This window comes from Aulonocara stuartgranti, assembly GCF_965226115.1.
Source record: "Aulonocara stuartgranti genome assembly, chromosome: 20".
Lineage (NCBI taxonomy): Eukaryota > Metazoa > Chordata > Actinopteri > Cichliformes > Cichlidae > Aulonocara > Aulonocara stuartgranti.
The window spans coordinates 7643834-7784909 of NC_138956.1; the positions used below are offsets into that span (position 1 = coordinate 7643834).

The following is a 141076-nucleotide window of genomic DNA, read 5'->3' on the forward strand; positions in this document are numbered from 1 at the left end:
TATGTCCTAGTGCAGTCAGAGGGGAAGAGCCAGGGCCAAAGGTGAGGCACATCAAGCACATAATAATAATTTTAATCTGAGGATAAAACGCATGTACTGAGACTGAGAGCACTGAAGCTAAAGAAGCTTCAGTGCTCTCAGAAGACTAAAAGCATGGCTAAAGTTAACAATGACTCAAATGAGATTAAACAATGCTGCTGTATGCCATGTCCACCAGGAGAGACTGAACAGTATAGATGTAAAACAAGTATGCCAGCAGTTTATCTCAGTTAACGAGAGGAGCAGGCATGTGTTTGCCTCCTTCACATAGTGGACATTGAGTTGTTGTGTGGGGCACCAGTAGTCCATGTCTGTTGCTGTAACAGTAGTTCATGTTCAGAATAAAAAATCCCAGCTCACTGATTTGATCGGGGCAATAGTGTGGCTAAAATGTTGCGTAATTCTGCTGAGAGACCTGGTGGTTTTATGGACAAAAACCAGCAGGTCATTCAGTGTTCCCTTAGTGCTAATGTGTAAGAGATGTTGGTGCAGTATAACTGAAGTAATGTTGTTAAGTTCTTAAAGTCATATTCTTTTATTGTCATGACTCTATTTATTTATTTATTTTTACCTGATTTATATGGAATATGGCTGAAATAAACTAAAATCTAAATTACTTAGTCATTTGTTTAATAGTAATTCAACATTATATATTCACATATAAATGGTTATATAAATTATATAAATATAAATTAAATGGTTTAAAAGCATGTAGAGTAGCATATGTACGCAAGTATATTCTCCTTTTTTTATCAAGAAGGGGGGAGAGAAACAGGACAGGGTTCGGTGGTTGAATCATCCGTTCCCAACAATGCCAAAACCAAATCTACGCCCTTGGAAATGGGTCCCGAAAAACAGAGGGTAAAATGTGTGGGAATGTGGTAGCAGACAATCGTAGATGTTTAAAATGTTCTAATGTTGGAAACTTGTGCTGGAACGCAGGGGCAGAAAGAAACGCACATTACCACGATTTGTATCCACATTTATAGAAAAAGTGACATAAATATACCTGCCTTTCACCACTAGAGGTCGTATGTCACCGTGTGAGGGTAATTTATGTGCTCATATTTTCATTCATAGTTCATATTTGAGTTATTATAGCCAGATTCTCGGATTAGATCTGTTATTAAACATACAGATTTTTTTTGGTAAGTCTATATCTTCAATCTCGTAATACAAGAATATTAACTCCTCTCTAGAATAATATAATTGCCTTTCACAAGATTTTTCCCTCTAGTCTGAAGCTCTGGCTCTAACCACTGGAGCCATTTCAGTCTGTGTGCAAACTAAAATGCATGTTACAATTGTTGTTTTGTTTTATTTTTTTACACGCGCAGTATAAGCTGAAGCCATTCAATCTGTTATTTCACCAGTAAAATTCCTGGATTGTTTCCGTCTGCCATCCTGTTACTCTCAGCTGACCAGGCAAAGCCTCAGCTGGATATGTGGGGCACCTGCACATGAGAGCTACTGTACGTCCCAGTCGGCTTCCATTCAGATCAGCCATCCACTGCATTATCTTAATGGAAATGGAACCCACTGTGGCAAAAAATGAGACACGAGATGCAAAAAAAGATGTTATGTCAAGTATTAAAATGGAAGAATCGTTTCTTTATCTTCATCTTTTCTTCTTGCAGTTTCTTATTCTTTGTTTTTATAACCATTATGCCCACCATGTGCAAATGTACACTTCATCTACTTCACATCCTGTGAAACTGAAACACAGCGAATGCACACAAAAGGCAAACACACTCAGTTAAACCATTAAAATACTGAAGACTGAAATACAAGACTGAAGGGCCAGTATTGTGCAAATCCAGCAAAGGAGCTCTGCTGATTATTATTATTATTATTATTATTATTATTATTATTATTATTATGATACACTTTTTATTTAGCTTTTCTCTCAAATAAACGGACACTTATACAGATAATCAGATAACATGTTTTTTGGGGGCAGCATTATTTCCTGGATAGCAGAGACACGTTGGGGAGGAAGATAAAGGTGTGTGTGTGTGTGTGTGTGTGTGTGTGTGTGTGTGTGTGTGTGTGTGTGTGTGTGTGTGTGTGTGTGTGAGAGAGAGAGAGAGAGAGAGAGAGAGAGGTGGGGGGGGGGGGGTTACAGTATGATGGCGTGTCACTAAAGCACGAGCACAGTTCACTGCTCAGGCACAAAGCTCTAAGTGACTGCCGCCCCCTTCCTCCTGATGCTAATAAGCAGATCTGGGTCACATCACCCTCTCAGACACACACACACACACATGACTACATACCACTGGTAAGACACAAACACACACAACACACACAACCGCATCCATACTATCCACACACAGAGAAAAATTCATCCCCTTCCTACATTCTGTCCTTTCAAAAACACACACACACACACACACACACACACACACACACACTGGCGTCCATTCCTCCTAGGAGGCGAGACGTGACTTTGTGCTGCTGTCTGTGCACAGCGCTTGCAGCTTTATGCTTGTTGTGCTTGTCATCCAGGCAGCAGTGATGAGGAGGGGGCAACTGATAGGCTACAAGCACTATGGGAGTGCCACGCGTGATGCCAGGCAGCCTCCATTTTGTGGAAGAATGAACAGACAGTCCCCACTGAAAGAGAGGGGGCGTGTTATAAAGGTCCTGTTTCATTAAAAATGTTTATGAATACATCGGTGATTTATCAGCGACGATAAGTCTCACTATGATGAGATGCAGTTAGTCAGTGGGTAGTGGGTAATGGGCAGGGCTTCACCTCCTTACAGCAGGACGTGACTACAGTTTCTCCTTCAGAATATTTTTTTTTTTTCCCCCGCACACAGTTTTGGGAGGAAAAACATCCGTCAGTGTGGATTAAGTGTGTGACCGTGAGTCACAGCATTCTGAACTCATTTTAATTCCGTTGTCATGGCAACACAGAACTTTCTTTTGGCCCACATCAGCACGGAATTAGGAGACATCCCTCCTTTTATCGCTTTTCTTTTTGTAATTGAGGAGGCAGCTTTAACCATCCTTGGTCGTTTGTTTAGGTTTGTGTCATTTATGGCAGGAGCACAATTAAGAAGCCTGCAGCAGTGCCAAAGCCAATAAGTGCATTTTTCCTCATTTGTTTTTTCTTTTTTTTCTTTTTTCTCTTTTCTTTTCTTTTTTAAATTCGAGTGTTACTCGCTGAAAACCGTCATTTTACAGACCTGTTTAACTGATCATTTGATCACACACACACATTTTCAGTGATTTCCAATGAACCCCTAGTTGGATGGTTTATAATCCATACTACAGAATGTAGTATATACATTTTAAATTACCACAGTATTTAAAAATGTTCGTTTGCACTGGTTTGGACAGAGTCATGTGTCTTCGCGTATTTTGAGATCAAATCAAATGTAATGTAACTAGATTTCTGATTGAAAACTCGGTTTAAGGTTGGGATAAGATTCGGCTGAGGATAAGGTTTGGGAAAGAATTACTGCGATTAGAGCAAATCAGATAATACTGTCAGTAACTGCTGCGTTTGTGGTAGTGTTAAGAAACGAAGAAAGCAGGAAGAGAGACCAGTTTATGTAACGACTCTGACTCTGAACACTTCTGATATAGCAGAGGCACGCTGCAACCTCTGTGACTCTCCTCTGCGCCCTGTCACGTCTGCGCATTCAAGCACACACGCTGAGACGCATACACAGTAAACTGCACTCCTTTGTCTCTCTGTCTCTCTCTCTCATCACATACCAAAACACACACACACACACACACACAGGGTTTGTCACTACCGCTCTCTTCAGTGCCTGGCCCTGTAAGCCTAGCAGATCTTTTTGGGCCACAGAGTGATGAATGTGTTTGTGCACCTGTCACTATCGATGCATCAGATATGTGTGTATGAGAGAGAGAGACTGTGAAAAAAGGTATTTCTAAAATTTTAATTTGTTATTGGTTATTTCATCCGCTGGGTATTTAAGAAAAATAATACACGTTTGGGCCTTCCAGCCATACAGGTGTTCTCACTAGCCTGGCTAATCCAACTTCTCATCCGGTTGAGCAAAGCTGTAGAAGGACATGCTCATTCACAAACCCCGCCCTGAAAAGCACCTGTCCATTCACAGCCACCAGAATTAGTCACGATAGGCCCATCCAACTTTGTATTTCCACACAGGCCAAAATATTCAATTCAATTCAATTTTATTTATATAGCGCCAAATCACAACATAAGTCGCCTCAAGGCGCTTCATAGATACACAAATAGTGTGGTCGAATAACTGCAGCAAACTCTGTTCTTTCAGACGAATCTGCCAGTGTGTCATTGTAGAATAAAAACCTTGATATAAGCATGAGTGAGTTGCTGGGGTTTAAGTGAGGTGTGTAACAAAATCAAGTAGTAATGAATGTAATTTTTAGTGGAGCCATGTGCAGAAATTACAGTCATAGAAGGGAACAAGATCCGACTTTTGGGGGGGACAAAAAAAACCCAAAAACACAAACAGTGAAACTGTATTTTTCGCCTCCATTGCTGCAAATCATCATTGTGAGCAATGAAATCCACAATGTTACAAAATAAAATAAAATGCACTGCCTCACAGTGGTTTGATCCACTGCCTACATTCCCTCACTCCTCTACTTACCCGAGGTGGACTCGAAACAACATGTGAGACACTGGATTTACAATAAAATATATTTACAGTCACATATTAATAATATTCATGATTTTTTTGTGTTTATTTCTGATTTTTTTCCCCCTCAATTTTATGATTTCTATTTAACTAATCAGTGCATCGGTGTTGCTTGATATGGGTTTATGCAGCTGCATATAAAAATGTCTGTTTGTTTCTCAACAGTGCAGCTTTAATTTATACATTAATGAAGGGAAAGGTTCGATTTAAGCCTTCAGACAGAAAAAAAAAACCCGACCGGTGCTGAAACAAAAACTCTTTTCTCCGAAATCTCAAAGCACACGCGCGCACACCCTGTCCAATTACTGTGGCCATGGCAACTATCAGAGATTATTGCTCCCAGTCAGCACTGCACGGCTGTTAGACGGGGCTGTGAGCCTCTCCTATTTCAGGCCTACACACACACACACACACACACACACACACACACACACACGGAGTCTGAATTAATCCTTCTCTTTGTAGCCTGGAAGCTAAACTGCTCGCCCCAGAAGCCAGTGCTAAAGTAGCTCAGTTTGAAAGAAAAAAAAAGTCAAACTGAAAATCGATTTATTTTCTTCAAGGGGAAGCGAAATATAAATCTATTCTGTTCGACAGGATTTAATCCGGGCTTTTATTTTATCACTTTTATTTCCCTTTTTAATCTGTTTCACTGTTACTGATATTATTTTCGAGTGGAAGCAGCGAGTTTTTATGTCGGATGGAGCTGAATGTACCAGAGCTGCGTGTTTGCAGTCGTGTGCGCGCCCGTGTGTGTGACATTTGCAGCGATCCTGTCCCGGCGTTAGCCCGGGGACTGCGCGTGTCATGGGGGAGGGAGAAGCGCCTCAAGGTCTCATCCCAGCTCCTCACCGTCCTACACACACACACACTCAGACATGATGACACACACTCACTAACAAAAACTGTGTTGGCCTGAACACAAATAGCAGCTGGCAAAGCAGCTCAAGCCAAGCATGAAAATATGCGGAACTTTTACTGTCCTCTGGCTCGTTTCTAAATTTAGATCTCTCGCCTGTTTTTTTTTTTCTTGTAATGATGCTCGTTAAAACATTTGGGCCTGTGTTTCGCAATGGTTTGTTCTTTTCAGATCATCACAATTGCAATCAATTTAATCACAGTTGTAAACAGGCGTCACAAAGATTGTTCATATTTTAGAAGCTCAAAAATCACTGCTCAGGGAGAATGTCTGTATTTTTCAGCCTTCCTGCCACGGAGCGCTACGTTTTTGCCACAGAGGCAAAAATGTGATGACAGTTTTGCTGTCTTGTCACAGCAAATTACGGAGGGACAAATGAGATGCTTCGTATTCGCAAGGATTCAATTCAATTCAATTTTATTTATACAGCGCCAAATCACAACAACAGTCGCCTAAGGGCGCTTGATCACATCTGAGGTGGAGAAGAAATATTCCCTTAAACTGAGATTTTCAATCTCGTCTTTAGATGAAAGCAGCTCAACGAGAGAAAATAATTATTGTATAGATTCGATGTTGCCCGTGTTGTGTTGCATTTTAACGACTGCTTCTTTGGTACATATTTTCTGTGTGACTGTGGAGCTGTCCGCGGAGCTGTCCTCGGAACTGTCCGTGGTGCGCATTCAGCAACTGGCCTGCAGCAGGATGCGCAACGAGTTGCATCCTTCCCCCAACCTGCTGATCACGCTCATCTGGAGTAGAGCTGCTGGCAGGAAACGCAAAGTCTGTTGCTGTTTGCGTGCACGTAACACACAAATAAACCCTGAGATAAATTTAAGTTTGACTCATTTCAATATTTGCCTCAAATTAACATGCTTCGTTTCTCTCACCTCTTCTGTTTTCATTACATAAAATATTACACATGGAAATGTGTAATATTCATCGATATTTTTTGTTGTTAACAAAACATGTTTTATGTAGGAACATAAAAAATTTTAAAGGTGGCACGCTGGGGCCTTTTGTCTTTTACAGAAAACAGAGAAAATTCGCTGTGCGCTGTGTCGATTGATATAGCGAGATATGGCGCAGTCATCGTGCTTCATTTCACAAAATTAGGATAGATTTCAAGTGTTGGAAGAGAATTTTTTTATTTAATTTTCCTTTTTAAAGAAGAATATCGCGATTATTCACGCCTTTGTAGACGACATTGTTTATTTGTCATATCGGCGTATTTGAGGTATTCCAGACGTCCAGACGAGCACTCGGAAACTCAAAAATAGCCTTTCCAGTTCAGTTATTTTTACACAGCCACACAGCAGCAGGTTTGGATAAAGGGTGGAGGTTTGTTTCATCACATCACACCCGCCGTTTGTTGGTATCGGTGTCCGTGGACCTGTTGACAGGATGAGCAGGTGAAATGTCTGGTGTTTTCATTCATGCGTGATGTCAGACGCACTTCTGTGACACTGATGTATTTAAATGGCCTGAACGCTTTTATTTTCGTGATCGTTCGGTCGGTCAACCCCAGATGAGATCTCTCTCTATCTATGTCTCTCCACGCCACCCGTGACGGTTCCGCTGCGCGCGAGCCTTACACTGGCACTCTGTGCGGACACGTGCACGCCCCTCTCGCTCCCTCTCTCCCTCTCTGGGTGATGCGGAGATTCCTGCGCTCACGTTGTCGCCTACAAGACTCCAAACTGAGAGGATTGCTTTGTGTATGTGGGGAGGAAAAAATGCAAAATTGACATTTTTAACGACGAATGGAAATATTTTTTCGTTTTGTGTCTGATCTCAGGCGCTTCTTCGTGGAGGCAGATGCCAAGGAGTGTTTTTATTAAGGGAGGTAATATGGATAAACAAGCCAAGAAAAGCAGCTGAGGATATTTTTAAGCTTTGAGTAAATCGGTTAGGCAGCCGTTAGAATGCTGGTTAGTTTATTTTGCAGTCACATCGAAGAGGCAACAGGCATGGTTTCACTGTAGCGGGTAAAAAAAGTAAAACAATCAAAGAAATTGCCCTGCATACACCTGAATCTGCGCTTTTTACGCGTCCTATTTAACTGTAGAACGGATTTTCTTTCGGAAAGAGATGGCTCACCTAATCCGACACAAGCTCACCAACAAACTGACCAATGCGGCCCACACGGTGTCCAACAAATCTCAGGCCAAGGTCAGTGGGGTGTTCGCCAGACTGGGCTTCCAGGCCGCCACGGACGAGGAGGGTTTGGGTTTCGCGGAGTGCGACGACTTGGATTATGACTACAGGCAAGGTATGCAGATGGATGTCCTTCAAGGAGAAGAAGAAGGGGGGCAGATGGAGGGAGATGGGGAGCTGGAGGGAGACAGCCACTACCAGAGAGACGGCACCGGGCCGAGGCCCTCGTCCCTGAAGACAGCAGGCTCTCTGGAAGAAGACAAGCCAAAAATCACGTCATGGGAAGCTGGCTGGAACGTCACCAACGCCATTCAGGTAGGCCATGATTACTGTCATCCTGCACGCGTGAGTGCAAAAGTACCATGTGCTGCACGGCCATATTAGGCCTGCAACCGCACATAAAGTCACCTTGAAGACTTCATATTTTCACATTTAATATTTAAGCTGGAAAATAGGATGATGCTCATGGGATGCAAATAATTCCACACAAGCCAAAATTAGAGTTAGTCACCTTTAATTTTGTGCGATGAAACTATAAAAGGTTTCAAATGTAAAGGGCCCGTTAAGCTACATTTTATCAGTTAGATCCAAGCTTTGGCTTCACCTCGAATTGGTTTGAGTGTAAATCCGTTGCAGTGAGTGGGTCTTAAAATGTATTTATTCAAATCTTTTTATCAGTGGAGCTGCAGGCGGGATCTGCTTGACTTTGATAGCCTGGAGGCTGAATAGCACCCACGTGCTTATCAGAGCCTCCATCAAATTAAAAAGCTCAATCAAATGAATTTGAAAATTCGTTTTGGAATTTTCCTTAAACGCTTTAATTCGATCTATTATTTAGTACAGATCAGGTATCGGACATATTATTGCAGTTTAATTTAAAATAATCCGTGGTGACAATTTTTCCTGTTGCGTTATTTTTAAATATAAATTTAGGCTGTTATTATATAAGACGAGCTGGTCCTTGCATGCCTGGGTTAGCTCGGCCTGTCACTGCGATGTGGGTCTCGTCCATTACCACTTAACTGCGCTTCTCTTTCCGCAGGGCATGTTTGTCCTCGGCCTGCCGTACGCCATCCTCCACGGCGGCTACCTCGGCCTCTTCCTAATCATCTTCGCGGCTGTGGTGTGCTGCTACACTGGCAAAATCCTCATCGCGTGTCTGTACGAAGAGAACGAGGACGGCATTAAAGTGCGCGTGAGGGACTCTTACGTGGACATCGCGAACGCCTGCTGCGCGCCCCGCTTCCCGGCCCTGGGCGGCCACGTCGTGAACGTGGCTCAGATCATCGAGCTGGTCATGACGTGCATTCTTTACGTGGTGGTCAGCGGAAACCTGATGTACAACAGCTTCCCGGGGTTTCCGGTTTCACAGAAAGCCTGGTCTGTGGTGGCCACGGCCGCGCTCCTGCCATGCGCGTTCCTGAAGAACCTCAAGGCCGTGTCCAAGTTCAGCTTGCTCTGCACGCTGGCCCACTTCGTCATCAACATCCTGGTGATTGCCTACTGCCTCTCCAGGGCTCGAGAGTGGGCCTGGGAGAAGGTCAAGTTTTACATCGATGTGAAAAAATTCCCCATTTCCATCGGCATCATCGTGTTCAGCTACACCTCCCAGATCTTCCTCCCATCGCTGGAGGGAAACATGCAGAAGCCCAGTGAGTTCCACTGCATGATGGACTGGACTCACATTGCGGCCTGCGTCCTCAAGGGCCTCTTCGCCCTGGTGGCCTACTTGACATGGGCAGATGCCACCAAAGAGGTCATTACGGATAACCTGCCTTCAACGATCCGGGCTGTGGTGAATCTCTTCCTCGTCTCCAAGGCGTTGCTTTCTTACCCTCTGCCGTTCTTCGCCGCAGTTGAAGTTCTAGAGAAATCTTTGTTCCAGGATGGCGGGAGAGCCCTCTTTCCAGACTGCTACGGCCCCGGAGGGCAGTTGAAATCATGGGGCCTGGGCCTCAGAGTCGCCCTGGTGGTCTTTACCTTGCTTATGGCTGTCTTTGTCCCCCATTTCGCCCTTCTTATGGGCTTAACTGGGAGCCTCACCGGTGCTGGCCTGTGCTTCCTCTTGCCAAGCCTCTTCCACCTAAAGCTCCAATGGAGAAACCTCCTGTGGCACCACGTCTTCTTCGACGTTTCCATTTTCATCATTGGGGGCATATGTGCCATATCTGGCTTCATCCATTCCATTGAAGGTCTCATAGAGGCGTACAGGTATGACATCCACGACTGAGAACTTCAGAGAGGGCCTGTGAAGGGCAATTGTCCTAAAATAACGCACTCCTGACGAAAACACCGCACTGAGGACTTGGCATAATCACTTGAGGAGGATTATTTGTGTGAAATGTACATCTTTTTTTATTTTATTATTTTTGCCTTCGTGATAATGTGCAATAATAAACTCTACAGTCATAGTGTAAAGTAGTCTACTCATTCCAGAAAACGTGTTTCTTTAACTGGACAGAGGAACACAACCTCCTGCATGATAGGGGGTGAATGAATATGCAGGCATTTAAAAAAGCCTGTCAAGTGTCAGTCTTCATGCAAAGATCCAGTTAAAAAGCCCGACACGGGTCTAACTGTGTGCGTGTAGTGTTTATATCTGGGGAATGAAATATGTGGAAAAACAATGGAGTGATTATGTTCTTGCTGGTTTGTTGAACTGCTAGATATCAGTATCCCCCCACTTCAGAGAAAATACAAGACTAAAGCACCCATCCGATCAGATGGTGCACCATAAACCATGAATAACTTGTGTGTAGTGGTTTGAACAGAATGATTTTTTTTTCCAGTCGGTTTTTGGTTTTGTGTTTCTTTTTTTGTTGTTTCTTTTCATTTTTATGCCTATAGTAGTCCTTGCTGTTTGTTTTCTTGGTGTTTCAAGTGTCATTCTGGATGACGTGAATTCAAGTGCAAGCAAGTGGGTCCTAACTGTGTTATATATGGAGAACAAAAAAAAAAATGTCTGATAATATTCTGTTCCTATTGAACTTGTCAGTTGTGAATTAATGGAACTAATCATGGTATGTGAGACAAAAGAGTATTTGTTGAATCAAGAGATAAATAAATGAGATATTTTATGGCTGGTGATTTCAATCTTTTCTTACCTTTTCTCTTCTTTATTTAGCTTAACCTCTGCTAAACTTCCTCATTAAGAATAAGTTGTTGCCACTTCGCCTTTTCACAATGTGAAGTGGAGGCACTGAAAGTGGGGTGGAGGTACATTTCTACATTTTCCAGTATAATCAGTTCATGACAGACAGCATAAACCTATAAAACTGCAAGTGGCAAACAGTGGGAAAACATAGCACATTTGTTATTAATCCTATTGTAGATGTGATCAATCTGAGCACAATTGCTGTTTAACTTTAAAAAAAGTTAAATAATCTAAAAGTAAACAGATAAATTTCACTTCCTTTTATAAGCATACAGCTATGATTTGCATTTATTCTGAGAATGAGGATGTTGGTACAGTGACTTTTTTTTTAAAGAATACTTTTAATCTACCTCCAAAAATTACTGGTTATGGCTGCTGTGCTTCCAGTGCAGATGGAGGGGAAATTTTCTTTCTGCTCATCAGTCCTATTTGGCTTAACTAAATTGGTTTTCTTAGAAGTGATACCACCCATGTGTTCAATGCAGACAGGGCAGAATCAAACAACTGCTTCCTCTTTGTCACACCGACATAAACAGAGAACGACTGCAGGAGGGGCCCGGGGTATTGTTAGATGTCTGTGAGTTTCACTTCTCAGTGACACAGGAAATTAAAGAAGAAAAACAGCACGGAGAGGCTGAGGCGACATGTTTGCACATGCTGAGCAACTCTGAAGAGCTGAATTTGGCAAGTTCATCCCGCATTTCAGGTATGATACCTGTGTGATTTATCTCAACAGGTTTGCTGTGCACGTTTGAGTTAAGAGTTTACTTTCCCACACCAAAATGTAAATGTCTTTGACAGCAGCACTGTTTGTTTGCACCACAAACGGCAGAGGAAAATGCTTCTATCTGTGACAGTAGTGCTCAGCCTCCTCTCCTGCGTTTGTGGAGAAAATCCTGCAGTGCAAGTTGTCCTGACCAACAAGGGGCTTCAGTACGGTAAGGACATGTTGGATCGGCGCTTGTTTTCACTTAGCTGTTAAGGTTGTGTAAACACAAGTCTGTTAATAAATGATCCGTTTTATTCACAACAACTGAAATTTTATGCAAGTGCTGTTTGTCCCAGGGAAGCATGCAGCTGCAGACTGGATTCAGGAAAGGTTGAGTACAATCACTTTCCCTGACATCACCGGCAGTGTTCACATCATATTCGGGGACGTTGACTACACTCTAACAGGGTAGGATTGCATTCCATGTTCTACAAGTACAAAATCTAAGAATCTAAAATATCCTCTATAGAAGGAATCAGCATTTGTTATGAAAATTTCAGCACATGCATGTTAGCCAGCAGGAGTCTTTATTTCACTCACATGACTGATATTCCTCAGCTTTGTAACCTCTGGTTTGTCTCTGCTCTCCCTTTGCGTTCTAGCATCACCATAGTAAAATGTGACTTACCAGAGCCTTCTGTCGAGTTCCTTCAGAATCCCCCAGGATTCAAGACAACCATCTCAGACCTCTCTATTGCAATAACAGGCGGGTGGAGAACACATTTTGGCTTAATGTGAGTTTTCTACGTGTAAAATACAAGCTTTTGTACAGTAGGATTATAGGGTGTAATTTCTTAACATGTTCCATTTGGGTACAAAACAAATCATCATCCAAAAAACAAAAAAAATAAAACACGTGAGACAATCTGATCATCCCTTTTAACACATCCTTTTTTTTTTTTAAAAACCACTGACTATAGTGTGATTTAAATCTGTAATGTACAGAAGCAGACGTGAAGTATAAATGAGGAAGTGTTAGTGATAGTGATAGTAAGTGTTTGAAGCTATAGTGTGTTTTTAAAGATAGTCTCTGGCGAGGTGAGGTTCCGCTCGCCTTTTCTAACACAGCTGGCATCTGAGTTATGTTAAACCTGAAAGCTTATCACCTGTATTTTAAGCTGTTTACAAAACCTGTGATATTTTCTGTTTTATCATCTAACAACAGGGGGTTAGAGTAACTTTCAGCGCTAAACCCAAATATTAATTACAGCTTTAATCTACTGATGCTTTTCCAAACTTAGTTTCCATGTAACACATTTGAATGTTCTCTAAGCAGAGAAGTAAAGAGGGAACATTTCACATCTATATTAAACATGAGACCTAATTTGTAAACTCTATCAGATGCCTGTTGTAAGATACGCCACATATGCACAAGTGACAGATGTTTCAGCGCCTTTGAAAGCAGATGTTGTGTGAATAAGTGTTCACCAGCACCAACAATGCACTGTGTTTGTATTTTGTATATCCAGAAACGATGGCGGGACGTTTGATATGGCTATATTTAACGTAGATGTGACCTCTGTGGTGCAGCTGGGGAAAGAAGCTGACGGGCATCTGTCTGTCAGCAGCATCAGCTGTGACGCTCAGGTTGGAGATGTGGACATAGAATTTCATGGTGGAGCAAGGTACAGTAGAGCAGAAAGAGGGAGACACGGGGAGGTGGTGGGGATTTCATGTATGATGTAAACCTTGGCTTTCTATTTGTGAACAGTTTCATCTTCCAACCGTTTGTGGAACACTTCAAGGGACGGATCAGAGATGAAATACAGAAAAGAGTGAGTGCTTCTCTACAGCTTCATCGCATGTGTTAGTGGATGCTTGAGCTTTTCTGTATGATCGTCACATAATGTTCACTGAAATGTGCTGTTAAAACACCAGGACTTTGCTGTGTTTTCTCCCTAGCTGTGTCCCGGTGTGGAAGAAAACATTGAAAGCTTTGAGAACCTCCTGCATGTCATGAACGGTACTGCAGCTCCTAATTACAAAGAGGAAAACCGTGGGCCACAAATTAGTGAACAGAATAATAAAATAACAGCATTTTAAATGTATAAAGGAATAATGCTTTTTTCTCACTCTGCTCAGTTTCAGTCGATGTGAATGAAGTTCTCTCTCTTGCCCTTCCTCTCACTGACATCCCTATCATCGGTGCTTCAAGTATGAATGTGGGCCTTAAGGTAAGGATACACATTTTCCAGTTTCTATGTTAATGTCCCGGGCTTCTCATAACAGTCCATCTACAAGCCAACATATGCAACTATATTTTATAATGAAAGCTTATGAAAAAACATTGAGAAAGGAATAAGAATTTCAAAATAATGATATTTAGTTTTATTTGATCAATTTTTTTTATTAAAGGGGGAGTTTTACAATATCAAAGCTCCGGTCGAGCCTCCCTTTGAGGCCCAGCCTTTCACCATGCCGGACAAGCCGAGCTACATGCTGTCAGTGGGCATGTCTGATTTCACTCTGAACTCTGCCTCCTATGCATACTTCTCAGCTAAATTGCTTCAGCTCCTCATCAATGACAGCATGGTAAGTGAACACACATACTAAAAATAAAAGACAGTTAAAAGCAAAACAGTTCAAGTTTGAGGTGAAGTGTGTGGTTAACAGACGTTATTTTATCCTCTCAGATCCCTGCGATATCTCCAGTGCACTTGAATACCACCTCATTGGGAAAATTCATTCCAAAGGTAAGTCTGTTTGTGTCAGGGTTACATTTGGCAACACTGAAAAGTAATCCCAGAAACACTACATGATGATGTTCACCCTGCAAAACAGCGATACTTCAAACATCATTGCATTCTCTCAGATTTATTTTTCAATTCGTTTTCACGTTTAATGTTTTCAAAGCACCCTGACCAAGGTTGATATGGTTAAATAAAACTAAATGAAAAATTAAAGCTAGAAAAAGATTTTACTAGGCTAACATAAAAAAAACCTATAAGCTAATTTTGTAAACATTTTTAAACCCAACTAAAATAAAATTAAAATGTATAGAGTTAATTTTGTGTGTCACCTACACTCACATATCACTGACATGCTCACAGACACACACACACATTCACACACACATCACATGTTCACTGTTGCAGACACACACGACGCATGTTCACATATGAGTGTTTTAGCTGCGAAGGAAGGCGGGAGTTGGAGTTGGGCTAAGATCAGATCAGAGAAGATCTCCCCTTGCAGCAAGTAAAAGACAGAAAGCGCTGTGGTCTTGCTTTTGTACACAAGTGATTGGTCTCTGAGTCAGCGGGGTTTAAGTGTTAAACCCAACAGTTCTGTTGGGTGACTGTGAGGACAGTTCACTGTTCTCTGTTCACTGGATATTTCCTCTTTTTCCGACCATTTTTTCACCTCATTCACGTAAACCCTCGACATGGTTACGCTGGAAAATCCCTGCAGATCAGCAGTTTATGAAATCCTCAGACCGATCCGTCTAACACCAACGATCACGTTACATTTGTCATTCATTCAGAAGCTTGTATGTAAAGATGTTTTAACAGATATGTTAAAATATCTTTGCATACAAAATGACAAGCATGATAAAACCAACCAGCTTGAAAAACAAACACACACTATGCCGATAACTAGTCACAAAAACTATTTAAAAAATCAAGACAGCTAAGTTTTGCTATCGTGGAAGTGAAAGTATTTTACAAATGGGCTAAGAGAGGAAGTATGTCTTCCATGCCTGTCTCAAGTACTTAGGTAAACATCCCTTTTCTAGTATGACCTCCGGGAGAAGTCGATGAAACACTCTGTGGCCTCTTGTGTGTTTTGTCTTTGCACGTATTAAAAAAACCCCACTTTAATTCAGTTCATATGATTAGCTTTGTGTCTTTATCTTCATCTGGGACTCATTTGGTTTCATCAGGACTCCGTTACCTCACTTACTTAGCAGTAGTTTGCTTAATTTATACTACTTTCTCTTTAAGTTCGATACAGTCAAGAATAAAGTGTTTACACTTGTTACTTGTTCACTTTGCAGCTTGCCGAGATGTATCCAGATATGCTGATGAGTGTTCTGGTTTATGCCCAAGAGGCTCCAAAGTTTTCCATCCAGCCTGATGCCGTTAACGTCACCATCAAGGCTGTTGCGAAGGCCTCCGTCATCCTACCCAATGGTACCCAGATCCCGGTGTTCACCATCAATGTTGTGAGTACTTTTGTTTGTTGGACCTTCGCTGTACTCACTATATTATCTTTAGGGTTGTTTGGACCAACTTAAACTGCAGCATGCATTCTTTACGATTTCTGACATTTTTTTAGCAGCACTGATCGACTACAAAATATGACAGATTAATGGTAACAGAAATTAACATTTGTTGCTACTGAAATATAATCCTTTTTTTTGGTTCCAGGACTCCAAATTCAGTAGCGAATTGTGGATCGATGACGGAAAACTGAAAGGCTCTGTGAAGATGGATAAGTAAGCATAAGCAAGTGTTAAACTGCAAAACTGAGCTCAACTTCTTAAACTTCATTCTAAAAATAATGACACTGTTTTCTTCCAGTCTGACGCTGACCCTTGCGTCGAGTGAAGTGGGGACTTTCAAGGTAAATGTCCCCAAAATTAAATAAACAAGTAAAAACAGCAGATTTTCTGTTGGTCACAGGTCAACAGCGTGTTTTTCTCTTTGCAGACTGACTCTCTTGAATTCCTGGCGAGGAAGGGGGGGGAAATTGTACTGATTAGAGTGAACCGTGAGTCTTAGATACTTCATTTTTGCCACTTTGTGCTACTTCCACTTCTTCATGACATTTATCTAAAAAACAATGTGTATTATGTCAAGCAGTTTCCGTAAACTAGAGCGACGCAGGGCAGATACGAAGTACTTCCCCTTCTCTTCAATCTAACAAAGGGGGAGGCTCGCTGTGTGGAAACAGTGTTGCTCCTTTCCTGACTTGTTTTTTTCTGTGACAGAGAAACTGGGAGAAGGATTTCTTGTCCTCGGGACAAAACATGCACAGCTGGTCAACTCGGTTCTGAAGAAGGAGAAGGTCGGTACTTTTAGGAGAACACACAATGCTTTGGTCTTTGAATGAATCTGTAACTCAGAGCAGAATTCATCTTCGGGCTGACCACTGTCTTTGTCCCAAACAGGGATTCATATTAATCTCTTCAGACGTGCAGGTGTCGCTAACGTAGAGACGCTTCAACTGACAAACACCAAACATGGCTGCTCCTCGTCACAGTTCCTCATCAAACCTCCGACCACCAATCAAAATGAATGTGAATGGATGAATCTGTAGTAACAGCCCTAATGCTGTCTCCTCATGTCTGGATTGAAAATCATGCTTTGAAGTACATAATCAAAAAAAACTTGGCTTGAAATTTGCACATCTTATTTGCAACTTTTGAAACGTTTCCTAAGTGGAGCTGCCAGACTTCTTTTCTCTTAGTGACAACATCTATTTTTAAAACTTCTTTTAGATTCTCTGATGAAAATAATGATGTGAAGACGAGTGAATAAAGGATTAAAAACAACTTCTGTCATAACTTTAGAGGACTTTATAGACACGTACACTCACCGGTCACTTTATTAGGCACACCCTCATGGACCCTCTTTTACTTTCAGAACTGCCTCTTATAATCCTTCATCGAGGTGCTGGAAACTTTCCTCAGATGTTTTGGTCCATGTTGACATGATTTGTTCGCTGTGCCAATTCCCTGTAAAAACAAAAATAGATTTGTGGTTACTGGACAGAGGTCTGGTGTCTGTGGAGTTCATCTGAGTACAGTGAACTCATTTTCATGTTCAAGAAACCAACTGAGATGACTTTTTGGCATGGTGCATTATCAGAAGAGGCACACTGACGGGAGATGCACCCAGTGTGCTTGTCTGCCGCTGTAGCTTTCCGTTTTAAGGTTCAATGCGATGTGCGTCATAGTTATTGTAGTTTTGTATTTTCTAATTAGTTTTTTATTTTTATTTCATTTTGATTATTTTGTTTTTAGCTCAGTTTAGCTTCAGTTTGCCTCCAGGGAGGATTTTCTTGTTTCACCTTAGTTTTTATTGTTTAAAAATGTTCAGCGTTAGTTTGGGTCTTTTTAATTATTATAACACAAAGTGCATATGTCAGAGGCAAGCTCTAGGAAAACTAGTACAGATATTACAATAAAAACACAGAATTTCTTTAAAGCAGTTAACTCATTGACTTTTGTAGACACCCAAAAGTGTCCTCATTAGTCCAGCTCTAATAACATTTGTACTAAACTCAGATACTAACAGTAAGGAAAATACTTCTAATTCTTTTCAGTTCTTCGTTTTTATGTTAGGTTTAGTTTTAGTTAACTATAAAAACCTTGATGTGCATTCAGAGATCCTCTCCTACATACTTTGTTGTAACAAGCGGTGGTTTGAGTTACTGTTGCCTTCCAAATCAGCTTGAAGCAGTCTGTCGTTCTCCTCTGAACTCTTTTTTTGGACCGGTCTCTGTAAACCTTATAGACCGTTGTGTGGAGAAAAATCCCAGATCAGCAGTTTCTGAAATACTCAGATCAACACATCCGGCACCAACCACGCTGTTTAAAGTCACTTAAATCACCTTTCTTCTTCATTATGATGCTCAGTTTGAGCTTCAGCAGGTCACCTTGAGCCCATCTACGTGTGTAAATCCATCTAGGTGTTACCTGAGGTTGGCTGATTGGATTTTTGCATTAACTAGCAGGTGAACTACTGTTGAGTATACCAAGAGTTAAAAAAAAAAGCAAAAAAAAAAAAAAAGCACCCTAATAGACAATCCTATTGTAGCTGGTGACAGTACACTGTGCATTATTTATTCTACCACCAGAGGGCAATGTCTTTAAAAGGAAAATTCCAAAAGAGGTGTTTGATTCATAAAGTCAGACAGCAGTGAACAGAATTTAAAACCATTTAATCTTTGACACAAATCCTCAACACCATGTTCATGAAACAATGACATCTCTTTATTTTGTAACATTTCAGTGTGCACACTTTAGATTTTGTTCCACGTTCACATTCTTGGAATGTAACACCACCAAAGTATCAATACAAGCCTATTTACAGCCACTGTTCTCAAAATGTACCCCATAGAAAAACATCACATTTCATGAAATGAGACTGTGTGGACGGGTCAGGTTTTAGACAAAATGATCAAGAGGTGGGTTGCACATGATGAAACTGAAAACCAGACAGTTACTGTTTTAAATGATGAGTCAAACTGGAAGTATGCATGTAATGCTGTCGAAACAGAAAGCTAACCATGGAGCATCTTGGAAGACCTGTGATGCTGCTGAGATCCAAGAAGGGACACTTTAACACTGTACAAAGCTTAAGATGTACCACCAACCCTTCTCATGTAAACTTTATTTGTAGCTTTGTACATTTTATAGTAAGTACAAAAAAAGAAAAGAAAAAAAGGGATGTAACATTTCTTTCATCTCCTTGTGGTCTTTGAAAAACTTATTAGGGACACTAACCATTGTTAACAATGTAGCACCTGAGAGTTCTCTATGACACAAACAAGAAAGATTTAAAGAGGGGGAGGGACTGCACCAAATTTGCACAACATCACAAGCCAACAGTTCTTAGTTGGTCAGTTCAGCCTTTGTAAATGTTACAAATATAAAATAAATAACAATCAAATAAAACAGAGCTCGTTTGCCACAAATAAAGTTAGAATAAAGCATTCTGGGGTGTAAAACTGGTTATTTCTATTTCTCATGTAGGCACAGAATGTGACCCTGAACGTAACCCTGCAGAGCTGCAACACAACACTGGTGAGCGTCAACAACACACTAAACACTGGTGAATCCTGACACATTGCTCAGTGCCCACTCTTCTTTTCCTTCTTTTTAATTTGCACCCTTCGAGGACTTGCCGCCACTTAAAGTATATATGCTGAAATTAAGTTAAACATTCAAGTATTTACATTCTCATACTGTAACACTTAACTATACAGCACATCACTGTAAGAAAAAACTGAATTCAGAAATCAAGTATTCTTGAAGCAAAACTCGACCACAGTGACCCACAAGTGGGTGAAGAAAAAGAACCAAAAAAAAAAAAAAAAAAAGTCCGGTCCACTGTGCTGACAGCTGTAGCATATATACCAGTAGTCATGCATTAGTAACACAAACAACAGTCTGCTCCACTTGGTTTAAATGCACTGAGACGTTTGTTAAATAACAAGTCTAAGCTGCCTTCATTGCTCTACAACACCTTCTCTCACTCTCCTGTGACCCCTGACACAGTTATGATGCAGTATCAGTATCAGACCTCAAAGTCTAACCCATGTTCTGAGGGAAGTTGCACTTCTTCAAAGTGTTTCTGCTATGGTGAAAACATCACCCAAAGGTACACGGAATCTGATCCACCCACCTGACAGAAAGCTGATGCAGTTTGTAACTTACAGTTTCCCCTTTACTTTCATATTCTTTTACAGTCTGTGTGCATGGCAGCATTTGGTTTTGAGACATTTCAGTCAGCTTTGCTGTGCACGGCATGGTCAATCAATCCAAAGGTTGACATTAAAGTTGCTCCAATCGAGCCATCCTCTGCTTGTTTATGAAGATTTGAAAGCGATGATGAAATGTGAGAGACAAAAGGAAGAACCTGGTGAGATGATTCAGAGGCACGCTGTGAATTCAATTCTAAAAAAAGTTTCCATATCACAAAACCAAGTCATATGAGCTTCAAGTGCAGTCCGATTTAAGTGGTGTTTTGTTTTTGTTTTTAAACCGTCATCAGCTCAATGCTTCCTCGTCACTACCTGACTGGTGTAAAAGTCTGTTGGCGCAGACTGCTGAGGAAGGACTAACAATGATCTCATGACAAACAAACGCAGGGCCGAAGGATGGGGCTGTGGTTAATAGGCTGTGTTGGCAGATGAGGTGAGGGTCCCCTTTGAGGGGAAAATTACAGAGAAGCCCATCGGTTCATGATGGTGGAGTAACAAACCGGGAAGATCCAGATCATTTATCTGCAACTGCTGCCGCCATGGGGGATCGCATGGTACCGCGAGCAGTGGCAGTCAGCTCCTCGATTTCTGTGTTTAACCGTCTGATTACCCACTCCATCGCCTCCCGACCCTAAAACAGACACAAATGCCTCACATTATAAAGCGCAGTGATGAGGATTTTAAAATCAGAAGAGTAACTATATTATCAAGGTGAGTTTAAGGAGGATTTTAAAGGCAGCTTTACCTTGCTGGCATTGACAGATATGGTCTTGGCCATGAGACCCTCGAGGTGGTTGCTCAGACTGACGCCTTTCACACTGATCAAAGCCTCCTGTGTCAGTACTGTCCTGAATATGCAAGCATAGAAAAGTCACAAACACAGCTGAAACAAGTTTTTTCTTTGTAGTTTTTTGTTTTTAAAAATCTTGGAGTTAAACATTCAAAACCTTTTTGCAATAATATTAAGGGTTTTTTTAATGTTGTGCTTTTTAACTCCAATTTAACTGATGAGAAAGATAAAAATGAGTCCCTTACTTTTCTGGGTCCTGTGGATGTGGCTTGTATGTCAACTTCTCATCCACAGACACCAGGTTGGTAAAGGAAATCTGTAAGAACAAAACACACCTGAAATCAGTCTTTTTATATCAGCATCTGCCACAAGGTGACACATAGCAACCACATCAAATCTATAGTGACAGAAATGCTGATTAGACAAGTAAATACAACTGCAGAGATCAGGTTACAGTTACATCCTTCCATAACAATTCGGCTTTCATGTCTGTATTGATGAAGCATAATAAAAGTATTTGTCAATCCTACTCACGTTTGTAGACTGCAGCTCAAACGTCTGCTGTTTAGGGTCCACTACTGAATGTTCCTGGACATACGTGCATGTTCTTGTGACCCCAAACATCTGCAGGAAACAATAAAATAAAAAAAATAATACAATTCTGAAATGATACAAGGAAAAACAACTTAACATTACCCAGTCTGAACAAAACACGTCGATCATTTCTCTTATCCTTTTAACTCACCGACTTGGCCAAAGCAGGGAGCCCCCACTCTGTGCTGAGCAGTCTGGTGCTGTGTAACCGTCCCTCAGTGTCCACACTTCTGTCCAGAACATCCACACCAAAGACACTGGGATTCATGGGATTGGGATACTTCTGCATCGCAGCCTTGGTCACCGTCTCCCATGGGTGGCTGTTTGAATCGATATCAACGTTAGAAACGGGCAATTTAACATTCTGAAGATGACTCAATGCTTGCTGCTGAGAGTGTGCTCTTCAGTGTGGAAAAACATCTTAGATTCTGAGGTTACTAAGGTAAACACTACTTAAAAATCCACCATGCCTGTATTTCACTCATCTTACAAGCAACAAAAAGGACCAGTTGTGTTATTGTGCATCTCTACCTCCATCAGAACAAGTGTACAAGTGAACTAGAACAGATATTTAATAGACATCGCTTGATTTGACTTGTTTGGCTGGAGAAAAGGTTTAGTGCATTTAGTATCTTGCAATGCAAGCAGAAGATGTGGTGCATTTGTGGCTCCGAACAGTCAGATCCATTCATGCAGCGCTTTGTCTCAAACATTCAAGTTAGCAGACGACCCGCTTAACTCCCAACCCAATTTAGGAGGTAATAATATAGGAGAAAATTATTTTCTGCAAATATGGGGACATTTGAATGTAACAACATCGCTGATGGTGAATCACAATAGCGTCTGTGTTTGCAGACAGGCGGGAGAAGAAACGCCCCCTCTGCACAGCGCAGACTCACAGCAGCAGCACCCACGGCTTTTCTCTGGAAACTTCTAGTAGAGGGTTTAAGCAACCAGACTGATTTTATTTATCAGTCGCTGTAAAACGAGCAGAAATGCTCTGATTATATACCGTTTATTGTGTTTAAACGACAGACCGGTCGTTATGTAACGTTCCCCGTCGATAATGTCAAACACGCGGGTAATTAATTTTTTCTTTATCCCGTAACAAATACCAAGGCTCGGGGAAAGCATTTGAAAACAGTCCTCCAAGGCTGAAATGTTACAATAAACCTAAACATCATTACAGTCATAGTATTCAAGGCGAAAAAATTAGCTTTAATGTTAGCAGCACAAAGCTAACGACAAAAGTTAACTCGGGTAAAGGGCACTTTAATTTCAAATACCAATACATGTAGCAAATACAGGCTTCAGCTGTAAACATCAAACGCGGTGGGAAGTCAAAAGTCATTTCTAAACATAACTAATATAAACTAAAAGCGTTGGGTAACTCGACTAAAGCGGCGTGCCTTCGTGTTATCTAACTTATCTGCAACCTTCGCAGCTTCGCCCAGACTGCACACGGAGCCACGAAAACTGATTATATAAGAAGAAATAGCCAACTTAACAACCATACTTTATAAAACACTACCGCAAAAAAAAAAGAAATACTCACTTGAAAATGTGCTCTGACGTCCAAATCTTCATTTTTACCGTTTTTCTGTCAGAGCACGGGAGCCGGCGACAAATGACAGCGTGACCACTGAGAGAGGAAGGAAGGAAGGAGGGGCTGAGTGAGAAACCTTTAACAGTCTTAGCCGCGATGCTCCCCCTGCTGGCAGACAGAGCTGCTGCACCCCTTCCAGAATAATCCATTTGTTAAACACCTCTGAGACCCTCAGCAGCAGGGGCGGATCTAGAGAAATGTTCTTAGGGTGGCATAAAAAATTTAGGGTGGAAAAATCAAAGCCATTTCTTTACACTTATGCAGGTGTTAAATTCTGTAATAAAATACATCAAATGCAGGATAAATAAAGTCTTTCTGATTCTGAATTTGATGTATTTTAATAAACATGTTTATACATTTTTCATATAAACATAGTCTGCAACTTTCTTACTGGCTTAAGCCCAAATTATTACACATTTCAGTTACATAAAAAATGTGAATTTTGATGTTGTGTACTGTGTAGTCTATATAATAAATAAGCACTATGCCCAAGAAGTATAAAAGAAAAAAAAGCTACACAGAAAGCTACACAACAGGAAGTGGATGAGTTAGAAATACAAGTCTAAGTTCAGTTTCACACACTTTTTATTAAAAATAATCAAAGTTTTACATGCTTAAATTTGCACAAAATATCAGAAGTCTGCACTGTTAGTTGCTACAGACAACAACAAATCAAGCCATTTAATGCTATGTTTAACTATTTTTTATTGGGGGGTAACATTTTGCGGTATATTTAGTTTTAGAACTTATATTCAGTGTCAATTTTAGCTAGGCTAATGCAAACTTAATTTAATAAACAACATTTTCATGTACAAATCTATGGTGGTACTAGGGATGGCAAGAGATTATGCCACCAGAGAGAGTGATCGTTATATAATTTTCTATGAATGGTCCATGTATGAAATATAAGTGTATATATATGTAATGGTTCAATTCAATTTTATTCATATGGCATCAAATCACAGCAACAGTGGGAAGGAAAAGCTCCCTTTTAACAGGAAGTAATAACTCGTGATTAATTGCAGAGTGGTGTAAAAACACATAGCAACTGAAAAAAGGTGAGTGAAGAAGAAGCACTCAGATGGTGTTTGTCCCCAGGATCCAAATGGGAGCTAGTTCCACAGAACAGGTGCCTAAAAGCTAAAGGCTTTGACCCCCATTCTACTTTTAGGAACCACAAGTATGCCAGCAGTTTGAAGAAAGTGGCCTGATTATTCAAGACATTGTCTGTGATTTTTTTAAGTTCCTTTGTCAAATTCCTTTGTCACTTTGGGTGAACATTAACAACAAATATAAGAAATGTTTGCATTTTTTAATTGGTTTTTCCATCTTATTATTTAAAAGAAAAAAATTCCAGGTCATAAATTCCAGGTCATCCATCAGCGATTTTAGATCCAATATTGTGTAAATGTATAATTTCAAAGATTTGTGTAACTTGATATTACAGCATACATCGTCCTTTACTATGGACTTAATTAATAGATTAACTGTCCATGCAGTCACATCATTATGTGAATAATATGAAGTACAAAGATTCACAAAAATAACCCAAATATTCACAGTTCCTATGAAGAAAAGTCCTACTGTCTGTTGCTATGGTAACAGTGGCAAAATCTTCAGATTGAAATTGAAACTGTTGGCTGCACAGCTGATATAAGAAAGAGAAGCATTTTTATCTGTAGTTGAGTTGGAATTCTCCATCAGTCAGACCTGTTAGTGGGAAACATTTGTTAGTAGCAAAATTATTTCAAGTCAAAGATTCACATTTTCCCACAAGTTGCTTGACCTTGTTCTTTTTTATTCATTGTGCAGGAAAATGTATTCTACTTGTTGTTTTTAATTAAAATCAGCACCCTATAAACTCACTGCATTCATTCATATTGTGTAGATATGCAGTGGTTTAAAACTACATAACACATACATTTCAGTTTAGAGCATTTAGGCAGGGATGTCTAACTCATTTATAACATAGGCCACAAACAGCCCGCTTTGATATTAAATAGGTGTGACCAGTGAAACTCCTCTTTCTGTCAGTGTAAAGAACTTTAACTGCACATTTAATCTCTGAGATAGTTTAATATATCAACTTAATATAGCGTTATAATATAGATAGCTTAATATCGACTGATTGACCGCTTCATGAGGTGGTTGAGGTAAACCACCTGCAGTTGAATGTGGCCAAAAAAAGGAGCTGGTGGTGGAGTTTGGCAGAAACAGATCCCGACCCTCCCCCATCTGCATTGGTGGGACTGATGCCGAAATAGTCACATCCAACAAGTTCAGCTGGATCACAAGCTGGAGTGGTCCGCCTACACGGACGCTGCCTACAAAAAGGGTCTGAGCCGGCTTTACTTTCTACCAAGGCTCAGATTCTTCTATGTATGCAGCAGGCTGCTCTACATGTTTTATCAGTCTGTTGTTTCGAGCACCATCTTCTTTCCTGTGGCATGCTGGGATGCAGGCATCAAAGCAAAGGACGCAAACAGACTGAACAAACTCATCAGGAAGGCAGAGTCTGTTGTTGGCATGAAGCTCACCACCCTGGAGGAGGTGATCAGTGATAGCATGCTGGCAAGACTGCTGGCGATCTTGGACAATGACTCCAGGCCCCTCCATAACACACTGGACAATCTGAAGAGCAGTTTCAGCAACAAGTTACTTTAACCTCGCAGTCTGAGGGAACGTTAGAAGAGGTTGTCCCTTCCCGCTGCTTTCAGACTCTTTATTTCATCCACTTGGGTCAGATCCACACATGTTTAGCAGAATTAATCACACCTCAATGCACCTTGTCACTTTTGTACACCACAACATATATTTGCACACGTACTTGTCCTTTTATAGTTATATGTATATTTATATTTACACATATATCTCTATGTTTATCCACTTATCTTAATGTTTATCTATCATAACTCTGTTTCTACACACATTTATATGAGTGCTTCTTGTTTTTTGTATATTTGCTGCTATGATAACCGATGATTTAACTCTTGGATTAATAAAGTTTTTCTGAAGTGCAATTTCAACTGTACGTCTGCCATTTTTCTCCATGATAAAGAAATGCTGCTGCAGTAAATGAAATAAATCTATGAGTGTGACTCTTTCTGTATTATACCTTCTTGAAGCTGTTTTCTTAATTGTGTACATATTAATTATTAATGTAATTTTTACTAGTCCCTTGCACATTTTCTGTCTTACTTTTTAGTGTTCATTATTTAACTTCTTTTTTTATTATTATATTTTGTGGGGGTTTTTACAGTTGTAAATGTAAAGTCTTTGCTCCTTCATAGTATGAGGCCCTGACTATGCACCCGTGATGCTTTTACATGAACTATATTAGTTATTTATTCAAGGCTGCACTATTGGGGGGGTTGTCATTATTGTTGTTGGTTTTTATCCTGCCAGCTGCTGTAACACAGTATTTTCCCCTCTGGGATCAATAAACTATCTATCAATATTTAGGCTTAAAAAGAAATAAATGTGTGAAATTACAGAAAAATCCCTGGCAAGCTGTCCCATAATTACTTTTTTAAACAGGGTTTGTTAATTCACAGACCATACCACTTATTTATTTATTTTATTGAAATTTAACTTTATAATTTACTGTCGACTCAAAGTAAACAATAAAAAGCCAGGTACTTTGTTCATCCACGGAAGGCGGGACAAATAAAAGTACCAGCTGTCAATCACGACCAAAAACTGTTTTATTGGCTGGGAGGAAAAACGTCTTGCGCCTGTCAAATACGTCATCACGCAGACATCCGACCTGTCCTTGAAGCTACAACACAGCCAAGATGGTCGCATACTGGAGACAGGCAGGCCTGAGGTATTAAAATAAAAATAAATATGTAGTTACAATGAAATGGCTTGTGGTAAATGTTGATTGCTTTATTTTAACGGGGTTTAAAATGAGAACAGAATGCTCTGTCAAAGAAAATGTTGGTTTTTAGTGTTAAATTCTCAATTTAGCTACATAGCTAATATACTAAGTTTACTAACGTTAGTGTTCCCCACCGTATGCGTTTAATTTATGGCAGTAGCATTACCTCAATACCGAGTCAGGTGGGACTTCCTCTGATAGTATGTGGTTTCTTAATGAAGAAGAGGTTGTTCTTGTCCTCTACAGACAAATCATTGTCGGTAGCATTTAGCATGTGGCTAACCTGTGTGTCCTCTCTGCAGCTACATCCGCTTCTCCGCTATCTGCGCTAACGCGGTGCGGGCTGCCCTCAAGCCGCAGTTCAAAGCCGAGGCGATAAAGGCCGCAGAGTCCAACGTCAGAGTCCTCAAACCTCAAAATAAAACAGCATGTAAGTTCATCAGCTTTAAAGGTACCAACGCTGTTCTGATCACAGCTCATGCCCTCTGATAGAGTGAATGTCAGGGAGAGGCGGCTGTGACGGTGCTTTCAGTGTCTCCTTCAAATAGTGGTGTACTGGGTTATTATTACTGTTGCACACACATTTAAGCTCCATATCGTTGTCCTGTCTAGTTATGGTGAAGCTGGCCTCGTATTTGAATTGTCGAATGCATAACAATTTAACAGTGCATCAGTTTAGCGTTCATTTTATTCAGACAAAGTCAAATGCTCTTAACAAATAAATCAAAAATATAAAGGAATATATTGGTTTAGGAAACGTGAGTATGCATTGAGATTTATAATACACAAGTTTTTTTGAGTATTAAAATTCAGCATTTGAGTGCATTTATTTGGTTGTTTCAGTAGTGGTCACTATTAGCTCGTATTGCTAATGTGCTGTGGTGGTTTCCATTCTTATCAGGACTCTGAACTAGATGACTTGGTGCAACATTTCACCAACTTGTTTTATTGTGGTGAGGTGAGCTCCAGGAGCATTTAACAAATGTGACAAACTCTGCTGAAGGGGAAATGTAGATGTTTTATCAGGCGTGGAGAGTTTAGGAGCACGTGGCATGCTCCTAACATGGGTACTGTCCTTTGTGGCTGACAGCTTAAGTTTAAGATCTCAAATTTGTTTAACTATAACCTTACAGTCACTGAATGTTTTAGATTTACGAAGACATTTTATGAGGATCTTTTCATTAATGTTTCCATTCTGCTTTGCTTTCCTTCCAGGATGTTTGACCATGATGTAGATATTTTTTTTTCTCATGGGTTGTGAGGTCCTGCAGCTTACCTGTCCTGCACACCGTGGAGAAGAAAAATAAAAGCTGGTTAACATCAAGATGATGTGTTAGACTGGGGACCTGAATGACACTGCACCCCCCGCCCCCTTTTCATTTGTAATCAAAATTGTATTAAAGATGGATGTTGGAATTCTTTTGTCTCCTTGTGTTCTTGCCCTTGTAGTGTTGTAGTGAATCTATTGTGGTATTTACAGTACTGCACAATAAGACCATGATTTTTGTCAAACACTTTATTTTGATATAAAGCAATGGAGTACTCTTCATAGTTATACACAGAAATGTAGTATTTACAGAGGTATATGTGTGTGGATCCATGAGTATATTAGTCATTAGAAGTCAGATGGGGATGCCATCTTTTATACCAGTAAAAAATGTAATTCGAAAGCATGCGTTAACCAATGGTATGAAAACAAATTGCATTAAAAAGAAATCAATAGGGCTTTTTACTCTTAAATGCAGTTAAGATCATAGGGTAACGTTTTTTTTCTGGCAGGTAATATAATAGATCTTTGGTCACTTAATTTTTTTAGATTTTCATGTAGGTGGTCATTTAAATTCATCAAATTTGCTTTCTGGATAGGAATTGAAGTGTTAGTGAACAGTGCAGCTCTCTCATTAATGACCTCTAGTTTATGGTCACATGAGAGGTTTTTGGCTGTGGTACATCTTGATGTCTGACCTTTCATATCTTTAGCAATGATTTACTGAGCTGCTTAAAAACACTTCTCAACTTGTCCTGTCACTTAACGTCAGAGGCCATGATTGAAAGGACACGCAGGGTAGCTTAATGATAAAGCCAGACCATTTTCTAATAATAGATTCATGCTGATGTTTCGTTTGTACTTTTCTTTTTATTTACTTGAAATCATCCTTCATAAGTTACAAGCGTAAAGCATGGGCATTCTGACAAGCCACTGAGCCCTAGCTGTCTTTCTTCTCTCTGGTCATCTTGATCATGGTCTCTGGTGATCGATAGAGGAAGATGAGCTTCTCAAACAGTGTCTCTTCTAGCTCCATCTCTCCCGTCTCACGAACCACAAAAATGTCTGTGCAAAGCTTCAGGACTCTGTCGACACATGGTAGCTCCTCAAACATGATGGACCTGGATATCCCATTGAAGAATTCCCTGACAAACTTTCCGATGACTAGCACCACTGACATGTAAAGACCCACGATGCTGTCGTGAAGAGGGAAAGAGGACAGGTTTTGTGTGTAAATGAATCCACAGCTATGAGAAAGATTTCCTGTCAGGATGCAGTTAAAATGTCTTGTTACCTACCCGTGTCCGGCCAAAAACCCCAGACTGGAGGGGCTGACTTTATCGCTGAACACCACTAACTCGATGCTTTGACATTTGTGCTCGGAGGACGTGACAACTGGGGAGCACTCTTCCACCACCCACCACTGATCTGCCTCCTTCTTTGACGTCCCATTGACCTGCTGAAGCTGGATTGACATGGGCCTGAAGAAAGCCAGCGCCTGAAGGTCTGGACGGTCTGTCAAGTCTAAGAGATGATATGGGTTTAAAGCAAAGTGCATGTTTTATACACCAACAACAAGGAATGAGACTGACCTGCTTTGATCAGGTAAAAAATACAAAGAGTAACTAACCTACTTTCATCCTGGTTCCCATTTTGGACTCAGGTCCTTTGGGACCCCTGATGAATTTAGGCAGCAGAGAATCAATAATCCTAGAGAGACAAGAAAACTCAGATTAACACCATAAAAATTTCAAAACATTCACTAATGTTGTACACTGGAGCTCTCCAGGGCTGCCTGAGTTCCCTTACATTAAATTTAGTTTGATGTTTAACCTTCTATGTGCTATAGGGACAAGAAGAGCAGCAGAGCCACATTTTCTACATTTCTGTTTGATTTACATTTACAAATACTTCATCACCTGAATAAAACACAATAATAAAGCATGCATAAACCATCTGATTGTGTTTTGACTGAGACTCACACAGGTCTGCTGCTGTTGCCTTTAAGCATTCGCACAATCCCTTCCCTCAAGGTTTTGTCGTCAAACTTCACAGTGTGCTCTCCCACGGTCTCTGCATTCATTGATATGGACGCATTCCTTAGGAGAGGAACATATTTGCCGGTGTCATTTTAAGTGTTATTTGCACTGGTGCAAAGTGCAGGCAAATGATGTGAAATTGCAAGTGCTTAAATAAAGTTAGCAGAAAATATCAAGTAATAAGAAACAATGGGCTAGTTTCCCAGATTTTTGAAGTTGATATGACAGTATAACTACAGTCATGTGAAAAAGTAAGTACACCCTCTGGTTCAGTACTTTGTATAACCCACCTTTAGCAGCAAGTTCATTTTCTCTATGACTTTAGCGGTCTTTCACATGTGGAGGAATTATGGTTGACTCTTTTAATGTAAACATTGCTTCAGTATATTGAGGTTAATAAGTATTCTATTGAGCTCATTCACGGTCCTATCGTAGTATTTCAATCTGAAATCTGGACTTTGAATGGCCCATTGCAACAAGCGCTCCTCTCATGGATTTGTGTCTGCTCCCACTGTCTTAAGGCTGCTATTACTAACATGACCTGCATTACTGAAAACCAACACAGACATGTCTCCTCCCATCTTACATGTGTCCGACAATTTAGTTAACCACTACACTATGAAGCCACTGACTGGGCCACTGTAACAACCTAATTCTTTTATTTTGTAGATTAGCTACTGTGCTTGGGATCATTGTCCTATTGCACAACCCAGTTTGGGACAATAGCCTTACATTTGAATCTACCATGAAGTCCTCTGGATAGCAAAGTATACAAAGGAGTTAATGGTTTGCTCAATGATTGTGTCTGTAAAACAAGCCCAAATCATCACCCCTCCTCTATGCTTGACAGTTAGTATGAGGAGTTTTTGCTGATGCATTTGGTTTTCTCTCATTGTAACAATAAAGGACATTGTTGCAGAAGTCTTCTTGCTGTGGCGCCTTGTTCTTTTTAGAGAGTAGATGCTTCCAAACAAGCCATACTTGTTCAGTCTATTTGTATTTTTACTGTCATGAACTTTAACATCTAACATGCTAACTGAGGTCTGTAGAGTTTGAGATGTAGTCATTGGTTTTTTTTTCTTCCCTGAGCATTGCATGCTCTGACTTTGGGGTGAATTTGCTATGACGGTGTCCATATCTTTGATGGTTAAATTACTTTTAAGAAAAATAAATTTTCTTTCTTTGTCTCAACTAGCTGACAAAAATACTAAGCAGAAATGATCTGAAGGTGAAAGATACACACACACACAGCCTGACCTGAGCAGTGTCCAGCGTAAGGTCATGTATATGTGAGACGAGTTGCTGAGCTCCTGGATCATGGCCGCTCGACTGGCTGGGCTGATGGTCCACAGTAAACTGGCATCGCTCTTGATCTTAGCAACAAGAATGTCCTCAGCTTCATAGTTCATGATGAACTGCATGGCAGACTGAGAGAGTGATTGAGAGATGATTAGATTTCCTAGGTTATTTCAGCAAATGCCGCTGCAGTGTTCTGGTGAATTTGGATAATGATATTTCAACATCAACTAGTGTTATATAATACAAACACAGCATAAACTCTATTTCAATATGGCACAGTGAGTCCATGTAGAGAGTTAATAATGAATAATGAATGTAATAAGTGTAGTGTCATCTGACCACCCGAAGTTATATCTTCTTGTAATGGATATTGTGTAAGAAATGCTGGACAGTAATGTATTTCTACAGGTGTTCTGGTTTTCTGCTCTAATACCCGAAATGACTGCTCCCTCCTGTGGTCATAGATGGTATTATTACAGCTAGGACTGAGCTCATGAATTTGTTTTATAGTTTTCGAGGTTAATGTATTCTGTTAAAAAACCAGATTGAGTGGAGTTTTGATGCTTTATGTATTTGTTTCTATTTACAGTAGAATAAACTGTGTCTCACTGGATGAGTCGCATAAACTTTGGTGAGCCTGTTGAATTTTGCTTCTGTGTAAGGCACCAAGTTCTGCTCCTGGGCGCTCATAGTGAACAAAGGCTGTGAGAACACACAAAGATGCAGCAGAGAATTAACACATGTCCACACACATACACATAAACCATGACACTATTGCAGGGAAGTCATGTTTCTTGTGTTTAATGATAGCAAATATGAATTTAGTTTTCCATGCACCGTGACTTTGCCGTTTCACCTTAGAAGGAAGCACAAACTTTATAAATAATATTAGTAACCATAACATTTTTTTGTGGAGAAAAAGTATAATGAACACAAAATATGATGTATCGATTCTGACCTCGTATCCTGCGATGCTGAGCTGGATGGAGACGTCTAAAGGCTGATTGGTCACTCCGGCTGCTGACTGGACCAGTGACATGAAGAGCAGTGGGAACCAGATGATGCTGATGAGAGCAAAGATGATGAAACCTCCCATTCCATATTTCACCACCTTCTTCTTCTTCTGCCCTGGAGGGTGGGGGAATTTCTGGAAGAATTACGAATAGATTACCATCAAAAGTTATTCAGTCCACTGGATAAAGACGTGCCATTTCAACAGCTCGTCTCAATTTTCCTGCATCATAAATTTATAAAGGTAAGCAAAGAGTTCTGGTAGCTCACAGCCCAGACTCTCTCATATATTTAATGGAAATTTCTATAGTCTACACTGAAAAACACACATTTTTCTGTAATTTAATTGTTTATTTTGTACTTGTTCAGGGACTAAAATGATTTTAAAAGTAATTTCAACTACTTTCTTAAGCACTCCTGCTTACTTTCTCAGACTCCCTCCAGCACTTGAGGACGAATATGTTAGCGTAGATGTCTTCAACGCAAATCCAACTGGAGAGAGACAGCGTGGTGTCGGTCCAAACCCAATCCATCACCGCCCTCAGCTCTGTCAGGAAGGGAACCATCCGAAAACTGAAAGAGGAGAAGAGAGAGAGAGAAAAACGTTTTGAATTAAAATAAAAATTTGATCATGCTACAAACAAACCAGTCACAGTGTAAAACGTGTCTGAAGTATTTATGTTGGCGGTTATTTAGTTACAGTTTAGCCGGTTTTTGTACCCCTGAAAGAGGAAGAGGTTCAGGTAGTTGTAGTTCTTGGTGAGGAAGTTGCCCAGGATGCGGTTTGGGTAGCCACACTTGATCTGGTACGCAGACAGGCCGAAGTAGATGCACTTTACAAAGTACCACAGCTGAGCAACTGGGTTTCTGTTGAACCTCCTGGAGCAAATAAACAGAAGAGATATCGATCTTTGCTCCTTTTATTGTCATGGATCAGATTTGTTTATTTTTATTTTTATATACTGTGCTTAACAAATTTAATAGGCCTCTGTCGAATGTAAGATTTATGTGACATTAATCCACCAGTATGTGCAAGCTCTTAAACTGAAATCAATTTTTTAATGATAAAATATAAGTATTGTTGTTATCCATGAAATTCTAAGATTTACTGTTTTACAAAAAAGCTGAAAAAAATAATAAAGCTTTATTATTTTTTGATTACGATGCCAGATTACAGTTATCCAGCCCTGAACAGAAAAATTTGTTTTGGTGGTTGAATGTTTGAAAAGGTCAGTCATACAATGCCAACTTTATTTACAAAGCACTTCATTGAGTTTGACTTTATTTTGCTGAGTAAAAAATGAGAAGAAGAAGAATTTATTGAACAATGACCTCTCTGTGACACCAGGGAGAATGAAGAACATCCAGAAGTGTATGCCAAACACCAGCACCACCTGGAAAACGCACTTTCCCAGCAGAGACTTCTTCAAGTAAAGGGCTCGGTCCACTATCATGGTACCAAACTGGATCAGTAGCATGACCAGAAAGGCCTCTGGAACCTGGTCTTCTGACAGTGATTCTGTGATGTCAGCCGCTGCAGAGTATTTCTACAGAGCGATGAAAATTAGCCTCATTGTCATAAATCATACATGTCAAGTAAATTTTATTTATGATTTAAATAATAAGAAATATTAATATGTTTGTGTAGTCTTACCCCAAAAGCCCAGTATCCGTATATGGTGACAATGAAGTTGACGACATCAATGAGAAACATGAGGGCGTAGACGTCACACACAGGGCTGTAATCTGGGTGAATGATGTCATAGAAAAACTGCCTTATAGGTAAGTAGATGTGAAGGCCGCTGCAGAAAGAGAAGAGACTGCAGAGTAAGACAGAAACGGGAAGCTCCTCTCCACTAAAAATAAATCTATGGAAAAATATTATCTACCAAAATAAAGTAATGACTAACATCTCAGAAAACAGACTTAGTGGACTGCAGACAACTCACACTTCTATGGCGGCAGCTTTGGCTTGTAGCATCCTCTCTCTGATCTGCTGTCTGATCCTCTGCTTCCTTGTCAGCGGAGCCTTATGTCGTTCCCGTCTCTTTTTCTTGCTTTGCTGCTTTTTGGGCTTCATCTCTCCAGTTTAAAAAATAAACAAATTAAAAGAAATTGAGAAAAACTAGCCATTTGCTGGTAATGAATTCAACATGACAACTTCCAAAAATGAGATAATGAACATGGAGACTCTTTATTCAAGACATGTAGGGATCTTCTGAATATTCACCACCAGATTCTGCAGATTCGCCTTTTTTCAGTCTACAGAATAAGGAGGTGGTGGACGCCTGGAGGGGGAGGAACCTCAGACGGCGTGGTGGTTGCTCCCTGCTGCCCATCTTCTCTGCTCCGGTCTTCTTCTTGTCCACTTTCTTCTTCAGCTTCTTGAAGAAATCGGGCATCTCAACCTCCTTGTTGTCCCACAGCCCGTGGCACTGCAGAGACATAGACACAGGCAGCACTTGAACATTTCAAAGTAGCTGCTTAAAAACGATTTACAGTGGTTAGTTTTCACATTACCTTTAGGATAGATCGGTGGAAGAACAGCGCGAGCAGCTGAATTAGGTCGAAGAGGACATAGCCGTCCTTCTTCTCCACCCCAATGATGTTGGGCAGGGCGAAGGGCCGGTCAGCGTTGATGCCTCGGTAGGCAGAGGTGGTCCAGGGGAAGAAACCAAACTGGAAAAAGTACTTCACCACAACAGTCAGCTGAGACAAACAAGAGAGACACAAGAGATGTGAGTGAGTTCTGTTTGCAGCACGCACATTAAACTACTCAACAAATCAACCATTAAAAGCATTATATGTGTATCTAGTATTTGCATTAAGAAACTAAAAACACACCTTTGCTTCATTTCGATTTTATCTGACGTATTTACAAGAAAACCTACTTCGGTGTAAATGATGGCTGTCATCCAGAAGCGTTTGGTCGGCCGAGGCACAGACAGCATGGCCCAGAGGAATATGAGAATCGGCAGGATGAGGGAGAGGAGCGAAGCTGACACAATGTGGTTTAGAATGATCACAAAGTAGCATAGCATCTCTGACTTGGACACCATGGTGTTATAGAGGGCAAACAGCAGCTTCAGCGGCCTCGGCAAGGTCACGAAAAACTTGTCGGACTCGGAGATCTCATCATTTTCAAACATGCTTCAGAATCAGAAAGGACAGAGAAGAGAGGAAGAGGAAAAACACAATGATGGAGATTAAAGTTCTTAAGAGATGGAGCTTATATCTCTTTTGTCCTGCATACTAAATTTTTTTGTGTCTACTAACTTGTTGAGTAGCAGCTCACTGGCAGTGAGGTTCCTCGTTTCTTGACTCAGAGGTCTGGGAGACTCTGTGAGGTCAAGACTCTTCTCTCCATCGCTATCCCTGAGATCCAGCGAGGTCCATTCTGGGTATCTGGCACCTTCTTCCTCTTCTCTTTGCAGCGATTCCTCATCCCGCTCCTCTTTCTCCACCTCAGGATCTTCTTGTTGTTCTTGTTCTTCTTCACATTTCATCTCAACTTCTGTTTGTTTCTCATCATCCTCCTCTTGTTCATGAAGTTCTTTTGGTTCTTCACAGCTTTTAAGAAACAAGCGAATCAGAAATCTTACTTTCAGGAATCATAGAATCACATCTTGAAAGACAATTCTTGTATCTGAAGCTGTTTCTGGTAAATGAAACCTTTCCTGCAATTATGCGTGTTATTTATGTGGTGTTTGCAGTTTTACTGACTGGGATGAAGAACAGGAAGAAGTTATTCTCAATGGAAAATAATAATTTTATGAATTCTGCACTGGAGTTTTTGTCTGATAGATTTGTCTGTTAGAGATCACAGCTAACAACAGGATTAAACTGAGCAGAAATATGTGTCTAAAACGTCGTTCACTCATCCATTCACCTGGGTGAAAGTTCCTCAGTGTCAAAAGATGTCATGTCAATATTGGCCTCTTTAAAGAGCCTTCGTCTGAGCTGGTCAGCAGCAGGTGACACAGCAGGAGGCTCATCCAGCTCCTCCTGCGTTGGCTGCCGGGACACCAGCATCGTCTCGTCTGTCATGCAGCTGAAGTTAAGCAGGAGGGAGAGACTCAGTGTGTGTGCCTGAAAGGTAAACTATGACTATGTTGTCTGTGTGTACCTGGAAACACTGCTGCCCCAGGAAATTTTGGAGGCTTGGTTCTTCAGCTTCTTGTACGCGTGTTGTGAAGAAGGGCTGGCAGGTGGAGAGCCGGGAGCTGACAGGGATTTATCTAGATTGTCCTGAGACGACAGTGTGTTCTGACGGGACTTCCAGTTTTCATAAAACTGCTTCACACTCTCCTGACTCACCTCTTTACCCTGCAGAGCCAGATAATACAGACAGAGTGCTAAAAGGTGCATTAGGATAAAGGATCCTGGTTAAATAAACTGAAGATGTATCAAAAACACTTTAAAGACAAATTTAAAGACATTTGTGTTTAGTGTTCATCTTATGGGATTGCCTGGAATGTACTGAACTTGCTAATAGCAGAAAATGTTGTTGTTTTTTCCCCCATAAAACTGTGTTAAATATAAATATCAGCCTTGAGACTAATTGTGAAACTTGTTCTGTTATAATTACATTGCTTATTGACTAAAATCAAGTGTTTATCCTCTCAGCTGACCTTCTTTTGCTGCTGGTTGAGTAAGGCTCGCTCGAAGCGCAGCACTTTGGAAATGCCCAGGTTGTCTTTACAAAATGAGTTCAATCCCTCCGTCAGGTCATCAAGAAGAGACTGAAGGAACACCCAGCTGAACTTTATCGTGCTGATGATGCGCTGCAGGATGTTTTCTGTAAGAGGTTATGTGTAAAAGCACAGTAAGCCAATTAGAGTGAAGGTTTTCCATGCTTTTAATGCTTCCTGTTTTCATTGCAACAACAAGCAGAGGGTCATTTGGAACTAGGGCATTCCCATCCCTTAGAAGTGTATACCTTTTTTCTCCTCTCCCTCCTCCTCCACAACACTTTCATCTGGTTCGTCCTCACTGGATTCTGCTTTATCAATGCCTGGAGAACAAGAGCCATCATCAAACTGTTTGTGATACAGCATGTCTTTATAGTTACAGTCCCCTTTACCATACATGTCTACTAGTAAGAGTAGCACTAGTAAACACAACATGATCCGTTCTCACCCTGCTGCCTCTGCAGCTCTCTCTTTGCTTTCTTCTTCTCTTCTTTCTTTATTTTTGTCTTCTCCTTCTTCAGGTCCTTCAAGGCCTTCTTTGAGCTCGTGACCCAGGCCTCATAGGCCAACTAGAATTAAAGACAAAGATGCACAGATCACCCACTGATCTTACAACATAGATTGTTTTTGCAGCTACAAAACTCAAAACGAACACTTTAAGGGGAAATTGTGAAATACTTTAACTGTATCTCCATTGCTTTTAGTTTTGGCTCAGATCATTCTGGCTCTAACCTGAAAAGCAGATTTCTTCTTTGGTGGTTGCTCTTCCTCTGTCTTCTCAGGAACTTCCTCTTCCTCCTCCTCACTGTCACTCTCAAACAGGTGGTAGCCACAATTGTTTTCCACTGTGTTAAACAAAACAGTGTCAAAACTACATGCACACACAGACATACCACTGGCATCTGATCTGCTCTAAAGAAGCAGGTCAGTGGCTAAAATCTGCTGCTGCATTTACTGTCAGGTTAAAAACATTTCTCTGATTAAATTGAAAAGAAGTGAAGCACACAACCTAATGATAGGAAACAGCATTGTCTTCACTCTTTCCTCTGCCAATACTCTCTTTCTTTCACACTGATTAAGGATCCTGCTCACCTCCAGGCTGAGAGACCCAGGGCTTCCACCATTTTCCTGCATCTCTCTTTGCCTTCTCGTCATCACCTGGAATTTACAGTTCGTTTTGTTTATGTGTTGATGATATTTACTGGCTTCCATAAAGTAAACACATCCATCACAGAGAAAAAGAACAAGCAGACTAAACCCCCTCCTCAAACATCCCTCACCATACTCTCTCTACTCTACTGTATGAATTTGGCCTGTTTTCCTTGCTAACATTAGAAACTGAAAAAGAGTCACTTGTGTTACCAGGTGTCACCTGCTCCTGATCAGCAAGAGGTTCTTCTGGTGGTGCAGGTCGACTCTTCTGTTTAGATTTGATCTTCTCCATCCTATAGGAAGAAGGCTGAAAGGTTAGTTTATAACTCGCTGCTTAGGAAGAGGGGAAGTGTGATGGTCTTTACTGTAAACCTGATCCATTAATGGTTTCAGTGTAAGTGTTCTTACTGTTTCTTCAGAGCCTCCACTGATTTCTTCTCCATCTCCAGTCGGGCTGCTACCTGTTTTTTCACTCTGGCCTCAAACAATTCAGCGCCCCTTCAAGGTCGAGATGGACAGGGACATTAACTGCTGTTTTAGCTTTTACTTTGTTTGTTTTTACATTAACAAGCTAAGTTTACATTGTGACTCTAAAGCAGGGGTGTCAAACATAAGGCCCAAAATGTGTGACAAAATTGGCCTGGCGCAGACTCCAGTGCGGTCCAATTATTACAGGACAGTCTGGGCAATGCTTTACACATTTTGTTTTACACATCATACAGATCTTGGCAACAGATTTCTTTCATTTAGTAGAGTAACACTTCTTAGTTATGCAGCAAAACTGAGACATACTGTTGAAACTGCTCTTTTTACTTATATTGAGATATTTCAGCAATTAAATGTGCAAATAAACTTCTGTATACAAACACAAAGAAAAGAAAGTTTCACTGGTCTGGCCCTCTCAGGATGAAAGTGGGTTGTATCTGACCCACCATGTAAAATGAGTTAGAGTAAGAGATTAGTGATGTCTTTTTACAGCTACTATGTTGTAAAAACAGAACAGAAAAAAACAGAAAAAATAAACTGTAGTTTGGTCATTCTAGCATAGCCTTGTAAGCCTTAGTAAATCCACAGCAACTCAAACAAACATGCCGAAATGGAACAGTCTAACAGAAGAAATAAAAGACAGTCAAAACATAAAACAGTTTAAAGTAAAATATAAAAACCTAATTTTAAATAAGTATAAGAATGAAGAAAACGGGGTTAACCCAGGATGGTAATGTTGCTGGTAATGGTGTTGCGGTTCTTTTTTGGTTGTTTTTTTGTTTTTTTGTTTTGTTTTGGTTTGTTGTTTTTCCATAACTTGTGTATCTGCAAATATACACATTCTGTATTTTTCATATGAAAGAAACTATACTGTGGTGGGGCTTGCTAATTTCTTGTTTTTGATTTATGTATGTTATGTTTTGTTTTACTTCATATGTTTATATGTTTCATATGTTGTTTGTTTAATTTAAGACAAAAAAAAATTAAATGAATGAGAGGTAAAACTTGAGGGGGTAGAGACAAATAAGTAAATACTTCAGCCTACTCCTTTTCAAACAAATAATGGAATGATATTTTGTAATGATTGTGAAGGCACATGTTTGAAATGTTTGAAATAAAAATGAACTGAACTGAACTGAACTGAACTGAAATACATTTTCATGCAGTTAGGACCAAATCACGTTGTTCTTTCCAGGAAAATTACTGGAAATTATTATTAGGAATTCTGTGTAATTATTTATCCATGAAAGAGAGAGCTACCAAAAACCTCTCGTAAACAGCTTTCGCATGAATTCTTGTGTCTTTGGTTTTCTTTTATTTTTTAAGTGTTACACTCAATCTAGATTTATCCAACAAAACATATAAAACTTTCAAGTTTTCAAACCTCACTGACCTTATGTGTAAAGCTTTAAGACTACTGTATGTTATAGAGCTAAACCTGAAAATGAAGCACTGACCTAGAGGCCAATATCTTAGAAGACTTGAGGTCAGACACCACATAGAGGAAGTAGTAGCTGAGGAAGACCCTCCTTTGTGCCAAGAGGACAGTGAAACAGATCGCATCCCAGACGATGCCGGCTTCACCTGCAGGCAGCTCACATTCATCATCGGGATCAGCTGAAAGGCACACAGGGTAGGAGAAATATGTCTGAAGAATTTACAGCAGATTTTAACAAACTTTTACATGACAGAAAACATTTCTGCATCATGTGTTGTGTAGAATAATGACTTTGATTTTAATTTTAATGTATACCAATGGATATTTAATTCTGCATTTTATTTTGGCTAATTAAAATGATAATTTTAACCTTCCAAATAAAGTGCAACTATAAAAAAAAAAGTAAAATATAACACAGCTGTAAAAAAGTGTTGTAAAACATCTAAAAAATGTTGAATGTCAATATAAAAACTCTAATTTTCCATCATGTATTTCTGTTGTGTTTTTTTTTTCTTTTTTTAATGATGCTTATAATTATTGTTTCAGCACTGTGACAATTTCAGTTTGTACTTCAGCAGGTCATGCACTGAGTTGCTGCAATGTGATTGGCTGATTAGATATTTGCATTCATGAGCAGTTTAACAGGAGTACCTAATAAAGTGGCTTTGAGTGTAAATATACCATCGGAAATTCTGGCACATTCTTTTCTCCCTAACACAAATCGTGACTAAATATCCTTGTTACAGACACTTACGGACATCATAACCTTTGATGGTGCAAAACATGCTAAATGCCTGAATTAGCCAGCAGCTGTTCTTCACCAGGCTGTCCAGGTAGGCACAAGAACCCAGCTGAAAGAAGGAAAAAGAGGCATTAATCAGTAATGCATGATTTTAAAAAAATAGCTGCATGTCTTGAATTATTCTGTACAATTGTACAACTTCTGAACTTCTTTATGGTATGGTCGCTTACAGACACCAGGTTCTTCATGGCGATCACAAAGCAGGTGTACCCAATGAGCCAGTCCCATAGCCGCAGGATGTATCTGACTGGCTGCATCAGCACACTGCCTCCAAACAGCATGAAGTAGAAACAGGCCACCAGGTAGCCGAGACAGAAGATGTTGATGCGTGTCGTGCCAGTGATGAAAATGAGACAAAGCACCAGCCAAAAGAAGTAGCTGAAAACAAACACCTTCACCATATCAAGATAGCACCTGAGGACAAAACAGAGACCACATCTTCAGTTTAAAAAGAAAGCAAATCATACTGCCAAATATTACAAAGCTAAACCATCGCTATAAAAAATATGTAAGCACTACAGTTAATCTAGTTTTGTATTTTCTATTAGTTTTTATTTTTAGACGCCACATAGAGGAGGGCATATTTTAGAGGCAGGATTTAGGAAAATCAGTACAGGCAATACAATAAAAACACAACATCCAGACTCCCAATAAACACATCCATGACTGCTTCATTAAGCAAATTGTGATAAAATCAAATTATCAATTATATTAAAATAATAAATATTAAAACTTTCACTATTTTTTTTATTTTAATTTGATTTCCAAGTTCACGAAATGTTTTAGTTAGTTTTGATATCTTTCAAGAGTCTAGTTTCTATTTTTATTTAAGTTAATAAAAAAAAACCCTTCTAATTCCAGCTTTTACTTTAGTTTTAGTAAACTATACTAAACCTTGGAAAGCACATATTTAAAACTCTTCAAGTAGTTTATTCCTTCTCTGTATTTACATTAAGATACAGCAAAAAAATTATTATTAAAGTGCACGTTATCCATATTTAATGTACAGGCTTATGATGTAATTGTCCAGGCTTATGGATTTAATTGAATGCATTTCTTACTTTTTCAAATGTTTGAGAGAATGTTTTTTAAATTTTGTAGAAAAAGTAAATAAGAAAAGAAAATTAGATGAAAACTGTTAAAGATTTTAACAAAAGAATGAACTGAATAAACGGGTTTGTAGTTTAACAGTTAAAAACAATGTAATCTCTTCAACCACTTCCACGGAAAGCGTTTTTCTCGGAGGTAGCGATTGTTTATCTTATAATGCACACAAAAACACTTAATGTCCAAGAACTCTAGACAATTAGAAACGTTTTAAAAGTATTTAGTGTTCTTTACAGCCTTTTTGAAGGAGCGATCTGTCTTTGCATAACTACGTTTCACCTTGCACTTCTACCATGAACTTTGCCACCTCTTCATCCCCTCTATCTAAACAACAGGCTCTGAAGTGCAGGCTGACACTTTGGAAACTCATAACCATTAACGTTTAGAGATTATGCTGTCTCATTTCAAGTTATTTATACTTATCTATCCAGAGTGGTACAAAAATTTGACTGGGGAAATTAGAGATTTTGTATTCTATATTTTCAGGCTTTTCAGCTCACCAAGGAAACAAGGACATTTAATAGTAACTTACAAAATTAATGTAGTTTAGCATGGGAACACTACATGCCTAAACAGAGTTAGTTATAACACTAACACTTGCACTGCAGACAATAAGAAAGTATTCAGTGCAGTTGTAGTACAATGAATAAATGCATGGATGTGAACAGACAGGGGAGAATTCAATGATTTATGTTTTGTTTTCTGTTTATATGTTTAATGAAAATCATGAGCTCTTTACTAAATGTTGCTTCTGTCTGGAAGCGAGGCCTCAGATGCTCCCTGTGGTCATTGACATCACTCACGCACATCAACATAATGGAACATGATGTGGTGTTATTATGTGTAAACAAATAAGCAAGTTCTTTCTTTTATCAGTCATTAACCTGCTAGCTCCTTAGTACAAAGTCTGTCTGGTGAATTTACAGTAAGTCAAAATCAGGTTTCCTGCCTTCTGTGCACACTTTTCTGGCGGCTCCATAGAATCGAACTGAATCCAATCTTCCAGCATTGTCCAAAGTACATGTGTAATGACGGCTTTATTTCTTAAGTTGGCAGACGGGGCTTTAAAAGGGTGTTCCCTCTGATTAGGCGATCAGTCGTCTGCGAATAGCCCAAAAGTTCATCAGAGAAATAAGTAGAGATATAAATAATAATTTTGTCGTCCCTAATATGTGTTGAAACAAAGGAGCCCGAGCCTCAAAATCATCGCTCATGTGGCTTGCTTGCAATTTTACAAATAGGGAATAATTAATTAATGAATCAATAATATAGGTGGCAGGGATGATTAGTTGGATTACAACAATCAGAGAAGAGGAGCAGGAAGAGTGTATGTGAGAGAACGGTGCAGAGCAAGAAGGACAATCATTTAGATTAAATCTGAACTTGTTCAAAGAGTTCAATCTTACTTCATGTATTTTGTAGCCATCATAATCAGAAAATTCAGACTTCTACATACACGGCACTGAGTCCTGGGGGCAGCAGCATAAGCAGAGAAGCCCATACCTTCCTCTTTCAAGCCACCTCCTTCAGTTCATCCAGGGGAGCATCGAGGCATTCCCAGCCGAACTCAGAGAGATTATCTCTCCAGCGTGTCCTGGGTCTACCTTGGAGCCTGCTCACGGTAGGGGAAAACACCTCATCCAGGAGGCACCAAAAAGCATCCTTGTCAGATGCCTGAACCACCTCAGCTGGCTCCTTTCAATGTGGAGGAATGGCGGCTCTACTCTGAGCCCCTGAATGCCTAAAACCTATCACTAAGGGGCAGGCCAGCTTGTTTCCTCCACTTGTATCTGCAATCTTCTAAGCTGCCAGGGAGTCGAATTTCTTGTATTTATTTTAATATAAAATTGTACATAAATTACTAATTCCAAATGTGTTTCCACATGGAATTTTTTTGGTTTTGTCTGAGAATTTTCAGAAATATATTTTATGGACAGCAAGAAATCTGAAGACTGAAATAAAGCCCATTAACAAAAGTTCCTGGAAATGAGACACGCATAAATTAATAATCTAATTCAACCCTTTAATGCTCCTAAAATGACCACAGACCAGAGTGATGGGCTCCCAACTCTCCATATGCAGTTTAACCCACAATACAAAAAGCGGTTTGATGAGAGTGCTGGATTATGGAGTTCAGGCTATTTCCTGCTCTGATCAACACTAAATTTAGATTTGGAGGGTGAGTCATGTTAAAGATAAGAAGAAAATAAACTGAACAACAGAATTACACAGTGTCAGTATACTGATAACAGACATATCAACCCTACAACAATTAAGAATCACACATTCTGACCTGCAGTGAAGAAAGTTGTCAACAGGTATGAACTGGTTGAAGGAGCAAGGATCCAAACTGCGGCTGATCTCGACATTGTCCCCGGCCAGCAGTCGCACTGCAGCTCGGTTCTCCTCCTCAAATACGTGCCACTGCAGAGACGAGCAGAGCAGCAGGAGGTAGTCATCTGCAGACGGAAAAGGACAAAAATGGGAGACCCTAACCCAGAAGAGGAAAAGAAGATCAACAAAATAAGAACTTAGAAGATCAACTCACAGAATATGAATAAAGGATTGGGTCTCATGGCAAAGTCCGGTATGTAAAACCACTTAATCACATTAGAAGACAAAGGGTGAACAGCTGTTCTCCAGGGGTAATCTACCAAGCAAATGGAATAAAAGGCATAGCACAGATTATTTTCATTTATATATATTTATATTTCCTTTGAAGTGATTTAGGTGATTACATTTTTTATCTTAGAAACTTTTTTTATATTTTTTTCAAGACATGGAAGCAAAACTGCTACAAACTATTAGAAAGATCCTTACCAACACAGAAAGCAGGAGGGATGCCGATGCAGAGCAGATACTGCAGCACCATGAGGCCCGCTGTAAACGTGCAGTATTTAGACCACACTTCACCAATCGCCTTCCTGCGTCGCCGAGACAGGACGGCTAGCAAGGCGCAGGAATGGAGCAGGGCGTAGAAATCCATCCTCTGACCAATCACATTGACTGCAACGATTAAACTGATCTAAGAAGCAGTACAAGCATGGTAAGAAGTCAGAGATGTGCACTTTCAGTTAAAGAGAAACAGAATGAATACTGCAAGCCTGAAAAAGTACCTCGAGTCCAAATTTGTAGAAAAAGAAGTTGATGAAGTACTTGATGCATGGCAGGATGCCATGATCCAGGTGCTGCCTGGTGATGCCTTGGAAGATAATGCTGAAGGGTGGAGGCTTCAGGCTGTTATTGAGACGAAAGTAGAGCTGGTGGCGGTGGACAGTAGACTCGAACACCAGCAGACCCAGGACCATCAGATGGTTCTACCACAGTAAAAAAACAACAACCAATAATTACTTTAATGCTATAATAATAGTATGGATATCAAAGTATTATTTTCTCTAAACAAAACTACTGCTAAGTAACTGAAATCTAAATTTCTTAAAGATTTTTGCCCTAATGAAGTTTCATGACTAGTAAATGACTTTAAAAGATGCTCAATCATCCAGGTAAGTAAATCTCCAAAAGTTGATTCTGTTCATCTGGACAACTTTAAAAGAGCTTTTAAAAGCAGGTGCACTCTTTTCTAAATGTTGGAAACACATCACAATTTTTTTAAGATACCAAACTTTGACATGTATCAGCTCACCCTGAGACAGGGGAGGATCCTGCCCTCACACTTGCGCAGTGCTCCACACCAGTAGACGGGGTCAACGGGCTCGATGTAGAGAATAGACCTCCTCAGCAACTCCACCATGTTTCCCTTCAGCTCTGCTCCATCATCCAGGCCCGAGCTGTTGGAGGGAAGTAAACCCTAGACAAGGTAGTCAGACTCATTATCAAAGCCTGTTTCTACCTCAGTATCAGAGATGACATCAGGACCATGTGACTGAAGTTTGTAATGTTTGTGCATAGTAGAAGAAATAGCATCCCACATAACTACAATCCTGAGTGACACAGTGGCAGTTACATTCACAAATTAACTTAACATGCATTAGCAGGTTTGACCAGAGAACCTTCTTGCTGTGAGGTGAGTATAACTGCACTACCACAGAATACAAGCGCAAAAAACCCCAATAACACAGAAACGAGCCACTTAATCCAACCTCCAGAGACTTATAATTACAGAAAACTCACAGCAGTGCAGTTAGAGGAGTAATCAAGAGGTTTGATGACTTTGAGCTGGTAAAACATCTTGCACACCACCATGACGCATGCCCACACAGCAGAGATGTTTGATGCTAAAGGTCGTAACCGTGGGAATGGGAGTGCAAATGCCCACAGAACCAGGAAAAGCAAGTTCATCAGTGAAACCTGTGCAAAATATATTAACATATTTATGTACAGAGAAGAAGAAGAGCTGGAGGTTAAATGTACCCTCATCAACATCAGCACTAAGTAAATCAATACTGTTGGACATATTTTTTTTGTTGCTGCTTTAATAACTTGTATTTACACACCTATAGAATTTATGCATGCATGATCAGAGCCAACATCCCACCTCTTGCAGCGATACCCAGATGATGCCAGACGACACAATTTTGAGGCTGTGGAGCTCCATCAGCCTCCAGCTCAGCTCCTGGAGCCTTCGAAACCCCGACAGACCCTGGATGAGCAGCAGGCTCGCCCGATCCACAATCACAATCCACTTGTCCTCACTGCTGCTGTGCACTGTTTCTAAGAAGAGGGGATGATACCAAGGGTAGGAAAGGGCATCAGACATAATTTGATCATTAACACTGGATTATATCAATGCTGCAGCCGCAGACAGTAACAGTACAATCTCAGTTATCTGAAGAGGAAACATCAGAACATGTGAATAGACTCCAAATGCTCTAAACTGAAAGAGTAATGTTTGCATGTGTTTGCATGTGTTAAAGGAAGCCAACGAGTTTCAGAGAGTAAAATTGAAAAAACAACAACAACCTGTGCCAGCTTGTTAATGAAAAACATTGTTGTTACAGATACTACCTTCTCCTGTCTCCTCCTCCTGCTCTTCTGCCCCTTTTTCTGAGGAGCTTTGCTGTCCAATGCTGGCCAGAGTCTCCTGACTTTTACCATTTCCCATCTGCTCCTTCACAAGCCTGACAACCACAATGAGGGTGTTCCATTTAACTAAAAAACTGCAGGAATTCAGTAACAAATCCATCGGCAGTTTTACAGGTTGTTATATATCCAAGTATACGTAGTAACTTGTCATCCAAACAAATTATGTTCCAAATTAATACAATACAGAATGAAGATAATAAAACAACAATGAAAAGTTTTACCGTTTCTGGAGCTTTTGAATGTTTTCTTTAATCCTGGGACAAAATGAGAATAATGACAATACTTGTAATATTTCAGTTACCTCAAAGCACAGCCAGATACTATTTTATTATTGCCCGACTTTTAATATTTTTATGTAACTGAAACATAATGTAATGCTCTCACCACATAAAGAAAGTTCATTTTGATTCAAATGCAGATTTTATCCACAGGCAGTGAATAAGCCGTGTGAGATGCGGTCAAATGTGGTGGATCTTTGTACAAACAATCAAAGTATTTGAACTGCGAGTACAATTAAAAATTTATAATAGGATAATTGCTACACTTACGTGTCAGATATCTCATTGACTGAATTCATGAGCTCTTCCTCTCTGTACGAAGAAAAGGACAAACGAGACACATAGTATGTAGTATAGTCAGTAGGCAATCAAAACGTAAACATTTCATACGACTTATTAAAATTTCCCTTAACAAAAAACCTAAAAACTCCCCTTCAAAGTTGTTTTGTTGTGCATCTTCTGACTGTACCCAGTGATGCTACAATTTTAACATCCTCTTATGACGAGTAGCACTTGAGCAGCTGCGAATTCACCTTGAACCTCAAAATCTTGCAGAACACAATCATTAACTTCTGTGCCAAACTGACCTGACTTTTACATCAAGTATCATTCGTGGTAATGAGTTAGGTCTCTGGCTACAATTCAACAATGGCTCAGGCGTGCAGGAAGACAACCCTGAAGGGAAGAATTTAAATCTGTTAAGGTGTTTTCAAGGAGTCATAGAGCTTTTTTATTGCACCTCATACAAAAAAGCCACAAAAATTGTTATTTCATTTATCTAGAGAGGGGGAAACCTATAATTACTTTTAAAATATAATAAAAATAATGTATTTTTTATATTTTCTAAGTAGATTTATCCTATTTTGACATACATGACTGCCTCATTTCTTTAAGTTTCTTTTAATATAACGCACCACATGTTCTTGTTCATATCGATATCAAAGGACAGAATGTTTTTTCTGAGCAGGATCTTTCCCTCCATACATTCCTGCTGTCTCACCTTGAAGTCTCTCTGACAGGTACGTTGTCCAGGTCAGTGAGAGTCAGAAAGTCAAAGTTAAAATAATGAAGCTGGAGGATACAAGCCAAAAGGAACGTAGCAGGAAGCAGAATGCGTGCAAACAGCTCCACCGTGTCGTACCGTTCCAGACCCAGGTCACGAAGACTGGAGAATCACATGGGAGAAAAACACACAACCTTATAACAAACAGCCAAGTCTGCTACAAAGACAAATTAAACAGATATAAAGAAGCTTCTTGCTTCATATCAAAATGGCTCCTAACACTAACAAAAATAAATTAATGAGTAACAATTCACGACCTACCACGAGTATATAGTACAAGACAAAAGACTCGAGTCTACACCCCTCATTTCTTTATATTTGCTTTCTAGGAGTCAGGCCTTCTTGCAATGTTTTAAAGTGCTCTTGAGCAATAGTTCTCAGGGCTTTCTCAAGGTCTTTCAATGTTTTTCTTTGGACATTGCCTGCTTTTTCATTCATTTTTGGTCCACTCCTTGTACCTGACCATTTCAGAGGAAAGTTTTCTCTTTATTAAGCCACTGACGTAAGAATCATACAAACATAAAAAGGACCAAACTCAAGGTATAAACCAGTGTCGTGTCTACACATAACTATGGAAAAACTCAATCTATCCTTTTCTACATCAAGTGTTGGGTAGAGAATATGACAGTGACCAAAACCATCCAGGTTTTTTCTAACCAAAAACTCAGGATGATGGGTGAAGTACAGGCTCTGATCAAAACTAGTAATTGCGCCTTCAGCATGAGGGACAGCTCTCTGTGCCAGAGCCAACCTAAGGAGGGGCATCAAACAGGCCAAGGAGGCCTACAGGAAGAGGAAAGAGAACTTCCTCACAGACCAGCTGCCAGAAGGTGTGAAGAGGCATCCAAGCCCTCAACAACTACAAATGCCAGAGGCCTCCCCCCCCCCCATAACCCCCGACAGCAGCCTCAAACCTATAGCCCTCACGTGTTTTGAGCGGATAGTGTTTCAGCACGTCAGAGACTGTCTTTCACTGTATTTACATATGTGCTTGCACATGTTTCCATAAATTGCAGCATCTATTATCCCATTTACCTAACAAAATATAAAGAATCAAGAAGTTTCTAAAGACTTCTGCACAATACTGTATGAGACTCACCCTTCCTCTGACATCCCCATGATTTGTCTGAATAGCCCAGACACGCTTCTGAACTGGTACATGTAGATAGCTATCAACACCACCATGGAGTAACCAACAACCACTGCCCAGAACGTCTTCAGGAGTCGACGCCACACATCATAACGGATCTGAGAGAAAAAACACAGTTTATAATTTCTCCTGTAAGTCTTATAATTACCAATTAAATATCCATCCATCGATCCTCTTTCCCTTATCCTTTTCAGGGTAAGGGACGGATGGAGCCTATTCCAGCCACCATAGGGCGAGAGGCAGGGTACACCTTGGACAGGTTGCCAGTCTGTCCAGGGTGTACCTGGACAATAAATATATACATATATATATATATATATATATATATATTTAATATATAAAAATTAAACAAAATAGTTCAGAACAGCCAAATTAGATCTTCATTAAAAATGACAGTGTTGCATTTATCCTTCGAATCGCCTTGGTATGTAAAACACCGGGCGTTGCTGATGTTGTCTAAATAGACATGTCATGTCCAAAGCCATTAGGCCTTCCTGTAAGTGCCTACCATCTTTCTAAAAGGTCAGCAGAAACATAATATGGGCAAGAAAAAACAGTAAAACTGGAGCAAAAAAAGTGGCTGTGTATGTGCTTATTAGTCATAATCAATACTTTTAACTGGAAAAGAGTATGGATGAAGAGTAAACAGTCTGCCTTTGTGAGCTTTTCTACATTTTATGGAAGATCTACACCCACTCCGAACATTTTTACGCACAAACAACAGCTGAATGGTTCACTGATGTTAGTTTAGGAGTCAACACATTATAGTGTAAGATGAACCTAAAATATATTGGCTTTATGTGTTCTACAACAACATTTTAACTATAAAAGTGGATTAACTTTCCACTTAGTGACCCATTTCAAAATCATAGATAGATAGATAGATAGATAGATAGATAGATAGATAGATAGATAGATAGATAGATAGATAGATAGATAGATAGATAGATAGATAGATAGATAGATAGATAGATAGATAGATAGATAGATAGATAGATAGATAGATAGATAGATAGATAGATAGATAGATAGATATTTTGTGAGCTGAGTAACTATACTCTGATATAAGTCTACTTTAAGTTAGAGGACAGAAAACTAAGTTACTAACCTGGTAAAGAACAACACAGAAGAGGAAGAGGACAATGTAGAGGATTTTGTATACGACCACCTGAATGAGTGAAACATGATACAATGAATGAAACAATAGTATTTACTTATTATTTGCACGGCTCAGAAACAATTCAGACTGAGATTATAGAAACAGACGGATCCAATGACGTGTGGGACTATGGGAAGGAGCATTTTCATCTTCTTTTTCGTAAATAAGGTTTTACTAGCAGAAGACAAAACACATGCTGATATTCAACAGTACTGAAGAAGGAAATACATGTGAAAAAACAACAACAAGAATAACAATAAAACTACTTTTAAACCTATTACTTCTAATACTACTACTAATCATAATAATATTCGTTTTTGACCATACAGAGGCTCCTAAAGATCAGTTTGAAAATATTTTTGGAAAACTCTTTTTGTAATACATTTTTGTTTGCATTATATCCGACTTATAGAGAAAGGCTCTGCTTTATAATGATACAGTATGGTGCATTTTCAGTGCATTCAAGGACGAGGTGAGAGTGCATTGATGTTCGGGGAAGTCGGAGGAGTTGCAGTTACAAAGGTGACTGGAAGCGCTGGTTCCGCTCCCTCACTGACCACAGACAGACTCTCTGTGACTATGTCTGCAGATTAAGATTGTGCAGCCTTTACTGAAAGCCGCTGTAACAACATCTTCATTTTTACAGGATGTAACTGGGACTTCATCTCACAACTCTGTTAGATGAGCATTACTAAAGCTGCTGTACGTTGCCGTATGTAGCACCATGGGCTGAAACAGTAGCAAGATGAGTTCTTACAATAACCATGTTAGCCAGAGTGCTCACAGCCAGTATCTGGTGAGCACTGGGCACTACATGTAATGAGAATGCAAAAAACATATTGAGAAGCAAAGCAAAAAATAGTTGTTAAAAAACTTCTTCCTGTGATATTTAGGGCCTCTGTTAGTAAAAATCTGCCTTAGCCAATGCTACGATGTTTAAGTCTGTCATTAGATACCTTTCCAGAGAAGCTGACCACAAAGAACATAGAGCAGCAGAAGAGGATCCAGTACTTCACCAGAAACCCCTTTACACCTGAGATCAGTTTCGCTACCAGAGGAGATGGCTGATTTTCCTCCGCTGGCAAGGTGCAAAACAAGGAGGCAGAAACACAGTGAGAAAGAGAAGGAGGTAAGGGAGGGCATTACAGAGACAGCTTGATGATTAAACTTGTCTTGTTGATGTCAGGATGATTTTCATTAGTGCCCAGGTAGGAGTTACATTACTCCAACATCTTCTGACATATAATCTCGAGAAAATCAATGAAAAGATAAATTACATGGCACGACTTTGACTTCATCCAGAGATTCTGCCTTCATGCTCTGCCCCTCCTGTCTCTCCTTCAGCTGCTGACGAAACATCAACCAAAAGCTGAAGGTGTAGAAGACCTGCAGTGAAAATAGTTTATCATAAACACAAAATACCCAAGTTTGTGTACTTAGTAAATATTAAGCTGAAGCAGACCTGTGTTGGGAACAAAAAATTATTTTAAAAAAATCTGTCAAAAGTTTTCAAAGTACACTAGTCTGTGAATACTGTTGGAAAATTCTTGTTTAAGAAAGATTTAAACTGAATTCAGTGACTTCAGACTGTCTGGTTAAAAAAACACAAATTTCCTTATGGTAATAAACTTTAGATGGAATACATGAACACACTGATAAATAAATGTCAGGAAGAAAAAGTGAATTAGAGTTATATTAGATAATAAATGTGTACAAAAAAAAAGCCAAACTACTATACAATAGTAATTTTTACTAAGTACATAAGGTTACTGTATACAGTAAGGCTCGTGTTTCTTAAATGACTGAACGGTAACACACACAAAAAACAATATAACCTACAAGCTAAGGTAGGTCTAAATACAGCTTTATTGTTTTTAATGGAAGCGAGAACCACAGAAGGAAATTACAATAGTTTATCAGGTCCATTCCTGCTCCTTATTACCCTGTCATGGCTAACCTTTGCTCCCAGGTGGACACAGGGTGCAGGGTGATAGCTGTTCAGGTCAAAGTCCACTATGACCGCCGGGGGCAGACCCGGGTACAACTCGGCCCGGCTCAGCCGGAGCCCGCTCAAGAAGCCCAGCACCACCAGCACGGTGCCATAGATGGCGAGGAAAGGGGCGGACATCATGGCATACCGCCTTCTGTCTCTCATCATCCAAATTATACAGGACCACACAAGCATGGCGAAAGTCAGCCAGTTGTTGTAGGTGATACTCCAAATCTGTATGCAGTGGATATCATAACAAAAACAACTTTAACAACCTCTAATGTTAGCTAGTTTTCTTTAGCTGCTTTTAGCCGCTTAGGGTGAGTTAGCTAATATTGTTATTGTTGTGAATTATAGTTATAGTTAACTTCATTTCGACATAGTGAGCCTGCTATTAACTATGCAAAGTTGCTTGCTAATCTTTACTCACCCAAATATGGCTGCTTTAGCTTCAACTGGTCAGATGTTAATTAGTCAATTTGTGATAAAACTCGTACGAAAACTAACAATACTACTAAGATCTAGTAATATAGTAATAGTAAAAATTTTTTTTTCAAAAGTCATGTTTTTCATTTTATTTTAGCTAACTAAAATGCCTTTCACATCTAGATTTAATTTTTATCTTAGTTACAGTTAACTATAATAACCTTGGTAGAAAATAAAGAAAATACCTGTAGACCCTGGGAATTTGTAATAAAAAGCTTCACAGAACAGTATAGATATATAAATTAGTCTTGCAGTTGTCTAAAGTATTGTAACTGTATAAAAAAGTGGTTTCAGAAAACAAATAAACCAGTTTCTTTAAAGGTTGAAACTTCATAGCTAATGCGTAAATCCTCCTTATCTTTGCTTGTAATATAATGTGACCTATACCTAATGTCTTCACCTGTTCAACACTGTGATGATACTGGTTGTGGCTGCTAAAAAAAAGTCACCACACAGAACACATTTATGAACCAGCATGATTATTTGTACTCTACCATCATGATGATAAGGCCGCTGACGTAGCTGTGCTTTTGCACCTGCTGACCAAAAATGACCAGACCACTTGGGCCTGAAGGTGGAGGCAAGGTCTCTGTCAGACTCTCATGGACCTCCTCAGTCTGCTCCTCCACATCTTCCTCGCTTTCTGTGTCTGGCAAAAGAGGGAGGGAAAGTAAAGAATGAAATGAAAGGGTTTAGTGAAAAATAAAAGTTGACTCTATATCATAGTGGTTTACATATTTACCTAACAAACAAAAAGTTCCCTGGTTCCATACCAAGGAGGACACACAAATCTTTTTTGGGGTTGTGTGAAGAAGGACATCTGTCATTAAAAAATCTGCCAAATCTATATGCAGTGACCCCTTATGAATAAGAGAGCAGCTGAAAGTAGCTTCTGCTTTTTTATCAAGTTTGTGTACCGTATAGTTTTAGTTAATTAAATATGTATTTAAGTTTTCTGTGATTACCATGAGACAGTGAGTCCTTGCCCTCATAATGTGGTAGAGGGTAACCGTTTGTGTAATCTGCCCCTCCTAATGGACATCCAAGACTGTCAGTGTGGAGATCTTGCCAGGAGTTTCCTTTGATCAAAATCATTGGCTGAAGAAAGAGAGCAAATTATGCTGTGTGTTACAACAAAACTGTAGGATAATCTCTAAGAAATTTTAAGTGAGTCCACATCTGATTGAGAATTCAGTGTACTAAATAGAAAATGCTAAAACATCCTCACCTCGTCAGGTAGATAGGTTTCCTCATCTGTGCTACTTAAAAGCTAAAAAGGGAAATCTCGACTTTAATAGGCATTTAAATACCAACTTGTAGTAATAAAACTATGTGATGTCCAATAATTTATTTAACAGCCATTAAGCTTTCAGCATGAATTCAGGATCACTGATATAAGTACCAACCAGAACGATAGTTGGATGCAAAATTCAATAATGAAGTTACCTCTTGCTTATCTCCTGAGATGTAGATGACCCTGGAGAAGCTTGGAGGAGCGTCTGGACTTTCTACTGGACTCTCACCCTCATCTGCTTCATCCTGAGAAGCACAATCACTATCAAAAGTCTGCCAAGTAAGTGAAAACCATGCGGACCAGCAATGGCAGAGTAGCGCTCAAAGTAATAGTAAAACTTGCACTTCTACTTGTAGTACTGTTGGGAGTGGCAACCTTCCAAGATAAGCTGGTAGAACCTGGAAATCTGCTTCCTTGGGCAACACAGTTGTGGAAGTTGGGGCAGAGATGTGTTACTGGTATGATAAAAGCAGTAGTTTTCTAAGCTCAAGTCACTGCAATAGCTGAAGAGCAGATAATGTATGCACAACTCTAGTGTTTAAAAGCAACTTCTCCCCTCGTCAGCCAAGGCAAGTGTTGCTTATTAAAATCCACCAGCCAGAAACATTTTTTTTAACCTCATTGGACTTTACACCCATGTGACTGGATCTTGTGTGACTTAAAATAACCCAGCTGTCTGCATTATTGTCTGTGTGTGTGTTTTGTCACTGGCTTGTCTTCTGCCCAGGAACCTGCACGAGTTCTGATGTGTGTGAGCGTGTATTTTTCTCATTTTAATTAACAAAAAACCCATGTTTGTCATTTCGAACCTATCCCATATGACTTTTGACTCTAAACATATTTAGTCTGACACACACACGCGCACCTTCTCTGTGACATGAACCCATTTGTGCAGCAAAGCCACTAGTGTGTAGTAGAGGAGTAGAAGAACCAACGGGTTGAGGAAGTCTGGCCAGCTGACGTTTGTGTGCACGCTAAGAGAGTGCAGGTTTGAAGTGTCGGATCTGATGACTCCTATCATACCAAACAATCTGGAGATGAATGGGAAGAGTAAAGGGAGAGAGAGAAAAGTGCCACGTAAGGCATATTTTTAGTAAAAAGAATTTAAATAAAGAAATAGAAGAACCAGACTGATATAATTTAAATATCTACTCTTATTTCTATACCTGGGATAAACATCTTCTGGTGGTATAAGCTCCTGGGAAAGTGGCAGCTGATAGAGATACAGAACCAGCAGGTGTCCTCCGCTGAAAATGGCCATCATCACACACAGGGAGCTGAAGAGCAGCATGCTGATGGAGCGGCCAAACACCCACCACCACACCAGCCCCAGGAACACCCCGAAGTACACTCCTGAGGTAAGGGAGGGCAGTATGATACCTGTACACACATAAAAGATGACAAGCCATGAAGAAAAAGGTGATTTAGGCAATACTCACCATTTTTAAGCTATAGTAAGCTGGCATGCACAAAGCTGCTGCTGTATTGTACCTGCCAACCCCAGCAGCAGAGTCACCACCACCTTCCCTGCTGTGTTCATGATAGCTGACAGCAGCAGCCTCAGTCCAGCTGCAAACACTATGAGCTTCTGGACAAATTGTGGTGGACCCGACTGTACCGGCAGGGTAGTAGTCTCTTCTGAGCTGTCAAAGGACGAACCCTCTATTTCACTTCCATCCTCTGACTCCGTGTCAGAGGTTTCCACATCCTGAAAGATCCATGAAACAATCAGCGCTTTGTTAGCTTAATGCAGGGAAGTCAAACCAATAGAACATTGTGGGCCACATACAGCCTGCTTTGATCTGAAGTGGTTCAGACCACTGAAACTCACCATTCTGTCATTGTAAAGACATTTAGCTAAACATTTAATCCCTGAGATGTCTTAATATAAGAAAAAAGAAGCACACAATAAATGTGTAAAATTACAGAAAAAGGTCTAGTTGCTCATTCCCCAGACTGCCCCGTATTTGTAATAATGTTTTTTGACTGATGACTCACTGAATGGCAAAGTGAGTCATCTTTATCAACAGAAAAAGCTGTAAAATGTATTAAAATACAGTTCAAAATCTTTGTACTCCTTCATATTATCCAAAACTTTCCAGCAGACTAGACTGGAGTCTTTGCTGGGCTGATTCTGGTCCCTGGGCCTTATGATTGATACCCCAAGGGTAATGTTGTGTCATAGTGACTATAGCTGTTGACAAGCGAGTGGTTACCTGAGGGTCAGAGGGCGGGATTCCGTTTTCATGGAGGTTGACCTGAGGCACGGGGCGTAGCAGTTTCCTGCAGAGCCTCAGTATGAACAACGTAGAGACCAAGAGGCCCACGTCTGGGAGCAGGAGACGTACAATATTCCCAGGATCAACCGAGCTAAATCTGAAAATACACATACATTAACATTTGATCTTCACTGATCTCCAATAGATGATACATCAATTTGTTTATAAGCACATTTAAAAAAAACAACACAGGCTACCCACCTTACAATTCCCAAATGGTAGAGAAATCCATCCCAGAAGCCACTAACTGTTAGAAAAGGGGAAAACCAAACAGCCATCAAGTTAAAAAGCATTATTCCTGTTTTAATTGGGTATTTCTTTGCACTGTTTTATAGTCAAATTATTTTTTTGGCTGTCTTTGAGGTCTGCTCGGAGGATTGGTGACATTTTATTATAAAAATTGCTCATTTATTGTGACCAGAGTTTTGTTTTCACCTTGTGGAGGAATGTATGCGAAGGGGATCTGCAAGAAGCACTGCAGGGTCAGGAACATCAAACTCGTGTAGATGATCAGCCGCAGGAACTGCCCAGTTTGACCTAAGACCAGTAGCAAGCAGGAAGCAAAAGTAAGTGCAATTACAGAATTCAGAACAAAGTCTTTTGTTCTGTGTAATGAGCTAGAAATGGTTTATGGTTTACCGTAGTGCAAACAGTTACGCCCATAATTTATTTGACCATCACATAGTTTGTAGTTTAACACCTGTGTACACAACCACAAGCCATGTGGGGGACACAGCAAACATGTGGAAGAAGGTGCTCTGGTCAGATGAGACCAAAATGGAACTTTTTGGCCAAAATGCAAAACGCTATGTGTGGCGGAAAACTAACACTGCACATCACTCTGAACACACCATCCCCACTGTCAGATATGGTGGTGGCAGCATCATACTCTGGGGGTGCTTCTCTTTAGCAGGGACAGGGAAGCTGGTCAGAGTTGATGGGAAGATGGATGGAGCCAAATGCACGGCAATCTTGGAAGAAAACCTCTTGGAGTCTGCAAAAGACTTGAAACTGGGGCGGAGGTTCACCTTCCAGCAGGACAATGACCCTAAACATAAAGCCAGGGCAACAATGCAATGGTTTAAAACAAAACATATCCATGTGTTAGAATGGCCCAGTCAAAGTCCAGATCTAAATCCAATTGAGAATCTGTGGCAAGATCTGAAAACTGCTGTTCACAAATGCTGTTCATCTAATCTGACTGAGCTGCAGCTGTTTTGCAAAGAAGAATGGCCAAGGATTTCAGTCTGTAAATGTGTAAAGCTGGTAGAGACATACCCTAAAAGACTGGCAGCTGTAATTGCAGCAAAAGGTGGTTCTACAAAGTATTGACTCAGGGGCCTGAATAATTACGCACACCCCACTTTGCAGTTATTTATTTGTAAAAAATGTTTGGAATCATGTATGATTTTTGTTCCTCTTCTCACGTGTGCACCACTTTGTTTTGGTCTTTCACGTGGAATTCCAATAAAATTGATTCATGTTTGTGGCTGTAATGTGACAAAATGTGGAAAAGTTCAAGGGGGGCAAATACTTTTGCAAGCCACTGTAATGTGGTATGCTGGAGCAGTTTGTCTTCTGCTCCACGTCTTACTCTCCCCATCATTCTGGTACAAGTTAATCTTGGCTTCATCTGTCCGAGGATTTTGTTTCCCCAGAGCTGTTCAGGCTGTTTTAGATGTTTTCTTGCAACATTGCCCTCTTATTCTTCATTGTAACCTGTGGTTTGCATCTTTTTGTAAATTCTTTGTATTTCCATTTATGAAGGTGTCTCTTTATTGCGGACCTCAACAATGATACAACTATACACGTTTTTTCCAACCCTTTGAATTGAAGGTGAAAATCTTCAATCGCATCGTGATTGTTTGATTTAAAATCCATTGTGGTGAATTACAGAGGGAAAAATACAAAATTTGTCTCTCGAGGAAACAAATGATGTATTTCACTATATATGTTGATAGAAAAGGTCCCGAGGTGTGACTTTGATGTTTTAATCTTTAATAATTAGCAATTTCTCTCCCTCTAAATGTTACCAAGAAAACTTTATGAAATTAGGACAAAATCTATTATTTTTATCTTTTATGAAATCACATATAACTAACACAATTACTCATAGACTGAAAATACTGAGTCAATTCAACTTTCTTCAAACTTTAACCGTAATTCAAATATAAAAGATGAATATGTAAATAAAATGTGAGCAGGACAAAATTTGTGACACCCTGGTATAAAATTTATAGAGAAACAAAAGTCAAAGAAAGAGATGTCCTGAAAGGCAAAGCAAGCAAACTGTTGCAAAACAGAATATTATGCAATAGTTTTTTAAATCTATTATATTGTTCTATAATTGTTGGAAGCCAGAATTGTATCTGAAATTAAGTAGGATTAATTCCACAGGTGTAGTTGCAGAGAAAAGTAGGTTTCAATAAAAATAGAAGTTGCTTTTATCTTTGCTGTACACCACGTGTTTTGTTGTCTCCTGTTCAACTCAATAATCATTTTTATTCCCCTTAAATAAAGCCGGCATGTTACTCTCTGAGTTCTGGGACACATATACACAAAAACACACAGTAATGGATGCATCCTGTGGTTCTCTTCAGACATTGTTCAGCAGAATATTGTCTCCCAGACACTTGGCAGTAAATTGGACTGGTTCTGTCCATACTTCAGTTTCTTTAAAAGAAACTGGACACTCAAGTCTCAAAGAAACGCCTGGCTCTGTCACAACTGGTCTAGTACAGCTATTTATCCAATGAAATCGCTTTGTGGCACTATTTTTGAAATCACATTCGTGTCACAACATTATTTGCACAAGTTCCGAATTTATTATCTTTTAGACTGTCATTAAAGATATTAATGACAGTCTAAAAGTGAGTTGCTGTGTTGCGATTTTGGCTGTATATTCAAATAAATAAAACAGTTCATAGTCTCAGGGCTAGAGTTCTTGTAATCAAAAGGTTGGAGATACAAAGCATTAATAGCTGACGTGGCTTAGCATTAGCTGAGCCAGCAAATGCGTTGTCGATGTTCACGCTTTTTACTAAAAGCATTGTTTCATAAAACACACACGTACACACTCTCTCCAGCATAGGTGGGTGCACAGAAACGCATGAGCCGTACACACACGATGTACACAGGCTTCACCACTTAGTCCAAGCGCAGTAAGATTATAGCAGGGGGATTTATGAAGCTGAAGGGTAAACAGTTTTTATATGGAGGCATAGAAAAAGAGCGAAAGAAGAAATGCTGTGAAAATGCTGACATTACATCTTTTAATTCCTTGCTGTAATTACCAGGCTATGTATAATTGATTTGACCATTCAAACCACTTCCCCTTTACAAAGTACTTTGAGGGAGGGATACATATACTTTAATTCATCAGAATGCTGTGATCAATACAGAGAAGGCAGACACACACACATGCTGTAGACATATATACATCGCACACAGGTTGATTTACTTGCGCTGGTCTTTACATTTCTTTTACTTCACATCAGATTACTTGATTTCTCCTACTTTTGCACATACGTCATGTGAAACTGTGTCTGCTCTTTAAACTAAGTTTAAAAAAAAGGGAAAGGCAACCAGCGAAAACACAAAATACAAGTTTGAAATGATAAGTAGGTAAGTAACATCACAAAACTGTACATAAATTAGCGTAAAATAAATTAAAAAAATTAAATGGCATAAAAAACAATGCAAAAAGCAGTTAAGATAGAGACTAAACTAAAATAAGCAAATATATAAATTCCTAGTTATATGAATTTATATATAATGATCAAGTAATACCAGCCTGACCTTGCGAAAACAAAAAAGTATTTGCCCAAACCTCAAAGCACTGCTAATTGTTTGGAGTATGATTTGTCACACAGAGACTGTATAACTGTGGATGTCCTGTTCCATCGAATCATCGCCTGAACTGAACAGAAGCATGAACTGACTAAACGGCCTCAACATGCCAAAATTAAAAGAAGCCACAAGAAAGAAGGTGAGTGAATGACGTCAGGGTCATGAAGCTAATTCTAAATTTCTAAAAATGTATCTTAATTTTTATCAGTTTTAACCAAACATTTTAATCGTTAAAATAAGATGCCAGATCAATATTAGGTTTGAATGCCACAGAGCATTTGGTGTACAAATATGTGGAACCGCAAATTTTATACAACACATCACAAGAAATGTTTCTTAAAGTGAAAGCATTTTCTCTAACCCACGATTGTAGGAAATGAACATTGTTTTTCTACAATTACCTGGTACATGCTGGAATAATCTTATAAGCTTAAAGTTCAGGCAAAAAAGACTGAATCACTGATGTTGTTTAGATTTGAATCAAGTTTGAACCAAGACCTTTACATTATGATTCAGAGCAACAACATGCCAGATGACATCATTAGCCTCTGGAGCCCCTCTCACCTTTCATGGTGACCAGACTCGGGTTCGGCAGCAGCGGTAAGATGAGCAAAAACAGGAAATATACCAGTGACAGACCATTATAGCGGAAAGATGAAGCTGAGAAGCAGAGGGGAAAAAACACAATGGGTCTGAGAGAAATTCAAAGAAAAAGAGTATTTTTTATAAGGCACAGCATGCTTCTTTTTAATGTTAATTATTATGTAAACTCTAAAATACTCGTAATGTTTCATCTAAGGTAGCAGGTACACATCACAACAGTAAAACACACATAATGAAACAAAGGCTAAAAGAATAAACTGTGTCTAGTATACCTTTGATTTTTTTTTTATAGTATAACAATTTATAAAACCTGGCTGAAAGGGTTGTTCTGGGTTGTCTATCCACATCAGTATGACTACTCTGCTTATAGTAACAGCACTGAGTGTATACTACTTAACAGAAGCCCTATCATTTTCCTGTTATTCTTGCCCATTTGATAAGCAAAGGTGCACTTTATGCATAATTAAATTAACCCCAACCTAAAGTTGTTTTTAAAAAAAAGGTTACACACTTCTGGGGTGATTTCTTATGTGTAGGAAAAATCCCTGGTAAGCTGTTATTACCATTAATATAAGCCATTATATTTGTTTTAGCAAGGAAACCTTAGTTAACAAAGCTGGTTAAAGATGCTGATGGTTTTCGATTGGTTTGCTCTATGCTGGAAAAGACCTGAGTTCAACAAGTAGACCTAAAATATTTTGGAACAGGAATAAATATTAATTTAGTTGACTAATTTAAAAAAGCCCTACAATTCAGCTAATATTTTGGTACTGCTGCTGGATGATTTGTTAGAATCTTAAAGAATATTGCTTAATACTGACTACCTCATACCTAACCTCAAATATGATACATTCATTTTAAACAACATTATAACAGCAAAATGAGAACATTTATGCCAGCAGAAATATCAACAAATGATAATCAAAATGCTCCTAAGCAGCAAGCACAGGTTAAGTGTTAACCTTACCCTGTAGCACATAGGGCCGTTATGTGCATGTTTCACTTAAACAGTTTACACGATGGTGGGTACAGAAATACTGCTCAGATAGGAGTAACTGTTTTTCATCAGCACGGTCTACCTCAGGTTTAATCTGGCAGCACATTGCTTCTCACAAATTGTTTTTGTGTCTCGATAATATGCTGCAACAAGGGTTCACCAGTAGCTTTTACCCAACTTATGCTGTGTTAACAGATATGCAACCTTTAGTAAACACCTGAAGATTCTTGCCATGTAAACTTTTACACCCAAAAATCTGAAACCGCGTCTATTACATATCCCTATAAACCCCACTATCTCCGGACAAAACCACCAACACCAGCAGTAAAAATAAATAAAAATTAAATAAACATACAGACATCAACTCACCAGTGAGCAGGAGCAGGGGTAGTAACAAGTTATACAGCATCCCAACCACAAGGTCCCCCGCCATGTCCTCCTCCGTGTGTCAGAGACACCCAAACTGCTCCTTCAGATGCTCTCACTCGCTGGATGTCTGCATAAATAAGTAAGTGACTTAGTTATGTGGAGGGAAATTCCAGCCCGCTCACATATTTGTCAGAAGAGAACTCATGTTGCCTCAATCAAAGTATCTTATAGTACAGCAAAGAAAAAAATAACACGAGGACGAGAAGCAGTGCGATTAAAAAACACAGCAGATTCAAATATTGTGTGCGGATAATGACTCCCTTTGCTCTTCGCTTGTGTTTCTGTCACACCCTCCTTTCCGCCTCCTCCTCACCTCCCTCTTCTTTCCCTTTCTCTCTCTCTGTCTCTCTCCCAGACATAATGGGTTGTAACCCAGCATCTCTGTTACTATCCTCATATTGTAGCTAATCTCACTCAGGAGAATATCCACTATCGTTGCTTCACTGTAAAACACGCTTGCAGAATTACACAAAAGCAGACGAACACCAAAGTGCAGCAGTGATTTTTGTGTGACTCTGCTGAAAGATGTCATTGGGGAGTATTATAAGTTTCTGCATGTGCAAGTTGCATCCATGCCTTCATTCTTGCATTGTATTCGAACTAGTGTATCCCAGAATCTTCTCTATCTGATATATGTGAAACCCATACAGATACTCTCATATCTCGTTGTTTGTTTCCTTAAAGCCGCGTCAGGCTGGCTCATCATATTTGCACTGAGGGGTGAAGGGAAGTGTATCTAATATTCATGGATGTGAGGCCATTAAAGAGCTGGTGTGACTACAGAGGGATGATCAATGCAAGGACTTACAATGCAATAACATTAACTTTGTTCTAAATATAAGAGAAAGGCTGGGGGAGAAAAATCCAGTATGATCTTTTTGTGTTTCAAATGATAGTTTTGGCAACATAAATAATGTAAATGTGTTAAAATAGCCTCTTCCAGGACTATTAGTAGAGTGAGACTGGAAAAGCACTTTATTAGCATTTAATTAACCGTGGCACAGGTTTGAGGAAGCAACAGCGTTTATGCATTATGTAGTGTAAAATTATGTTCATTTAATTTAAATTGCAGTATTGTAAAGTTTAAGGATTTGCAGGAATGCAGGAATTTGCTGTGTATAAGAACAGGAAAAAAAAGAAATACCAGCTTCTTAAATAAAAAAAGATAACTTAAAACATTAAAAGTAGTAGTTGTTGTCCTAAAATGTCACAGTTTTCTTCTTGTTTATATATTGCAAGGAATCAACACTTTGTATAGCAGGTCAATCTATGTGTGATATTTTAATCAAATTCATACAGCATCCTCTGAGTTTTAGCGGGGTACTGAGTGTGAATCTTATTTTCTCCGTGTAAAGCAAAGCAGCAGAAATGATATTTGTGAATAGAGGTCACATTTTGGTCTTTAAATAATCACTCAAGTTGTTTTTTCAAGCAAACTTTAAACTTTCCTTTTCTTTATTTTACATGGTAAAGATTCAAATAAGGGCATTTGAGTGTTCAGACAAAAGAGATGCCACCTCTCTAGGAAATTGTATTGGACCTTTTTTTTTTTAAATTTTATGGACTAAGCAATAACCAATAATGAAAATATCAGCTGTATAAAATGAAGTGTTTTGTTAACAATGTGGTAGTGGGATCTCTTGCAGCCAGACAGGAGAATGGTGGAGGGATTTTTGACTATGCTTACAGTTAATGCTTAACATCTAACTTTTAAATTGTCGTTACATTACAACACCAAGCTATAGTAATAAATCCCTTTTGTGTATGTTTATAGATATTTAGATGTGTGCAGATAAGCACACAGTGTAAAAAAAAAGAAAAAAGAAAGAAAGAAAGAAAAAAAAGGTTGAATTACTCCTCAGCAGTAAATCTAAATTGATCATGATGACAATGAGTGCTGAGTGTGCAGCTAACATTTCATGACAGTGCAGTTAGAAAGAGATGCCATCGGACATGCCCTAGAAGGTTCATGGGTGGGGATGTGAGTGCATGTGAGTGTGCATGTGTCTTTAGCTATTTAAGAGATAGGAAAATATATTTGAGATGTTCTCACCTTTCTTAGGTTTTAGTTTTAAGATCAGAATAATAATTCATGCTCAGCATGTGCGCAAGAGGACGTGCACAGAAATCGGTAGAAATGGCACTCTGACTCAAAGTGAGTTTTACTCTCTGAGTTTAGCACCCTGGTTTCGATGGGTGTTGAGCCAATATTGATCTGTTGCCGGGAACAGTCTCACTTCAGTTCCTCTAACATTTACAGATCATTTGCCAGCATACATCACTGATGCACTTCACTCTACCGCCTTAAAAATACAAATAAACCCACACCTGCCTTGATATTAAGGCTGCATTATACAGAGACATTTCGGTTTTTGGACAGTGAAGCAGTGTTTGTACTTTTGCTTCAGTACAGTATGACTGTGGATTTTAAATAAAGGAATCAGGATCTGGTTGAAGTGTGGACTTTCAGCTTTAATTCAAGGGGATTTAAAAGATATGGTGTATTAACTGGTTAGCAGCTATAGTCATTTTTATACATAGTCACATATTATCAGAGGGTCAAAATTAAGTAAACAAGCTACATTCATTTTAAATATAAGAATTTGGATGAAAATCTATTCCAGTCAATGACTACCTGAAGTTTAGAAACTATGGACATCACCAAATGCTGATTTTGACAGACTAGGCCTTTGTTTGTAGGTCTGTCTGCTTCAGTTTTGTCTTTTTGCTTGAAATCAGGTGACTGACTTGGCTATTAAAGACCAGCCCATTTTTTGTTATTTGTTTGTTTTGAGAGGCTCTTGTGTTGCTTGTACAGTATGCTTTTTGGATCATTATCCATTTCCATTGTGAAGCGCTCTCTGGCCAGTTTTGTGGCTGAATCTGAGTAGAAAGTGTAACCCTGTACACTTAATTACATAATTCATCTTGCTACCTCTATCTGCAGTCACACCATCAATACATAGTAGTGACCTGGTTCCATTCAACATTACCTCCACCATGTTTGGTCACATGCTTAGCATCAGGGGCTATTTCTTTCCTTCTCTATACTTTGCTTGGCTTCCTTCTTTTAAATAATGTACTAGATCATGATTTGGTTATTCCTGAAGGTTTTTGCTGTCTCTCTGATAGGTTTACTTGTTTCAGCCCACATGAGGATGGGCACTTGCACTGACATCTCTTTGTAAGTCAAATATTGAGAATTCCAGTGAACAACCAACAAATACAAGTTTGAATCTGTATCATTTCCAGATGTTTTATCAACCAGTTGCTTGTCAGTCAACTGTCCAAATAGTATTGAGCCTCTGAAAATTGGTGACTATGTATAAAAATACTTTAGCACCTTAAAAGTTAGCTCAATGCTTTTGTTCAATCCCTTGAATTAAAATTGAAACGCTGTAGTTAGATCATATCTTGATTGTTTGATCTAAAATCAGGGTGGTGGTGCAGGGAGAAAAAACTACAAGAAACTGTGCATTTGTCCAAGGACTAATGGACCTATAGGACCGTGCAGATCCTGCTTTTATTCTAGTTTATATTCCCCGCATGATATGGTGTGAAAAACTGGACAGAGAAAAGGTGGAGGAGTCTAGTTCTCTTTTAGACTATTTGTATTACAATATGACAAAAGTTATTGTGAGTTCTTTGTCCAGTGACATGCAAAGCAATATGCCTACCCCAGTTTTAACACTAAACACTAACAACATGTGGTATATATACTATTAGTTTGCAGTTAGTGACTCAAATGAATGGGGACACAGTTAACAGGAGATTGTGATTGATTTCAAGTTTGAAGTCACAACTTGATTTCACATCTTTTAGACTTTTAGCATATTCAAAGAGATGGTTGTCAAAACAAAAAGGTGTGGCGCGGCTTTTTTTTTTTTTTTTTTTGTATTGTACTTGAACAGATGGTAGACTTCTCCTCAGGGAATTTGACAAAATATTTTTAAAGAGCTCCCAGTCTGCAACGGACTCACTACCAAAGGCTACCACATGGTCATGGAGTACATCTTGGTAAAGTTTCATGGTTCTAGTTTTAAATCAGTAGAAAGAAGGAAGCCAGTGAAAACGGCTTAGATATTTTTCAGTATGTTTAATATGATTCACTTACTCAAAAAATAGCAGTTTTTTAAAAATGTGTACAATAAAATTGTGACTTGGAAGTAAAACAGGAAGTAGATGAAAGGGAACAGAATAGAGACAAACACTTAAAAAGGTTCAAGATGTAACTAGGGAGCCTAGACTGCACTAGAATAAAGTAAATAAAATAAATAATGCAAAGTAAGAGGTAAAGAAAATCTGAACTCTAAAATGAGGGTTCAAAGCAAAACTCAAGGAACAAAAGCAAACAGAGAATACAAAATGAACAGCAATTAACAATCCAAAACTCAAAAATGTTGTAAATATTGTTAATTGATTTGGTGTGGTGTGCTCTACAGTCAAATGTGTATGAATGTCATGGGGATAACTCAGAAGCAATTGACTTAAACCCAAACCTGCCTGCTGATTTTGAAAACTGCTGCCACCCAGTGTCTAAAAGTCCTAACTGCAGTTTGGATTCTGGACATTTGTTTTGAAGCATGTACATTAACTTTTCAAAGTTCACCAGGACATAAAAGTTCAAAGCCATGCTTTAACCAAGTCTTTTAGCCTTTAGATTAGCTGGCTGTGACTTGTGGTATTTTAGTATTGTGTTTAATATTGGTAAAGGAGAGCCGTGTTGCTCCAATGGCAGAGAACTGATAGATTACATCCACTATCACAGGCTATAGCACATTTTATTTGATATCTCTAGATCTAGATGGAGAAGGGATAAAGACTCCGCCCAGGACTCGATCGGGATATTATATGAAGTGAATACATGTGTAGGTTTGGTTACAGGTTATACAATAAATAATGGATATCTAGAGGAAGCTGAACACTTTGGTATGTATCAGTCAGAGCTTTTAGGAGTAGAGAGTGCTAATGTCAGCACAGCTGGCTCTACTCATTTGTGTTTGAAAATACAGCTTCTGCCACAGGTGACTTTTATCTGTGGCTTTATTATCTTCGATTTCTAAATAAAAAAAAACGTGGATTTTAGTTTTTTTTATCTGGAGGACACTATGGGACTCCTCATCCCTCACTAAAGATTTGCATGGTATGCCACTTGATACTTATATTTCACAATATTTTATAGGAAAAAAAATATTGCACGTGGCTGTTTTATTTTTCTCATGAATTTATGGAGTGACACTAAGTAGTCAAACAGTTCCACCACCTGCGTTATTAAAGGAGACCCTTATTTTCTCTGACGTGTAGTACTATTAAAACAATAAATACTCAGTTTCAAAAAAAATAGGTCATTGTGTGTGCAAAGTCAAAAGCAGTCGCAGTTTTCTTCTGCTTGTGGCTTTATATGATGTCAGTAAGAACAGATATCTTTAATATAGTCATCTCAGGCAGACAGCTGTGTGCCAATGGGGAGCCAGGGGGCAGCACTGGCCACCCCCCAAGATTTGTTACCCCCCCCCCTAGGGTGGGTCCTGTGTTGGTAATAATTTTAATAAATGTGAGCGCAAGAGAGAGGAAGACACCTTACAGCAGGGGTGTCGAATTCCAGGCCTCATGGGCTGGTCTTCTGCAGGTTTTAGATATCACCCTGGGCCAACACACCTGAATCAAATGATTAGTTCATTATCAGGCTTCTGGAGAACTTCAAGCCATGTTGAGGAGGTCATTTAGCCATTTAAAACAGCTGTGTTGGCTCAAGGGCACATCTAAAACCTGCAGGACACCGGCCCTCAAGGCCTGGAGTTCGACACCTGTGCCCTACAGTGAGCTGGAGCATTATTTTTGTCATTTGTATGTCCCTTACGATGTCACCCTCTCCCCACCACTGCGCCCGGCACTCTTCTGTTTTTGGTGTGCCACCCCAATATTTTTAGTGGCCCCCATATGGCCACCCCTATGAAAAAAATTCTGAATGCGCCTGTTGCACTCACGTGCTTTACAAGAGAAAGCCAGTCAGAATTAGCTTAAAGTGAGGGCAGCTTATTTCACAAGATAAAGAATGATTATTTAAATCGTGAGTTATGGAAAACTATTTTAGCAGATTTTAAGAAATGGGTATAATAGTGTTAAGCCTATGTCTTGAAAGTAACTTAATGCACCAGTCTTCCTAATAGTATAACTCAGTATAATCCGCTGCTGATGTGCTTGTACTTTTCCGTGAATAAATGTCTGTAACAGAACATATCTAGTGGTCTTCTAAGATTTGAGTAGCCCTGCTCAGAGGGGTCTTGTGCTGTTATTCCTGCATACAAACCACCTCAGGTCTTTTTTCCTTGAAGAGGGCGCCTTTTTCTCTCTCCGCACAGCCACGCCGCTAACGCGGCTCCGCACCCGGATCACGTGACCAGGCGAAGCGGCCTCTCCTCCTCCTCCTCTCTCGGTCCTTCCTTCCCAGGGTTCAATGAGCGTTGTGTGGCCCCACCCCGTCTCTCTAAAAGCGCTGTCTATCTGTTCAATGTAGGCTACTATTCTCGGAGAGAGAAAGCAAGAGAGAAAGGGAGAAAATAATAACCTCCAAGAATCGGGTATTCCCGTCTTTCACCTTCCTCGACCAGCGGCCAGGAGGGGAGCGGCCTTCACGGTGGGAATGTGCTGCTACAACAGCCCCGCGTCCTACTTTTTGTGAATGTAAATGCACATGTAGTGTCAAGTCTGTAGCCTGTTTACCCACCTAGGATTCAAGAGGAATCTACATATGTGTATATAAATGTATGTTTGTATGACAGCGTGTGTGCACATGTATAGGCCGTATGTAGGTTATAAAAGCCGAGCCTGACAGCGGGTGTAGCTTTTTCACCTGCAAGAAACGTGGATACATTTCGAGGGATTTTCACGTCTTTGGTCACGTTTTCTTTTTCTGTTATTTTGTCCCCCTCCTATTTTTTTTTTTTTTTTTTTTTTTGTAATTATTTCCCCCCCTCTCTCTTTTGAAGGGATTCATCGGAGTCGAGCCAGAAATTAAGAAAAAAAGTCTATCGGTGCGCAGTTTTGGAGGCTTGGTGGTGATGTGAGGGGCTGATAAAACATTTCAGCAACAAAAGCGAGGGGCAGAGAGAGAGAAGGCCCTTTGGAGGAGAAAACAGCAAGGAACAGCCATCACATATAAGGAGGACAAATCGGAGGGGGGATACTGGATCATTTCGGATTTGGAGGTGGCGAGGGATCAAGACGAAAAGACAACCGCAGTGAGTTTGGGGCTGATTTGATGCAGAGAATGAAAAAGAGCCGGGTGACGACGGAAGAAGCGAGAATGCCACACATGTAGCTCGTTTGGGTGTAAATATTATTTTCCTTACAGCTGTCCTGCTGGGTCCCCGACGAAGACAGCCGTCGGGGAGACAGAAAAATAGATATAGAGTCTAAGTATACACCCATGGAAATGTTTGTCATGAAAAGCGACGTGGTAACGAGCGGCGCTACAGCACAGGCGAGCTTTGCGGACACGCCGAGTTCGGCTCCTTGTCACGGGCAGCTGTGAGACGCAAGACCCGGGCTTTTGGAGATGCAAATTAGGCTGTTTTTTTCTGCCTCCGTTTGAGGTGAACCGCCGTTTTTGGGTCTTATAGTGGACATTGTGGATTACAAGTCTTTATCTTACACGGCTGAAGGGGGGGGGGAAAGAGTTTGGAAAAACGAAACACAAACTACTGCATATAAAAGGGAAAAGCCCGAGCCGGATTCAGCAAACTGAGAAGGCGGCCTCCGTGTCGTCAGCAACAGTATCCTGCCCTTTCTCTGACAGCAAAATACGCGTTACGGACTTTAAATCTCTACACAGGGGCGCCACGGACCTTAAACGGTGTAAATGTGGGTAACGTTGCTGCCAAATCCGCGGGTCAAACGAGGCATCTAGACTAGTTTATCTGATTTATTTTTCTTTCTACATTACCCCCCCACCTTCCCTTCCCCCTCCACTACCACCTCCTCTACTTCTTCTTCCACCACCTCTTCCTCCTCCCCTGGACCCCCTTTTTTCTTTTTTCTTGCGGGAAGATGGGTTGTTTGGGCAACAGTAAGACCGAAGACCAGAGAAATGAGGAGAAGGCTCAAAGAGAAGCAAACAAAAAGATAGAGAAGCAGCTCCAAAAGGACAAACAGATCTACAGAGCAACACACAGACTACTACTTCTAGGTGAGTTTGACACATTTTTACAGATCTTATGTGCTTGCTGCTTTACAGACAAGGCCTCTGTTTGGACGGTTGAGACCCTGCTTCCTCCCTGCAAAACTTTCTGGGATGTTGTTTTGGGAAACATTGTCAACAGTGACTTTGCTCTTGCATAAGGCCAAAAATGCAATACGGTGCTGGGTTTTTGGCATGTTGCTGTCAGACTGTCATTCTGCAATGCTAACTCCCCAAACCTGCTGTAGCACAGCCCATTGGCTGGTTTTAGAGTATGCAGTGAGGCAAACCTGTAAGGTGGGGTAAACTGCTTGCAGTGGTTAAAGGATTAACGAGCACCAACATCAATCAGAACCAGCCTGTCCTAATTGATCATTAAGTAATGTATGTTTGTTCTTTAACACTTTTTCTTTTTCAGTTGTATTAAACTGGGACTTTGCAGCATGCTGAACAGTGCTCATTTCTAGCACTAAGCATGCATGCAGGCCTCAAATTTGCCAAACTAACAGAAGCTTTACATCACATGCCAGTTTGTGGGTGTGTTGCCCAAACATAAGATAATGTGACTCAAAGAAAAGCACACCAAAACTTGGTTAATGAAGAAATGAATATGTGTAAGACTCAACATGTGGTTGTGTGAGTGAAATTTAGGTGGGCTGGGTCTCTTTCATTATATAAGAGTGTTTTTTGTTTCCTGCAAAGCTCTCATCTGTACCCTCCTCGTATATCCATTCACAGGGTTTTGACTTCTAAGAATTTGCGGCGGACCCTTGGGGGAGGGGGTCAATTTGTTTTGAACATATCACTATTGAGGGTGGATATTGTATGACATGTCACTACTTGCATTAGGGAGGAAGTTGTGATGACTTTTGGAAAGGAGAAGGACAAAACAAATATACCTTCTGTAATTTTTAGGTCTTTCAGATCTAAAATATCAGCTTGATTTAAATGCGACCCTTAAAGGAAACTTTTTTTTTTTTTTTAAGGGTGAGCAAAGGTAAGTAAGCATAAAAAAGGGACACTCAGTTCACACCTGCTACTAGACCTTGTGTTAGCTTTGTTGGTAATAAGATGATCTCTGCAGCTTGACAGGCAGTAAATTGACCAAAAAGAGTCTACGAGTTAAAGCTGGACACACAACCTAACCGATTCTTCAGCATTTGTAGTGTCGGTTTGTATTGTAGCCTAGCTAAAACACAAATGTTGACCATCTATTGGCAGAGCAAAATTTTGAGCATGCGTGCCCACAAGGTTTAAATTTGCAGATCATTTATGTGTTTTGCTCAGTATGCTTTTGATTGGATTAACCACCCAGTCTAATTAAAGCCTTAATAGGTCCATGTTAACGAGACCTGTTAAATAAGACACAATGGGTGAAGGGTAGCAGTACAAAAAGACTACTGGATTGCTCTGTGCTTATACTGGTCAACCCCACAAGCTAGCTTTTCTGTCAGAACACTACAGGGTGCCCCAGATGCAGTTCAGCTCTTGTCCATCATGATACTACATCAGATGAACAGTCATGCTTCCTGACGTGGAACCCACCACATTTTGCTGCACACCATTAATCCTGTAAATTACTACATTTTAATTTGGCATCTTTGTCAGACTTCATTATAAAAAAGCATCCTAAATTCTCAGGGTGTTAATGTAAACAGGTTTTAGATGCCACATTGCATGTGAAGCAATATTTAATGAGTTTGCCATGACAAAAACAATTGCATCTTTAATGCTACCACAGTATTTGCAAAACAAAGGAACAAGCATTTTCTTTTTGTTGTTGTTTGTTTGTTTGGTTTTTTGTTTTGTTTTTTTAAATGCTGTGTTAGCGTACAACTATATTAGCAGCTAATCTGATGTTTTAGTTTAAGCAATGTTGCAAGAGTTTCAGTGCTGATGACTTCTGTGGCTGTGAAGGGCCTAATGGCAGTTTAGATTTCATGTTTCTGCAGGTTCTCTGTCATCCAGATCATGGTTGTCTTGAATGCTTGAAAAGAACATAACTGGGCTTTAAGTTTATCCAAGAGGCTTCTTTACTTCCAAAATGACTGACAGTCCCAGGTATTGAACCCTTAGTTGGGGTTGTCTCTTTGGAGATGGTCCTTGACCCAACGTTGATCATGTGGAATCTCGCATGATCAGTAGTGTTAAAAAAAATAAAAGGGCATGGGTCATTCTGTCACTGGGGGCATGGTATGAAATTTCTTATATCATATCTCCCACCCCACCATCATGTGAGCTATTGAGGTCACCTGAGGCAAAGTGTGAGTGGGGATTGTAATGCCTGGGAAGGACTGTTGAGACTGTGTTGTAGGTCGTGATAGCTGGTGTTCAACAATGAACAAATCAAAGTGGACCTAGGTGGCCTCTTTCACTCCCCTGTCAAACCGTCCGTCTTGGATGAAAATGTGAACCCTGGTGTCCTTCTCCTTTAGGTACAAGTGTACAGCTGAGTCTTGAGCTGGCTCTCCTATGTTGTGTTAAACATTTGTAAGGTGGTTGTTTGGTTTGTCCTGTTTAAAGGTCCAAGTATTCCTGACTGCACTGCATACACTATGCTGTTTAGCTTGTGTGTGTGTGTGTGTGTGTGTGTGTGTGTGTTGTCCTAGGGATGAACCAGTTTTGGTCTGAGGGTGTTACTCAGCTTGAAGTGCACTGGGATGTTATGTTTGGAGCAAAATCTTGATTTTCTTCAACAATCCTGCCACATAATGGACCAAAGTATTGTTCTATCATTCTGTTTCTGGCTGGTTGATGTCTGACATTCTGGTGTATCTTCTCTGATTTAATGTGATAGAACTGCCAATGTTAAAGGGTCTACTAGCAGATATGCTCACTGTGGACATGTGGCGGCAAAAGTTCCCTTTTTTTTTTTTTTTTTTATTAAAGGCCATTGTTAAGGTGTTAAAGTCAGTCGGGATTTTCATTTTGGATAATACTCATTTGGCTATATATGACCTACTTTTTAAAATCATTTGTGTGGTTAACATTCTCCAAACTAAAGTGTACTTTAGTATTTGTCCTTATTTTATTGCTTCACAATGTAGTCTGGTAAAAGACGGGTAATGGGCAGAGAAGGAGGGAGCACTGTGACACGAGGTCATCAGTTATCGTCGAGCTCATGATGTTACGAGTTCATGATATATACTGTAGCAAGCTGAGCCATCAAAATGCACAAGTCCCAGACTTGTGTGGCTTCTCTGATGTGCTTGACTAACAGTTGCACTTCATTGCTGGGAATCGCAGCCTAAACTGGTGCAAACTGTCAGATGATGCTAATGTAAAGCTGACTAAGTTATTTTTTTTTACTTTAGACTTCGTCTTTTTACCTTGGAAATGTATTTAGTTAACTTTTTTTTCATTCGTCCAAAGTAGGACAGAAAGGGAGAAAAGAGCCCTAAGATAAATGACATCTGTACAAACATGCCACTTATTACGCCTTTAACTTTACTTTGAAATATTCAGTATTGCTGTAATACTGTAGAATGCCAAAATAAGTTTTACATGTAATTATGTATTTAGACATTTACTTCAACAGTCACTCATCATGTCAAGCAATAGTTAAAAAAAATCACCTAATAAATATTTAATCTTCTAGATATTAAATAATCAAACAAACTGATGTACTTGTGGCTTTGTGCTTCAGTCTGTTTTAAGCTTTACCTTAAGTACGTTAGGTTTTTTGTTTGTTTGTTTTTTGGGGGGGGGTGTAACTTACTTTTGTCTTTATTTAATTCAAGGTAAATTTAATTTTACCTTAATGTAAGTGAACACCAGAAATAACTAAGATGACAAAGACAAGACTGCTGTTTCAGGCCTCTTTTTTTTTTTTTTTTTAAATTTATATAAATAGGCCTGAAACGGGAAAAGCATACATCTTGGTGTACATTGGGTCTTGTAACTAAATTTGCTCATTCCTCATGTAGCCTTGCATGCTGTAGGTTTGACATTACAGGGCAAAAACTGAGTTTCATTCTTATAGCAGTTCCAAGCAATTCATCTGGCAACCTGCAGCTTACCACTAACGGCCCGGTAGTGCTGCATGCTATCAATTTCAGTCTGTTAAAATAGAAATGAGAAACGAAAATGAATAACACACATATACAATATTACACAGTAAGGTTCAGGCTCAGATAAAGTGACGACAAGCGTATTGTTGACATCTGAATACAAACACAAAAAACCCTAATTGGATTTAATTTATGTATTTATTTTTTAACAATTCAAATTTTTCATGCAGTATCTTAGGAGAATTGTGATATGTTATACTTTTAGCTAGTCTTAGTCTAACTGAGAGCATGGTGTCGAGATCAGGACTCTGTGGGGGGTTACAGCATCTGTTGATGGACCCCTTATTCTTGTCAGATGGTTCTTGGTGCTGGCTTTTTTTTTGGGGGGGGGACTCATTGTGATGCTGCAGAATGAAGTCTCCCATCCCGGGTGATATTGAATGATCAGAATATTCCTCTTGTGTGCACACCTTAACATGTTTTCTCCCCAGGACACACAAATGGGCTTTCGAATTGTTTTGGGGCTTTTTTTTTTTTTTTTTTTTTTTTCTCCTGTATTTTGTCATAGTTGCTTAAAGGGTAAGAGATTGTAGGGGCAGACACAACAAGATGTTATACTTTATTCAAAATTAAACCATTATTTGAAGTAGTTTAAAAAGGAATCTCAAGGTCTTCTTTTGTTCTCTGGCCCCTTGGATAATAATCTAGTGTTGTGCTTTATTGGTGGCCTTATTTGCACTTGTTCTCACACCTCTGTGACCTCATAGTAATGTCACCGGTGCGAACATGCCTGTAACAGCGGGCACTGCACTAATTGTCAGTTTGCAGGCAACTTATTCAGTCAAACCCATAACAGTTTGGGACCTTTAACCTTGTAGTGAGCTACAGTGCTTGTGTCCACATAAAGGAAGTTGTACTTACACTGTAAACTGGTATTTCAGATAAACACCCATTTTATCCCAACACTGAGTGCATGTAAGTGTATCAGTAAGGTACATAATCCATTTTCACTTTTTCTCTCTCAGGAGCTGGAGAGTCGGGAAAGAGCACCATAGTGAAACAGATGAGGATCCTACATGTCAACGGCTTCAATGCAGAGTGAGTACTAGAGTGAGGCTGAGAATGAGCAGCATTCTGCTGAGTGCTCTTTTAAGTCTGAGGCTCATGTTGGCTTGTGGGTTTGAAGACTTTTATCCCAGGCTGAATCTACATCTCCTCCTCAGCGCCACAGAGACCCCTGTAAGAGTTTCTGTCAATGGTCATAAGTTTCTAATGAAACAAGTATACCTCTTTGCAACTACTTTGACCTAGCAACAGCCAGCAACCACTTGCCAACCATTTGGCAAATTTACACTTTTTGCTACCAACTGGAGGTTTCCAAGGGGTCGCTGACCAGCCTGCAGGCTTTTCACTGTGAAGAGAACTGACTATATAGTGGGATACTTTGTCAACTTTTAGTAGACCTAACTTGTATTGATTCAGTTGTAAAATGGTGCAATAGAATCCTAAAGGTAGTTTCATCTTCTACTATATAGCCCTGGAGCATTGAAGTAATTTATTTATTAATTTATTGATATGCTAGTATTGGCAGAAATTAGACATTTTTTGATTTGGTTAAAAGCGATTATTTAGTGAGCTAATTCTCTGTAAAGACATTATGATGCCACTTAGCTCACTCATTGTTGACCACCTCTGGTCGAAGCTAAATTGACTGCTATGACTGGGCCTAGTTTAAGTTTTGAAATCTGCCCAGGTAAGGAGAAGCGTGCATGTAAGGGTAAGGTGCTCCAAGCCGGCTTAAAGAACTGACAGTCAGTACCCTAAAAACTGCTCGCCTACAAGTAAAATTAAGCCAGCTTTGTGATAAATGATTCCAATAATTTGCTGTTCTCCAGTGCCTCAACTGCTAGCTCCACCATGTTGAAGAGTAGTTAGCAATGCTGCTCATTTTAAGATCAGGGTAGTGGCACTCTTGCAAGAGATCTCCAGGGCAGAAGTCCGTCTGAACACCAGACAAAATAGAGAGAAGGCTGAATGATATGAAAGACCACTAGATCAGTGTCCTGGTCAGCTTTCCGATAGGAGAACATGAGATGGGAGTTGGAGCTAGCTAGCCAGCAGCTGAACTTTTATAGTACTTGCACAAGTTTCTGTCAGGGTATCCTAAGGTCACTCCAACGGTGACCAACAATATAACTGATAGTTGTTCCCTCTGATGGATTGGAGTGGGGGTGGGGGGTTGAACTGAATCACCAAGCATACTTGGTTGAGGGTTAATCTAGCTGAGTGGTCTAACAAATTAAACCCTCTGTGTGAAAACTCTAAAGACTACCCTTGTGTTGCATTTCTTCCCCCCCTCCTCAGTGTTTTTGGGAGCACATCTTTAACTTTTGCTTAACCAGTTTCAGGAGTAAAATAAGATGTTTGTATTGGTCTGGTGGTGGTCATGTATTGATAAGATGGAAGTATCTTTGCGAGGTTAGGCTAGATTTTCAGCACTTAAGGCGAACTTGGGCATATGACCCAGTGTGTGACTCCACAACACAGAACAGTGTGTGTCAGTGTGTCTGTCTCTGCTTGCATGGGTGAGATCTGTCTTCATTAAGAAACAAATCCGTAGAGTGCCATTGGAGTCATAAATGTGACTCGTGTTTATTGAGACCTGTATGGCTCATTCCTGTCCTCAGATGCAGTAAACTGGAGGATTTTCATGTTAGGTTTATTGTCTGTGTATGTCTGATCAGACGTCACCTTTGGAATTAATCACCTTCATCAATGAAGGTCTCTTTAAACCAAAACGGTGTTCCAGAACGGACTTCACATGACAAGCATAATGTGCTTTAATTTGCCTGCATCCTCAGGCAGGACATAATATACTGATTTGAGCCTTAAAGGGTTCAATAAGGCCTGTGATAAAAAGAATTTTGGGGTGAATGGATTGAGTGTTGTGGCATCATGGTAATGTCAGAGTAATTGTCTCGTGACCGGAAGACTGGCAGTTCCAATTGCCGGCGTGATTTGGGAAATAGATGAATGGATGACTCATCTCTCCATATTCTTTGAACAAACGTGACTTAGCTGCCCTTGGGCAAGGCATTTGGAACTGGAAAGTAGGCAAAAATGAGGACTGGGGTATTTGGGACATTTTTATTGAGGGGGAGGGGCAGATGATGGGCCTTAAAGTTGAATCAAAGCAGTTCATTTTATTATTATCCCCCCACCCCCTTGGCCATGAAACCAACACAGCAAGCTTAAAAATGGGCTGAAGTGAGACTTCTATACAGTCTTCATGTTAACTTAATGTGGCTTCTTACAACTTACTGAATTTCAGTTTCATACAAGTCTGTTTTTTTTTTTTTTTCTCTTTTTTGGGGGGGGACTTTGCTGGCCCCGTTCTGGCCACCACCCCTCATGTTTGACACCCCTGGTATAGATGGCCAGTTGATTATTAATTAATCCATGTTATGCAACACACTAGAGTACAGAATGTTATTGATATTGATTTCAAACCCTCTTTAGATGGGCTATCATCCACCTAAACGCTTTTCTTTTTTGTTGAACACATGTTTTTTGGATGCAATCACTGTAGCACATATTGCATATATGTTACATCTTTAAGTCCATCTCTCTCTAACCATACAGAGGGAAGCAGTCTCTCTGGAGAGATCACACAACCATGTGACAGTCTTCATTGACTATCAGTTTAAAAATGTAAATGTGCCTTCCCAGTTCCCCTCATAACCTCTTCCTCTCCCCCCCCCCCCCCCATTTTATTTTTCTTTTCTTCCCAGTTACCTCACATGTGGTTTGTTGTAAAATATGTTTTTGTTTTTCTTTCACCACAAAGACTGAGTGCCAGAAATGCCAAGTTACTGAAGCTAGTGAACAGACGTTAGCTTTTGGTGTCATGGCTTTGGCTGTATACATACATTTGTGGCTGTTAAGTGTAGATAAGTTTGTAAAGGGGACCGTTTCACCCTTGTCACTGACATGGAGCTATTGTAAACACAATGTACTGTTGTCCTGGCAGGCTCAAGGTGAAAGATAGACTAACTGGCTCTCTGGTTGCCTTTTATTAGAAACATTTTTTTTTGTCAGTCCAAATGTCTCAAACACACAGCTATCATTTACAGCAGACAGACATAATTTCGCTAGCATGCATGTCAATGAAGGTCTGTTTACCCATACAGACCAAAAACAAACCTAATACAGTGGACTGTAATGCACCCGGTCAGGGTAAGAGGGACCTCTAACACTTTTTTCTTTTTTCTTTTTTTCTCCAAGCTTCATTAAAATGATACTTTATAGCAAAACTAAACATGTTTTTGATGTAAATATAGTGGTTTGAAGAGAGGCAGAGTTGCAGTGCAAGCTGTGAGAATGGCTGTTTTCTTTCAGTGGATGTGAAGTTGCTTTTGTATCATGCAGTTTTGTCTGTTTGACAAAATGTCACCGACTGGTTCAAAAAACAAATGTAATCATTCTGTCACCATTAGCCTTAAATTATTTTTTAACGCTAAATTATGTCTTGTCTTTTTATTTACTCTATTTTGCTCCCTCTTAACAGTTTCAGATTATTGCTGTTTTATGGTTAATTTGTGGTCTCAATGTATTGCAGGTTAAATGCTAAACATTAATATCCAAAATCTTTAGGATATTAACTTTTTCTATATATAACAAATCACCTGCAGACAAAAGTAGAACTCGTTTTACATGTTTTGAGCACTTCATCTCAGTCAAACAGTTTTTATATGCATGCACTTTTTTTCCTGTTCTGAAGACATTTGCAGTATTTCTGCGATTTACTGCTTCTCATTGAACATTTTCTGTTTCAGAGAGAAGAAGCAGAAAATCCAGGACATTAAGAATAATATTAAAGAGGCTATCGAGGTAAGTGTGCTGTTGGTGGTTTAGTAGCAGCTTAGACAAATGCGGCCGTAACCTGTCGTGTTGTCTTATCGTTTTTCTTTGGGTTTCTTTTCTACAGACCATAGTAACAGCTATGAGTACCCTAACCCCACCTGTCCAGTTGGCATGTCCTGAAAACCAGTGCCGGATTGAATACATCCTCAACTTTGTCAATCAGAAAGACTTTGATTTTCCATCTGTGAGTAGCAATATATCACCAAATACATATCAACCCACACTTTGACATGTAGCTTTCTTTAAGTAATTTATTTAGCGGTTTTTCTTGTTTGCCTTGCTTTGATCTTCAGAACTGTTTTATAATGACAGTAATTTTCCAGCTTTACTCTTTCAAATTGAACTCATGGCTCACGTTTTCATAGTTCATTGCCCCAGTTTATGTTCTACTAAGAATTGTAGAGTTGACCTTATATACTTGAGTTTGTTGGGTTGCTTCAGAAATTGGGATAGATGTGTAAGGTACATTTTAGGACTTTTATTATTTAAATTTGTGTTATTATTTTTAAAGTCTGTATAATGGATCTGTAGCAGGGCCATGGCCTTTTCAGCTGTGTGTTTGTACTTCAGTAGATCATGGTAGGAATTACTCCCAGTGTCACAGGTGAGGATCTCTTGAAACAGGTAAAGACTGTGTCCAGAGACTGTTATAGACACTGGGGTTTACTAATGAATCCACTGGTAATGTCTGTGTGGGTTTGGTATTCTCAGCGGGATATTTCCATTGACTAATTGTCTATCCCAAGAGATGAAGGTTTGCACAATACCTACACTAATATGATTATAGCAGTTTATGGTGAAACAGTGGTATTCTTTTTGGGAGTCTTTGTCCGTCTTGAAAATGTGTATGTTAAGACAACTGACACTTGGTATGCCGCCATGCACTGGTGGTGTAGTAGTTAGCACTGCACTGCAGTGCTGGAGCTCAGCAGCATTTGCAAAAGTCTGAGGGCTAGTGCAATGCATGGGAAGTAAGTTATGCACTCAACACTAAAATGTTAGTGTGGACATTAGTCAGTGTTTATCTACAGCCACCTGTTGGGCTTGAGGTTTCAGGTCACTCAGTCTTGTATGACTTTTTCAAGAAGAAGCTTTTGTTACTTCTGTTTATTTTGAATAAAGTTCATAAATGATAAATAGGGGTGGGAAATATTGAAACTAAAGGGGCAGCTGTGTTTCAGTCAAGTAACGATCCTCACCAGACACCCATTTATTTACATAGTGGCACTGAGCTCACACTCTTACCCTGAGTGATTTGTAGTTTGTAAGCAGACAGCAAATCTAACTCTGCAACAATTCATTAAGACAAATCAGCTGTCAGAGGACTCAAATCTGAGAGATTTAACCTACGAGCCACTCTCGTCAACCACTAAATCACCCCGCTGCCCAATGAATTCCATGCATTCTGAGCTGTTGGGAAGCAATTATTTGTTTATGGTCGTTTTACTTGTTTGGTTGGATGACTTGTTTATGACAAGCATGGCATAGTTTCCAAGTTATAAAACATGATGGTGAAAAGTGTGTGTGGTGGTGAGCGTCATAGGCACATCATCACTTCCAGTCAGGACTGTGACATTATTAATTTATCTCGAAATGAAGACTAATGGTAAATCAGGATGAAACGGGAATCAGTTTGCAGGAAGTCAGTTGCTTTTAAACTGGCTTTAACAGTGCCCTTGTGCGCCTGCCACTATAAATGTTTAGGTTAGATTTCATTTTTAATTTAAAGGAGGGAGTATTACAGTTAATTCAGCAAGCAGAGTGCTGGTAAAGTTGTAAAGAGCTACGAGGACGGACGTGCCCACACGTGACGCATGCAGGTTTGTGAACAGGTGAATTCCAACATTAATAGTTTAAAGCCGTTTACCACGGTCAAACCGGTTTAGGACTTTAATGGAGACGAGGAATTGAATCCAGTGCAGATTGAAAATGATTGGAGATCCTTATTTTTGTCAGGTACATTATTGTAGACTGCCTGCTGGATGATTGGGATAAGATAAGTCCAACCCATTTACTTTTCCATTACATGATGACTTGAGGGCTGCACTAATTGTTACCAAGTCAGATTTCTTAACTTTAACTGAGTTTATGGAATGAGTGTTTCATTTGTAAAATGTGAAGAGCAAATTATGTTTGCAATTTGAATCACACATTTGTTAATGTCTCATCTCTGCAGCCCATAGTGTAAATTAATAGAGGAATGTGCCGTTGACTTGGTGTCTAAGTAAATATTGGATGACTTCCTACATATGGCTGCACACAGCAAATTCCAGTGTTTATGTGCAACACAGCCATTTGTCTATTGCCCACTCTAGTACACTATGTAGATTTTGGTAAACACTTTAAATTTCAAATGGTAAATGGCCTGTATTTATATAGCGCTTTACTAGTCCCTAAGGACCCCAAAGCGCTTTACATATCCAGTCATCCACCCATTCACACACACACATTCACACACTGGTGATGGCAAGCCACATTGTAGCCACAGCCACCCTGGGGCGCACTGACAGAGGCGAGGCTGCCGGACACTGGCGCCACCGGGCCCTCTGACCACCACCAGTAGGCAACGGGTGAAGTGTCTTGCCCAAGGACACAACGACCGAGACTGCCCAAGCCGGGGCTCGAACCGGCAACCTTCCGATTACAAGGCGAACTCCCAACTCTTGAGCCACAATCGCCCCAAATGTATAAATCAAGCACCTAGCCATGCAGTCTGACTTTATAAACACTGCTGAAAGAGCCAGTCTAAAGAGTTTGCTGAATTCGAGCATGGTGCTATATTAGGGATAGTACTGTTGCAGCAAATCAGTTCATGAAATCTCTTCCCTCCTAGATATTCCACCATGAACTCGAAGTAGTATTATTGCAAAGTCAAAGTGTTTAGAAACCACAGCAACTCTGCTTCAAAGTGGCAGAGCAGGGTCGTCAAGTCCTGAGGCTCTAACACTCCGCTGACTCAGTAACAGCCAAACTCTGGCATTAACATCAGCACACAAACTGTGCACCAGGAGCTACATGGCATGGGTTTCCAAGGCTGAACAGCTCCTGTAGGTGTAAAGTGTAGGTGACTCAATACCTTTGTTCCTGTAGTGTAGGAGAAACCAGATATATTTGACCTGCATTTGTTTAGTTTATAGATGAGCTAAAAATGGCTCTGCACATAGAAAATACCTTTTGAGTCACTGCAGTTGGTCTGCTCTTAATTCCCCCCCCCAACTTTTTTATTTTCATTAAATGAGTGCATCAAATTTGATTTTTTTCTTAGTTTAGCAACTAGCTGCAGTTATTGATCAAACAGTCACATATTTCATATCACAATCTAGTGATGCCTAGAAATCTGCAGTAAGAGAAGCAGCATCTCTCATATTAAATGTCAATATCACAGCACAGATGCTGGTATTTAAAAATAAAAAAAAAAAAAAAAAAAAATGTAAATGAGCAATATAATGAATTTGGCTGTAATGAAGGAGAATATACTATATGTGTTTAGAGTGGGCATCTAAATCGGCAGAAAAACTAGTTGTGCTGTTTGTGTTAAGTTATTTTGGGGTGATATGTCAGCAATAACAGGTGTTACCACCTTACAGCCACAAGTAAATTTCAGTAGCTTCAGTGCATATAGCTACACACACACGGGGAACACGCTGTTGTACATGAGGAAAACCTCCCTGATCAGGAATGTGGAGACACAGGGTTTTGTCAAAATGCTCAACAGTGTGCTCATAGGGATTGGAAGACTCTAAGGAAATCAAACTTGTTCCTTTTTAAATCTAGGAGCAGAGTCACCTGACTAATGGCCATGTTTCTGTGACATTGATGAGAGGTTCAGGAGCAGCAGACCGAATGATCCATTTTTAAAAACTGTGCTAAATATGTATTGCGTGTTTTTTAAGGATGAAGGGTTTGGATGCTGCAGTTATAAAATGGTCCTTTTTATAGCAATGATTCTCATAGTGTTGCCACTTCATTTCGTAAAATCTACTGTAAGCCTGAGCAACAGTTCAAACATCAACTCTACCTTCATAAAGCTTGCACCCTTTCAGTTTTTGATGTTATTAAAGAAGCGACAAGTCAGCTTTGTTACTGGCTTCACATAGTGGCTGGTGGTGTACCGGAGTGCTTGACATTGCCTAATGTTTCTTCATGTATGTTAATGGAGTGGACAAAATATTGGGAACATGCCGTGTAATGCAATCCAGCACACCACCAGCCACCATGAAGCCAGTTAAGAAGCATGCATGTACAATGCTCCGGACAGTTCAAGTCAGGTTTAACGGGTGTGCTCAAAGTGGTCAGTGAGTGACACACAGAGGTGGTGTTGTTGCTGTTGTTTCTGCAACTTTTTACTTCCTTAAAATGAAATCGGCAAAGGTGTTAAGAGTGCAAAAAAGATAAATGCTTCATTGATTTGATATCTGCATGTCACAAAGTCTCTGTCTGCTGTGAGGAATCTGCACCCTTATTTACCTTTTTAAAGATGTGCACACAGACATCGCCCAGGCACAACGTACACTGCATATGGTGTCAACAGAAACGCTGGGCAGGAGGTGCCCTCACATACACATCATGGACAACAGACAGCCCTGTGCTTTTTCTCTCTCTCCCCCCCCCCCCCCCCCCGTTTCATGTCATGTTCAGTGTAACATGCACAAGGAATACACACAATCGCCTACTTTGAAACATGTTTAAGCACATGAGCTGTTGCTCAATCCTGTTTAATCATGCAGTGGTTCTAATGTTGTCTCGCATTTCCACTGCAGTGACACAGAACTTGTTTTTTGTAATTTCATGATAAACATGATTACTAACAATGTCCAACTTTTGCTGATGCTTCAATTCTCCTGTTCTGCCTGTATGATTCATCTTCTCCCCCCCCCCCCCCCCCCCCAAATCTTCTTGTTCTCAGGAGTTTTACGATCACGCAAAGACACTGTGGCAAGACGAAGGTGTCCGGGCTTGCTATGAGAGATCCAATGAGTACCAGCTAATCGACTGTGCACAGTAGTAAGTAACTTAAGTTCAACTTCATGGTGACGTGATTTATAAATGTGAGGATTCTGTGAGGGATAACTTCTAGTTTTTATTGATACTGTGCATGTGGTGCCATTTTGTGTGGTTATCTTATAGTTGGTGTAGTTTGAATTGTCTTTTTTTTTTTTATTTATTGTTTTGTTTGCTTTGAGTTACAGAAGCTTATTACTAATCTGAGGCAAATGTTGTGTACTTGGGGCATCCTAGAAGTTGCATAGCAGAGCGGCTCCTTTCAGCTTGAGATGGTGTCAGGTCCTGCTGGAAGCCGGTTACAAGCAGGATGAACAGTTGCATTATTGACAAAGAAGTAGAGACTGAAGTATGTTTTCGTATTTGTTCTAATACTTCCGGTTTTATGACTAAAGCATAAGTAGGGTGAAATCTGGGGTAGACATGCTCATCCTGATCCCAGCATGTGCGCTACTAATCGGTTTCATGGCAGGTAAGGCATACTAGTTGGGTTTTTTCAATTCATGACTCCTATATGGCAATGAGACCGTGTATTATAGAAAAGTGCATTTTACCTTAATTTCCTTAAATCTGGCTAAATTATTTCCTTAGATTAAATGACAACTAAGGACTCAAAACTAGATGATAGCAATGTGAGCCCTAGCCTCGTCAATCCGGTTGTTAAGTGATGATGTATGAACCCTGCTTCCAGGTCCAAACTACTCTGCGTTTATTAAGGCTGTTTTTGGTTTGGGTTTTGGTTTGTATCTTATTCAATGTCATCTGAGCAAGCCCCCCAAAACAAAAAATTCAGTGATCACTGTCGACCTCTGTCACTTTTATTACCACTATTCATTTTTAAAGCTCAGCTTTTAAAACCTTATGATGTAACTAAAGCCCCATGCAGTAGTATATTAATGACCAACCTCATATTTTGAATGGATTATCTCAGTTGTTCTCCTGACTGAAGTTTAGTCTGTTTACACCTTCCTGATATGCAATTGCATTTATCCCTAACCATCGGGAACCATCACATGATCTTCTATTGAGTGGAAAAAAGTTGGCATTCATCTTCCAACTTTAGTGTACTAATGTGTTTATATTATGCAAATCATAGCTGTGTAGCTAGCAGTGACATAGAACAACATTATATACCAGCTAGCCCAACTTCAGTAACCCTGCAAACATTGTTGTTTAGTTTTCTGTCTTCATTTTTGTCGGCTGTGATAGCAGAGCTGTAAGTTTTAATTTTTTCAGAAATCTCAATCCATGGTTTCCATCTGTAGCTATGTTATGGTGAATGCCTGGATGTTAAACCTAATTGTTACACCTGGTAGAGCAGTCACATTGATCATTTTATTAAAGAGGAAAGAATTTAGGCAAAATTGTAACTCTGTGATGCTGCTATATTTGTTTAAAGTGTAGCTTGGACCCAGAAACGGCTAATAATATCAGACTTGAAGACCGGATAGTATGAATGCTCTAGCTCCCTAAGAGATTGCCAAAAAATCTACTCGTTAGGGAAGCACTATGCACCCTACATAATATTAACTGTGCTTTAAAAAAAGATTTAAAAACTAAATGCAATGAGATCCAGAGTTTATTTCCCATCAAGAGGAGAAAGCTCATAGGTAATATCGGCATATACCACCTCTACATACAGTTATGGACTTCAATACTGTAACCGGTGCTCATACTCGAGTTTGAGATGAACAACTCAACCAAATGTTTTGACTTGACTGTGACACGTTTGTTTTGAGTCTTAACAAAGACTTGATTCTGTTTTTCTGAACCCTTCTCCATACCCTCACCACACACTGCATGTTTTCAACAACACACACTGACTCAAAGTTCAGGAAAAGAGGTAAAGTAGCTAGTCTATAAACAAAGTTGCATGAAGCTCTAATTTAAAATCAACCCAGCAGATAGAAACGCCCTCCTTCTGTTTCCTCTCATTTTCCCAATGTGCGGGCACCAACGCACCCTTACACATGTAAATGACGAGTGTGGTCGTATGTGAAAATGCTGGCATGCAATTGTGTAGTGGAGAAGATTAGATTTGACGATGCTGATTCAGTGCATTAATGAGGGAAAACTAGCTAGAAATCATCTCGATTAGGAGTAAGTCCGACAATATCAAAGCTCTTCAGCATAAAGGGAAACGAGTCTCTTGCTGAATTAAGACTGATACAGTGCATCACTATTATTAAAACAGCTTAGTCTTCGAGTGGTGTTTCTAAACATGCAGTTTTCATGTCCTGGTAAACACTGAAATAAAACTTAAAGGGTCATATTTTTGGGATACATTAAATACCTGCGGACTTCTAAAAATCACTGACGAGACTTGGAGCACTCTGCATCTGCTACAAATAAAAACAGCAAAGTTATCATAACCTGTCAGGAGTATGGAGTCATCCTAACAAAGGTGGATGACTTTTAAAAGGGAGCTGAGACAGGAGTCACTGGTTGAAATCTTAAAATCTGGATGTGCATACGTTAAGTGATTAAAGGGGGTCCTAAATGTACTTTTTATAGGTCAGAGTTGTCCAGTTTATATTTTTTTTTTCCAAACAAAAGCAGGTAAAACCACAAAGAAAATGTATAGTGAAGGAGTCGTGTAACAGCTGCAGTTTGCAGGGTTTGGGAGCAAACATGGCAGAGGCTGAGTCATCTACAGATCAGAGGATGCTTAGAGGAGGGGGGGGTGATGTTTGAGGAGGATACCTTCGCTGCTCAGCTCTTGACTATGACCCTGTAGTCTTGACTGTTTTTTACTAATAAATCCATCCTGGTGAATAATGCATCCGGTCATTGAGAACTTTAGATCGGTTTGATCTTTAAAAAGTTGATTTCCTCACTCAAGTGGTACAGTCCAGTCTGTGATCCCTCCTCCTTCCGCCTTGCACACAACACAAACTCATCCTGCTCTTTCTTTCCTTCTCTCCTCCTTTTTTCCCCTTTCTCCATCAGTCTGTCTTCTTTCTGGTGCTACTCCAGCTGCACGAGATTGGGTGCTGATAGACTATTAATAGTGCCTGTGGTTGGGTCTCCATGGTAACCGTGCTGCAGGCCAGGGCGCTGGGGAGCTATTTTTGAAATCTGCTCTGTAATGTCAGACAGACGCCACTACACCTTCATTCTGTCTCTCTCCTTCTGTTTCTTTACCTCTTCCACTCTTGTGTGTGTGTGTGCTCTCATCTTACCTTCTGGACACTTTTTTTTTTTTTCTCTTTCTTTCTTCCCTCTCCGGATGGGGCTGGTGGTTGCTCGGACCTTCAAAGAATCCCAAAGATTCTCTCACTGTCCACTTCCTCTTCCTGTTTCCTAGTTCATCCATGTCTTCCATGATATATTGATGACCTGCTGTCATTGGCAAGATGTTTGAATGCTGCCTGCGGCTTGTTCTGATCTTTAACATAGCACTTCTTGGTCATCCTTTTTACTCAAATGTGAAATAATTGCAGATGTTGCAGGAGGCCCACCTTCTCTTGCAAATGAGGAAAAAGCTACATTAAATACTATACATATTAAAACTACTGAATGCACTGTACTCTTCTCCATAAGATCTTAGTTTCCTCAAGCTGGGTGTAACCTGAATCTATCGTCTTCTGCCCTTTGAGTTGTCATGATCACTTGTAGCTATGCTCACTCCCTGCTTTCACATTGACTCATTTTGGCATACTGGACAACAGCTTCAGTGTTTTCCCTGCATATTGAGTGAGCAGTGAGGATGCTTCTACCTTCAAGGTCATCTGCTGTAGAAAAATACAATTAAATTCAAAAGTTGGTTTTATTGGTATCTCTCTCTATTGGAGACTTTAAGTCTCAGTATGTCGGGCTCAAAACCACACGGACAGCCTCTCTGGCAAACTGGTTTTGTATTTCATATAATACCACAGCTGTGGCGATGTACATGAGAGATGATACTTAAGTGTTGCTGGAGGAAAAAGTGCACAGTCATGCCTGGTATTATACCAGTGTTGGGGTGTTGTTGTTTTTTTTTTTTTGTTTTTTTTCTGTTGTTGTTTTTTTGTCTCATTTGACTCCTTGAGCACACCTGTACAAGTCTTACAAATATGAAACCACTGTGTGGTCTATAGTATTACTTCGGTAACTGTTCTCTTGCCTTTTGTGTCTCTCGTCTTTTCAGCTTTCTAGACAAGATCGACATTGTGAAACAGAGTGACTACACTCCAACAGATCAGGTGGGTGAACTTCTTCCACTACAAAGTTAATAATATCCTACATTTAACTATACAACTATTTCCCCTGAATAGTATTTTATGAGGAAGGGACTTTAACATTTTGGTCCCTGTCACATATTAAAGTTATGCTTTTGCTCCTTTGGTGCCAAACTCAAATGTGTTATATCCTCTTATTTTTCACTTTGAAATTCAGTATATTGTCCAAATATTCCATATGTTGGATTTGTATCTTGTGAGTGTTTCTCCAGGTTTGTCACTCTAATCTGGCACATAAAAGCCTTGTTGTTACATTGTGTCACTCCTGTTCACCAGGATTTGCTGAGGTGCAGAGTACTGACTTCAGGGATCTTTGAGACGAGATTCCAAGTGGACAAAGTTAATTTCCAGTAAGTAAAAAAGGGTGGAGAGTAACAGTTTCTTTCAAAGGTAATCTACAGTGTCTGAGGATATAAACACAAATCAGCTGTACATATGCATTTTCTCCACATGATGGCAGCATTTTCCATGTTTACATTTATATCTGTACAGTATGTTTGATGTCGGCGGTCAAAGGGATGAGCGCAGGAAATGGATTCAGTGCTTTAATGGTAAGTGGTGTTTATTTCCTCTCACTTCCCTTGACTCGTATCCTTTTCTCTCACGGTGTCTGATTTATCGCTGTTCCTCCCTCTTCCTCAGACGTAACAGCCATCATCTTTGTGGTGGCCAGTAGCAGTTACAACATGGTGATCCGAGAGGACAATCAGACCAACCGTTTACAGGAGGCTCTCAACCTCTTCAAGAATATCTGGAACAACAGGTGAGGAAAGACGCCAAACCTGTCATCCTGTGGACTTGTGGTTTGTTTTGTATTGAATCCCGAGATTAAGTTGACAGCATAGGAAATCAGAAAGCCTTCGCAGCACTTCAGCCTCTCAAGGGTAGGCAAGTTATTTATCAAACATGGTTTCGAAGCTAGAACACTTTGAGCAAGTCCTAAGCGAACTGTTATCTGCTGGCCCCTGTTATGGCTTATTTTGGCTGACTGAACTTTGTCTTTTCACACTTGGAAACAGTTTTATATTTCAGTGTGATCTTATTTCAGTCTCTCGTCTTCCTCAGGTGGCTGCGGACCATTTCTGTCATCTTGTTCCTAAATAAACAGGACCTGCTTGCAGAGAAGGTGTTGGCAGGGAAGTCCAAAATCGAAGAATACTTCCCAGAATTTGCTCGCTACACCACACCTGATGATGGTGAGCTGCCTTATTACAGCATCTGATTTTGAGCTGTGTGTGTGTGTGTGTGTGTGTGTGTGTGTGTGTGTGTGTGTGTTAAGATTAAGTACAATAAATTATACCGACGTGAAAACACATTTTTATTTTCATCAATGAAATTTATCATTTAAAAAAATGGAAAATTCGATGCAACAACTCATCCAGAAATTTGAAAGGATACCTTTGATATCATTCACCACAAGGGGTCATCCTGGATACACCTAGAAGATTTTTGTAGTGAAGCGCTTGCTCTGTGAGGTGGAAAGCTTCTTTTTACGTCTTACACATTCTGCTATAGAGTTGTAGTGCCTCCTTACTAGTTGTTGCATTGTCATGTTTAAATTGTCTACCTGTGAAATTGCATATGGTGAGAAGTTAGTCACTGGCCTCTGTCTCCTCTTACAGCGACGCCAGAACCTGGAGAAGATCCGCGTGTTACAAGGGCAAAGTACTTCATCAGAGATGAGTTCCTGGTAAGTGCGTAGCTGTCTTTCATGGGATTTGTTTTTAAATGTATGCAGTGGAGGGGCGGGGGTTATGCTTTAATAAAATTTGGAGACGTTTCTGCTGCACAAAAGTTGTTTAGCTGCTTTGTAACTTTTCCTTTCTTCTACAGAGGATCAGCACAGCAAGTGGAGATGGAAGGCACTACTGTTACCCCCATTTCACCTGCGCCGTCGACACAGAGAACATCCGCCGCGTCTTTAATGACTGTCGAGACATCATCCAGCGGATGCACCTGCGGCAGTACGAGCTGTTGTGATGGGAGAGGAAAGGTGTTAGGCCAAAAAGATAAAACCAGATCGGACTATGGAAGACGAAAAAGAAATCCCTGAACCTGCGTCTCTGAACTCTTCTGCAGAAGTATGAGAGCTCTTGTGACACAACAGGGGCCAAAACACACACTTATAGTAAACACGCCGTGAACCCAGAAATTCCCCTGATGCAAACTCTCTACCTGATGCAGAATTTTTGACGGATGGGTTTGAGGGGCTTACACGTAAAACAGACTTCAGTCTTGACTTTCAGCCATACTCCCAGCTCCTCACCTTTCGACATAATGTTATCGTCACGTTACCTTCACCTTCCTAAAAACAGAAAAAAAGTGGCCCAGTCCGGACTGAGTTTCCTGCAGCGAGGGTTGGAGCTGCAGCTTGAGTTTTGTTCGTTTTGGTTTTTTTGGGGGCGGGGGTTTCTCCCCTGATTGGGCTGAAAACTAAGAGCTACTACTTCAGTGCAATTGGGAAAGAGATGAATTACTGCAAATGGAGAATGAATATATCACAGCAGATCAACTGAACACTGTATTTAAGAGAGACAAAAAACAAAAAAACAAGCACTGTGCTCAGGACTTTGACTCAAACCATGTACACCAAACCTTCCTTTCACTTAGAGACATCTTTAAATCCAGTGGCTCTGCTTGCGCACACACAACACATCTCACCTGCTTTTTACTGGACTGCACAACAGGGGGGGTCAATCTGGCAACGCACGTACCTGCTCGCATTTCGTTGAGATGCTGGCTATTTATCTGGGTCGGTGCTTTTTGAGATTAAACGGGCGAAGCTCAGCCGAGCCCAGAGGAGCAGCGTTACCACAGACTTAACCAGACCACGGGTGTGTTGGTGAGACGTCACTCGAGCAGGTGTTCACTAAAACGGGATGGGAGCCAACTGCGATTTGAGTTTCTCTGATGGGAGGTGTCGGCCGTGATTGACCGGGGCGCCAGCGGCTTCTCTACAGAACTGTTTAGCCACCTGACTTTGTCTTGTTGGTATCGGAGCATCACGTGAGGAGGATATATTGAGTTTAAAACAAAAAGAACCAGAAATGCCAACTTCTATGGGACTTTCAATAGAGGGCGACGGGCATCCTTCAACAGTACAGTACCATATAAGTTAAAGAGAACTCTCATCCTGTTATACAGTCTCCACAGCTGTTTTTCTCTGTGTAGACTTTTGTGCCATTGTGCCCTGTGCGCTCTTTCTTTATCTCAACTCTTTGTCATCCTTTTGTCACCCGTTCTCTACACGTTCTCCATCTTTCACCCACCCTCTTCACCGCCACCTTTTCCATTTGCACTTTTACCTTCCTGGCAGTGGTCTTTCATTTTAAAGAGAAAATAAGATATATTAATCTTGGAATATTAAAAACACAACAAAATGGGACTTTTTTTTTTTTTCTGCCCCCACCTGTGTGCTTGCACCTCCCTGCCATTCCTCCCTCCACCATTCCTCCTCTCCTCCCTTGTATGTCTGTCTTTACTTTACTGCTGAACTATTATTCTTGTACAGACTGTAAAATGTATTATTTTGTACAACTTTATTGAGGAAAAAACTTTTAGAAGATCCCTGTGCCTTGATCACGACTGTACGTGTGTAATGAGCTAAAGTGGGTGTCATACTGCGCTGTATAGCTTGGCCAATCCTCTCCCTGCCTCCCTCGCTCTTACATTCTCTCCCTTTCTTTATCCCCACCTCTCTCTTTCTCAGTCTATTTCTTTCTCCTCTCCTTTCCTTGGAGATGGTGGATGACCATTTGTAGCTTTAGTAGAGTTTTGTTTTTTGGGGTGGTTGGGTTTTTGTTTTTTGGTTGGGTTTTTTTTTTTTTTTTTTTTTTTTTTCCTTGGGTTATTTTTGGGGTTTTTTTCCACCCTTTTCCTTCCAGCCCATCTTTATGATTTAATGTCTTTTTTTTTTCTTTTTTTTTTTGATCCATATACCCCCAAAAAGATAAATATGAAATCTATATGGGTTCTAAAGTATTTTATTAGAATCAAATGAACCTTGACAAATTGTACACTTGATGGTGTGCATATTGCTATAACTTAATCCTTTCAACTGAAGTTGTTTGGGATTTTTTTTTTTTCTTCCACACACTGAAGGGTTATAAGTGGGAGGTGACAGATGCAAAACATTGCTTGTTTCTACACAAATCGTTCTTGTTTTTGCAAAAAAAGAAAAAAATGGCCAAAAAAAGAACAATTTGTTTTTCTTTTCTGCTGAGGGGGGAGGGGGTCCTCCTGCCTAGCCTTGCACAGCAGAGGCAGCCTGTACAGTATTAGCATCTCTCATTTCAGTGCCCTAGTCTCATTTAATGTGTACATCAAATATGGGTCTACTTTCTGAAAAGGAGCTCTATGAAATAAAGAATTTTTTTTTCTTTTTTTTTCTTTTTTTTTTTTTTTTTTTTTTGGTGCAAACAGCAACTGCTTTGTCATGTTTTTGTCATTACACTCTACGCAACTCAGGGGATAGAAATCAACAACCCTATTAGACAAAAGTGCATCCAAGCTTATCGATTCTTATGACTGTTGTGCTTCGCAAAACAACAATCCTCATGGCAGTGAACATTTTGCACATCTACCTGTGTCTCTAGCTCCCAACCAAAAAACTGATCTACATTCGTTGTGAAAATCAGTAACGTATCGGACCAAATCGCTTAATCTTTAACAGTGCTGATATTTATTTATTTATTTATTCCCGCCCCCCTACTCCTGCCCCCACCGCAGCAAAACAAATTAGAGATGCCTTGTCTTGCAGCTTTTACAATCAGAAGTATGATCTGAATGCACTGTTGTATCAAACATATTTGCTATTTCAAGTTTAGCTCTATAAATTCTTTAGCTCCTTTTGGGTTTTTTTGTTTGGTTTTTTTTATCTCTTTATTCATTTATTGCTACTGCTACTCAAAGTACATGTGTAATATAATGATCTCAAAGAGTGACTGGCAGGAAGAAAAGAATATGAAAGGATGTAGCACAAGTAGAAAAGCACAATGGGTCACCAACTGTGCGCCCACTTTGATCTTAAAAGGGCTGTACTTGAGAGAATCTTTTAGCCCGTAAAAATAACTTAAATGCATATTTACTGCTTGAGATATCTTATACGTGATAAAGAAATGTGTCAACATGACTCTTCGGACTCAAATGTGTAAAATTACAAAGTTCTGGTAGCTCATTGCCTAGACGGGCCTGTAATTATGAAATAGAAAATTCAGTTAACTTTCCATTTTTATTATTTGACTGTGGACACATTGATTTTTTTTTTTTTTTTTTTTTTAATTCAGACAACCTCTTAACTTTGGCACTTATCTATTACTTAGAGTGTGGCTGTGGAGGAGGTCGTCTTCGGTAGGAAAAAGAAAATTTCTGAGAATACATTTAAGTGCAGGATTTATGCCCTCCTGCACAATTTTCAAAGACTTCCAGCAGGCCAGGTTGGAGTCTTTACTGAGCAGATTCTGGTCCCCTGGCCTTATGTTTGACACTCCTGGTGTAAATGATTTTCCTGCATGTATCACCGATGTGAGTATCTAAAGGTAAAATTACCTAGTTTTATTCTGGATTAAGTAACTCCCAAGCCTACTCAGCTCAGTTTCCATGGTCTCAGTCAAAAAGGAAATATTGCAGCCTCCTAATGAGTGCCCTGATAATTTAAAAACTATATATATTTTTTTTTAATCATTAAGCACCTAAACTTAAACTTGACATGTTGATTCTATATTTTCAGAACTTACCAGGTGTGTTTTGAAGCGGTGTGTATGGAAGCAATGCACAAGACTTTTCTAGTACATGTTTGTTGTTTGTACTCTTTATAAAAAAAAAAAAAGTTTTCTCCAGCTCTCCGTATCCAAAAACTCAACATTTTACTTAGTGAAAATTTCTTTTTATTAATTTTAAGCTTTGACATTAGCAGAGTTTGCTTTTTTTTTCCTATTTTTTTTTTCAGGACTCTCTTGGAAATTAGATTTTTAATCTCAATGAGATTTTTTTTTTAACCTGGATAAATAAAGGACTAATATTTTTCTGCTGGTCTCACCAACCTAAGCAAAGTTTAAGCTGATGCCAAAGTCACCGTTGGAGCAAGTATGGAGTGAAAGCAGCTTCCAAAACCATATGCTGGTTATTTTCTACAAGAAAGGTGTTGCAGAGCATGATGTAATGAGAATGGATGTGATAAGGTGGTAGAAAATCACAGCAAGGGAAAACTCATATCTGATGGATCTGAATTTGAGCTAAATTAAGTCCATTCAGATACAGATATAAAATAGGAGCTGGAATAAGTCTAACTGGGGCCCTCAGCAAGAACTTTATTTGGAAAAACATAGGACACAAATGTGGAGGGGGAAAAAATCCAAGCCAAGAAAAACACAGACCAGCCTCTCCATATTTTTCCTGTGGGTTGTCAAATCTGGCTGAATTAATTGGTGTTACCTAATTCAAAGTCTACCTATGGTGAGGGGTTACGCAGACCTATTGGAGGAATTTGGTTGGCATTATTTTCAAAGGTGGCTGTGAGACTTGTTATACTGCATGGTTTGAAGATATGACACTAACGAGAGGCAAGTTGAGATGGTTTAGATATGTGCAGAGAAGGTATAAATATGTATTAATGCAAAGGATGCTGAATATGGAGCTACCAGGCAGGAGGAAAAGAGGAAGACCACAGAGAAGATTCATGGATGAAGTGAAGGAGGAAATGCAGATGGCTGGTATGAGAAAGAATTCAAGGGAGACAGCGAGATGAAGACAGATGATCTGCTGTGGTGGCCCCTACTGGGAGCAACCAGAAGAGGACTCTTTAAAGGTCTATGGCAAAAAGGATCTGAAATTTCTTCCATATACTGGTATGGTTTGTATTTTTCACTATTAAAACTATATAAGATTAAAACATAACATTTTAAGGAATGTGTAGCAGTGCTTTAGGCCTTAATGTAAAATCTTTATTGTGGCTGAAGTGTTCATAGTGCTGTCTTATCTCAGTCCTGAGCTGTTAAACGTTGGACTTTCTTTGACAGCACTAACAAAAACCAGCTCACGTCACCTGCTAGTCCCGCCCACAGCGTGACGTAGCCTTTTCCTTCCTCGTCTCCGCTGCTAGTAAAGTTAGCAGTAGCACCTTTTAGCCTCCAGCAGCTGTCGGTGGCAGTCAGTCAGCCAGCCTGTCAGTTCGAGTGGCGGTGTGTGTTTGTGCGTGTATAAATCCCCCCTCTTTATTTACCCTCCCGTAGAAAAACCGAGGGCGGCCGGGTTGTTTCTTCGGGAGCCAGCTTGCTTCACCTCTGCGGGCCAACTGCGATAAAAAAAAATATTGTTGTCCTCGCCGTCACGACAGGAAGAAGCCCTGGGACATGGCCAGACCAGAACAAGTCCTGTTGCTGGAGCCACAACACGAACTGAAATTCAGAGGTAACCGAAGAAGCGGAGGGCAGGGCCGAGCTTAGGTAGCTAACACAGGAGACGTTGTAAATGAGAGCCAGTATTTCGATTTCTGCACTACTGAGTAGTTGAATGTGCCATTCGTTGTATATGCTGTGGTAAAACGTGAGGGATATAGCTGTTAGCTGTAGTCTACATTGTGTCTACGACAGTTGTGCGGTGACAGGTGAAACGACACTGTGCGACGGTGCTAACTAGCTCGCTGGAGTAGCATCCAGCTAATCTCACTAGCAACAAGGCAAACTGCTAGCTGTCATTGCAGCGTCAGGGCAGGCCCGCCGCACCGTTTCTCTAATTCTCTCATTTGCTTGTCATACGTTCTCTTTTATACTCTGACAGCATTGGAAACACCTCGATTTGATCTAATGGTTCAGTTAACCTCCCCTTCGGTGTCGTTTCTACTGCCCGACTGCAAAGAATTCCCTATTCTAGCATTTTCCACGATCAGGGTGTCATTGCTTATCCTTATTACCATGCTATTTCACAATATTATAAGCTAGCCGGCAGGAGATTTGGCGTTTTCTCCCACTGTGCAACCCGAATTCCTTTACAGCTTTTCTGTATCCAAGCACAATGATTATGAAATTACGGACTGAGCTGCAGTGCCAGCGGTAATGATTATTTTCTTGGATAATTACCTTGGTGTGTCATTTTTGCTGCAGAAATGGGTCAAGTGAGGGCCTAGGGTGGTGGTATCAGTTTGAAGTGGGCTGTTCACTGATTGATTGTTGCAGGGCTTTGGAGAAGATCCATACACCCACTCTGTTACTGATGCACACTTGCATCAACATCAGTTTCCAAAACCATGCTTAAGCTGTCAAGAAACGTGTGAGAGACCTAATTGCTACAGAGACAAAAGGAAAACATTAGCACTTAAGACACCCATCTAGTAATTTTTCTGCAGCATCCAACGTTTGGCTGAGGGCGTGGTATGAATTATAAACACGTGCACACTTTGCTGATCTCACCACTGTTTTAATGTTTAATTTGCTCTGTTTGTGGCAGGCTCTGTAAAACCGCTAAAAAAAATCTGCTCTGATATTGATGTTTGCAGAAATGGATTTTTACATTGTGTATATTTGCACTTTTACCTGGGAGAATCTTTGTGCACCCACCCTGTTTTCTTTCTTCTTAGGAGCCCAAGTAACAAACAAATGCTGCATCTATACCCAAACTACGAGACGTGTAAATTCACCCACATGCTTGCACGCACACTCAAGTCACTGCATTTCTTTCTTTCTCATCCTCAGGCCCATTTACAGATGTTGTCACCGCCACCCTGAAGCTGACCAACCCCACAGACAGAAATGTGTGTTTCAAAGTCAAGACGACCGCACCTCGCAGATACTGTGTGCGCCCAAACAGTGGCATCATTGACGCTGGAACCTCCATAAATGTTTTTGGTAAGGATCTTTGCATCTTTTTGCCATCCAGAAAAGTTGGTAAAGCTGTGAACCTAATGTAGAAGTTCAAAGGCTTATACTGATCCATTTTTGCCTAACTCTGTAATTAATGTTAGCTTATTGGGCTTAATAGAAGTAAAACTATATTGAGTTGTCATAATTTAAGTGCTAGATAAAGTGTAATATACTTACATTTAACAGCGTCAGATATGGAACCGTAGTGCTGAACTAGCAGCAACCATGTATTGTGTTGCAGCACGCAAATAAAGGGTCGCGCCTGCACTACCTGTAATGGATACTGCAGTCACTACCTGAGTTTATAATTACATCATGCTTGGAGACATTTTACACACATGCCTCCTTATGACTTTCCCAATAATCTGTCTAATCTGCACATAACTATTATATTTAAATTAAAATAAAAAAAAAAGACTTGTTTCTGACAACTAAAGTGGTTTCTGTCTCCTGCATCATTTTCTTTTTTTATTCTTTCATTTTTGTTTCTTATTTTTTTGGAGGGTGGTATAATTTACTCAAAGTTAAAATTTTTGAAAACATTTTATCCACAGCATAAGATGGAAAAGTGTCAAATGTTTAGACATGAGACATTTTACTACCTCATGAATAAGATGAGTTAAGTTCGAATTTGATGGCAGCAACACATAAATCTTTTTTTTTTTTTTTAAAGACATCACGTCCTTTGAACTAAAGCAAAAAGTGCTTATATAAGGCTCTACTGGTATATGGGGTGTATTTGTCCCTATAAAATTGGAAGCTTGTACTAGGGCTGTGCCATATTATACTGTTCACGGTAATACCGGTATAATGTTGGGCAACGATAAGAAAATGAAATCTCCCGATAGAATATGGGTAAAACACGCATGCGCAGTGCCTTTGTTTTCATACGCACATGGCGGAAAAAGCACGGCGGCGACAGAGAATGAGAAGGGTGAAAGCGGATCATTGAATGAAACGGATGAACCAGAATTGGTTTGTAAAAATGCTGCAACTTCAGTGGTGTGGAACTGGTTTAACTTTCGTCCATCAGATACACAACAAAGCACTATTTTTGGTAGAGCATGCTAGCGGGCCATCGTTATTACCGTGTTTTTTGGAAAATACGGCACACTTAAAATCAATCCTTTGATTTTTCTGAAAATCGAGAGTGCCCCTTATAATCCCGTGTGCCGTATGTATGAATTCGGGTTGTGTTTACTCACCTCGAAATGATTTTGTGTGCTACACGGCGCTCGAAAATCTGTCAAATGTTTTAGTACGACTTTGCTAAGCTACGAAGCCGCACTGCTTGATGGATTGTCGGAGCATTACGGCTACCGTAGGCAGGAGCCTCGCGGAGTGATACGTACTGTGCTTCAACATAATATTACCGTATTGTGTGTGTGTGTATAACCTCTTTTTAAGTTTTCTGGATATTATGCATGGTTATGCTGAGGATATGTCGGCCAATTTCCCCTGGAAATGCCTTTTGGTTAAACTGTCAGCAAAGAATTTGCAATTTTTATATAACTTAAATGCAAAAAAACAGCTGCTTTAAGTGAAAATACATTGATGGGATTTTTTTTTTTTTTGCATTATTAAGTTGTGGAGTTGTAAAGTATTTTGTCTAGTGTCAATTATATCGTCAGTTATATCATTATCGCAAATTTTCAAATGTATATCGTAGGGCTGCTCAATGAATCGAATTTTAATCACGATTACGATCTGGGCTTTCAACGATCATTAAAAATGACTGAGCCGATTATTAGCCCCTCCCTCGTGCTTTACTCTCGCGCTGCTCCGTGTGGCAAATCGAGCGCACCTCTCTGCATTTCGAACACGCATCACAACAATTAAGAGGACCCGAGGAAAGCTCGGAAAGCTAAGCAGCATTTATTTGGAGAGGAGAGTGACTGCCGTTGGTTGAAAAGAGGTAAAAAAAACTTCAGTGGTGTGGAAACATTATGGATTTGCGGAGTCAGACGTGGATCAAGTAGACATAGTGTGTAAACTTTGCTACGGTGTCATAGCTGCACCACAGAGCAACACTGCAAAGTTCACTAAACATAGATGTTTACATTTTTCATTTATTTTTTTTATATTGCAAACATTTGCACTGTTATCAGTATTTGCACACTATTTTATATTATTTTTTAAAGTCATTATTCAATACATTGTTATTGTTAACCCTTTAAATCCCTGTAGAACCGCGTAAGCTAACGCAATAATTTGTTTTGCATATGAAACCGGAGGACTTGTACTTACATCTTATGCCATCAGCTTGTCCTCGGTCACAGTTTCCTTCCACATATAGCTTTGCAAAAATTGCATAAAAAGCACTTGCAGGAACAAAAACATAATATTCCAGAAACGGGCTTTGCCGATCCGATCAGCTGTTCGTAACACTTCCCACATTGAAAAAGACGTCAACGCGAACTATCGCATATCCGCCATTTCCTGTCCGAAACCGGAAGTGACATCATTTTCGCGGAAAATGTAGTTTTTTACTTGTAGGCCTTAAAAGCCTATACTGGTGTTTTTATAAGTCATGTTTGACTCTATACTTTTCTGAATAGTTTCTGGGATGCTTAGAACTCGAATTGCACTGCTGGAAATAGTTTATTTTGATGCACATGCTGTTTTCTTTGCAAATTTGCATCATAGGATTGTTTTTTGTTTTTCCTGCAATATATAAAAATTGCTGTATCTCCAAAATAAAACTATGAAGACACTCAAAATAAATTTCCTGTTGTTGTAAACTATTTTTTGCAACTTTTTTGTATTTAACTTTTTGAGGGATAAACCTCTTAAATTTCCCCAAGTAGAAATATATGTTAAAAAACAAACAAAAACGATTTTCAATTTTTTTGTAGTTTATTGCACTTTTTTGCAATTAATGTAGTTACTATGGACTTAATGCATACATATTATTAAAATATGGGCTATAACAGTTGTATTGATGTATAGCAACTTGAAATGCTCCCACAAATGGCACTACAGCATGTAAAAAAATAAAAAAATAAAAAATAATAATAATAATAATATAAGCTCTGGCGGACTTGGTTCTATGGTAGGTCTTAAAGGGTTAAATAAATATCGTCAAATAATCGAGATCTCAATTTCAGTGAAAATAATCGTGATGATCATTTTTGCCATAATCGAGCAGCCCTAGTATATCGTGATAAATATTTTTGGTCTTATCACCCTGCTCTAGCTTGTACTACTTGAAAGACACAATAAGTCCTAAAGGTACATACAAGCTTTAGAGCAACATATTCATCTAGAGGTCGTCTTTTTCAAGGAAGGCCTTGAATATTTCAGCGAGACAATAAAACACAGCATACTGCAGCTATCATAACAGCATAACTTTCTAGTAAAAGAGTCCAAGTGCTGAACTAGCCTGTCTGCAGTCCAGACCTTTTACCAGCCAAAAACAGCAAGAAGCTTATAACAGACAAGAATGGGACACTATTACTCCCCTGAAAGTCCAGCAACTGGTCCCATTTCCTCTGGTTTTTATGGGCTGTTGTTAAAAAAAGAGGGAATGGTAAACCACAGTAAACATGGCTCTGTCCCAACTTTTTTTTTGAGACATGTTGCTACAAATTCTTCAAATTCAGCGATTTTCTTCAAATTCAAAATGGCTAATATTTTTCTTGACATTGTTCTATTGGTTTATGAGACAGGCAAATCCTGGTTTCTTCATTCTGTCTTTGTTTTTGCCCACAGTTATGCTACAGCCTTTTGACTATGACCCCAATGAAAAGAGTAAACACAAATTCATGGTGCAGTCCATGCTGGCTCCATATGACATGACTGACATGGAAGGAGTTGTGAGTACCTGAGCATACTATTTTCCTTTTTTCTTTTTTTTCTTTTTTTTTTTTTTTCGGGGGGGGTGCTTTATTACTGGAGAATCTGAAGGGTTTAAATTTCTTACATTGCCTCTCGGCCCTGAGTTTTGTTTTGTTTAGTTGCGTTAGTGGCATCTGTGTCTTCCAAAAGTCTATCTTCAGCTGAACACTTGAATAGTGTAGCTCACTCAATGTATTTGTCTCATTCCGCAAAAGCTTTTTTTAAAACTGTTTGACAAATGTATACATTTTTATGCAGCTCCCTAAGCCTGAAAATGTAAAGTTGGTCATTTCTGTTGAGAATTTACTTTGAAGTATGGATATTAGTGAAAAATGAAGTTGTGATACAAAAGAAAAGAAAAATCTAAAGGTTCCCTTTTTCATTTTCTTGTCAACAGTGGAAGGAGGCAAAGCCTGAAGAGCTGATGGATTCAAAGTTGAGATGTGCATTTGAGATGCCTCTAGAAAATGACAAAACTGTAAGTGTTTCTCTTCACTTCAACATTTGCCACATCACTTTAAACATTCAATCACATTTTTTCACACCCCAAATGAGCTCCACAAACGGTTGTTCCACTGTGTACTTCATTGATTTAAGTACATAATAATAGCTGTCTGTAGTAACAGATTATATGCTGACTGAGTATTTAGTGGGACCTGTTGTGACAGAAAAGTTGTAAGCAGTAATCTGGCTGAAAGCACGGGAACCCCACCAAGCTGCCCAAACCTTCTGTTTGAGAGGAGGCAGCCAATCAAAAGAAGGTTAGCTAAAACAGAGTGCAGCGTTAAAAGGTGAGGAACTAAAAGGGCTCGTTTCAGACTGGATCAACTGTTTGACTGTGCCAAGGCCAAGTATAAGATGAATAAGAAATATTTCAATTTGTAAATCATGTCGAGCTCTAGCAGCAACAATGAATAACAGTATGGAGCTGAAAACAAGCACAATAGGTCCCCTTCAAAGAATAAAATCAGACTAAACCATTTAATTTCTGTTTCAGTGGAGTAGTAGTTTTTAGTTTTTTTCCTTCTGTCAGCATTTTTTTTTTTTTTTTTGTCTTGTATTCATCAGCTACACATCACTGTATCACCCATCTCGTGATTTATTTTGTTTTGTGATTTGTTTCCACTTTAATCTCCATGCTTTGTCTTTGCATGTCCCCTCGTTCCTTTTTTTTCTTCCACTCTCATCCCACCGACCACTCCCCATCTTCACTCTCTCTCCACAGCATGAGAGTGAAATCATCAAAACTGTGTCTTCCTCTGCCTCTGTTAAGACTGAGCACTCTGTCCTGCCCAAGTCAGCCAGTGCTTCGCTGGATGATGGAGAAGTGAAGAAGATCATGGAGGAGTGCAAGCGACTGCAGATGGAAGTGCAGCGGCTACGGGAAGAAAACAAACAGATCAGGGTGAGACGCGCTAAAACAAATAAGAGCCTGTGTGTCTGTCTCATATTCCAGTCAGACTTGTATTTTCTGCTCTAGCTCGTCTTCTCTTGTGCTAACAGAAGAAGCATTGCTGTGGAGTTTACTCTTAAATATAGGAGGAACAAGACCAAGTCTGAAATAAAAAACAAAACAAAACACTGAAATAAAATGTTTTATTCCAGGAAATATATTTTGACTAGTGCAACTAGTGCTGCACTACATTAACGTGAAGCAGAGAATGAAATGACTCAATGACTGCCTGAGTTTTCTCAAAGTATTTTTGTCATTGCTCGAGTCCAGAGAATTGTCCCTAGACAGCAGTGACCCCATCCTGTATGTGGTATGGCTCATATCATTGTCAGCTCGTTACGCTGATTCTTATGAATGTCTTTTCTGTTATGTGTAAATGTTTACCAGCTTATAAATCATAAACCTGAATAGGTTAATTACTACAAAATTGCGAGTAAAGGTGATTTTGAGAAATGTTTAAAACTACACTTCTACACGATCACTGTAGCAAAGTTTTGCTAGAAGTTACACTTTAACCCTCTCTTTAATATAAATAATAGGGGATTTTAATTGGAAACAGAAATTAAAATGGAATTACTCCGGAGGCAAGTCAGTACTTTACCTTAAAGGAATGAACAACCACACCTGCCATTCCCAGCAATGCAAATATCCAGGAAGATTTCCCTCTCTCTCAAATAATGCTGTCCAATCGTATAGACACACCAGATGGCAAGTAAAGTCTTGCCAGTTCTTAGAACTTAGACCCTCTGGTGACCATTAAAGTGTCCTTGTAACATGGATATAAACCTAAACATTGTTTTATTTAGATGCGTAAAAACAACATACATTTATGAACCGGCCTTGGTCACGAAGTTTCCAAATACAAATACACTGAAAAAGAAAAAGTAATTTTTATTTGATGTTGTAGTTTTAATCACTCAACATACTACAAACCATAGGTAGTTTCAGGAAAATTAAATCAGTCGTCTAGGAGGAGTGTGGGAACAAACATACAGTCATATATGATATACAATCATCATACTGGGTGTATCATAGCAACAGCAGTGGCTGCAGTGACTCCAGACACGCTTGCAAAAGTATGGGACAAGTTTGGCTGTTATGGACAAATGCCATGCATGGAGAGGGGGACACATTGCGCATTTGTGAAAATTGTATGTTTTGTATGTAAAGCTTTATATTCAGGCATAAAATTTCCCGCAAGCTTCCTTGTCCTTTTGATATCTGTATTGTTGTTATCCGTGATTTTTTTTTTCTTCTCTTCATTTGTTTGTTTGTTTTGTTTTCTGTAGTTTGATAATAATTAAAAAATTCTGACAGCACTTGAAGGCAGCAGTGTTATAGCTGCTTGCAACAGAAAAGCAAAACTGTTCACTATGCTGGCTCTTTGTTAAATGATGGAAAATGATCCTGGTGTAAACATTGTTTAAAAATCCAGTAATGACATATAAAAATAAATATCAGATTTTTGATAAGCTATCATTGAGAAGCGGAGTGACAAATTCTAACAAATTAAAAGTTAACTTATAAGCGCGTATTTGTATTTCTGACTCCTTGTCTTCATCACAGGAGGATGACGGTCTGCGGAAGAGAAAGGTGACACCGTTGGCCCCCGCTCACTCCTCCTCCACCATGGCCACCACAGCCGTGAGGGACGAAGGCCTAAGCACCCGCGTGCTGGCGTTCTGCGTGCTCTTCTTTGTGATTGGAGTCATCATTGGCAAGCTGGCCCTGTAGGGACACAGACGGACAGAGCACAGTGACAGACGGACGGATAGACCGCGTGCTTGGGAGGACGCGTGTCAGCAACGGCGACGGGGATGTCTTCTGGGTTTATGTTGATCTGTTTCTTTCCTTCTTTTAAACATTTAAGGCAATATCATGATGGTTTGGTGTAAAAAGAAAACGAAAGAAGGCTATCCCAAGTTAAACCATGAGTGCGAGCATTTTTGTCACAGGTCCTTTTTTTTTTTTTTCTTTTTTTTTTCTTTGATCTGTTCTTTCCGTCCATCTCTCTTCCTTAAATGATCTTCCCTAACTTGCACAGGTAACAGTTAGTCGTGTGTTTAAGTGGCTTCACGCTGGCTGAATGTCTAGTCTTTCATTGATTCGCAAGTTTTCATAAGTTGCTCACACACGTTGTCCGTTTAAAAGCTCTAACCCTCTTCTGATAATCTCTTCCACTTATTAATCTGCAAGGAGAGGTGAACACAGTTGATCAGTGAAAGACTTTTTTTTTTTGTTTTTGTTTTTGTTTTTGTTTTTTCCCCCTTTCTAGACTCAAGCTTCATGTATTGTCCTCTAAAGAGTTTGGGGTTTTAAAAAGAAAAGAAAAAGCATGTCTGTGTGTGTGTGTGTGTGTGTGTGTGTGTTTATTTTGCCTCCTGCAGGAGCAATGATGTGTCGGACTGTGTGACTGTTTTTATGCGAGGAGACCACAGACGGTGAGGCTCACAGGCTGTGAAGAGGGCTGGTTTAAAAATAAATAAATAAATAATCCAAACGGATTTCTTGTATTCAGCAAAAATGGGGGTGTTTGTTGAAAATCTAATTGAATGATTGAATTGGATGATTTGGTGTAATCCAGACCAAGGAATCTGTAGAAATTCATTAAAATCATGACTCAGTAAATTCACAATTATGACTTCAGAGAAAGTGTTCTGTATGGTGATTTATATTTTATTTTTTGGCTTCTTCTTTTTTTTTTTTTTTTTGGTTTGTTTGTTTGTTTCAGAAACAAAGCTGTAATTTACATCTTCATGCTTGGTTTTTGTTTTGTTTTGTTTGTTTGTTAATTACTTCCTCAGGTTTGCACACAGAGTTACGCTGAACAGGAAAAAAATAAATAAAAAGGCTAATGTCTGGCTACAAAGCTCTGGACAGGTCATGCAAAACAGACTCTTACTTATCCATGCACATCAGAGTATGTAACACAAGTTCTGACCACTCTATTGAATTTTGCCCATGGTGCATTGACTTTGCGCCCTCTGGTGTATTACAGCAGTTGTTTGCCTTTTTTGTTTGTTTCTCTTCTTCCTCTCTTGTGTTGTCGTGTAGACACTTTGCTTCTGTTGTTTAAAATATTCAAATGCGCTATTCTCACTTGTGCACTCTGTAGTCTGCATGGAATGACCTGAATTTATTATGATTATTTTATTTTTTTGAGTGTTGAAAAATCCATGTTAGCAAAACCAACAAACAAAAAAATACTGTCTTTTCCAAAAGGGACCATCTTGAGTCTGGTTATCAGTTTGTGTGTGTGTGTGTGGTTTTTTTTGTTTCCTTTGCTGTCACCTTTTCCGTTTGTCCTGTTGAGTTCTGGTGGTTGTGAGATAACACAGCTGTATTATCTTGGCCATCACATGACCGTCTCGGCTGATTCATTTCCTCAAAAGTTAAAAAACAACAACAATGAATATCTGCTTATTTGCATGGGGAGGGGAGGGGGTCAGATATGTCTGGATGTGGGCAGCTGTGAGAGGACTGACCTGTGAATACACACTACATTAAAGGATTTAAAAACAACAAAGGCATCAGCGCTTCAGACCACACCTGCAGATACAGTCACAACAATGTAATCACACAGTAATTGGATACTCTTTTTGTATGTAAATAAAAATTAAAAAAGACTCAAAGGATAACTGGCAAAGTTATTAACATACTGTACTAAAGGAAGAAAATAAACAGCCACCATGGATGATGTAGCATCATAATGAATTAAAATACATAACCCCCCCCAACTGTCTGGCTCTGTGAAAGGTTTCTGTTTTTTTCCCTTTCAGTTAAGAATGCAATCTGGGAAGCATGGTGTGCATATCCCTGTAACTGCTAATACTTTGATACTTGAATAGCAGGACAAAAAATCTATACAGCTGCAAAAATACTGCCTTTACTTGTTATTTTGGGACGTTTCATTAAGTACGAAAGCACAACAGCTGCTAAACTCGAAAGAGGAAAAACTATTGTTATTATTATTACTATATTCCTTGTTAAAGAAGAGTGATTGAAGAATTAAAGAGGATTAAAAGCAGTTGTCAGGCAGATGGCGACAGAGAACCAACAGGCAACGCCCCTCATTCGCCGGGCAGAATGACGTCAGTGGGCCTAATCCAGGAAGTGGAAAAACATCAACAACCCTTCCAGGGTCCAGGTTAAGGCGAAGTGTCCGAGTAGCTTAGCAGAGACGTAGCTTTAGCTTTATTTTATAAGATATCTCGCATTTGTGTTTTGTCTTTATAGTAAGCGCTGTGTAATATCCCAGACATGTCGGTGTTTGGCAAGATATTTGGAGGAGGAGGAAAATCGGGAAAGGGACCGAGTCCACAGGAGGCGATCCAAAAACTCCGGGAGACGGAGGAGATGCTAACCAAGAAACAGGAATTTTTAGAGAAGAAGATCGAACAGGAGCTGCAGACCGCAAAGAAAAACGGCACAAAGAACAAAAGAGGTGAGACGCCGCGAGGGTTTTTTTCCCCCCGTAGTTTCTTCTCTTGCTTGTTAGATTTTTGTTGTCAGCAACCTCAAGCTAACCGTTAGCTAGCCCGTTAGCTGAGTTGGCTAACTTTCCCGAGGTGTCGTAACTGCTGGCAGCCTCATCCAGCGTCTTTACCACGGCCATGGCTGCCAGTCTGGATGGGCGGCTGTCTAGCTGTGTGACTGACTTCATTATGTGATCACCGTTAACTTATGGCCCCGCGGGGACGCTAGCCTTGGCCTTTGCTGATATTCGAGTTTTCTTTTGACTCATAGGTGGTTGTTTAAAAATCAGGAGACCTGGTTGAAGGTGTGGTGTGTGTATATAGACTGTTAGGTATGATGTTGCAAATATAGCGGCAATAAAGATATCGACCCAGTTAGCCAGGACAAGGGTTGAGCACGTGTTATAAGTGTCAGAGAGGTGGGCGTGTTTGCATCTTGATCAGATGTCCGTATAGAAACCTGTGGACCTCCAGCAGGTCCCACAGTCTCCTTACAGATGATTACGTGAGCCGATCACAGCTTGGGGCTCATTATACGTTAACTGTAATACAAGTTGACCATGTTCTACCACAACGTGGAGCCAACCATATAGATTTGTACATGTGTATTGTTCTTGTTGACATCGAGCACATTTCTAGGGATCAGAGTAAATTTAATTTAGATCAGGATGGTTAGCGGTGTCGCTTCCCAACGAGAAGATCGCAGGTTCAAATCCAGCCAGTGTGGAGTTTCCATGTTCTCTCCGGGTTCTCCATCGCTTCCCACAGTCCAAAGACATGCATGATATTAGGTCAATTGATGATTTATGGTTGTCTGTGTTAGCTCGGTAATAGACTGGCAACCTGTCCAGGGTGTACCCCTGCTTCTCATTCTAAGGTAGCTGGGATAAGTTCCAGCCAGCCCGCAGTCCCCTCCTCGCAACACCTAAATTGAATAAGTGGAAGAAGAAAAATGGATGAACAGTTAATGGAGCCACCAGATGTATTAAGTAAAAAAAATTAAAAAAAAGACTAAAAAAAAAGTTCACAGAATGACTCAGCGTAGCACAACCTTCTCTGACAAGATCAGTATAGCCTATCAGGTTTCAGGGGTTGTTGTCATCTGACCTCTTTATCTGATTAATTACTCTCCAGGTTTTCCATTAGTCTTCACGCCGGCTATATTTGACTGTCTTTCGTATTGCTAAAAGTGTCACTAATGTGGTCGAATAATTAGCAGTGAATTATCTAGGTTCACAGAGTAGTGCTGACTAACAGGAATGACAGCCTGATTGGGTAGTATCACAAATATTTGCTGTGTTAAAGTACCATTATTCACTGTTTCTCTCCATTGTCACTAAATGGTGTTTCAAGGCCAATTTGTTCATTCTGACTCTCCCCACCCCACTCCCTGTCTTTGGATCCTCAGCGGCACTTCAGGCCTTGAAAAGAAAGAAGCGGTACGAGAAGCAGCTCGAGCAGATCGATGGGACGCTGTCCACCATTGAATTCCAGCGGGAGGCTCTGGAGAACGCCAACACCAACACTGAAGTGCTCAAAAACATGGGCTTCGCTGCCAAGGCCATGAAGTCTGCTCATGAAAACATGTAAGAGCGAGCACCAAGGCGTGATCGATTGGACTGGGACGAAACCTCTCTGCACAGATTATTTTTGCAACTTCCTTTTTGTTACTGAGACTAAAGCAAGCGTAAAGAAGATTCAGTCAGTTCTGAAATGATCAGAAATATTACAAGGAGGTTTTGCTGATAATGAAATGCATATAATTTCACCAAGATGCAGTAATCCTTTCTTTTATGCATTTATTTCAGTCAGTATCTGTAAAATGTAACCATAAAAAAGTGTATGTGGGTTTCACTGCCATGTATATTAGATGCCTGACATCCTCCTTAGTTTTTGCCGTAGAACTACTCAGACATCTAATCGTCATATTTAGATTAAATAGCCTCTTTTATAAAACCTATATGAGTGAATTCTCTTTTGCTCACAGTCTTTCCTTCTTATTTCAGGGACATTGACAAAGTGGATGAACTGATGCAGGACATTACAGAGCAGCAGGAACTGGCCCAAGAAATCTCTGACGCCATCTCTAAACCTGTGGGCTTTGGTGAGGAGTTTGATGAGGTAGGTGAAGCTCTTCAGCTGTTTTATGTTTACATTTGTGTGGTATATCTGATTCTAAGTGTGCAAGTGCCTCATTTTATTCACAGATTTTATTACCAAAAATACATAAATTGAGAGCGTACCCAAATAAAACGGGTAGTGATGATTAAAGAAAAAAGACTCAATTCTAAGCTTAAATCAAAAAAAATGAAATGGTGCAGGAGGGTTAATCTGTACTTGCATCCACAGCAACGTATTGATAACTGCAGATACACACTGTTATGACCCTGGCTTGTAGGCACGTTAAAGTGTGCTTTAACCAGGATGGAGAAGGTGGAGTTGCACCTAAAAGGTTTTAATAGATTCTTTTTAAACATTTTTTTAATGTCTTTTTTCACAAAACAGCACAGGAGACAAAAAACGACTACACCCTCATTTAAAAGAAAAAAAACCTCAACCTTTGGTACCACCTCGAGATCTGTTGTTTGTACACAGAGTAGTCTATGCATGGTGCAGTTTCTACTAAACCTGCCACAATCGTCAGGGTGAGGCAAGTGTCCCAGATGGAAACAAAACAAGTTACTAAGCCAGAAACAAGCAAGCACCTGTGTGTGGAGCCGAACAAGAAGCCTGAGATACATGAAATTAACAATTTTTTTTAAGACAGCTTCTGTAATCATCTGGAGCTTGATTGGAGCACAGGACTGGGGCAGCAGTCCATCAGAATGAAATCATTCTGTCTTTTGCATCTTTGCTTATCTAAGGCTTCCTTCTTAATGATGATGGGATTTTACTGTACATGACATAAGCATGTTTTCATACGCCTGACTCAGAAATATCATTACTTATCTCTTAAACAGTTGCTATTATCCTGTGTTTGGCATATGAATGTTGCACTGATAATGATGTTGGGTTAACCCAGTATAGCCGAGTCTAATTATTAGTTATTATCTTTTTGCTTTTGCTGGTATGAATACGTTGTTGCTGGTCTTCATCCTTGGGGTGAATTTCTTTGCTTCTCAGGATGAGCTGCTTGCCGAGCTGGACGAGCTGGAACAGGAAGAGCTGGACAAAAATCTGCTCGAGATCGGTGGACCAGAGACCGCCCCTCTCCCCAATGTGCCTTCGACTTCATTACCTTCCAGACCTGGTAAGAACTCTGGGGTGTAACCATTTGCATTGCATTTTTACGCTGTTCGCAGGATGTACAAACTGTTAATTACTAACTTTCAGTGATGTGACTGCTATAGTTTTATTTTTAGTTATATAGCACCGAATCACAACAGCAGTTTCCTCAAGGAGCTTTATTTCATAGGATCTTTATCTTTATCGTCAGCTAAAGGTGCTGCTATAATAAAGAAAAAAACCCTCAATCAGATGATCCCTTATGAGCAGGCACTTGCCCCAAAGGTTTCATAGTTAGCTTATCCAGCCCTAACTGTATGCATTATCAAAAAGAAAGTTTTAAGCCTAATATTAAAAGTAGAGATAGTGTCTCAGAGCAAAGTGCTCGAATGGAATTATTATACAAGACCTTGAACATGAGGAGAAGATTTTAAATTCAATCCTGGATTTATCAGGAAGCCAGTGGAGATAAGCCAGTATGGGAGAAATGTGTTGTCTCTTTCTAGTCCCCGTCAGTGTTCTTGCAGCAGTATTGGGTAATAATGAATTACAATAGTACTGCCTAGAAGTGATTAATGCTGAATGAGGATTTGATGAGATCTCGATAGGATCCTCAGATCACATCTTTTATTTCTGTCCTCCCTCCCACAGCCAGGAAAGAGGAGGACGAGGACGACATGGAGGACCTGCAGCGCTGGGCGATGGAAGCCATGTAAATGCAGCATCCGCCACATCACACCTGCATCGGAGAGGAAAGGAACAAGAGGGAAACGAATGGACTGATGGGATGTTGTGTCTGAGTGTTTCTGTGTGTCTGAGAAGAGTGGACTGTCTACTTTATGTGTAACACTACAAAACAAAACAAAGCAACAATGCTGTAGTCTTTCTTTTCCTTTTCCCCTTTAGAGACCCCCAAGGTGCTCAGTACAAATGAGTCCGTGAGGGTCTGCTATACTGGACAAAGTCACCTAATATTTTTACCCTCAACTTTAATGCAGCACTTTGTGGTCCTTGTCGTGTGCCATGCTGGTGGCCACAGATTTCATGTTGCAGGGTGGTGTTATAAGCTGAATGGTGCAGTAGATGGAGTTATTCACCAAGCTGTTGTCATTGTTAACATCGCTGGATGATTTTGGGGGGGATTTTCAAGGATGATTAATGCTTAAAAAATCGATTTCTCACTCTCCCGTTTACCTATTTGTGGCAATTTTTTTTTTGTGTTTTTGTTTGTTTGTTTTTTTGTTTTCCTTGACAAAATAACCCGTTGCTTCCTCGTCTTGTTAACTGCTCTGGAAATGGAGGTGCAGCTGAGTGTGTGCTGGCTGAAGAAGCTTTGAGCTGTGTGTGTTTGCCAGAATCCAAACCTCTTCTTTCATTTCAGGTTGGGTTCTTCGACCTCCTGCCGCTCGCTCCTTCTTTGCCTCTCCCCTTACCCTCCCAACCCCATCAGTGGTTCTCGTTCTTTGGTGTAAATATCCCAGCTGACTGTGTGTGTTTTGGTTTTTTTGTTTGTTTTGTTTTTTTAAGTACACTGCATTACTGCTGCCATTGAGCGCTTTGGTTGATGCTGCGTGAAGCATGCAACGGTGGGGAAATCACGACACAGGTCACACCGCAGGGCTAGTAAGAGAGATGTTTAACCTACCACTTTCATCCTCCTCTGTCTGTGTCCCACTCATAAAGGTTTTCATTTCAAAATGTATGTTAAAAAGAAAAAGGAAAAAAAAAGAAACTAGTAATATTAAACTATTGTCACACCTTATTAACTGCATCCAGAGGGAGATGGTGGTTTATAAAAGATTAGATTATAGCCAATCTGCAACACATGCATTTCAGAGTTTAAAAGAGTTGAATTCCTTTAGTTTTTCAGCAACATGATGTACATTTTTTACATAGAAAACGTAACACGAGGACAAATGGATAAGCATGTTTGCATTTCTATGTTTTATTTATCCAGATGAGAATATTATTTGTGAATCATTAAATGGTTTTCAATTCTTTCATTGTGGTGGAAGCATTGTCTGTTCATGCGTTTTGTTTTGGTTTTTGGTCAAATGACTAAGTTAAGCAGATCACCAGAGAAAGAAACAAAGTGTGAGTGAAGAAAAACCTCAGCAAGTACACTTTTAGTTTAATATTAAATTGGTAACTAAAGCTTTGTTACAGAGTATTTCTAAAATCACTCCATAAATAAAACAATGAAGACAGAATCTTTTTTAACAGACAAAATGAACAATAATAATTTATTATTTTCTGGCAGATGCCTTACTACCATTCAGATATCTTGTGGTGGCATGAAATATTTCCTGTATCTGTCTCTTGAGGGAGCGGCCGTTCGGTAAGTATAGGAGAGGATGGCCAGTCACTGAGCCAGCCTTCCTGATCAGTTTGCTCATTCTTTTGGTGTCGCCAGCTCCCCCAGCAGAACAAAGTAAAGTCCACTGTGCTCGTCACATCTACGTGATGAAAATCTCCATGATGTCGCATCGCATATTGCAGCATCTCAGCTTCCTTTGGAAACTGAGATCTGTGCTGATCTTCTCTTCAGCTGTTCATGTGGACTCCCAGGTACTTATAGTCCTCCACCACATCAGCATCTTGTTCCGGGTTGTGTAGCTGGAGCTTTTTTCTTTTCTTTCTGCATCACAATAACACCAAAAAACAAATATTAACAAAATCTTTTTAAAGGAGATTTAAAGACAAAGACGAGAGAAGTAACTGGTCTGTTCCAAAGGCACTAAATCTTAAAATTTGCAGCTTTTATATTCATTCAACAAAGTTTAACTAAAGGGAAAATCAATTTGCCGTTTCACTGATCTTTTGTAGTTTTGAAAAATGGTGCCTGTTTATCAGATCTCAATGATTTTCCCTTAAAGTACAACTATTATTCTGGATAAAGCACATTAGCTACATAGCGGCAAATCTTTACATAATAATCAGTGGCTGTATACAGTCATTGTGACTTTATGACAATCATTATGAGATCAGAAGGGGAAATACATAATACAAGATATGCTCCAGGTTGTAAAGAAAGAATCGACTATACAGTGTTGATAGCAGGTGTTATAGCCAAGTTTACCTATGCTTTATATCAGTTGTCTAAATTTGACAAGAGGAAATGTTCAAACAAACTCCCACTGCCACTCAAAAGGAAAATCTGATGAAAGATTACCTGTGACTGGCAGGGTTATAAACAGATACCTCCTGCCAACCTTCCTAAGAGGCAAAAGAAACACACTTCAAAATGATAAATTGTTTTTTTGATTGCAATGATTTTCTAAGACGGCAATTTAACATTTAATATTTCCCGTTCCCATAGTGAAACACTGGACCACATTCTTTATGAATGTGTTCATTTTGGTATTAGTTTACTTTCAAAGGTTCACGTCAGAAAATGAAAATTCCTTAGTCAGGATTGCAACAAAGTGAAATATGGCCTGATAATGTAGGAAATGCTGTTTACAATTCTTTAATTTGTTTTGCAAGTTTATTTTTACTGTATTATTTAATTGTATTTAAGTTGATTTTCTTTCCTTTTTTCTGGTACTATTCTCGCTGATGTTCTGTCCTTTTTTTACTTAAATATTATTTTCTATCGTAATGTTATAATGACTAGTTTGTTGTTGACAAATGAAAGTTTTTACTATTATAATTGTAAAAAATGAACTATATAAAAACGACAACGTGCATATTTAGCACCAGTTTATTATTTCTGAGTCACGATCTTGAACGTTCCTTAAAAACTGTCAATGCGCAAGCGCAGAAAGGGGTGTCACCACGAGCACGTCGGGATTTGGCGACTTCACGCTTGCGCACTGTAGTCATACGCTGATGCAAGAAATTTTGGGCGAAGCGGTGTGGGACTGATCGAAGAAGAAAGAAGAGGCATTTTTATTTCATTGTTCAGCACGCAAACATGTCAGGAGACGAGGTAAGGCACTCCGAGTCAGATGCTGTTTAATCCGTGTAGGTGTGAAGAACTGCTGGACGGAATTCGTTGAGTTTCAGGCGCATATCGGTGCTGGGGATGACTTTGGGCCTCGACTCTCCTGCTCCCTCCCTTTCTGTCCGCAGTAGCGCTCACATGGCTGCTGCAGTCGGGCTAGCACGGCCCGAGCCAGCCGGAATATCAAGAAAGTCATCAAGTATATTGATATACAGCTATTTATCGGAGCATATACGTTATATATTCTGAGCGTGGCTCATCAATTCGAGCTGTCGAAGCTTCCGCCGGACTCTCAGAGAAGAGTGGAAGCTAGCTATGTAGCCTTAGCTTCCCGTTACCAGAGCTGCGGAGCTAACTGTTAACGTTTTCTGCTGGAGACCAAAAGCTATCTGTACCTCGGTTTGTCCTTAAGGACAGCTCCTCTGGCTGTAAAATAAAACCAAAATACCAGAATTACCGCTGCTTAATGTTAATAGTACGACATTTTTATTATTATTTTTCTAACTGAATGGGGGCAGTCTGTGCAATATGTTAGTTAAAAATTCTGGAGGGTTACTTTACCTCAAGCCTTATTAAGAAACCTACAGCAGTAGGTAGGGTTTCTTAATAGTGTACTGACACACTCAGTGTACACTGGATCAACTCAAGAGTCCAGCCTCTGTCTGTAAAGATGATATGCAACATTTTGTTATCTGTTAAGTTGTTTTCTTTGTTCAATCCTTGATATGACTTCATGTTACTTTTTTTTGGCCTAAAATGGAAAAAATAGCGTCTTTCCACAGTCCAGTTTTCATAACTGAAAACTAAATTTCACAAGCGTAAAATGTTCAAACAAACTCCCACTGCCACTCAAAAGAAAAATCTGATGAAACATGACTTTCATAAATATATATATCTTGTAATTCTCACTGGTAATTGTACTTATGCTGGATTAGTCAATGTTATGTATATTTAAAGCAGCCATAAAGTGTCTGTACTAAATGAAGCTGGACAGCATTTCAATATTTATTTTAATTTGATTTTTTTCCTTCACTCTTTTTTTCAGATGATTTTCGATCCCAACATGACTAAGAAGAAAAAGAAGAAGAAGAAGCCCTTCATGCTGGAGGAGGACGGAGGAGAAGGGACGGGGGGAGAAGAAGCTAAGGAGGTGGAGACAAAGGAGGCAGAACCAGAGGCTGGAGATGACAAGGAGGTGGATCTAGATGAAGATGAAGGCAGGAAGAAAGGTTAGATCTATTTAAGGTGCGGTATCAGTTCGCAACTATGTTGTGTAGAGTTATGAGCTCGAGGAGGGTTTTTTTTTCTTTTCTTTTTTTCCAGAGCCGTCGGATGACTTGAACGACCTAAACTTCTTCAACCAGAAGAAAAAGAAGAAGAAACCCAAGAAAGTGTTTGAAAATGATATGGAGGAGGGATTGAAGGTCAGCCATTGATTAAACATTTGCTGATTTTGCATTACTTTTAACTTTTTGCTTCTACTGATTTTGATTGGCTTACCAATAACTTTCACGTGCTGAGTTTCACTTCTCGCTTGTCCAAACCAGGAGCTGAAAATTGAAGGCGAGCAGACGGAAGCTATGGAGGAGGACAACCTGGATCTGATGCTCCCTAACAAAAAGAAGAAGCCAAAGAAAGTAGATTTTGATGAAAACGACTCCGGTGATAAAGACGACGGTACGATGAAATCACATGGTTTTGAAACTAGGGACCGAAAAAAGGGACATGGATCATAATGTTTGACCCATAATGTCATTTTTCTTTTTCTTCTCCCAGCAGTGGATGATGATGATGGCAAGAATGGTGATGGGATCTCCTTCAGCTCTTCCACAGGACCGGCCTGGGCTGGTTCGGAAAGAGACTACACCTACGACGAGGTAGGATGATACGTGAAATGAGAAAGTTAGAAACAATTCAGGAAAGGCAGAAAAAGAGTTATCATAGTTGTTTGTGAAGTTATTTCCTGTAAAGTGGGATAAATATTAGACTGTTTTCGGTTGTTTTGTACTGTGTGAGGCTGTGTACACATAGACATAATAGATTGTTGTATTTCTCTCTCTCTCATTAATAAATGTCCTGATATTAAGACCTCAGCCCATTTGGTTTTGTGAGCTCCGTCCCCACAGATTTGTTAAACTGGAATTACTTTGCAAACCGTTTCTGCCTGAATAGAGCCTGTGTCCAAAAGGAAAGTCTGATGAAACATTACCTGAGACTAGCAGGGTTAAAAAATCTGATGAAACATTACCTGAGACTGGCGGGGTTATAAACGGATACCTATCCCTGCCAACCTTCCTAAGAGGCAAAAGAAACACTTCAAAATGATAAATTATTTTTTTGATTGCAATGATTTTCTAAGACAGCAGTTCAACATTTAATATTTCCTGTTTATTTTGTCAAACAGATAGTGAAACACTGGACCACATTCTTTATGAATGTGTTCATTTTGGTATTTGTTTACTTTCAAAGGTTCACGTCAGAAAATGAAAATTCCTTAGTCAGGATTGCAACAAAGTGAAATATGGCCTGATAATGTAGGACAAAGCACCAAGTTAGTGTCCACTAATTTGGTGCTTTGATCTACATTTATGTTGAAGTTTTGCACTGAATATTTAACGGCATTAAATGTACTTTTTGAATAGAGTTGTTAAAATCCCCCACTTATTGTTCTATGAGGAAATGAGTGAAACGGTTTGTAAAATTACAAAGTTGGATTTACCGGTCTGAGAACAGTGTTTATAAAAAGCACAGATTTACACACTGCTTTCCTTTTTTATTTATTTTTATCCTCAGCTGATCCCACAGGGCTCTCAATTTCTGTCCTTTTATATTCTGTGTTGAAAACTTTATGAACATAGACAAAAACAAAACAAAGTCACAGTATCGTCTCTATTCCAGCTCCTGAACAGAGTCTTCAACATCATGAGGGAGAAGAACCCCGACATGGTGGCTGGGGAGAAGAGGAAGTTTGTGATGAAGCCTCCCCAGGTGGTCCGAGTGGGAACCAAGAAAACCTCCTTTGTCAATTTCACAGACATCTGCAAACTGTGAGCCTCGTGTAGCTTTTTATATTTACTGACAGACGCATTTCAGTGACACTTGTAGTATGTGTAATCCACAAACTGATTTCTTTTTTTTCTTTTTTCATGCGATTAATCACAGGTTGCATCGTCAGCCTAAACATCTCCTCGCTTTTCTATTGGCTGAGCTGGGAACGAGGTACGCTTTTTGTATTTTAAGTGATGTCAGTTCTCAAGCTAAGTTTGTGGCACGTTTTGTTTTTGTGTGTTCACTTTAAGTAAAAGTTTAATTAGCGTTTTTCTCTGTCAACAGCGGCTCCATTGACGGAAATAACCAGCTTGTGATCAAAGGCAGATTTCAACAGAAACAGATAGAAAATGTGTTGAGAAGATATATCAGTAAGTAGGAACGACGTGTTCTTTACAGTGAAGTTACATTGATGGGGGTAAAATTAAACAGCCCCTGCTTGTGAACAGTAATGTTGAGTGGACTGTTCTCACCCCTGCAGAGGAATATGTGACGTGTCACACCTGCCGCTCACCGGAGACCATCCTGCAGAAGGACACTCGTCTCTATTTCCTGCAGTGTGAGACGTGCCACTCCCGCTGCTCCGTCGCCAGTATCAAGACCGGTTTCCAGGCTGTGACGGGCAAGAGGGCGCAGCTCCGCGCCAAAGCTAACTAAAGGCCATTAAAACTGGGCTTCCCCCACCTCTTCTCACGGTCCAATCTTTCCCCATCAGAAGGGCCGAAGCTGGGGTCGGGCGCCCGCTTGATCTGCTAAAAGGACTCTCTGAATTGAACTGCGGGAGGGTTTGGCTGTCATTTTGGTTGTGTCATGGCCTGACCTGACAGGGAGTGAGAGTGTCTAAAGATGAAAGATAGGGTTCAGGCACCTGATAAGCAACAGATGTTTGACACATACACTGCTGGATGCATTTGATTTGTTTGGTTGATGGACCCTCCAGCTCTTAGGGTTTTTTTTTTCCTGTTTCCTATTTGCTGTGATTCTTGATTCCTCCAAAAAACCCTTGATTTAACACAGCTTGAAGTTTAGTTTTTGTTTATTTTTCCACTTTACATGCGCCAGACGTTAATATTTCTTCAGATTAGCCAAATTGTAGATAAGCTAAGTTCATCTACAGTAACAGAACCAACGAATTGTTGACTTGGTCACTTCTGGGTTTTTTTCTTTTTTTCTTGAACTCAACTAAAGGGTGTGTTCTTGTTTCTGGTCTGGTCCTAAATGATATATACAAAAAACTGTCAGTCCAGGATTTTCTACTCAAGCTTATAGAGACAAATCAGTCACCAGGCTGGAGTACATACAGGAACATGTCACTGAAACTAGTGTGTGAGGCTCCTAACACAGGACCTGCTTTTGATCATTTTGTAGCAGGAGACACAAAACTAGAAGACTTGGGGGCTAATGAAGGGGAGAGCAACATTAAGAGTACTCTAATAAAGGAGGCTGTTTATGAGATGAGTAGAAATTATTATACAGTATGTTTGTGAGTGCTTTTGTGGCACTGATGAGCAGTTTGTGTACCTATTTGATTAGAACATTTTGTCAGCCACTTGAGGTTTGATGAAGTCAATTTGAAAATAAAGATTCAATTTTTCTCTTTTTTTTTTTTTTTTTTTTTTTCTCCGATGAGCAGGATTCATGAGCTAATGCCAGTCACTAAAATAATAAAGTAATAATAAACTACAACTTCTGAGCAGGCACCTCAGATCGTTTCCTCCTTCAGGTTCCTATTTTGCAGTGTGGTTAACAGAGTCTATCAAGGAGTGTCAATCTAATTGTTTTGAGAGGAATGTGAATATAAAGGTCTCGCTGGAATCATTTTAAAACCTGGTTTTTACAAAAATAAAATATTCTACTCTCTCTCTCTCCACTACTTTCTCTGCTTGCATTAATGACGGTGCCCGTTTAGTAATTGTCAGTCATGATAATGATGTCATGTTTTCACTGTCACAATGGAAAAAGGTCGTAATGATCAGTGAACGGCCTTGGCTCTCGTCATTATGGCCCCCTCCCATTTCTAAATATGGCCATTGTTTCAAGTCCCATTAAAATATTTAAGTCTTATTTGTGTGACTTGCTCAGATGTGATTGACAGTCCTTGTGAGGCCTACGGTTTGCTGTAATGATACAAACACAGACCCACAAGGTTAAAACATGAGCAGCTGATAACCATGGTAACTGAAGACAATGTCCTTGAGTTTGGTGATTACATGTCGAGTTGCAGATTTATTTTGAACCTGACTGCAGGATAATATGTCAGGTTGGTGCCATAGTTAGGTTTCCTCTGCAGGCCCAAATGTCACTATATTATATAATTGTTTTTTGTTTTTGTTTTTAGCTGCGCTTAAACTACCAGTATGCAGGCAAATGCATCAATCACTGATGTATAAGTCACATAAATCTGTCATAACCAGCCAGACTTAAGCACATAGCCTATCAGATAAGCACTCATTAATCTCTACCACTTGCCATATTCTAAATGTGTTTCAACAATTTTATACAGCCAAACCATGAATGTTTAATTTAAATTCACAAACTTTGCACTTATACTATCATTTGGAGTCAGAATATGGATGCTATAGATATAGTTGGCCAATTTATCCAATAGTTATCAAACCATTGAGGCTATGCTGTCTCAGTTCTGCTTCACTTTGTACAACTCGGACTTTCAATCAGTGCAACTCCAGGTGATGTCGCCTAAAGAAATACTCAGATTCTGCAGCAGCTGGATGTTTAAGTGATGAGGAGCAGAGGTTAATGGTTTTGTGGAGTGGTCATTGAGAAAGTATTGACTTCTGAATGTGAATAAGACCAAAGAAGTTGGTGACTTGACTTTCAGAAAGACACGAACCGTGTGTATCCTGGGACAGGCTACTGATGTGGTGGAGGACTATGACTACCTGGGCATCCACATGGAAGGCCAACACAGAGGCTTTAAACAGAAATTATAAATGATAGAGATATTCCGTCACGCAGCTGTGGACCATATGCATCAGAAATTGTAATACCAACGGAGTGAATAAACTGATCAGTAAGGCTGGTTCTGTGTCTGGCTGCTAACGGGAATTTTTCTAATTCAACTTTATTGCAATAGAGACTTTACTATTCCAACAATTTACTGTTTAGTTGCATGTGTTTTTTAACTACCTAGTTTTTGTGACTGCGGGTGTTTTCTTTTTCTTTGTTTTTTTTTACAAGTAAAATTGTACCCTTTTTTGAATTAGTTAAGATGATCTCTGTATGTACCCACTGCAAACTACAGTTACAAAATGCCTCTAGTTGGAAATGACTAGGGCAGATTTTACATAGGATTTAACTAGTATTTTCCTCTCGTGCGCGTAATGTCTGCGGTTTTGTGATAAACGGTAGCTTTTAATTTGGAGTTCTGTTCCGGAAATTGATCATCGTTAGCTTCACGCTTATTGGCTGGGTTTGGCGAAACAGCCGACCGGTTGCTGGCGGAGAGCTAACGGCAGTAGCATTCAGCAATTTCGGAGCAGTAGTGAAGAACAGTCACTCTAGGCGAATCACAATGCCTCGAGTTTATATCGGACGACTAAGCTATCATGTCCGCGAAAAAGATATTCAGCGGTTTTTCAGCGGCTATGGGAAGCTAATGGAGATTGATTTAAAGAACGGGTAAGTTTTCGGCGGAATTTTGTAAGCCAGAGTCCAACGAGCATGTCGTAGTTAGCATTAAAGCTAGCCATTCATGCGAACGACGCACGGACTCGGGGGGCATTTCACTCTTTTACGCAGATAGATATATATTTTTTAGAAGTTAAGTTTGATTCTAAAACGCAATATGTCGATGTATGACATTTAGTATTGTCCTTATAAATGTAAAACGTTTTGTTTCTCTAACTTCATTCATGAACGTTTAACAAATGTCGCGTGGCCAACATGGCGTCTTTATACTTTGCACGTCGCTGTGCTAACGTATGCTAACGCTAATTCGTGGAAGTAAGCGGGTAACGCTCATTTCATACTCATGCTTTTAAACCCTTTCTTTTTGCAGGTATGGATTCGTGGAGTTCGAAGATAATAGGGACGCCGACGACGCCGTTTACGAGCTAAACGGGAAGGAGCTTTGTGGGGAGCGGGTGATCGTCGAGCATGCCCGGGGCCCGCGACGAGACCGAGATGGCTACGGTGGGGGTTACTGGGGTGGTGGGCGCAGTAAGTGCAGTCTATTACAAGATACCCTCTCTTCCCCTTCCCCTTGGGGTGAGGTGTCGACGTGGACTGCACAGACAGCTGTTTGAATGATTCATGGTTACGCTAATTTTAACAGACTTGCCGCATAGGTTTAGATACTCAGCTGGCCCTCGATCAGGTTTTTCCAGGTACCCCTCATGGGTTATAGCCAGCCACGTGGGTAGCTCTTTAAGGCGCAGGTTGCATGCAAAGTTGTAGGACTGTCAGTAGAGATGTTGTTCATTATATCACGCAGTAACTTCATTACATGCAACCATGGTTTATCTTCATTCTTACAAATCAGGGAGTCCAGTTTAATTTTATATCACCCTGCTGAACAGTTCTCAGTCTGTCACCCAAGGGGTAGTGACCTGCAGGTTTTTGCTCCTCCATAGTGATTATCATCACGAGCTACATGCTATTTGATTGCAAGGGGCAACAATCTGAGATTTAAAGAGCAGTTTTGAGTCTAGAGTTTAGTGTTGTTAAATAACATAGTTTTCTTTTCATACATTGTAAAATTCACTTGAACCATAACTGTCATTTGGGCGAGCCATGTGAAGGTGTCTTTTTTTTATTTTTATTTTTGTTTGTTTGCACCAGAGGGGGAAAAAAACAAGCTGAACACAAATCACCACATACATAGCTACCTAGTTAGTGTAGTCATTAGGAGTAGACTAACGTTTTCATGTGAAATGTGTTTTAACTTTGGTCTATATATAAATTTTTTTTTATATTCAACATTAACAAAAGTCCTTGATGTTTCAATTTGAAAGAGTCCAGTTGCGGGCTGAGGCTGAGAGTCCATTGAGGCTAAAGATGACTGGCTAAGATGACTGCCTGTCCCGTTTGGCCTTGGCTTTCACCTTACAATGTGTGTGTGACCTTTGCCCCCCCTTGATCCTTGGCTGACCTAACCGGAAGCCATGATGACAGCAGCCTTTTGCCAATAGACCAGGGGTGATGGTGAGGATTGCCATTGGTTTTTATGTTGACAGCAAACATAAGTGGATCGGCACCTTTACAGACCTTACAATCTAAAGAAATGTTGTAAGATCAAAACTGGAAAAAAGAATTTCAGACTGACATCCGGTTAAATAAAAAGATGCCAATTTTCAAAAGATCGGTGTGTTTTTAACACCGTAATCAATTTGAACAGTGTCCCTGACTGCAGCCTTTGTGGATGCCTCCTTTCTGTTTGTGTTACAGGATACACAGGTCTTGAAAGAACATCACTGTCCATTTGTTTTATGCAGCTATAGCATCACAGTGATGTACTGGAGTAAGACAGATGCTGATTTGTGTTTTTTGTATTGCCGGAAACAGATGCAGTGGTGTTCTTTGCAGCAGAAAACAGCTTCCAAATGTTGAAAAATACAAACTTTAAAGAGCCCATGCAGTTGCTTGTAGAGCACTTAACTGAAGCTGTTTGAAAATGAGATCAAAGAAACCCCTTTGACTATTTGTACAAATTTAACCCCCCCCACCCCCACCCCAAGGACAATCTGGAAACTCACTGCCTTGAGTGCATTTGATAGCCCAGAGCAGTAGTACTTTGAATCTTGTTTGGTTTAGTGGTTTCTAACTATTTGTGTGTGCTGTCGTTTTTTTTTTGTTTTGTTTTTTTATAAAGGTAGCGGTTACAGCAGCCGCAGCCGCTCTGGCAGGGACAAATATGGACCGCCAGTCCGCACAGAGTACCGCCTCGTTGTGGAGAACTTATCCAGCCGCTGTAGTTGGCAGGACCTCAAGGTAAATATTTGAAAATAAGAGAGGGGAATCTTCAGATAAAGGGAAAGTGTATTGTAGAAGTTCTTGGAATGAAATCAATAATCGGCACCTCATCCTCTTCCTGTCCACCAGGACTTCATGCGTCAGGCAGGAGAGGTGACCTATGCAGATGCCCACAAGGAACGCACCAATGAGGGAGTGATTGAGTTCCGGACTTATTCCGACATGAAGAGGGCTCTGGACAAGCTGGATGGTACTGACATCAACGGGCGGAAAATTCGCCTGGTGGAGGACCGTCCTCGCAGACGTCGGTCTTACTCTGGCAGTCGCTCCAGGTAAGCAAATTTCTTACTGCTGACTGCTTTAAGATGAGCCTCGCTTTGGTACATTTTGTTTATTTAACAAGAAACTGATGTAAAAAAAAAAAAAATTTTAAATCGTGCTCTGTCATCTTCAGATCTCGCAGTCGTCGTCGCTCCCGTAGTAGGAGAAGCAGAAGCCACAGGAGCTCAAAGAGTCGCTCCAGATCCCACTCGAGGTTAGGATCAATGTAATCTTGGAACCGTAACATGGAGATTTAAATTAAATTATTGGTATTGATAAGTTCTGTATGTTCAGTATGACATTTTGTCATGACATTGCTGTCATGTAAGGTGGGGCTGTACTGAGCTTTGCTTCTGTTCCTATAGGTCTCGTTCCCGCAGCAATAAGAGACGGCATCATTCCCGCTCCAGGTCTGAGAGAAAGTCTCGCTCCAAGTCAGGAGACCGCAAATCACGTTCTCGCAGATCTCGTTCTAGATCCAACAGATCCAACAAATCCAAATCTCGTTCACGCTCTCGCAAATCTCGGTCTCACTCCCCCGAGCACAAGTCCAAGTCTCGTTCAAAGAGCCGCTCTAAGGTAAAGTCGGAGAGGGATTCTCGTAGCCGATCAAAGGAACGGTCTGCTGAGAAGAAGTCCCGCAGCCGCTCACCCTCTCCAGTAGAGAATGGAAAAGAAGAGCATGTGGCCAAATCTGCCTCTCGCTCCCCATCTCCACAAGAGGAAGAGTGCCGATCCCAGTCCAGAGAAAAGCGCTCCAGGTCTCGCTCCAAGTCTCGCTCCAGGTCTCGCTCCAGGTCTCGCTCCAAGTCTCGCTCCAAGTCTCGCTCCAGATCTCGCTCCAGGTCTCGCTCCAAGTCTCGCTCCAGGTCTCGTTCACGGTCTAGATCAGCTTCTCAGGATTAGTGGGTGTAGAGAAGGGAGAGGTTTTCTTATTGTTTAGCTTGATCATTATGCTGTACATACTGAGCAGTGTTTAATAACTGGTTTATGCTTCTGACGCCCCCCTTCAAATGTACATTTGTCTTTTAACTTGTTAAAGCAGGAGTTTATTAGACCATCAACCACAATACAGCCGATGCTTTTTGAACTTGTTTCAGATGATCTGCTCCCTTTAAAAAAATAAAAATTAAAAAAATAAAGTTTACAAATAAAATTAAGAATTTTGGATTAATGAAAATGGGTGCTGGGCTCTACAACTATAGCCTGAGGAAGTTGATGTCTCTGTGACTGGTGCCTGATTTGGTAAAATTTAGGTTTCTTACTGTTCTGCTTTCATTTCAAGTTGTTTGTTTGGTCAGTGAATATTAAGTTGTCTTAAATGTTCTTTTATTCAGTTTGCAGCTGTTTGTTTTGGTTGGTAGTCTGACAGTTTGCTTTCCTTGTGTCTCCAGGCCTCTTATGTCTGAAGCATCCATCTTTGATTGGTAATTATTTTGTGTCGTACTCTTTCAAGCTCGCATGATTGTTGAAGAGTAGGCTCCAGGACTGGAGCAGTTGAGTTGACCTGCACATTCGGTCACATTCTTCGAGGAATCAGTCTGTCTTCGTGTTAAACGATGCATATTCAGGATGTAAGAGTTTGTAGTGCAGAACTTCTTAATTTAAAGATGAGGGTTTGGACGGATTGGGGCTGCGGCTGCAGTAATGCGGACGCTGCACCGGTCAGTCGTGGTGAAGAGGGAGCTGAGTGTAAAAGCGAAGCTCTCAATTTACCGGTCGATCTACGTCCCTACCCTCACCTATGGCCACGAGCTGTGGGTAGTGACCGAAAGAACGAGATCGCGGATACAAGCGGCGGAAATGAGCTTCCTCCGAAGGGTGGCTGGCCTCTCCCTTAGAGATAGGGTGAGAAGTTTGGCCATCCGGGAGGGGCTTAGAGTAGAGCAGCTGCTGCTCCACATCGAAAGGAGCCAGCTGAGGTGGTTCGGGCATCTGGCAAGGATGCCCCCTGGGCGCCTCCTGGGCGAGGTGTTCCAGGCATGTCCCACCGGGAGGAGGCCCCGGGGCAGACCCAGGACACGCTGGAGAGATTATATCTCTCGGCTGGCCTGGGAACGCCTTGGTATTCCCCCGGACAAGCTGGAGGAGGTGGCTGGGGAGAGGGAGGTCTGGACCTCTTTGCTTAGGCTGCTACCCCCGCGACCCGACCTCGGATAAGCGGATGAAGATGGATGGATGGATGGATGGATGGTTTGGACTTCACTTTTGAGTAACTTGCATTGTAGATGGATTATTTTGATCCCTTTTAACTACTTGTACATAGAGTAATCAGCACAAAGCAATCTTTTGGTAGCTTTTTGGGGGGAGGAGGTTGGTAACATTAAGCAGGTAATCTATTAAGGGCCTTTATTTTAGTTTTTGATTTTCAGTTTGACTAGACTCCTTTGCAGCGTCCTGTTTTTCCTCAGATTCTTCCATTGCGCCGATTGCTTCCCTGGTAATGTTTTCCCTCCCCAGCTTCAGAACAGACTTAAGGGTTTTGGAAAGCCTTATTTAAAGTTTGCAGCTAGTACTGTTTTTGTGCTTGAAAGGTCCATGTGTTCAGAACTCCTGTGAGTCTGTAAACATCAGACTTGCTGAACTCAGCCACATTCTCCATCTTGTGGAACTGACTTTTTTTTTCTCCCCCAACATGTATGAGATCTAATGGGGAAAAAGTCCTTTTTTATGCTATGTTCAATAAAAGATCTTCATTAAAAAATAAACTTGCTGCCTGACGTTGTTGTCTGGATTATAAAAACCTTGACTGCAGTATTGACATGACCTATATCCTGCTAATTATATAATAAACGCTCGCTCATTATAGGCTGCAGTTGTGGAGGAAATGAGCAGAGCGCGTATTTATGGATGTAAGCGGGAACATTTCGCTCGCATGCCAAATAAAAATCGTTACAGCAGCTATTTTACGCTTTTGCAGCTAATCGAGGGAGCACTTTTTTTTCCACCTATCGACCATTACTGAAAGTGGAGCGACGCACTGGAAGTCTTTCTTTTGGCGTTAAATTATAGCCAACGAGCGGTGACTGTACTGTGGTCCCGCGCATGCGCAGTCCAAGCCCCGGAGCCGCAGGAGATCAGAGCTGGTAAGCCAAATTTCAGTTCCTGAAATCTGAAAACACGAATTAAAATCAAATTTTAGAACTTTCCTCTAATTATAGAAGGCAGAAGCATATTTTAGTCACACTGGGTTTAAAAAGAAACCCGCCAGTCTGTTGTTTCTTTTTTTTCTCCCCTCACCGAGGTAAACCGTTTTTGGCGTCAGAGATGTAATCAAGCACAAAGCTTATCATCTTTAATATATACATTTGATAATGGCTCGCGGATCTTTGACGTAGCAGGTTTAAATACTAATTTTAAATTTAAAGCAGTTGCGCCAAGGTTTCAAAAATACCCGGCACACTTAACGCTGTTATGAGGAGAAAATGTTGCTCATTCATTAAAGATATTGCCGGAATGGGCGATAAGGTTGCTTTTTTCATTAAATGGGATTTTCACAGGAATTGAGCCTCTGCTTTAGCACATTTTTTGCCTCAAGGATTTCAGATCCTCCGCCATTTTAACTGAAATGCTGTATTTTAGTCTCTGTCGGTGTGTGTGTGTGTGTGTAGACTTGGGAGCTTGCGCGTAAATATTGGTGTGTCACCATTATTCTTTTATTATTGAAAGGAATGCATGGCTTATAAAAGTTCATGGCTGTTTTGCCTTATTGGAAACACTTTTAGAGGAAGATTTTTTGGAGGGTGAAATGTAGTTAAATTTTAAAGTAAAATTTAAACTCTGTCCTGTACTTTGGATAAATAGTATTTTGTTGAATGATAAAAGCGGTGCTAATGTGGTAAATTAAAAAGAGATGTTTCAAGACAGCAGAAAATAATATTATAATAATTTAAGATTTGAATTTTGTATATGCCTCTAAATCAGACATATTCCAATAAAGAAATATATTTAAAAACAAGAAACAACATAAAAATGAAAGCTTAAATTGGCGGGATTACTCTCCCGTCCATACTGTGGCACTCCCTCCTCAGGTTTTGGGTACAGTCTCCTCTATAAATCTTTAACACACAATGTTAAAGCTGTTACCCGATAACCAGACAGCATTACTTTGTGCTATTTCTCACGCTGTGTCTCCCAGTGCTCCAGCACAACACACTGGGACGCCGTCATGAGTGCCAAAGTGAACATGGAGGCTCCAGCCAAAGAACCGGACTGCACCCCTATGGATCCGTCATCTTCGCCTCCCACAGAGACAATCCTCATCTGCGGGGGTGATGGTGTGACCAAGAAGGCTCGGCCTCAGCCCCACACCACCACTGCTCTCCTGCTACCAGGTGAACTCATATGTAAGCATGTTCACAGATACATACTCTACTAAAGCACTGTTGGGGAAAACACTGATCGTGTCTTCTGATCTCATTAGACTGAAAAACGAATTGAGAAGTGAGCCTTTAAGTAACCAGCAGTGTAATAATTTACCAGGCAAATTGTAAGGTCATAGTTCAGAATTTACACCTGCAATGTTTAACCTAATTCACAGGCATCACATTACAAAACAAGGGTCATTTTAATGGTTGACTTAATAACATCACATAGAAATATATACACAAAAGATGCAACTCATCTTATTAGGTCACTGTTCACAAAGCTGTGAGTTTAATAATCAACTCTGAGTCTTCATTTCCAGAAAACCTTCATAGACTTACTAAATGGCTTCAGATCATTCTGTCAGTAATTCAGGTCAGGTTTATTGATGCATTTGTGATACCCCCCCCCCAATGAAAATTGAATTGTTAATTAAAAACTTATCTTTTCTTTTCATTGAACAAGTCATCCGCTTTAAATCTCAGTCTAATAAAATCATTAGCTGGATACATTTAAATGAAAATGTTAAAATTGACCTCTTTTACTTTAGGAGGGCAGATTCACCACGGCAACAGGTAAACAAGAGAGCCTCCTTTTAGTCCTTTTAGAAGTGCGGAAAGAGTCATTTTATTGAGCCACGGGCCGTTCTGTCATCATCATGCACAATATAAATGTTCGATATGAAATATCTAACTTCTCTGTACTGACTGCGGTGTTTATTTAGCAAACTTTCATTAGATGAAGCTATAGTTCTGATTTTTAACCCTAATGATTCAGCTGTAACCTGACAGGGACAAAATCTAGGAGATGTCCGGGAAGATAAAAATCTGGAGAAACAGACGAGCCACACTTTACTGATGGACCTGTGAGATTAGTAACCCAGACGGCAACAGACAGTCTGCCCTCAAGTCAGTTTTGGTTCAGTAAAAAAAACAGTTATTGCAGCAGTTTATAATCATTACATTTTTCCCCAATAATTATTCAGTAAAAATTTAATGTACTGATGCGCTGTAAGAATTTCATTTTTCACAGAGGATTTCATTATGTCTGCCATTACTGGATAAAAGTTTTTAATTAAATTTAGAGGAAAAACTGTGCTTTAATGTTCCCCAGTGTAAGCGTTCGTAATTTTATGTAATATCAGCCTTCAGTGATAGATGATGGCTCTCTTACGGCAACAGTAGAGATGTTTTACTCAGTTACTGGTAGCCTGATAGTAAGACTTTGCATGTTAGCATGGACAAACACGTTTTTAGAAATGTCTCAGCTTTTATAGAGCTGTTTACATGATGTTCAGATAGATTTGAGATATTTTAGTGTAATTCTGGGAGGGTGAGGCTCTTTAAATAAGGAATACAGATTGTATCGGGACAAATTAAGCCACAATGAATGGATCTGGAGGAGATGAGCTGGATCCAGACCTGATCCAGTCTGAATCCATGATGGTTATCTGAGCGCATCCTTAAACGTCACTGTAAAAAAACCATTGAACTCAGTTTTAGTCATTTCACGCTCATCTTCAATCAGATATTCTCAGCCATTTTTCCATCAATGTGACTGATTACAGAACAACACATGATTGATAACTTAAACAGTGATTGCTGCAGCAAATGTTTAAAGTGTGGGCAAACTGACTGACAGTGTGACAGCTGCATTACTGTTCACAGAGATTCAGCTTTAGAAAGACCGAGTCTATAGATTTAAATCTGAACTGACAATAAGTCTAAGATGTAATCGCTGTTATGTTACGTACAGAAAACAGTGAACTAACCATGCCCTCTTCTGTGAATGAATTTGCTGCGTTGTGCACTTTGACAGCGACTTTATGAAGGAGAAATTAAACTGTGCATATCAAGAGGGGAGGAGTCAGAGAGAGAAACTTGGTAACCATGGTAACTACTCAGAGTTGAAGTTACCTGTCGTTCAGGGGGGGAAAACAGTGTTTCCTTCAATTTAGGGTTAACAAATTCAAAGTTGTTTACTAAGCCTGCTTCTTGGAATCGGGCCCAGCTGATGGTTTAAGGATTGTTAAAGATGCTACATCCACTACCAGTCAAAAGTTTGGACACACCTTCTCATTACTTTAAGAACTGAAGGTCAGACAGTCCGGAAAATAACTAAACTTTGAATGCAGTGCAGTTGCAAAAACCATCAAGCGCTACAATGAAACTGGCTTACATGAGGACCGGCCCAGGAAAGGAAGACCAAGAGTTACCTCTGCTGCTGAGGATAAATTCATCTGACCAGCCTCAGAAATCACAAGTTAACAGCAACCCAGATTAGAGCCCAGATAAATGCCACACAGAGTTCCAGTAGCAGACAGATCTGTACATCAACTGTTCAGAGGAGACTTCGCAAATCAGGCCTTTATGGTCAAATAGCTGCTAAGAAACTAATACAAGCAGCAACAACAAGCAGAAGAGATTTGTTTGAAATACAATTATCAAAATTAGCACAAAACACATTAGACCAGTGCTTTGGTCTCATTGTCCAAATTTAAGATCTTTGGTTCCACCTGCCGTGTTTTTGTGCAACGCAGAAAAGGTGAACTGATGGTCTCTAGATGTATGGTTCCCACTGTGAAGCATTGAGGAGGTGTGATGGTGTGGGGGTGTTGTGCTGGTGACACTGTTGGGGAACTTATTCAAAACTGAAGGCACAGGAGATGGTTTGGGATTAGATGAACCGCAGAGTGAAGGCAAAAGGACCAACAAGATGCTGAGCATCTCTGGGAACTTCTTCAAAACTATTGGAAAACCATTTCATGAAACTCATTGAGAGAAGGCCAAGAGTGTGCAAAGCAGTAATGGAAGCAAAGGGCGGTTATTTTGAAGAATCTAAAATATAAAACACAAGTTATTTCACACGTTTTTGTTTACTACATAACTCCATATGTGTTCATTCTTAGTTGTGATCCCTTCAGTGAGAATCTACAGTTTAAATAGTCATGAAAATAAAGAAAAAACATTAAATGAGAAGGTGTGTACAAACTTTTGACTGGTAGTACATAGAGTTCACTCAGCCACTCCTCACTGCATGTGCAAATCCTGACAAATCTTCCAGTGCCTGTTCATAATTAATAAGTTTTAATGCATAATTTTTAATTCAGAGTTTCCATGTTCAATATTAAACCTTTAAGTTTTGATGTGTTGGCCGGACAGAGCAACACTTTCTGAGACGTTAGCTCTAGCTCACCAAAGCCGTGGAAGTTTTTTACTTTTTTAATTTTATTAACAAAAGAGATAATCAGGTAATTAAAACTGTGTTTGTCCAAAATAACAACAACATTAAGAAAACAGTTTGATTGCTTCCAAAATCTCTGCTCTGTATTAGATAAACCAAGACTGTTGTTGTTACTTAAAATAAAAACTTACTGAAATAAAAACCATAACAAAGTTTTGGGGGAAAAAATACTTTAATGAACTGATATAAAAATAAAAAACAGACACAATTTATTTCCCAACACAATCCTCCCATTTATCTGACTTGGCGTTAGACGCACATTAGCTTGTGACCCTCTCTGAGGCCAGGTCTGTGCCCCCGGGTCTTTTACAAACGTGTTAATCACTAATAACAATAATATAACACCAATAACCAGCAGATCCTGATTTCTATTGCAGTTTCTCATGTCAGAGAAATGTGCAGTAATACTGAGTGTGAAAACTGAGTGACGATATTAGCAGCTGTTTAACAGTTTTGTGAAGTGTGCTGATAACCAAGCCTGTCTGCAAATCTACAGAAACAAACAAATACTATTTGCCTGGTTGTCACGGCAACAGAGCGCTGTTTTTCCTTTACCATTTATAGTGAGTAAAGCAGATGACAATGAACTACATCACTTTGTGCTTTATTATTCCGAGTGCATCTTTTTCCTCAGCTCCTGCCCATCAGAAGGTGGAGGTGACTCCAGCTGTTGCAGTGGGTAACCCAGGTAAAGGAAGCAGAGCCAATGAGATGGCAACGCCTGCACTGACAGCACAGGTGGGCGGAGCTTGTAGCATTGTCCATGTCCTAGAGTTGAAGGAGGGAATGGCCATCCTGCCCAGTAGCAACCTTAAGGTAAAGCGATATTAAGCTTTGCTGTGGTTTAAAAAAAGTCATTGAAAGTTGTTTTTATTTCTTTTTTGACAAAGTCCTGAATAACATATATATATATATATATATATATATATATATATATATATATATATATATATATATATATATATATATATATAGGAACCAGCATGGAAGGACAGGCCCCTGCACGGTATGTACCACCGGCAGATAGAGGAGGTGGCTGATATCCAGAAATCCTACCAGTGGCTGGACAAAGCTGGACTGAAAGACAGCACAGAGGCACTAATCATGGCAGCACAAGAACAACAACAACAACAGCACAAGAACAAGCTCTGAGTACAAGATCCATAGAGGCTGGGGTCTATCACACCAGGCAAGACCCCAGGTGCAGGCTGTGTAAAGATGCCCCAGAGACAATCCAGCACATAACAGCAGGGTGCAAGATGCTAGCAGGCAAAGCATACATGGAACGCCATAACCAAGTGGCCGGCATAGTGTACAGGAACATCTGTGCCGAGTATAACCTGGAAGTCCCGAGGTCAAAATGGGAGATGCCCCCAAGGGTGGTGGAGAATGACCGAGCTAAGATCCTGTGGGACTTCCAGATACAGACGGACAAAATGGTGGTGGCTAACCAACCGGACATAGTGGTGGTAGACAAACAGAAGAAGACGGCCGTAGTGATCGATGTAGCGGTTCCGAATGACAGCAATATCAGGAAGAAGGAACACGAGAAGCTGGAGAAATACCAAGGGCTCAGAGAAGAGCTCGAGAGGATGTGGAGGGTGAAGGTAACGGTGGTCCCCGTGGTAATCGGAGCACTAGGTGCGGTGACTCCCAAGCTAGGCGAGTGGCTCCAGCAGATCCCGGGAACAACATCGGAGATCTCTGTCCAGAAGAGCGCAGTCCTGGGAACAGCTAAGATACTGCGCAGGACCCTCAAGCTCCCAGGCCTCTGGTAGAGGACCCGAGCTTGAAGGATAAAACCGCCCGCAGGGGCGTGCTGGGTGTTTTTTTTTTTATATATATATATATACACATATATACACATATATATATATATATATATATATATATATATATATATATATATATACACATATATACATTTTGACAGATGGTGCACTGATGCATGTGTGTGTGTGTATTTGTCTTGTAGTTCTGTGTGAGTGACTTAGGAGCTCTGAGCACATTGATCACCCCGGGCACTGCCAGCAGCACTGCTGAACCTGCAGCAGGGACTTCTGGGAGATCCACTGACGCAGAAAGAGTTCCAGACAAGCCAGGTAGACTCGTGGTTACGTAAGGTCATAGTAATATCAGGCACAGACACACAAATACTGCACTCTGGTGAATCATTTACATTTTGCACACACAGAGCAGAAAACAGTTTGGAACCGGTCACCTCTAGGATAACAGATTTTTATACTACTTAGCCACATGTGTTTGTTATATTTTAGCACATATTTGATAACCAAAGCAGCTTTTATATGTGATATTTCAAATATAACAGTGAGTTAAACTAGTTCTTGTGTTACACGTGTTTAAACAGCCTGCACTTTTATTTGAAGTACTAAACAGCATGGGCTCAGTCATCAGTGTGTGTGTGTGTGTGTGTGTGTGTGTGTGTGTGTGTGTATTAAGCATAAATGAGTGGTAATTACATCAGCTGTAGCAGAGCTTCTCTTTACAAGTGAAGAGGTTGCAGCTGCAGATTTCTTTGTAGACATTTAAAATCCAGCTGAGAAACTTTGAAAAGTCAAAGAATATTCAATAAAGATGCAGACGGGCGTGTTTTCACCTGCAGCCCTGTCTGTGACAGATGCGTCGACTCCTGCCAGCTCTGGGAGGGGCGTGGCCCTGGAGCCAGAGAGGTTGGTGCCGATCAAAGCTGAAGTCCAGGTTGATCCAGGACAACAGAACCATAATCCCAGAGCTCAGCGGACCTACACAGAAGAGCTCCGCAGAGACCCCATCACTGACAAGTATGTGCCCCGCTGCTCGGCCTTTATGTTTACGCGCCTCGCTCCACATGCATAAGCTCATCTTTCGTTCCCCGCGCCTCAGGAGGAGCATTGGCGTGGAGAAAGTGCCGGCAGGCGGGAGAGTCTCCCTCAACCCCGATCACCTGAAGCCCATGAGGAAGAGGAAAAGGAAGGAGTACCTGAGTCCATCTGAGGAAGACTCGGACATCGAGGGCACGGTGGAACCGCGTTGCTATTTCAGTTTTAAAGTTGCTTTTATGCGTGACTACCATCTCACCGTTTCCTGTTGTGTGCTTTCTCGTGTTTTCTTTTTAAGGATGAGAAAATGGATGATTCTAAAGCAGATGGCCGACACATCAGAGGAGGTTGGAGCATTTATTTCTTGCATCAGTGGTTTTGTTGGACGCATATCATCTTTCACTGGATACTATTACTACTAAGCTGCAACACTACATCACATAAAATCACATCATCTCTTTACTTCATCCAGAAGCTGTGTGTCCTTCTTTATCCTTTCATTACATACCCTTTCCTGTTTCAATTTATTTGAAAAAAAAAAACATGCAAGGTCGAAAATGTATCGAGTGTATAGAAGACATAATGTTGGAGTTTCACAGCAGGCTTAGATTTTTTAAATTCCGCTGCAGCTGACATGCCATTAAATTATCTTCTTCTGACTGTTTCCATTAGTTGTAAATTGTAATAAATAATTTTATAAATGTAATAAATGATGGTGTCTGTTTGCTGAAGGTGGAGACAGTAAGACAGAGCAGTGGACGTGGGCTCAGTACCTGGAGGAGACCAAAGCTGTTGCTGCTCCTAACAAGCTTTTCCAAGAGGTATGTACACACACACACACACACACACACACACACACACACACACACACACACACACACACACACACACACACATCCGTAGTAACCGTAGTAGGCAATCAAATCTATTGCTCGGAGCAAAATTGAGTGTAGCACTCTCAAGAGAGGGACAAAGTAATTTATGTCGCCAAAGCCATATGTTCATATATTAAATCAAGGATTTAAAACTAATTTCACATTGTGCCCACTTTGAAGTGAAGCGGGCCAAATCAATGAAACTCTCCATTCTGTAAGTGTAAAGAACTTTAGTTACACTTTTAATCTCTGAAGTATCTCAGTGTAAGAAAACAAGTGCAATTTCAGCAGTACGTCTCCGTTTTTCTACACAATAAAGAAACGCTGCTGTATCAAATGAAAGAAATCTGTCAGCGCAGCTCGTTGGGCTTAAATTGTAAGAAATAAGTGCTGAAAATTACACAAAAGAAAGCTCATTGCTGAGACTATTCCAAAACAGAAAGTGTATGTTAATTCAAAGAACTTGCTTCTTTTTTTTGAGCTGTGAGTGTATCCAGCAGAATAGTTTACCTACTACGTAGTTATGTTGATGTGGTATAAATGTCCATGGTCTTCATCGGTTAAGTTATAAAATGTTTAAAAATACAGTTAAAAGTCCAAAATTTATGCCATTTTCCAAACCTGTCTAAGCAGACTGGATTGGAGTCTTAGAGTGTTTGTCGGACCGATTCTGACCCCCGGGCCTTACGTTTGACACCTCTGTACTAAATGTTGGAGTTTGATTTTAAAATAATCTAAAGGCTTGTATAACAGTGATGAAAAACCTAATCTTGGAATAAAAGAGTAAAAAACATTAAGATGAAGACATAATCCCTGTTATTTTATTATTTTTTCTAGCGGTTTTCGGATGGTTTCTCTGTTCTTTGCTGTCACTCAGTTTCCCCAGAAAAATCTTTTATGCAGACTTTGCTTCCATCTCCTTGTTGTACGGAAACTTTTGCTGTTGTTTCATGTTCCAGTCCCAGAGAGTGCCGACAGTGAAGAACGGCTTCAAACAGGGGATGAAGCTGGAAGGCATCGACCCGCAGCATCCGTCCATGTACTTTGTCCTCACTGTGGCTGAGGTGAGCCAGTTGACCGTCGCCGCCAGGCTTCTTATTTAGGATCATTTTCATGTATTCACAGAATGCTTTGGATGCAGAATGAGTTCACTGAGGTGTCTCCTCTTCTGATATGTCATGTCAGGTCTGCGGTTACCGGCTGCGGCTTCATTTTGATGGCTACTCTGACTGTCATGACTTCTGGGTGAATGCCAACTCTCCCGACATCCACGCTGCAGGCTGGTGTGAGAGCACAGGGCACAAATTGCACACCCCCAAAGGTCAGAGGTCATACTTATTCTTACACTAAATAAATTCTTAAAAAATATTTGCCATCCCAGTGTGTGTTTTATTGACACAAGAAGTTTAGAGCGCATGGTTTCTTTTGGTGCAGATTAAGTAATGAGATCTAGTGTTTTTACTGAGCTCAGCTGAGTCTCTCCTGGCATTTTTACATTTAAAGCACACAGATGTGAAAACAATTCCTCTAAATCCTCTAAATCTTCCAACATGTGACTCCTTTCTGTATTTCTGTGCTTCCTGCAGGCTGTAAAGAGGAGGAGTTTACTTGGACCAACTATCTGAGAATGACTAAAGCACAAGTGGCTCCCAAAGAACTTTTTGCCAGTCCCGGAAGGGTAACCATCTCTGTGCAGTATAATATATGCTGGCTGTTTTAACCACACACACACATATTGGATGAGGTGACTGATTCAGTGCAAGGAAAATTCCCAACTTCAGCTATTATAATGAAAAGCTTATTTTAAGAAATGTGCACCTTAGATCATGATCGTGCAGCACTGAAGACAAACTGAACTGTTTTGTTTAATAAGGTCCTGGATAATTTTTATGTAAATACCAAATGCATGGAGGTCATAATCTAAAAATCTTGACAAGTGGCTCAACAGCACACCAAAGAAGGTAACGCTTCCCCTGGTTTTCCAGATCGATGTGAAGTGTGGTTTCGAGATAGGAATGAAGCTGGAGGCCGTCGATCGTATGAACCCCTCCCTGATCTGTGTAGCAACCATCACCGATGTGGTGGATGACCGCTTCCTGGTTCATTTTGACAACTGGGATGACACATATGACTACTGGTGAGTCGTAGCATCTATCTGAATGCTTTTGGGAAATGATTTAAAGGATTTCTAAAATGATACTGTGATTGGGCTTTTGATATGTTCATATAAATCTGAAGCAGTATCGGTGAGAATACAGCTATTTAGATATTTCGTGCTGTCATAGAAAAGGGTAATTATAATATCTCTATTCTGCTGGTGTAGCTGGAGGTTTGAGTTTAATCAAGAGGGGAGCAGTTGGCATTGTTAAGGCAGATTAATGATGGCTGCTAGAGTTTGCAAAAAGTTCTGAATCCCGTGGAACGAAATTCATACCTTTATTAGGACTGTACAGCTGTTTGATGCTGTGTCATAGGTGATATGTGACCATTTCAGATTATAAAATTACGTTTGTGAAATGTTCATTTCAGAACATTTTAGAGTGGCAACCTTGCTCAGAAGTAAAGGTTCGTCTGTCTGCAAAAAAAATCCAAAACCCTTGGACTTTTCTCAGTGTGAACATCTAATATGTTTTCCATGTATCCGATTTCTTTTTCAGTACATATCGCAGCAATTCAGACTACAGCAGCCGAGCTGCATAAGCACGGTGTATTGATTAGCATAAAGATAATGCCTCCATTAAACAAAGCGTAACAAGCTGGACTTTTATCTGGCTCACTCGTTTCAGCACATGCGTGCTGCTTTCTCGTTTTTTCACCTCTCTCTTTTCTCGCTCCTGTGTTTCAGTAAAAGTAACTGTTGTTCAATATTCAACACAGTCAGCTCAGATTGTTTACAGAGCAATGCAGAAAAAAAGTGTCGTGCAAACACTGACATTGCTGTAACACAATCTTCACAGAGATTCAGAGCAGTACAACAAATCCACCTTTACATCAATGTCACTATGGATACAATACTACTAAACAAGTGTCTTTAGATCACTTCAACAGAGAGAAACACAAATCTTTCAGGATTTAAAAGTTTCACTTTCTTCAACAGCTAGATGCTGATTTATTTCCTGCAGCATAATCTCTCATCAGTTCAGTCTTAATTTTCCTGTAAGTTCACAGAAATTTCTATTGAACCTAAATTGTGCATATTGTTGTGTGTCACAACATGCAGGTGTGATTCCAGCAGTCCGTACATTCATCCTATTGGTTGGTGCCAAGAAAGGAACCTCCCTCTAACACCACCCCAAGGTGAGGAATGTGATCCCTGTTAATCAGTAGTTTATCCGTGCTCATTGTCATATCATGGGTTCATCATGAGTTCTGCTCAGTTACTTTTTTGTACACTTGCCCTCTTTTTTTTTTCTTTCATTACCGTTAAACTGAGGATGAACATGTGACAGTTAAAAGTTAGTACCTGACATATGTATCTATGCTTAAAACTTACAAAAGCTGTTTTTTAATAAGTGATATATAAAGTCAGGCAAAACCGTGTAAGGTTTTATGGCTGTTTACGTTGGTGAAAGTTTTTTCCTGCACCAGATTATCCAGACCAGGGCCGGTTCTCCTGGTCTCGATACTTGGAGGAGACAGGATCCAAAGCAGTGGCTGCTGATGCCTTTAAAGTGGTGAGAATGCAGATAAAAAGTAAAGAAGAGCTAGCATTACGAACAGTAAAGTCACAGATTAATGGAAAATATGTCTAGTTTGTTTTGTTGTCAACGTGAATGTGAAATCCCATCATCCTCTGCTCCAGCGGTCACCTCACAGCTTTCAGCCTCAGATGAAACTGGAGGCCGTGGACAAAAGAAGTCCCGGTCTCATAAGAGTGGCTACAGTTGAGGAGGTGGACACACATCGCATTAAGGTACAACTTTGTGTAGTTCTTTAATGTTGTGGAATGATTACTTGAACCCATTTTCTTGAAGAAAATTAATTGATTGATCGATTCCTAAAGATTAAAAGATCCCAAGAATCAGTCAAAGAGCTGGAAGCAACACAATTAAACATAATCCCAGTATCAGCTTTATAAAAAAAGGAGTCAAGACTGGTTTGATGACAATAAAAGAAATCAAGTTTCATCAATCATCAGAGTAAATTAGATATAGATTCCTGCTCCAGTACTTTTTCCTTATGCTCAGCAGCTGTGCTTCAATAAATAAAACAATAAACAAGTCTGGAGATCAAATATCATCTTGGTGGACCACTTTTCAACCTCTCTGAGCTCCGCTTTCAAAGACCGACCATCCTGACAATCAAGCATATGATCCCTTCGGTCTGACCATCAGCATCCAGATAAACCAAGGTGCTGCTTGCACAACCTGCAATCTAACTGATGCAGTGAATCAAACCTGGAAAACAAGCAGAAGGTGCCAGTCTCATGGGTTAAACCATCTTGCCTCGTCAGGAACAGTTTGAACAAGGATTTTGCAGAGGTGAAGAAGACAAACAGAGATAAAAGACTAGATCAATAAAGTGGATTGTGTGTGTGTAGATGATCGGATCAGTCATCAGAAATAACAGCACAACGACTAAGAGAAGTAAACAGAAGAAACAATAAAGTATGTTTAATGTGTGCCTGTCAGTTTGGATAGGTCTGCAGGAATAAGATCTTCCATGTCCAATTACTGTGTCATACGTCTTTGCAGTTGACTGTTGATTTCTGTACATTTTGAGCTCAAGTACATGTGGAGTATTTATATCTATTACAGCCCGCTCTCTTCTTCTTGTTCAGATCCATTATGATGGCTGGAGTCACGTCTATGATGAGTGGGTAGACTCAGATCACCCAGACATCCATCCAGCAGGCTGGTGCGAGGCCACCGGTCACCCGCTTAAAATCCCTCCACGGGACACTAAAACACAGCAACCGCATGGTAGCAACCAGCCTCATGTGACTCCTTTTTCTTCACTTAAAACTGGAGGTCAAAAATTCTAAGCCTATTGCTATCTTCTATAGACTGTATATAAAAGATAGAAGTGGCCACAGTGACATCAGTATTGTGTTACGGACTGTTCTGAAACTTTATTTTAATATTTTGTTGAACTTTGAAGGCAGTGCTGCTACGATATTGGCTAATGCTAGCACTGACAAGCTAGCTTACATAGCAAGTGTAATTCACTGTGATATTTAATGGCATGCTAACTTTACCTAACAATAAGAAAACTGGATTAACAGAAACTGTTCTTAGGTAATGATTTAATCTACATTGTCAGGCATATCCATAACTTTAAGATTTAATACAAGTTAAATGGGTGACTTTATAGACCAAATGGTTTTTTTCTGTTGTAAAGCCAGTCTCATGTGGACATTAGTGGATCTTTTTAAAGCCTCACGGTTTGCCACTTGTTATTTACATGATTTCTTTAAGGCATAATCAATGCCGTGATTGT

The 141076-nt window shown here is 40.0% G+C and overlaps 11 protein-coding genes across 18 annotated transcripts in view; 9 read left to right on the plus strand and 2 right to left on the minus strand.

The window, feature by feature from the left end:
* Positions 1-7063: 7063 nt before the first annotated feature.
* On the plus strand, positions 7064-10855 carry LOC309696348 (vesicular inhibitory amino acid transporter-like). Its single transcript, XM_082517535.1, has 2 exons — positions 7064-8088; positions 8816-10855. The coding sequence occupies exons 1-2, from the start codon at positions 7708-7710 to the stop codon at positions 10001-10003; spliced, it is 1569 nt and encodes a 522-aa protein (XP_082373661.1). The 5' UTR covers positions 7064-7707; the 3' UTR covers positions 10004-10855.
* Positions 10856-11472: 617 nt separating this feature from the next.
* Positions 11473-17193, plus strand: bpifcl (BPI fold containing family C, like). Of its 2 annotated transcripts, none has more exons than XM_082519490.1 (16): positions 11473-11633; positions 11729-11865; positions 11993-12104; positions 12299-12430; positions 13166-13321; positions 13408-13471; positions 13599-13659; positions 13779-13870; positions 14052-14228; positions 14330-14389; positions 15694-15861; positions 16067-16134; positions 16220-16262; positions 16349-16409; positions 16630-16706; positions 16810-17193. In XM_082519490.1, exons 2-16 carry the CDS (start codon positions 11766-11768, stop codon positions 16852-16854), a joined length of 1416 nt encoding a protein of 471 aa, XP_082375616.1. In that variant the 5' UTR covers positions 11473-11633; positions 11729-11765; the 3' UTR covers positions 16855-17193. The 2 variants fall into 2 exon arrangements, with proteins under 2 accessions (XP_082375616.1, XP_082375615.1); XM_082519489.1 differs by having other exon boundaries at positions 11474-11633; positions 11732-11865.
* A 1374-nt stretch (positions 17194-18567) lies between these two features.
* On the minus strand, positions 18568-23298 carry LOC309696508 (PRELI domain containing protein 3B-like). The gene is given in 8 exon segments (XM_082517758.1): positions 18568-20760; positions 20875-20977; positions 21165-21235; positions 21454-21543; positions 21665-21833; positions 23069-23108; positions 23111-23177; positions 23179-23298. Coding segments are annotated over 8 exon segments (747 nt in total). The 5' UTR covers positions 23269-23298; the 3' UTR covers positions 18568-20643.
* Positions 23299-26836: 3538 nt separating this feature from the next.
* On the plus strand, positions 26837-28415 carry atp5f1e (ATP synthase F1 subunit epsilon). The gene is made up of 3 exons (XM_082517574.1): positions 26837-26945; positions 27302-27429; positions 28215-28415. Coding segments are annotated over exons 1-3 (162 nt in total). The 5' UTR covers positions 26837-26913; the 3' UTR covers positions 28217-28415.
* Positions 28416-28551: 136 nt separating this feature from the next.
* LOC309697701 (piezo-type mechanosensitive ion channel component 2) lies at positions 28552-62915 on the minus strand (the record flags this gene model as incomplete). Its single annotated transcript, XM_082519819.1, has 56 exons — positions 28552-29462; positions 29565-29790; positions 29897-29976; positions 30249-30365; positions 31563-31732; positions 32214-32306; positions 32563-32751; positions 33041-33188; positions 33336-33494; positions 33948-34162; positions 34270-34417; positions 34565-34697; positions 34846-35050; positions 35136-35324; positions 35507-35765; positions 35892-36185; positions 36505-36666; positions 36742-36941; positions 37247-37413; positions 37555-37629; positions 37755-37875; positions 38039-38151; positions 38399-38464; positions 38669-38751; positions 38867-38956; positions 40402-40561; positions 41137-41233; positions 41355-41598; positions 44585-44750; positions 44840-44941; positions 45112-45316; positions 45408-45608; positions 45935-46099; positions 46423-46599; positions 46787-46962; positions 47257-47369; positions 47556-47588; positions 47883-47924; positions 48613-48777; positions 49775-49923; positions 50934-50993; positions 51941-52062; positions 52262-52370; positions 52942-53208; positions 53955-54109; positions 54426-54558; positions 54689-54730; positions 54907-54999; positions 55620-55785; positions 55921-56134; positions 56246-56462; positions 56971-57130; positions 57235-57280; positions 57469-57570; positions 61447-61542; positions 62852-62915. 56 exons carry the CDS (start codon positions 62913-62915, stop codon positions 29207-29209), a joined length of 8199 nt encoding a protein of 2732 aa, XP_082375945.1. The 3' UTR covers positions 28552-29206.
* Positions 62916-69341: 6426 nt separating this feature from the next.
* gnas (GNAS complex locus) lies at positions 69342-94375 on the plus strand. Of its 4 annotated transcripts, none has more exons than XM_082519493.1 (14): positions 69342-69548; positions 69901-70774; positions 70961-71099; positions 76126-76198; positions 79936-79990; positions 80088-80207; positions 84930-85027; positions 89154-89208; positions 89521-89594; positions 89737-89795; positions 89887-90007; positions 90310-90440; positions 90867-90934; positions 91078-94375. In XM_082519493.1, the coding sequence occupies exons 3-14, from the start codon at positions 70961-70963 to the stop codon at positions 91222-91224; spliced, it is 1140 nt and encodes a 379-aa protein (XP_082375619.1). In that variant the 5' UTR covers positions 69342-69548; positions 69901-70774; the 3' UTR covers positions 91225-94375. The 4 variants fall into 4 exon arrangements, with proteins under 4 accessions (XP_082375619.1, XP_082375618.1, XP_082375617.1 ...); XM_082519494.1 differs by having other exon boundaries at positions 69343-69548; positions 69901-70152; XM_082519492.1 differs by having other exon boundaries at positions 69342-69676; positions 69901-71099.
* Positions 94376-96286: 1911 nt separating this feature from the next.
* Positions 96287-107126, plus strand: LOC309697528 (vesicle-associated membrane protein-associated protein B-like). 2 transcript variants are annotated; one of them, XM_082519497.1, is made up of 6 exons: positions 96287-96651; positions 97932-98084; positions 101811-101914; positions 102334-102414; positions 103210-103341; positions 104956-107126. In XM_082519497.1, exons 1-6 carry the CDS (start codon positions 96594-96596, stop codon positions 105121-105123), a joined length of 696 nt encoding a protein of 231 aa, XP_082375623.1. In that variant the 5' UTR covers positions 96287-96593; the 3' UTR covers positions 105124-107126. The 2 variants fall into 2 exon arrangements, with proteins under 2 accessions (XP_082375623.1, XP_082375622.1); XM_082519496.1 differs by having other exon boundaries at positions 96288-96651; positions 103162-103341.
* Positions 107127-107486: 360 nt separating this feature from the next.
* Positions 107487-113090, plus strand: LOC309697529 (charged multivesicular body protein 4c-like). The gene is made up of 5 exons (XM_082519498.1): positions 107487-107833; positions 109273-109450; positions 109871-109985; positions 110988-111114; positions 111741-113090. The coding sequence occupies exons 1-5, from the start codon at positions 107650-107652 to the stop codon at positions 111803-111805; spliced, it is 669 nt and encodes a 222-aa protein (XP_082375624.1). The 5' UTR covers positions 107487-107649; the 3' UTR covers positions 111806-113090.
* Positions 113091-114886: 1796 nt separating this feature from the next.
* On the plus strand, positions 114887-119953 carry eif2s2 (eukaryotic translation initiation factor 2, subunit 2 beta). 2 transcript variants are annotated; one of them, XM_082519921.1, is made up of 9 exons: positions 114887-115020; positions 116081-116264; positions 116359-116459; positions 116583-116712; positions 116812-116912; positions 117934-118082; positions 118198-118254; positions 118369-118454; positions 118565-119953. In XM_082519921.1, exons 1-9 carry the CDS (start codon positions 115006-115008, stop codon positions 118738-118740), a joined length of 999 nt encoding a protein of 332 aa, XP_082376047.1. In that variant the 5' UTR covers positions 114887-115005; the 3' UTR covers positions 118741-119953. The 2 variants fall into 2 exon arrangements, with proteins under 2 accessions (XP_082376047.1, XP_082376048.1); XM_082519922.1 differs by having other exon boundaries at positions 116815-116912.
* Positions 119954-121489: 1536 nt separating this feature from the next.
* LOC309697925 (uncharacterized protein) lies at positions 121490-125892 on the plus strand. 2 transcript variants are annotated; one of them, XM_082520142.1, is made up of 6 exons: positions 121490-121722; positions 122102-122262; positions 123914-124032; positions 124144-124346; positions 124469-124549; positions 124701-125892. In XM_082520142.1, exons 1-6 carry the CDS (start codon positions 121616-121618, stop codon positions 125239-125241), a joined length of 1212 nt encoding a protein of 403 aa, XP_082376268.1. In that variant the 5' UTR covers positions 121490-121615; the 3' UTR covers positions 125242-125892. The 2 variants fall into 2 exon arrangements, with proteins under 2 accessions (XP_082376268.1, XP_082376269.1); XM_082520143.1 differs by having other exon boundaries at positions 122102-122235.
* Positions 125893-126530: 638 nt separating this feature from the next.
* The window catches only part of LOC309696281 (lethal(3)malignant brain tumor-like protein 1), a 16563-nt gene continuing 2017 nt past the window's right edge, over positions 126531-141076 (plus strand). The window contains 17 exon segments of the mRNA XM_082517442.1: positions 126531-127421; positions 128474-128495; positions 128498-128669; positions 132578-132759; positions 133919-134045; positions 134582-134744; positions 134827-134962; positions 135061-135109; positions 135495-135583; positions 136597-136701; positions 136823-136958; positions 137224-137315; positions 137623-137774; positions 138858-138934; positions 139226-139311; positions 139440-139550; positions 140418-140559. Coding sequence (XP_082373568.1) covers positions 127381-127421; positions 128474-128495; positions 128498-128669; positions 132578-132759; positions 133919-134045; positions 134582-134744; positions 134827-134962; positions 135061-135109; positions 135495-135583; positions 136597-136701; positions 136823-136958; positions 137224-137315; positions 137623-137774; positions 138858-138934; positions 139226-139311; positions 139440-139550; positions 140418-140559 — 1882 coding nt within the window. The 5' untranslated portion in view covers positions 126531-127380.

What these genes read in the sequence shown, in the direction of transcription:
- eif2s2 (XM_082519921.1), top strand. An exon ending in GAGACTACACCTACGACGAG is followed by an intron (nt 116,913 to 117,933) that starts GTAGGATGATAC and finishes TCTCTATTCCAG; the next exon opens with CTCCTGAACAGAGTCTTCAA. An exon ending in TTCACAGACATCTGCAAACT is followed by an intron (nt 118,083 to 118,197) that starts GTGAGCCTCGTG and finishes GATTAATCACAG; the next exon opens with GTTGCATCGTCAGCCTAAAC.
- LOC309697925 (XM_082520142.1), top strand. Translation starts at nt 121,616, where the DNA reads ATGCCTCGAGTTTATATCGGACGACTAAGCTATCATGTCCGCGAAAAA. An exon ending in GAGATTGATTTAAAGAACGG is followed by an intron (nt 121,723 to 122,101) that starts GTAAGTTTTCGG and finishes TTCTTTTTGCAG; the next exon opens with GTATGGATTCGTGGAGTTCG. An exon ending in TACTCTGGCAGTCGCTCCAG is followed by an intron (nt 124,347 to 124,468) that starts GTAAGCAAATTT and finishes TGTCATCTTCAG; the next exon opens with ATCTCGCAGTCGTCGTCGCT.
- LOC309696348 (XM_082517535.1), top strand. Translation starts at nt 7,708, where the DNA reads ATGGCTCACCTAATCCGACACAAGCTCACCAACAAACTGACCAATGCG. An exon ending in ACGTCACCAACGCCATTCAG is followed by an intron (nt 8,089 to 8,815) that starts GTAGGCCATGAT and finishes CTCTTTCCGCAG; the next exon opens with GGCATGTTTGTCCTCGGCCT.
- bpifcl (XM_082519490.1), top strand. Translation starts at nt 11,766, where the DNA reads ATGCTTCTATCTGTGACAGTAGTGCTCAGCCTCCTCTCCTGCGTTTGT. An exon ending in GAGATGAAATACAGAAAAGA is followed by an intron (nt 13,472 to 13,598) that starts GTGAGTGCTTCT and finishes TTTTCTCCCTAG; the next exon opens with CTGTGTCCCGGTGTGGAAGA. An exon ending in TGTACTGATTAGAGTGAACC is followed by an intron (nt 16,410 to 16,629) that starts GTGAGTCTTAGA and finishes TTTCTGTGACAG; the next exon opens with AGAAACTGGGAGAAGGATTT.
- LOC309697529 (XM_082519498.1), top strand. Translation starts at nt 107,650, where the DNA reads ATGTCGGTGTTTGGCAAGATATTTGGAGGAGGAGGAAAATCGGGAAAG. An exon ending in TTGGTGAGGAGTTTGATGAG is followed by an intron (nt 109,986 to 110,987) that starts GTAGGTGAAGCT and finishes TTTGCTTCTCAG; the next exon opens with GATGAGCTGCTTGCCGAGCT. An exon ending in TTCATTACCTTCCAGACCTG is followed by an intron (nt 111,115 to 111,740) that starts GTAAGAACTCTG and finishes TCCCTCCCACAG; the next exon opens with CCAGGAAAGAGGAGGACGAG.
- LOC309697528 (XM_082519496.1), top strand. Translation starts at nt 96,594, where the DNA reads ATGGCCAGACCAGAACAAGTCCTGTTGCTGGAGCCACAACACGAACTG. An exon ending in ACACGAACTGAAATTCAGAG is followed by an intron (nt 96,652 to 97,931) that starts GTAACCGAAGAA and finishes TCTCATCCTCAG; the next exon opens with GCCCATTTACAGATGTTGTC. An exon ending in AACCTCCATAAATGTTTTTG is followed by an intron (nt 98,085 to 101,810) that starts GTAAGGATCTTT and finishes TTTTGCCCACAG; the next exon opens with TTATGCTACAGCCTTTTGAC.
- atp5f1e (XM_082517574.1), top strand. Translation starts at nt 26,914, where the DNA reads ATGGTCGCATACTGGAGACAGGCAGGCCTGAG. An exon ending in TGGAGACAGGCAGGCCTGAG is followed by an intron (nt 26,946 to 27,301) that starts GTATTAAAATAA and finishes TCCTCTCTGCAG; the next exon opens with CTACATCCGCTTCTCCGCTA.
- gnas (XM_082519492.1), top strand. Translation starts at nt 70,961, where the DNA reads ATGGGTTGTTTGGGCAACAGTAAGACCGAAGACCAGAGAAATGAGGAG. An exon ending in GTCAACGGCTTCAATGCAGA is followed by an intron (nt 76,199 to 79,935) that starts GTGAGTACTAGA and finishes TTTCTGTTTCAG; the next exon opens with AGAGAAGAAGCAGAAAATCC. An exon ending in ATATTAAAGAGGCTATCGAG is followed by an intron (nt 79,991 to 80,087) that starts GTAAGTGTGCTG and finishes TCTTTTCTACAG; the next exon opens with ACCATAGTAACAGCTATGAG.